At 39.4% G+C, this 126594-nt stretch overlaps 1 protein-coding gene and 2 long non-coding RNA genes across 3 annotated transcripts; all 3 read right to left on the bottom strand.

Moving 5' to 3' along the window:
• Positions 1 to 22303: 22303 nt before the first annotated feature.
• GUCA1C (guanylate cyclase activator 1C) lies at positions 22304 to 68905 on the bottom strand. The gene is made up of 4 exons (XM_053970607.1): positions 68702 to 68905; positions 28077 to 28226; positions 25416 to 25503; positions 22304 to 22434 (listed from the first exon to the last, which is right to left on the bottom strand). Exons 1-4 carry the CDS (start codon positions 68903 to 68905, stop codon positions 22304 to 22306), a joined length of 573 nt encoding a protein of 190 aa, XP_053826582.1.
• Positions 68906 to 71148: 2243 nt separating this feature from the next.
• Positions 71149 to 77534, bottom strand: LOC128804277 (uncharacterized). Its single transcript, XR_008435991.1, has 3 exons — positions 77449 to 77534; positions 73234 to 73359; positions 71149 to 71391 (listed from the first exon to the last, which is right to left on the bottom strand). It is a non-coding gene; the product is annotated as an uncharacterized LOC128804277 (long non-coding RNA).
• Positions 77535 to 87166: 9632 nt separating this feature from the next.
• Positions 87167 to 98960, bottom strand: LOC128804278 (uncharacterized). Its single transcript, XR_008435992.1, has 4 exons — positions 98830 to 98960; positions 95845 to 95974; positions 95622 to 95765; positions 87167 to 87934 (listed from the first exon to the last, which is right to left on the bottom strand). It is a non-coding gene; the product is annotated as an uncharacterized LOC128804278 (long non-coding RNA).
• Between the last annotated feature and the right edge of the window lie 27634 nt (positions 98961 to 126594).

The raw sequence follows: 126594 nt of genomic DNA, 5'->3' as shown, positions 1-126594 counted from the left end.
TGAAGGCTGCAGGCCTCTGGTGAGGAGTGGAACTGGCAAAGCCAAAGCGTTACCTGCCCATTGGCACTGCTGTTTTGGATACCATTCCGTTCCTTCCCAATATTCTTCAAGTAACCATTGGTTTTCTATAAATAAAGATTTTTTAAAAAAGTAAAATACCATCAACACATCAAAGTCTCTGGAACCTCCCATTACAAAAACATTAGCCATTTTGGTAATGTAAAGACAGATGCATTTTTTGTAATCCCTTATTTTAAAAAAACTGATCTTTTGCTTACTTATTATTTGCTTGTATTAAATTTTATTTTTTAAACGGTGGGACTTCAGAAAAATACATCTTTGATCCACATTTAAGCATTCTTACTAGTATGATTTGAAGTTTTCGCAGCTGACAAGATCTGCCCTAAGGTCTTACCCTGTTTCTGGCAGGTCTTACCCTTTTTCTGGTTCTTCATTAAGGCCTTACCATTTTCAGGGTATGATTTTTCTGCCAGCACTTCATGAAATACTGCTCTCATTGGTTAAATCACGTGTGTGTGCTGAGCAAGCCACCTAAAAGAGTACTGAAGTGTTAATTTCAGCTTGCAGGAAAAGATGAATGTGGTAATTCCAAGGTGACACAACAGGTCCCACTCCTACATTTGTCACTGTATTTCCACCAGGGTGACTGCAGGATAAATCATCTTAAAAAAAACCAGAATCTCACTGAGAACCATCTAATTCTATGTTCTTTATTTTCTTGATACACAGCCGGGAGTAGATCTGCAGAAGCTCTCAATACTTTGTCTTTACGTTCACTTTGATAGAAGCCGTGCTTTGAATATATCAAAGCTTATATAAACTTCCTAAGATTAAAAAAAAAAAGGGGGGGTAAGTGTAACTACCCTGAATAAATTAGAATCTCTGTATCGCAGATTGACAAAATTGATGAGCACTCAGTAGTTTGAAGCAAGTGCCAATAATCTTTCCTTTCCCATTGGTAAAATATACTACTAATTTCACTCCTTGGAATAGATGAAATATAATTTCTGTGATACTTCCAGCATGGTCAAATATCAGGATAGTTTTGAATAGTAGTAGGAATTTTATTAGTAGACAAGTAAATCTATACATACTCAGGGCCAGCTTTACATGATGTGCAGAGAATGAGACCTGGAGCCCCACATTTACTTAGAGAAGGATAAAAGGAAATAACAGGTAACTAACTATTCAATACTTCTAACTTTCAAAATGCTAATCACTTGTGGGGAAAAAAAGAAGCATCAGAATGTCTCTGTTTTTTCACTGGCAGGTTTAGAGTTGTCATGGCCTTCATGGTGCTTTGCACCCCTTGCAGTGCTTTGATAACTTAAGGCTGAAATACAGTGCACATACAGGATGAGATTAATTACTTTCCTCTGACATTTCCTAGCTTAGGACTCACTCACTTCGCAGCCTAAATAACAGAAGTAGCCCCTGACTTATTTTGTATGTGAGGTAATCATCAACCTAGGAAAACAAGGGTATGGTCCAGTTATTTCAGTTTTATCCAGAAGTTACTTTTGTCTGTTTTGAATTCATGGTACACTTCTGTAGAGTGACAGGAGCACTCAAGTGCAAAAGATTTCTTCTACCACCCATACAAGAAAATGAGACTGACATTCAGCAGCTGTGCATGGAAACTGTCCTAAACCAGCAGTAACTGGTATATTTGATAAGGTGTATCCAAAAAATTTTAAACTGCATGACCTTAAGAACTACAAAGTCAACAAAGATTGGCTAATGCTTGGGTGAATTTATGTCGAATGCAAAGCAAGATTGTGGATCAAACTGTTGACAAACGAAAGAAAGTGGCACAATGTTCACTGTTTACATAGTAATAAGTAAACAGTGAACATTGTGCCATTTTTTGCTAGAAAAAATAATGTATTAATATGATACAGAAACAGACATTTCAAGAAGAAAACTCCTTTGGTGCTTGTGTAACACCAGAAGCTCATCCTCTGTTCTGTCCAAGCTCTACATCTTCTGCCATTCTGTTAAGTACGTCTCTGCAGAAATGTATGACAGAAGATTTAACTTCAACTATCCTTTGATTAGTTTGACTTGTAGAAGTATAATTTGTAGCTCTGAGTTGAGTGTGTCATTGTTTACCCTATGGTTTGCTGCTATGTGTTATTATTTTATTAATGGTGTTTATTCATATTTGGAGAGGCCTGTGTCCTCCCCAGCTCATCATTTAGCTCAGCCTCAAGCTGTATTTTATCCCTTTATCCATTTATCACTTTAAAAAAAAAAAAAAAATCAAAACATCTGCACTAAGTGATCATTTTTACTATCATGCTCTGAACTCTTTCCAGTCTGTATCCTTGACTGCTTAGGCATCTGGAATAATAAATAATTTTCTGAAAGCAACCTCTGAAGACCATATAAAAGGCAATTTACACATCTATTTTCTGTAAATGTTGATCTTCAGATACAGCCAAAACATCACATTGACTATTGAAATGACAAACTCCTCTCTCTTCAGTATATTCCTTTGGGATTGCATGCTGCTCTCTCTCTTTGTACAAGGAAGTATGAAAGCATAAAATAACTGCTCTTTTCCAGAAAGCCTTGCACAGCTCAGCTTGTGTTAAGGCAGTGAATATAATTAGAAATTCAGAGTCTGTAAAAGAAAAAAACCCTGAGGAGAGTGGAGGGAGGAGTAGTTGTAGGCATGCGGGAGAGCTGTGGAGAAGGGAAGTGTGAGCATCCCAGGAAAACTCCACAGTAAAAAGAGTCAACACGGGCCAGGTTCTTCAGCAGGCACTTTGTATCATTCCCTCTGCAAAGGAGCCTGGCCTTCCCTGCTCTCTGGGAGGTGGGAGGGAAAGTGCTGTTTTACTCCTCCTTACTTACTACTCCAACCAAAGTCATAAATTAGTTTCTTCACATAAGGCAGTCCCTGCATGAGTGTCTGTTACACAGACAAATGTTTCCAAATCTTATCATAATTAAACACACCCAGGCACTCCATAACTCTGCTTATATAAAGCATGAAAGAAAAGAAAACAAAAAACCAACCACACTTAGCCATCAGGAAGGCATCAAAAATCTTGCTTGTCACGTCAACAATGTCACTGATCTTCCAAACACAGTCCTGGGATAAATAACATTATTTCTATAATTTCCCTGTTTCTGAAAATTGTGTGCAGTCTTGCTGGAAGCACATTTGGAGCTGGCTCTAAGGCTGCACTGACTGGATCCCTTGTTTTCTGAAGGCTTTGTACTGCCCCCAGTTGTCAAGAGCACGTGTAATTTTATTTGGGAGCAATTTTATTAGTTCCAGTCTAATCATTCCTCTGCCAGAATGGGACTTCACTATTTTCATTTTTTGGTTCTGATCTACTGGATCTGGCCAGGATGAAGCTAACTCTTCCTAGCAGCCCTTTGGTGCTAAGTTTTGGGTTTGTGGCTAAAGAAGGTGATGCTGATAAGACAGTAATTGTGTGGCTATTGCTGAGCAGTGATTGCAAACACAAGGCTTTTGCTTTTTTCCCCACTGTGCTGCTCCTCCTGCACTCCAGTGAGTATGAGTAGGCTGGACCTGTGCAAGAAATTAGGAGGAGACTAAATAAGACATCTGAACCTGAATTGAGCAAAGGGATGTTCCATGTTGTACTACGTTATGCTCAGCAATAAAACCTGGGGTAGAGAAAGAAGAAGATGAGAGGTTTTTTTCTTTCAGGTTGGCCATGACTTGGAGACTTCTCTTATGGGAAATAGTGAGTCATTGCTTTTGCATCACTTAGTTCTCATAGGATTGGTTTCCCCCTTCTGTCACTTACTTAAGTGTCTTTATCTTGACTCCTCAGTTTTCTTACATTTTCTCTTCCTGTTCTCTCCCCTGTCCTGGGGTGCATGTGGATGCTTGGCTGCTGGCAAGACTCAACCAACAGCAGGTTATTTCTGCTGTATAACCTAGTTATTTCTGAAGCCTTCTGATCACTGACGTATGTCTGACTACCAGCTTATTTATAAAGATAGGTTCCAAGCTCAACCACTCAGTCTGTGGATAGAGGAATAAGCAATTACTAGGACAACAATCACCAAGAAATGGTCAATCCTTTTTCTATCTCACGTGGGAATGCAGAAGTGAGAACAAAAGTAATTTTTAATCATTTAGGACTCTGGGTACAAAGCTCAGAAATCTGATCTAATAGAATTGTATTACCATTGAAGCAAAGGATGATAATTTCCTTGAAAAGGAATGAGCTTGGGTTGGCAAAGAACTGAGTGTCACCAATGTGCTGAACAAATGCCACAACTCCACGGTCATATCATGCCTCTTTTGCATAGGTATCAAACTGCTTCACAAAACATGGCAAGAATTATTAACCTTGCCTTGATAGACAGAAAACCCAAGGCGCTGAGTTAAGTGATTTGCCCAGGGTTGTGCACGTGCTGTTGGCACATCGGTGAACAGACTATAAGTGCACCCTAAATTCTGGATTAGCATCCCCCTGCTTGACAGTATTAACATCTAACTAATCATAGCGAATTCACCTGGGTGCTCCCACACACTTCAATATGGAAGGCTCAGCATCTCCCCCCTGGATGCTGACCCTCCTGAGGCATGCACAGCTGCTTGTCATGTCCCTTTCAATCTGCCTTTGAAGGAAAGGAAGCAACAACTGCATGTGAATCCATTCGTTCCTGCCAGCTTGCACAAATGGATGATTGCAGTCAGGTGCACTGGAGGTGATATAAAAGCACATTCATCTGTAACAGAGATCACTAAAATATGTGCTGTAATCATCACTGCTACCTAACCTCTGTCCTGCATGAGCTGATTAAATTGTTTTAAAATGTTTGAACACATTACTCATTGTGATCAATGTCATTCTGTTGATCAGATCAGTGGGAATGAAGAATAAAACCCCATTTACTGAACAACAAATATTGGCTGTGTTTCTGGAACAGGCCAAGGGCTTATTGAAAAGAATATTGATTCAGCCAACAAAACATTGAGCAGTTATAAAAATTTAATCATATTCTCATTCAAGCCTGCCTTCAGTGCCAGGAATTAAAATACTCCCATCTCCTGAGGATGGAAGATACATTTCCATAATGTTCTGTAAGCTTCCACTGCTTAGCATCTGTACTGAATGGTGGAATTATTCGTTGCAAGTGATTTAGCTGAGATTTATACACAGTGCATTCTGCACCAAGTGTACAAGTTGCACACAAACAAGCTGTGATTTCATGAATGTTTCTCATTTGCAATTGTTTAACAAAGGGCTGGGCAAGCCAGTGTTAGCCCACAAGGTTGGCTAACACTTGAAGTGTTGTTGAAGTGAATATTTGGTCTTCATGATTGAACAACATATGCCTGGTCCCTCAAATCAGATGAAACTCAAATGATTCCTCAGCTAGAAAAGATTTGTTTCATTACAAGGATGTGTCTATGACTTAATTAGAAAACTGCTTATAAGCATTTACAATTGGCTGAGAGAACTACTGTGTGCAGGGAGTAAAAGGCTGTGTTCAGAATGGCAAAGGTGCTTTGGCAGTGTCTGGGTATAGAGGGTCCATGGGGTTAAAGAGCAGAACAAGTGTTTGCCAGGATAAAACAGGAAATTGTTTTTCTGGGCTCTAGTTGTGAAGACTAACACTTTTCTAAGCTAAGCTCACTGCTGTGGAGAACAAAACCAGAATAGAGCTATGTCTGAGCTACTATTTCCCTTCCCCTTTCAATCCTCTGCTTCTCTTACATCTGTGGCAATCTTTATGGAAGTCAAGTGTTGCTGGGTCTGTCCTACAAAGGGAGATGTGAATGTAGCCAGGGCAGCAGTATTTCAGTGACTTCTAAATAACTGAGACCGCAGCATTAGCAGGGATGGTAAAGTAACACAGGGCATGGGCACCTTCTCTACACACCAGGAAGTCCTCAAACGTGCTGCTGTGTTCTCAGGTATTTTTGTATAGCAGGTACCTGGCTAAGGCAGAGTTATGTGGTATGTATACCTATGTGTTGTAAAATTGACTTATTTCCTACCCAAAAAAGGGTGTGCTGTGAATCCTTCCCCCATTGCAAAGCTTGTAGGAATTTATGGCTACAGGGTCGGTGGGCAGCATAGTTTTACAGATATGTCCTGATGGTCTCTGTCTCCTGATGACTGTGAACTGCAAATGAGGAGCTAAACCTGTCTGGGCTCATAGGCTTCAAGTTTCTTTGTCTGGCCTGTCAATTCTGAGATGCAAAGGACAGTTGCATTGGTACCTGGAGTTCTGAATTTCTGTCCTTCCTCTTTCTGCCCCCACCCTTCAGTTGCCTTCTGTGAGATCTCCTCAAGGCAGTGAAACAAAATTTCATACACGAAGAATACTTGAAAATTATGACAGTGTCTGTGTGAAGGTTGCTGAAAAATTAGAGTGCAAAAAAAAAAAAAATCAAAAGGGATAAAAGACCTAGCAGCAAGTGCTAGGTAGAAAATAAAAACATGTGATGCATTAGTGGAGGTGGCTTGGGTGCAGGTAGATACAATTAGGAGCAAGGTCAAGAGGAACAGGGAAAACCTTGAAAATCTTGAACCATTAACAGATGCACACAGTATGGATGTATGTAGGCTCTTTTCTCAAGGCAAGAAGAAGGAACAGCATCTTCCTATTTGAGAAAATACCAATAAGCAACACAAAACCAACAAAAAGTTATAAACTAATTATTCTTGTGATTTATCTGGGAAGGAAACAGCCAAAGTAGCCAGTCCAGAGCACAGGGCTCTGCAGAGCTGTGGTGTCCTGAGGCACCTTGCCTACATTCACTTATCCAATCCTGCATCTCAAGCTCATGGATTCATAGTACAGTACCCCTAGCTCCAGCTGTACACCCTCTACACAAGCCAGTACAGTGCTTTGTAATGGAACCTGTGCTTGGAAATGCCCCATTTGAGGACATGTTCCCAGTCTAAACTGTTACACCGTGGTCCTTCCCATCATCCAGCACCCCTAGTGCCTTTTGTGTAACTCTGAGCTGTATGTCTGTTTATTGTGCTGCTTTGACAAGATGAGTGTCGTGCTCCCTGTAACTTAACCCAATATGCTCAGTTAAAGATTCAGTTTGCTTTTTGACACAATTAAATCAAATAATTCAGAAAGAAAACAAAAGCATTGCATTTTCTGCCGTACTCTTATGATACATGAGGTTAACATTTATTTGCTTAGACATTCCTTCTGTTCATTAGAGGATGTCTGGTAAGGTCAAAAAGACCAATACTGTGAAGTGGGGGGTAAGACCATCTCAGCAAGAAGATGGGTGCTGGGAGGGAGCAAAGGAGGTGCTTGTGAAGGGGTTGTACCTTTTTTTTCTGTGTTTTAAAGGATTACGTGGATTAGCAGTGTGTGGAGAAACAACAGCCGATCAGGAATCATTTACAGATATATAGTAGATATATAGTATTTATAGAGAGGAAGTTAGAACTGGATTTATGCAGCTCACTATATCTGGTTCCCAGATTACTATGGAGGTTGTTGTGATACTGAGTATCAACAAAATCTCCTTTAAGAAAAGTTTTGCTTATTTGGGCTGCTCCATCTCTGCGCTCTTTTCAGTATCACAGAAACATGTGAAGACAGACTTGTAGCCAAATATTAATCTCACAAACTCCACAGATGTTAACTAACACCATCTGTGGCAGTTTTTACTGCAAATTACCACAACATGTGAAATGTTTTTCCGTGATTAGTAGAGCCTTGTCATGAGAGTAGTGTCACAAGGCCTCCTTGCACCATGGCTCTCATTTCCAGATGTCTGTGTTTTAGATATATAGGAAAGGATGCTCGATAATATCTCTTCAGTAAAAAGGAAGATCTTCTCAGTGTGCCTTGAATGTTAATGCAAAGCAGAAATGAAAGAAATTAAACCGAGTAGCACATATGTAAGTAAAAAGTTTTCTCTATCACAAAGCTACTCCCCAGATGTTGAAAAGCCATTTTCATCTGTCCCCTCCTGCTTGTTCTCAGGGTCTGTTTCCCTCTTGCTTGATGTTGCAGTAGTACTTTGGACAAACAGAAGAAAGCAGGAAGGATTTGGAGAGGGAAAAACCCCACCTCAGCAACAAGCAGACCAAAACACTGAGAACAGGAAAGAAGACATGAACAATCAGTGAGTCCAGAGGAGATTCACCAAGATAATTAAAGGGATGGATCCCATCTTCCAGGGGAAGGGCTGAGAGAATTGGGATTGTTCAGCCTAGAGAAGAGAAGGTTTTTAGGTGACTTAATTGCAGCCTTCCACTACCCGAAAGGTGCCTACAAGAAAGATGGAGAGAGACTTTTTACAAGGGCAGGTAGTGACAGGACAAGGGGGAGCGGTTTCACACTGAAAGAGGGCAGGTTTAGATTGGATGTTAGGAAGAAATTTTTTCTGTGAGGTGGTGAGACTCTGGAACGTGTCCAGAGAAACTGTGAATGCCCCATCCCTGGAAGTGTTCAAGGCTGGGTTGGGTGGGGCTATGTACAACCTAGTCTGGTGGGAGGTGTCCCTGCCCATGGCAGAGGGGCTGTAAGCAGATGATCTTTGAGGTCCCTTCCAATCCAAGCTATTCTGTGATTGTGTGATTTGTTTGACTGTTACCCCCTAACTTTTATACCTGCAGGAAGGTAATTTCTTGCTGCTCCATCCTCCTTTTGTCTGTTTTAAGACCATTGATTACTACTTCCCTTTAGTCCTGGCAACTGGTTCTTGCCTATTGTGCACATTTGGCTTCTCTCCAAGGATGTGACAGCATCTGGCACTTTTCTAGACAGGAGGCTGTGAAGGAGACAGCAGAACACATCCTGAATCTGAGTAGGCACAAATGTACTTTCTACAACAATCAAAACCACCAGAAAATAGCAAATTAAGATTTATAATTGTGTCCTCCAGAGGTATTTACTAACCCTGGCAGACAGAACACATTTCTGAGAGCTTCCCTTTTTGGGGAGCAAGACTATGCATTTATTTTGCTTCATTTTTTTATAATTAAGCTTCTTAAGATGGCGGGTCTCATGTGCTGACCTACCACTACAAGAACTTCCTCTTTCCACTGATGATCTAAGAACAAGGGTTTGAAATCTTCCAGGAGAGAAGCAATTTGTCAAATATTTGTAATTTAAATAAAAAAGAGAAGAAAAAGTGAAAACTCTTCAATATTGTCCAGAACCATGAAAGCTAAGTGCTGGAGGTATGCTGCAAGTTAAAAAAAAAAAAAAGCAAAAAAACCCGAAACCACACATAATTTTTATTGCTTTGGGAACAAAGATGGAAGGGACACGTGACTGGATGGCAAGAATGAAAAGCTGTCCCTGAAGCCTGATGGGATTTTAGTCTCTTTTGATACTCTCAAAACTCTGTCAACCCTTTCCATTAATATTTCATTAGTTCTTAAAAGGAAAATTATCATGATTCTAATACATCACCTGTTTTAAAAAAATGTTTTCAAAATACTTCTTTCATTCCTTCCCTACATCCTTCCAGTAACCCACTGAAATACATAAAAGGTTAATAAAAGATTAATGAATGCTACACAAAAAGTTAATAAGAGTCTGAATAAATCAAGAATTTGATATATTCTTTAGAAGTTTGTGAAAAAATTGTGTTCTGGTTTGCAATCAGTGGGATCATTGACTTACATGGGACCACAAATGGACTACAATTTCATATTAATTTGTCATTCTGAGTGTACTTTGAGTTTTCCAGGAAAGGAGAAGTTTAAAACATCTGTAATAGCTATATATATGCAAGTGACTAGATGGCTCATGGGTTGGAAGATCTGAAATACTACCGTTTTCTTTTTTTGTCAGTTGCTTACACTCAGCTGCCAATTGCCATTCAGAGGGCACTTGTGAGGAAGAATTTACTGTGGTTCTTAAATAAATAGCAGTTTTCCACAGCATGGAAAACTCTCCATGCTAACACATCAGTTGCTACCTTACTAACTTGCACAGCTAGTGAAAATAATCTAGAGAAGAACAATGAAAAGTATCTTTGTTTTATTGAGCTGTTGAATATTCTCAGTGAATAAACAGAAGACATCTTGAGTGGTTAGTTTCTTTGGTATTGGAGAAATCAGGTGCAGTACCAGTGCAGAAGAAACTGTGGGGCAGATTATCACTGTTCCAGATTCTTTATTTGTAACATTGCTAATCTGATCTTTTCTGAATGCTAGAAAATTTCAGAAGACTATTTATGTTTGTACCTTTGCACAGGAGATGATAAAAAGATGACAGGCTAATGTGTCTGACCTCTTTTGAAGTTTACCTTCAGTGCATTGTTGGAAAAGATTTTGGTTCTATTAGGGCAGCAAGGAAAGCCAAATTTCAGACAGACCCTCAGATTAAGTACCATATATTTCTGGTTTTGCTGTGTACTTGTTAGCAGGTATTGTCTGAGGTACAGAACATGAATGTGCCCCTCTATAGCCTCAGTCTCTTCTTCCTTTTCCTCTTTTCCCTACTTTGACATTTAGACTCATCTTTAAAATATGTCCTTAGGGAAAGAGATTGTCACATCATGATATTCCTTTGATGAGGCTTGATCTTTGCTACCTCCTTTCCCTTTTAAGGTTTCTTCCCCTGCTTATTTTCCTTTATGTTTTTTGGGTGTTCTGTGACTCCATCCAGTCCTCCCTCCCAGCGTCTCCAGTATTCTGCACAGGACATGAGTTTCTGTAAACAGTGCAGCTTGAAATGTGACAAAAAAATCAGGCCTTAATTTAAAACTGGAGCCAGATGGTTTAGGAACTCAAAAGTTATTGTTTCAATACAGTGTTGTTTTCAAGCACAGTAAAAACTTTCTAGCAAGGTGTCTTGAATTTTCTTACAGGTTGTGGACTCCCTGTCCTTGGAGGTGTTCAAGATCAGGCTGGATGAGGCTCTGAGTAAACTGGTCTAGTGGAAAGTTCCCTGCCCGTGGCAGGGGATTTGGAACTAGGTGATTTTTAATGTCCCTTTCAACCCAAACACTTCTGTGATTCTAATACAGAGGCGGTGGAAATAAAAATTAAGCAGTGATACAGCAACACCTTCAGAATAACTAAGTTACCTTTAATGGCTGACTATTCTGTCACATGGCTGCTGTAAGGCAAAAATCAGTGCAGGCCTAAGCAGGAGATGTCACTTTTCAGGTCGATATATGTAGTCCAACTCCTGGCCCTGCACAGCACTGTGATAAACTGTGGTAACTTGTTTGTTCATCAAAAGAATTAGAATATTAAAGGGGGAAATATAAAATTAAAGTATAAGGGACCAGCTTGCTTGTTAAGAGATAGGGGAAGCATCTGTGAAGTTGGGAAACAGGAAGCAACTGCTACAAACCGCAAGGCTATAGACATATTGCAAGGCGCAAGACCACAAGTATGATTAATCATCATATAGGGAGCTTTTCTTAGCTTTTTTTTGCAGACACAGGCTAAGGATGTTGGGGGATGGCCGGAGCTGATTATGAAATCAGCGACCACCGGGCGGCGGCCACCGGAGTGGACGGCGTGGGAGTGCTCCGGGTACGCCCATCACTGTGCGGAGCCGATTGTGAAACCAACGATCACCTGCCTCGACACAACGCAGAGACGATGCAGAGGGATGCTCAGGCTACGCCCACCGCTATCGCAAGAGACGCGAATGAAGAAACCTCCAAGAAACTATAAAAGAGACTGAACAAGGGGAGTGGGGTGTGGGGCACTGCAGTGTGGGACACTGCAGGAGGGGCGGTTAGGAGACCCCTACCCACCCAGCGCTGTTTTGCTTGCTACTGCTTGCTGTAATTAATAAAATGCTAATTGACCTTAAAAAGGCTGAATCAAATTATTCGCCTCAATTTATCACAATTTGGTGCCGTGACTCGGATAAAGGAAACCAGGGACGGAGGCCCCACTAGGGTGAGGCGCCCCACCGCCTTTTTGCGGTGGACCTAAGGGGGGGCTTCCTCCTTGGGCCTTTACCGACGAACCTAAAACTCAGTAGCAAGCAAAGGTACCCCCATTAATCTTTGTGCACGAAGAACCGCGGAAGAGTGAACACGCAGGAAGCGTAAGTAGCCCCCGGTGGGCGGTGGGCCTCTTTTCCCGGTGGGTGGTGGGCCTCCTTTTTCCAGGGTTGATTAAAACCTGCTGGATTGAGGGACTAATGTTCCAAGAGCATCCAGGGTTGGGGGACGTAGGAGGAGGGGAGCTGCACCCCCCTCGGCGTCGAGTTACCCTCGGTGGGGAGGCTCCTGGGTTAGGAGAGCAAGCGGGCCTAACCCAGACGCGGAGGTGGACTGCGTCAAAGTTCCTGGGGCGGGGGATCCCCGGAGAAACTTCCCCAAGTTTCGGCTTACTAATTTAGTATAAGTGTATGTGCTCGGTGGGCCCCGTAAAAGCGGGCTCCGGAATGCGTGTGCGTGCGAAAAAGACGGTGGGCCCCGTACAAGCGGGCTCCGGAGTGCATGTGAAAGGGACAAAGCCTCGACCCCGGAAACGGGGTCTTTAAGAGTCGTTTAGGGGTGTGTAGTCCCGGGGTGATTGAGGTGAATAAGAAGACACACAGGGCGAAGCCCCGGTCGAGAAACGGAGGCGCCGGAAAGACGTGAGTAGTCCGGTCCGGTCCGCCCGGTCGCTCGGTCAGGGGTGGGAGTCCTGGAGTGCAGCGAATGCGAACGTGTGTGTGAGAGGGGAACTGGCAGCTCAGATTCCCCAAGTGAGTGTGGACCCCATAGTAGTGCGTTTCCCATATCCGGCGGCGGAGTGGGCCACAAATTGGGGGAAGCGACTGTCGTATTGTTTGTGTTGAGTGTGAGAAGGCACTCTAGAAGATGGGTCAGAGAAAAAGTAAATCTGCTGAACCCATGGGTGGGAGAATTTTGGTAAAACTTCCACTAGGCTTAACGGTAAAGTATTGGGATGCCTTTCCTTCTAGAAAAGGAAAGGATAGGGTTAAAATGATCCATTATTGTATGAAAATTTGGGGGGAGTAAACGGATAGGGGGAGACCAGCTGTATTGGTCCGTGTTTGGGTCGTTTGAGGATTGGATCTGTCAAGCTCTAAATATATATATATATTAACTCCAAAGAGCCCTTTAACCAAGAGGAGAGCGAATATGCAGCTCTTTGGATAGTGGGAGAGATTGAAGAAAGCTTTCCAGTTGTATTCAGGGGTGGACCCCAATATCCCAGAGGGTGAGACACTTTTGAAGGTGCATTTTGTGGTCGATTCTTGGGTAGACATTCGGAAGAAGCTGGAGAGGTTGGAGGGATGGCAGGCGAGAGGATTGGATGAGTTGTTGTGAGAGGCTCAAAAGGTGTGTGTTGGGAGAGAGGATGAGAGTTTTAAAAAGCAGTCTGGAATCGTGTTAGCAGCAGTGGGGGGGGCAGCGGAGTCCCCGGTGGGGAGAACTGGAGGTCAGTCTAGAGGTCAGACTGATGTCCAGAGAAGTCGAGAGTTGGTTTGAAGGGAAGTCGAGAGGTGGAGAAAGCATTGTCTGTTTCTATTGTGGGAAGAAGAGACACATGAGGAGAGAGTGTTGGCAGAAGATTGCTGATGAGGAACAGTTCAAAGAAGATTAAGGGGGTCGGGGGCTCTATCTGCTGGGGACAAGAGAAAGAACAGAGCCCCTGGTAAAATTAAAAATAGGTCCCCAGCAACAAGAATATGAGTTCCTTGTGGACTCAGGGGTGGAGAGATCAACCGCCCAGACCCTTCCCCAAGGGTGTAAGATTTCACCTGAAATAATACAGGTGATTGGGGCCAAAGGGGAACCCTTTGGAGTACCTGTAATTAAGGATGTACTTTTAGAAAGTGATTTTAAATTAGGAATTGGGTCATTTTTACTAGTTCCAGAAGCAGATTATAATCTATTAGGGAGAGATTTGATGGTCGAGTTGGGGATAGGGATAGAGGCAAAAAAGGGAGAACTAACAGTAAAACTATATCCTCTCCGGGCTGAAGACGAAAAAAAAAAAAGAAAAAAAAAAAAAAAAAAAAAAATTAACCCAGAAGTTTGGTATACCCCCGACAGTGTGGGGAAAATGAATATTGAACCCTTTGAGGTAACTATCAGGAACCCAGAAATCCCTGTCAGGATTCGGCAATATCCCATACCCAAAGAGGGGAGGGAAGGACTAAAAACAGAAATAAAGAGACTTTTGGAAAAGGGACTTTTAGAACCCTGCATGTCCCCTTTCAATACCCCCATTCTGCCGGTAAAGAAATCGAATGGCAGTTACAGATTGGTGCATGACTTGCGGGAAATCAATAAAAGAACAGTTGAAAGATTCCCGGTTGTAGCCAATCCACATACTATTTTAAGCCAACTTGGCCCAGAAAACCAGTGGTATAGTGTAATAGATCTTAAAGGTGCTTTTTGGCCCTGTCCCCTTAAGGAAACTTCTAGAGATTATTTTACTTTTGAATGGGAAGACCCGGATACACATAGAAAACAACAATAGAGGTGGACAGTCCTTCCCCAGGGGTTTACTGAATCCCCAAATTTGTTTGGGCAAGCTCTGGAACAAATATTGGCAGAATATTCACAGGGGGAGGGGATTGTGCTTCTACAATACGTAGATGATTTATTAATTGCCGGGAAAGAAGAAGAAAAAGTAAGGGAAGAAACTATAAAACTCCTAAATTATTTAAGCCTTAAGGGACTCAAAGTTTCAAAGTCGAAATTACAATTCGTGGAAGAGGAAGTTAAGTACCTCGGACACTGGCTGACTCAGGGGACTAAGAAATTGGATACTGATAGAGTCCAGGGAATACTTTCCCTGGAAGCTCCAAAAACTAAAAGGCAGGTTCGACAGTTACTGGGACTTTTTGGGTATTGCAGACAATGGATTGAAAATTTTAGTGGGAAAGTTAAATTTCTGTATGAAAAATTAACAACAGACGGGCTATTAAAATGGAGCTCCGAGGATGAGACCCGGTTAAAATCATTAAAAACTGAACTGGTCAATGCCCCGGTTCTCAGCCTCCCAGATCTAAAAAGACCATTCTTTTTATTCATTAATGTCAAGGAAGGGGTGGCATACGGGGTGTTAGCCCAGGAATGGGCTGGAGGAAAAAAACCAGTGGCATATCTTTCAAAGCTTCTCGATCCTGTTAGTCGAGGGTGGCCTGCCTGTCTGCAATCGATAGTGGCTGCTGCCCTTTTGGTAGAAGAAGCAGGAAAGATAACTTTTGGGAGTGAACTGAAGGTTTTATCTCCTCATAACATCCGTGGAGTACTACAACAAAAAGCGGATAAATGGATAACAGATGCCAAACTCCTAAAGTATGAAGGCATCCTAATTTCCTCTCCTAGGTTAAGTATTGAAACCACAAGCTTACAAAATCCAGCCCAGTTTCTATACGGGGAACCAGTTGTGGGACTAACTCATGATTGTCTTTTGCAAATAGAGGAACAAACAAAAATAAGACCAGATCTCAAAGAGGAGGAATTAGAGGAAGGATATCGATATTATGTAGATGGATCCTCTCGGGTCCTTGAAGGGAAAAGGAAATCTGGGTATGCTATTGTGGATGGGAAAATTTTTAAGAAAATAGAATCTGGTCCTCTTAACCCCAGCTGGTCAGCACAAGCATGTGAATTGTATGCAGTGCTCAGAGCTTTAGAACTGCTAAGAGGAAAGGTTGGGACCATTTATACTGATTCAAAATATGCTTATGGGGTGGTTCATACATTTGGTAAAATCTGGGAAGAAAGGGGACTTATCAATTCACAGGGAAAGGGGTTGATACATGGGGAATTAATTCGGAAAGTGCTCCAGGCCTTGAGGGGTCCGGAAAGAATAGCTGTTGTTCATGTAAAAGGACATCAAGTGGGGGTGGGAAACTCAGTGCGGGGAAATAACTTAGCCGACCAGGAGGCGAAAAAGGCAGCTCTAATGAGTTTAAAACCATATAAGGGGGGGGTCACACAAAGGGAAAATTGCTCCACTTGTGGAGCTGACTTAGAGGAAGAACCATGTTGGGCTTGTTGGGATGCATACGGAATTGATTCAATACAGTGTGCCTGTGATAACCCCCAAAAGGAACATTGCTGGTTCCACGGACTCATTAATCATGAGTGCACCTGTGAAGACCCCCAAGAGAAACACTGCCGGTTCCATGGACCCATTAACCATGTGTTAGCCTTCACGGTACAGGAAAAATAAAAACTAAATCAAATGGGGGTGAAAGAAAAAGAGGGAGGCAAGTGGATACTACCGGACGGGCGGGAGGTACTCCCAAAAGGAATGGCAATGAGGGTCCTGCAAGCAATTCATGAGAAAACCCACTGGGGAACTCAAGCCCTGGTTGACCAATTTGCAATTAAATATATGTGCATAGGGGTCTATAATCTTGCAAAACAGGTAATCCAACAATGTTTAACCTGTCAAAGAATAAATAAACAACAATTAAGAGAAAGACCAATGGGCGGAAGGGAACTGGCACAACGACCCTTTTCACATATACAAATAGATTTTACAGAATTACCAAAAGTGGGGAGGTATAAATATTTATTGGTACTGGTAGACCACTTAACCCATTACATGGAAGCTTATCCTACGGCCCGATCTACTTCGAACACTGTGGTAAAAGTATTATTAGAGCAAATTATCCCCCGGTATGGATTAATTGAGTGTTTAGACTCAGACCGGGGACCCCATTTCACCTCTAAAATTGCAAAAGATGTCCTGACAGCTTTGGAAACTCAATGGAAATATCACACCCCATGGCATCCACAGAGCTCGGGAGGGTGGAAAGGATGAATGGAGAAATAAAAAAACAACTCACAAAGTAATGCTGGAAACAAAAATGTCATGGGTTAAGCGCCTACCTCTTGCCTTATTGAACATTCGAACTCAACCCCGAACTGATGTGGGAATCTCCCCATTTGAAATGCTATTTGGAATGCCTTATGATATGGAAGCCCCCACAGATCACCCCTGCCTTAAAGATTCTCATATTAAATTTTACATCACCCAAATTATGAGCAGAAGGCAGGAATTGAGAAAGAAAGGAGTGTTGGCACAGAGACCACCTCTGGATATCACAATCCATAAGATAAAACCAGGGGATCAAGTACTTATTAAATCTTGGAAGGAAGATTCCTTAACTCCATGTGGGGAAGGTCCTTTTCTTGTTTTGCTTACCACAGAAACGGCAGTCAGGACGGCCGAAAAGGGGTGGACTCACGCCAGCCGAGTGAAAGGCCCGGTTGCCACAAATAACCAGTGGAGAGTGACTAGCCAGCCTGGGAACTTGAAAGTGACTCTTAAGAAAAACTAATGAACTCTGTGGACATTATCCAAATCAACCATAAGGGGAAGCAAAGGGATACAATTACAAACTAGCTAAAGACTATATAGTGATTTGTAATAAGGAAGGTTGTGGAGATTGTTATCCTTTTGTGTGCTTTATATGTAAAATTTGCCAAGAATGGTGGTGGGTCCATTGCCAGAGGGGAAGACCACCAATTGGGGTTTGTACTGAGTGCTATAAAACTCAGTGAAAACTAACTGAAACTGTGCTAAGGATAGGAGAATTGGAAAATTGGTGGGTCAGTTTTGGATCTGAGTGGTGGGAAATATTCTTGTTTTCATACTAACGAGCCCACTCCATTTGCTGCTCAGATAATAAAAGGGTGTTGTCGAAAGGAACTGAAGGGGATTCCTTGCAACCCACCTCTGGTCAAAGATAAGAACTGGGAACAGTACAAGGCTAGGCAGGAGCGGAAAAGGGGACGCTCAGGCGAGTACTGCTGCTGCCGAGAAGATGGTTTACCTCGCGGCTCGAAGCACCCGAGTCGGCGAGCGAGGCAGAGAGGAAAAGGCCAAGCCCCCTCTAAGTGGAACAATGCTGAAATGCTCCAACCACTGCCAGCCGAGTACTAGGATCCCTCAAAGGACCAGTCTAAGTGCCTCCGAAACACCAAGGGAGCAGCAAGCCAAAAAGGGGAAAACAGGATATTACGTAACAAAAACAAGGTTAGGACTCCACCCTTATTGGCAAATTATTAGCTTTCTATTGCTCTGTCCTAGTGGTGTTTCTAGTCAGGACAATGCTGAACACTTTACTTCTAGCCTATGAAGCAGCAAAGCGATTTGATGAACAAAATGGTAAAAGAGAAAATGGGGGATTGTGATAAACTGTGGTAACTTGTTTGTTCATCAAAAGAATTAGAATATTAAAGGGGGAAATATAAAATTAAAGTATAAGGGACCAGCTTGCTTGTTAAGAGATAGGGGAAGCATCTGTGAAGTTGGGAAACAGGAAGCAACTGCTACAAACCGCAAGGCTATAGACATATTGCAAGGCGCAAGACCACAAGTATGATTAATCATCATATAGGGAGCTTTTCTTAGCTTTTTTTTGCAGACACAGGCTAAGGATGTTGGGGGATGGCCGGAGCTGATTATGAAATCAGCGACCACCGGGCGGCGGCCACCGGAGTGGACGGCGTGGGAGTGCTCCGGGTACGCCCATCACTGTGCGGAGCCGATTGTGAAACCAACGATCACCTGCCTCGACACAACGCAGAGACGATGCAGAGGGATGCTCAGGCTACGCCCACCGCTATCGCAAGAGACGCGAATGAAGAAACCTCCAAGAAACTATAAAAGAGACTGAACAAGGGGAGTGGGGTGTGGGGCACTGCAGTGTGGGACACTGCAGGAGGGGCGGTTAGGAGACCCCTACCCACCCAGCGCTGTTTTGCTTGCTACTGCTTGCTGTAATTAATAAAATGCTAATTGACCTTAAAAAGGCTGAATCAAATTATTCGCCTCAATTTATCACAGCACCATCCCCAAGAGTCACACCCTGTGCCTGAGGGCATTGCCCAAACACTTCTTGAGCTCTCTTAGTCTTTGTGTTGTGACTGCTTTTCTGGGGAGCCTGTTCCAGGGCCCAGCCACCCTCTGGATGAAGAACCTTTTCTCCTGCAGGGCTTCTAAGCAAAAGCACCCTGTGGGCTCAAGCACCCTCAGGATCATCAGGTCAGCAATGGCCTGAACCACGGAAGTGTTTGCTAAGGTGTGCACATAACATGCACTAACACTGGGCTTTCTTTTTCCTTTTCTGCTGTCCATTCAACCAGCAAAAGGCATTCTGATGGTCAGGTCAGCTTACAGTGTACCTTTGTGACTATAAATTGCTTCCAGAATGAGTTGCAGCTTCATGTTTCTGAATGAGATTTTGAGAGGAGGGGTCACACTTGACAGGTTTCCCATGTGTCACCTGATTTTACTGATACATTTGATGGGCAGCTGACAAGTTTAGATAGAAGTTATGGCCATAATGCATTTATCTCAAGCAGCTGCTTTCAAATTATGTTTAACTAGTCAAAGGAAATGTATGTTAATCAACTTACAAAAAAAAAAAAAAAAAGGGTAGAATCTTATGTATCATCACCAACATGTGGAGTTACTGTAGATAAATAATTTTTGAAATTATGTGCCACAGTGTTTACATTAAAATACACAGATACTTGCATCTTAATTACACTGGTTTCTGCTAAATGGTTGTAAGTTAGTGTAGGAAATGAGCTTTTCAGCTACACCTTCCTAATTTAGTCTAACAAAATATGGCCAAGAATTTCCTTACATACATTGTTTTATAATGCAACACAGAAATCTCCCAGAATTGGTAATTCACTTCATACAATAACAGTTATACAAAAAAATTAGGCAAATTTAACTGGAAATACTATTTTAAAAATTCACTTATTAAAAAAAAAGAGTCAGTGTATATAGATAGTAGTTATTTTTGCAAGTCTATCACTTCTAAACTTTTAAACTATTAAACTTTTAAACTAAACACTTTTAAACTATTAGTTTAAAAACAAAAATCTCAAATACAACTGTTTCCCTATGCCCAAGTTGCTTAGATTGGACCATTTTGTTTTAAATATTGTAAAGCCAGTTCTGAAAGACACCACCCTCATAGGCTTTAAATACAAAAGCATCAGACTAAGAACAGTGACTTTCTGAAGTCTGGTTGTGAGAAAGCTGACAGTGACATATTTATGTGTCAAAGATTAATAAATACAAGAACTTAAAATTCAAAGCACCAGCAATCTCCTACATAATTTTATTTATTTATTTATTTATTTTTATTAAGGATGTAAAAGACTCAAATGTCAGAACTATAATGCCAGAATTGTTTATAATGTCAAGCGATGCATGTTGCATAGTCTTTCTATGTTCCATTGATCAACCAGAACCTGGAATAATAATTGTAGATGATGGAGTACATTTCATGTGCAAATGGACATGGATTTTGAGTGAATTTGGAAGAAAACTCTTTCATATTGAAGTCTTAATAACTGTTTTGTTCAACCTGCACCAATCCTTGCACTAATTATTTTGCTTAATTCTGATGTTTCTAACAGTAATTAGTATTAGTGTGATTCCTGCAGGGCATTGTGAGGCAAGAAGAACTTAGTCTTATGATATAATATAGTAATTTGATAAAACTTGTTACAGACTTGAGAGAATCAATCCCAATAGAAGCAGAAAGAACTACAGTTTTCCCTTTGCACACATTTCATACTATTCCATTTCAGTTTGTAGAATTAGTCTTGTTATTTACAAAGTAAGGTTGTGCTTTGAGCCTGCTTTCCTAAAAAATGAGGGACATGTGATCATGCATCTGTAAATGCCTTCCCTGGAGTCCTGGTTACCACCTTCAGAGACAATTGCAAGCCTGTTTGACAGGAGGTAGAAATCTCAGAAACACTCCATTGCTAAAAGCTTTCACCCAGGTATTTGGGCAGGGCAAAGATACCTAAATTAGTCAGGGAAAGGCTGTCTGTTTTGCAGAAGTACAAGTGACCCTATTTCCCTTACATTTGTTTCATACAGCCATGGCAAAGAGCCCAGTAAAAACATTTTTTTGCAAAGGAGGACATACAAGTCAAAGGACACAAATCTCTGGGAGTGCTTACAAAATTATTTAGGTTTTGCTATTCTTTGAACTTCTAATTTTGCTTTACAAAGACAACAAAATTTAATTTCAAGACTTTTATAAAAGGTTGGTTTAAAAGAACAGTATCTGAGCACTGGAAAAAACATCAAAACATCACATTATTTTAATTAACAAATGAAATAAAATCAAGAGTAGTAGAGAGCTTGTTAAGGAGGATATACATCTTGGGAATATTAAGCTAGCTGAAGTGTTTCCCAGAGAACTTAATACTGTTTTGAGTACTGATTAGAGCAAATGTTAGGTTAATACAAAGCAGGCTTTGTTCTTAATTCATCTGGATAGAACACAGTCCTACCTAAAAGTTTGTGTCCACACTTCAGATAGTAGGTTAAAGAACACATTATTAAAAGAAAAAAATTATTAACTTTGTGTCTTCTAGAAAAGTTTCAGTTTACATTACTTTCATTATTTTATTGATTAGTCTGAACAGAAGAGAACGTGCTGTTTTCAGTTTGGATAGTGGTAATTTTCTTCATAGTACCTGGTGTGAGACTGGTTTTGGATTTGTGACCAAGACAATATTGATAACACAAAGGTGTTTTCATTACTGCTGAGAAGCACTTGCACAGTGACAAGTCCTTTTCTGCCTCTCACCCCACCCCACCACCGAGTGGGCTGGGGGTGCACGAGGAGTTGTGAGGGGACAGAGCCTGGATAGCTGGCCCTAAACGAGCACAGGGATGTCCCACGCTATGTGGAGTCATGTTCTGCATATAAAGCTGGGTGAGAAGAAGGAAGGGGGAGGATGTTCGAAGTGATGGCATTTGTCTTCTCAAGTCCACCCTTATGTTTGATGGACCCATGCTTTCCATGAAGATAGCTGAACATCTTCCTGCCTGTGGGAAATGATGAATGAATTCCTTGCATTGCTTTGCTTGCACATATTTTCTTTCCATATTAAGCTGTCTTTATCTCACTTTCACTCTTCCAATTCTATTTTCCATCCCACTAGAGTGGAGTGAGTGAGCAGCTAGCCAGGGTTTGACCACAACGTATTCATATAGATCAAATAAGTTACTTTTACTGCATCAAATATATTTTCTATAATATGCAGGCAAAAGTTGTTGTTTTTGGTGTGGGTTTTTTTTTTTGGTGGTTTTTTTTTTTTTTTTTTTTTTTTTTTTTTGGTTGGTTGTTTTTTTTTTTTTGGTTATTTTTTCCCCTGTGGCTGCCACAGTCATTAGCAAGGGAAAGAATAAAGAACATAAAAGGAGATATAGAAAGACTGAAAATTGTTACTCCTGGAGAAGGCTGCTCAGTATTGCCTGGGCAGGCTTTGACATCAGGTTCTCTGAATATATCAAATATTATCTTCCTTGAAATGATGAGAGAGAGACCATCTCCATGACTGGATCCTTCAGACGCTGTTTCTCCTGCCATTCTGTATGACTTTGAGTACGTTGGAAAGGTCAAAACTTTTTGTAATTAATTCCATTAGGTCCTCGTCTTTTTCCACACCATTGATAAACTCTTCTAAAGTCAGTTCCCCTAAAAGAAAGCCAGATAGTCTTTAGAAGCTGAGAAACGCAGTAATCTCTCTAGTGAACAAAAGACCATTCATGCCAGATTGAATCCCTTATGAAAGTTGCTGATAGGCAAATACAGGTAGAGTATTTGCTAAGGTTTTCTCACTTTGCATCAGTCAGATCCTCACTCCTTTTTCTGTTAAAACAGGTCAAACACAGCTTTCACTGAAGTATGAGACAAGTGCTCATTAATGTGTGTAAAGGGGCTCTAATGAAGCCTGTATCAGGGCTGAATTTGGATGTACTGGCCACTTCTCACTAAACTAACTGGAATTTATCTTAGAGCTGGTTTTAAAAGAGATTAGGGTATGATTTGCTAAGGATTAGTGGCCATAGTCCCTGTGTTGACTACTAGGATTATTTAGAGCCATTATCAGATGTAGGGGAAAAAATCAGCTAGTGGTTTGATAGATAAATTCTTTCAAGGAACTGAAATGGTCATTTGGAGTGTGATTTTTTTTTTGGGGCTCATGTCAAAATCAGCTAATAACTTCGAAGTTTGAAGACAACAATAAAATCTCTTTTATTGAAGAGTAGGAGTGCTGTTTAATGTTATTCCTCTTTTCCTGCTCTTTTCCCTGTCAACAAAGGCTGGTTCTAGGCATGTGTCTATTTGCATAGTACACAGAAATGTCCACAGTTCTCTGTCTAGGAGTTATTCCAGTGATACTGTTTTACCTTAAGAGAAGAAATAAATCTTGGTTTAATAAGAAGAGCCAGATTGTTTCCTCTGAGAATGGTTAAAGTTTCTTGTTAAATTCACAACAATGAATGATTTCTCAGTAAAATCAGAAATTACAAGGGCCAGGCAAAGAGGAAAATAGCTGGATGAGTTAAGGCCCCGTGGTGCAGGGGAGCAGCAATTCCAGTCACGTATATGTCTGGCAAATGCTTAGCATGCTGACTTTTGACTGTTTTCAGGTTTAAGTAGTCCCTGTAGGGTTTTTTTTTGTGTGTCATGTTTTTTTTTTTTGTCCATGGCAGCCTTGGAAACTTCATCTGACATGACAAAGGAAAACAATCAACATTTGAAAAATGTGAAAATCACTTTCTAGCCATAGTCAGTAAGTTTGCTTTCTGTTTAGTCACAAATGTACTTGCTACACTGGTGACAAGCTCATATAAAGAGGAAAGTCATCATTTGACAGAAGTCCTAGTTCTTAGGCTTCAATGAAAGTACTAAGACCCTCCCCAGGAGCTGGCATGCAGAGCCCTGAGGAAGTTTGTACTTCTTTTTTCAACAACAGCCTATATAATCATTCCACAAGCAGACTCAGAACAAGCCATCTCTGTACACTTGCATGCATCATCCCGCTTCGTCACTCATCCCCTCACTTCCTCTGACCTCTCCTCTTATACCAGACATTCCTCTTAGTTCCCCTCTCCTTCCCTCTGTATTGCCTTTGCCTCAGGTATTTGGGTGGATAGGGTTCCTGGACTGATCACATGGACATGCTGCACCATTTTCCTGCTTATTCAGGTCAGCTGGTCTTGGATTCCCTCCTCTTGATCCAAACTCTGCATTTGGAGGTACCAATAGCAGGCATACAAACCACATTGCAGTTGGCAGGTGAGGTTACACTGGCAGGCCCAGACTCACTGCTGCTGTGATGGGCCTCAGATTTCTGTGAGATAATGAAAATAAATTGCAAAACCATCAGGAGATTTGCTTTAAGAATTGTTCTTTACAACCCATGGGATTATTTATTGTATATTAATGTGAGGAAAGACTTTGCAATTTATTTGTCTATTTGCACTTTTCTTTAATAAGCTACAGGGAGGTAGCACAGTTGAAGCTAAACTTGGTGAAACTTGACCCATTCCTCAGGTCGAGCTAGTCCTGTTGCTTTCCAGCAATTTTAAAACTAAGAAACTATGGAAAACAGTTTAAAACAGAACCACTATGAAGATAATCCTGAATATGTCATGTTGATTGTTTTCCTTGCTAAAATGTATGACACGATGGTCTAGCTCAGATACAATTAATATTTGCCAGTAAACGTATGGTCAAAGCAGTGAATAGTCGTAGAATTTGGTTTAGATTTTGGCTGTTTTATTTGGACTCCTTTCATAATTTGTCTTCACCAAAGAGTAGGCCAAGGAGGATGGTCAAAAAAATCGTCCACTAAGGCATCCTCCCTATGCATCGCAAGACCACTGTTTATACTCTTGATTATATATTGCAAAAAACTTTTTAAAAGAGCAACTTCAATACACTAAATAAGACCATAAAAATGCCCCTCCCTTTGCCAAACTGCCCAAAATTCCTGTCTGTGACCTGACTTTGCTCTTTTTAGCTTTCCTAATGTTCCTAATTTATCAATTATTGCAGCAATTGCTGTAAAATATAGTTGCCAGTGGAAGGAGTATCTTCATGATTAGAAGTATGAGGGGGGAAATTCATCCATAACAAATTTTCAATTAGAAACAACTCTGAAGCAGTGAAGTGAAATTATAGTTTCCAAGTGCAAGACCAATTGGCTTAATTTAGTATGTTGAGGAAAAACCAGGAGCATGTGTCTTAGCATGTGTTGAGAGTCACATTCAAGAAATATCCAATATGCTCACTAGTCTTTAGAACATGCTAGAGCATGTGCAACCATGCATCCTATTTGTTTTTGTTTTTGTTTTTTTTTTTTTTTTAAAGGATTTAAAATAGATTTTACCAACACAAATATATTACTCGCCCACTGCCAATCACACTTTCATTTTGCTGTGGAACCTGAGAACTGGCATTTTGGATGAACGGTGAAGGAGCTGTTTTTCTGCATGTAATTCTTTTGTCAGTTGACTTACACTCCACTGCAAAGCTGAAGTAAAAGAAGGGTAAAGAACAGCAGAATCGGGCTTTCAGTTATCTAAACCAGTCATCCTTCAGCTGCATGTTCAAATCCCTTCTTGCAGAGGAGTCCCTGCCAATGCCAACAAAACCTAGATCCTTACCGTCATTGTTCACATCTATCTTCTGAAATATCATGTTTGTGAACTCTTCAGCACTCATGTTGGTGTAGCCGTTAATAGCCTGGATTGCCTGTAGGCAGAAACACAGAAAGTTCTTTCACAGTTTTTCCCATCAAGCTGTGAAAACAATACACTGGCAGAAGCAGTACTTGAAGTGCAACTCTTTAGTTCACAAACCCTTTCAAATTCACTGAATAAATAGCTACTTCAAGTAAGTCATCAGTAATAAGGACTGGAAATTTAATTAACATAACACAGCCGAGAAATTACAGACGAATTTGCATATCTCTGAAGGTCTGAAGAACCCTGTGGCACCTCTGCTCTTTAATTCACTTTCGATTCCACATCAGCATTTTATCTGGCCCTAGAGAGTTCCATGCCTTCAGAGAGTGCCCTTTGGTTTGTGTGATTTAAATACAGTATTGTTTTTCCCATCTGAAAGCACATGCAGAGAAAGCCTAAGTTATTTGTCTTTTAAGACATGTTTAATTTAAAGCCAGACCAGCAGTCCTGGAAGTTGGCAGTTTACTTGTCCTCCAGAGAAGTTAAGAATCCCCTCTTTTTTTTTTTTTTTTTTTTTTTTTTTTTTTTTTTTTTTGTTCGTTTGTTTGTTTGTTTTGGGTTTTTTTTGTTTTAGTGGGTCCTTTTTGGTGGCAAAAGGACTCAATATTTGGAGTAAAGGTATAAATGTATGTTTTTGCAAAATTATGTGCAATTGACTGACTGTGTAAGATAAGTCAGTGTATGTGTGACTTGTTTCTTCTGGTGTCTCTTTCCAAATATTGTATCATATTTTAAAATAATGTAAGTTAAACCTATTCAACACTGATCTAGAAATCTTGACCAAATAAAATCATAAAAATGTCCCCTCCAAATGCCTCAAATTCCTGTCTATTTCAAAAAGCAGCAAAAATTTTACAAAAATAGTTACATAAACTTGTTTCTATTACTAATTCGCACTTTAGGTTCTTTTGGTGTTTTATATGTCTGACCCTCCTGCAGTATTCTGTAGAAAGTTGTATCACTTCCACAGTTAAATTTATTGCAGTGCCATGAGTAAAGCAGTGGTTCCTGAAGTATTTGTGTCATTGACTACCACAGAAGCCCCTTAAATAGTAAAATACTGGGTGTTGAAAGGGTGCATGGTTATCTGGAAGGAGTTTTGATGGTTGGTAGTGATATGCTGGTCCATAGTTTGCATAGCTGTAGAGACAGATTTCATTTTGATAGCACTTCTGTGTTTGAGAATTAATGTCTCAGATATGACACATCTTTTTGGACAAACCCTTGTTTACTGATACTTATTATAAGCTGGGCACCCCTTAATGGCTGCGAGCCTGTTTATTCTTTTTTTCTTTTTGGGCCCACCATTTTTAATCTAGTCTAGGTCAATGACTTAGGCAGGTTTAAGTTAAAGTTCTTATGCTCTAAAAGAGATGGAAACACATAGAGATATAAACTGGTTTTAAAACCAGGTAAGTTAAAAAAGAAATATTGTTTACATTGAAAGGATTTTAATTTTAATTCTCATTTTGGATAAAGCTCCAGACAAAACACTGTTGACTCATTGGCTCTGGGTGAAAATTAATGGTGAATATTTGTGAAAGAAGGATTTCATTAGTCTCAAAGGAGAAATCTGGAAGATTCAGCCTCTCCTTCTATCTTTAGAAAGCTGTTCTTTAGGTGATCAGCTTTATTTGTTTGACCAGGTAGCTCCATCTGGCTCCAGTTCCTTTCAGTTTTGGCAACAGCTATTTAAAGTCTCTAGCAGCAACTGGCTTGGCACCAGCAGTAATGCAGAATCCAGGAAAAGTATGTTCCTTGTTTGTTATGGCATTAAAACTCTATTTAGGTTTGATGCCCCCTGCAGCAAAATTTTGATCTATAGTGAGTCCTGTGCATTTAGGGAGCAATACTGAGTCATATGTATTTGTTAGGAGCCTTAACATACCTTTTGGATGACAGCAGCTAATGAAGAGCACAAGGTTATTTCATTAGAGCAAGTTGAAAATTATGAAGATAATTTTAAAGAAAGAATTGCACTTCTTTGGCTTTATGGGTTTGAAGTGGACCCATTTTCTGCAAAATTTTGGAAGTATTTTTATCCAAATATCACTGCGTGATTTAATAGTAAAATTATATTTGTGTGATTTAGTTTTAAAATGGGGGTAATGGGGTTTGTCGTAAACAAATCTAAAAGCCTTTCAAAAAATTAAAATATTGTAATATTTTGATGACATCTATATTTTTCTTGTTGCAAGATCAGTTTGAGAGGGCAGTTTTCTACAATAGACTGGCACATATACTTGTGACCATCTATTTTGTTCATTATGCTGCTACTGTCTTACCCTGCCTTATAGTACAGTTTATCACATGTAATGTCTCTCCTGTTTCTACAGCACTTCACTTTCAGTAAAGTACTTTATCTGTAGAACTATGGTTTAAAGTAAAATACTACTTACCTGTTCAATAAGGAAGAAACTAATGTCAGGACTGTCACTACTAGCCACTGCTAATTCTGGTTTTACAACCATAAAACATTAGATAAAGTACTGACAGTCCATTTACAGCACGTGATCTACCACTGTTTCAGGGGCAATGCACTGTATCAAGTGCTCTTGCTATTGGCCGTAACTTACTTACCCTGAATATGCTTAATAGTTCTTTTTTGTCAATGCATCCGTTTCCATCAGCATCGTATAGCTTGAAATACCATTTCAATTTTTGTTCAATTTTCCCTCGTATAACCAAATTTATTGCAGCTATGAACTCCAAGAAGTCTATAAATCCATCCTAAAAGAGAGAGAAAAAACCACACCTATTTAACAACATTGGTTTTCTGTTCTTTCTGGCAACTGCACAGAAACAGGTCGTCAAAGTCCCTACAATACACATTGATTTATGAAGCACCTTAACATAGAAATCTTCTGTGGTATTAAAAAAGGATAAAAGGATGTGCTCAACTGGAAGAGCTATAGGAAGAGGTATTAGGAAGGACAGTTTTGTTCTCCCTTGAAATCTGGGCGTTGTGGAGGTGAGAGACAAATCTGTTCTGAGCAATTGTTATTGACAGCTTTTAAAAGGAAAAAAAAAAAACAGTTTTGTGGTACACTGCCATGTGAAAAAGAGGAGTTTGGGATATCTGGTTTGGTACTAATGAGATATCTACAGTGGAATTGTTTACATCTATACTGCAGAACTATGTATGATTTCCAGAGCTGTTCCAGGTGTTATTTATCTGAGAGATCATGTAATAAGTGTTTTAAAATTGTAACCAATACTCTGGCATGAACCCTAACTACTGTGGTTTATCCAAATAAAAACCAAGTCTCCCTGACAAACATTTTGCATGAGATACAAAGCCTTCAAGGCATAAACCAGTCTCTAAATATTGAGGATTTAGGGTATTCATGGGGAGGCAGCATTTCAGATTGATTTCAGATTCATTATTTTCTTACTGCTTTGCTCAAAGACAGGCCTCCATAGTCAGGTTCTTCTGCTTCTGTAGAAATGTGGTTAGGATGGAAGAAACAGTTGCTGAATTTGGATTGTACTTGCTCCAACTGTTTCTCATGTGCATACAAAAAGAATTAACAGCTGATAAATTTAGTCTTGTGATCAGAATCCAATTGGTCAGAATCCAATTGCTCAGAAAACCTTGGAAAGACTTGTCAGTTTCAGATGGCCTTTGACTGAAAAGAGAAGGTTGGATGAATATCCAGTAGGTTTAGCATGTTACTTAGTTCTGTTGTCATATATCAACAGACATCTTGCCAGATGAGGTTTACAATCAGCAGGCATTAATCAGTCCTCAATATTGTATTACAGAAAAAGAAGACCTGTAAGAATGCGGTGCAACTCATTGCCAAAATCAGAATCCTAAAATCATTTAGGTTGGAAAAGACCCTCAAGGTCACCAGGTCCAACAGTTAACCCACAACTGCCAAATCCATCACTAAACTGTGTCACCTAAGTGCCACAACTTACATGCCTTTTGAAGACCTCCAGGCACTATCAGTATATTTTTGTGACAAGGAACCAAACGTGAGCATGCAAAGAATGACGACAAACAGGAATTTATAAGGGCTAGAATATACTGAAGTTGAGAGCTCTTCTGACCAACCTTCCATTGAAAACAAACCAAAATGCCTAAAACCATCCCCACATATCTACCTGCCTAGGTTCAATCATAATAGATTGTGGAAGTGAATATAGGTTCTCAAAGACTGCATATTTTTTTTTAAATAGTAGTCCATCCTCTTTTTTTTTTTTCCTTTTCCTCATTCTTCTTTTAGATTCCTCACAATTGTGCCCTTATGGTACTGATCTGGGTCAGAGCTCCTGGGAGCCTCTTGTAGTGTTTGTTTTGATTTCTGTGCAAGGCTGATCAGCAAAGTGGCACCTAAGAGATAATTCCACTGTATTCAAACATACTGGATTCAGCCTTCATGCAGAAATGGTGTGTGCATAAGTTTTGTAGACTGACCATTGCTTCACGGACCCTCTGCAGGTTCTCTGGTGGTTGCTTGTTTTACTCTAATTGCCATCACAAGCAAATGCAGCAAAGACAGCATTCAACCACTGTTTAAGATTAAATGAAATTTGACAGTAACTACACATAATTTTCAAACAAACCCTCTGCAGGTTCTCTGGTGGTTGCTTGTTTTACTCTAATTGCCATCACAAGCAAATGCAGCAAAGACAGCATTCAACCACTGTTTAAGATTAAATGAAATTTGACAGTAACTACACATAATTTTCAAACAAACCCTCTGCAGGTTCTCTGGTGGTTGCTTGTTTTACTCTAATTGCCATCACAAGCAAATGCAGCAAAGACACCATTCAACCACTGTTTAAGATTAAATGAAATTTGACAGTAACTACACATAATTTTCAAACAAAATTAGGCCCACTATTAAAAGCAGATGCTTAACCAAAAATGACATATCACTCACTACTAACTTAATCTTCTTTCTGGCACACTGTTTTTAATTTCCATTTTGCAAGTATTATTTCAAGAAAGATCTCATAAAGTATTTTACTGGATGTTAAAATGTATTTTGCTGAATGCATTTCTATCATCTGACTTGATATATTTATTAAGAATGTGGTTAAATGCATTTCACATTGCTGCTTTTTTACTGCATTTCATACTGCTTATTGCAACTACAGATTAATTTAAAGATTGCTGGATGTCCATGACCAGATTTATTTTCTTCTTACATTTCACTTGGGATTTTGGAAAATATTTTTTTTTTATTGCTTTCTTTTTGCATCTTGGTGTCACTGTTGTTGCTCTGACAAAACATCAGGAGTCTGGACAATGTAATAACCAGTCTAATGTGTTTGGGTATGTAATTCTGATCTGGTGGATTCTATGGCCTGTCCCAAACAGGAAGAGACTCAAGGCCAGGGTCAAAAAACTCCCACCTCTGAAAAATGCCTGGGAGAAATTATAGTTGTCAGGAAAGCCCTTGCCACTTTCTGCAGTCGTGTGAAAACTACTGGTGACATGGTAGCTAGCAGCTGGTTTCTATTTCTCAGGAATAGAAATACTGAGAAGACTTAGACATATTTGTCTACTTGATGTGGAGCCAGAAGCATTTCATAAAAGCATTGATGAGAAATGTAATGTTTTCCTTTCTACACCAAAAAACATACATTGTAGGTAAAAAAGAAAACATTTATGGGATGCAGAAGGCTACAGTGATCTTGTTGCACATATACAGAACTTTCTACAATAAAGAGAAATACTGCACTTTTTACAGTAGCATCTCAAAACACTACATTAAACATTGAAAAGCATCATAACAGTAACCTATGAAGATCATCCTGTGGTTCTGTGAGTACAATAAATAATGCAATAAATGTGTTATGATGTTAAAAGAATACATCTGTGCTGATTTATCCATCTGCTGTTCTATAATCATTCTCAATACAAGTATCTAGGTAGGTCCTATGTGTCTCTGGGCTCTGTAAAACGCCTCTCTGCAGCATGCACAGCAATTTATCTGTTGCCTGTTAGGAAGTCATTAATTCACAAGCAAAGGGCTACTGTAAGAGTAATAAAATAAATTTTTAAATGATGCCCAACAACATAATAAGCAGAGCTGATTACCAGTGGTGGAAGATAAAAAAAATTTACTTTTGGTGTTTAATTCTGTCAAATATTTGTAATATTTTTATTAAATGGAATTAATGCTAGTGAAACCTGCTTATTCATCAGGTTAGGATACAAGACAAATTCGGGTGTGTGAAGGTTTCTTTTCCATGTCTGTATGGTGCTGGCTCTGCCTTCCTTGCCTGCAGCACATTGCCATGGGCATCTGTAGGGATGGTGAAGTCCTGCACCCTCCTCTGCCCAAACGAACAGAGGCATGTGGAGTTAGTTCCCAGGGTACCCTTCTGGGTGTGGTGTAAAATAGAGGGACAGAACTCTCCTAATGTGCTTCTGAGGAGTGGCCTGAAGACATACCAAAAGAATGGGTTTAGATCTTCTTTTACATGCCCCAAAGTCTCCTGTATTTCTATACATAGTAGGCTTAATAAAAATGTAGACCTATTTTTATTCTTTTACCAGCTTGACTGGATGAACTAGAAGTTTAAGGACACTTTAGGGTCATGCATGTGTTTGTGCCCTTTGATACTGTGCTTTTGTAACTTGGTTTGCTTTTGCTGGTGAGTGATTTTTTAAGCCACTTGCAACAGATTGATTCACACAATAAAGACAAAAAGAGGCTCCAAAAATGGAAGTAGAGATTGCTGATGGTATGAAATTTGTCCTCAGGGCACTATAATTTGTGAGTGCCTAAGGCCTAGAGCCCATTTCAGTTTTTCATTAGCTACTGGATCTCCTGAGGAAAAAGGAAATTAATTTTGTCCTTTTATGAGAGGTTTTTGCTTCAGGCTGTCAGTCTTCGTACCTTTGCTGGAGGCTGCTCACCATTATTTGGTGAGGACAGAGATGTGTGTCTTCTGGGGCAGAGCAAGACTGCCACGTTATACGAGGGCCATTAACACCCCAGCCCTGGAGCTCTAAGAGAGCATTATTGGCTCCCAGAACAGCACTGCTAATCTTTACAGATCCTTAAAAAACTCTTAGGACTTCGAACTGTAGTAGAGATTTAAAATAATTGACTTGTCAGCTATGAATACACAGCTGATCTGAAACAACGCGGTTATCCAAGGCTGTGCCAGAGTAATCTGAACGTGGTGTTTTGGCTGCCTAGCTCTTCCCTGAGAGTGATTTTCTGGCAGTGGCAGGGATCCCCTACAGGGATAGTCAGCCACCTCACACCACATGCTGAGACCACGTTTGTGGGAAGGGACAATTTCTGTCCCTGAAAACCCTAGGGTGAGTGAGCTTATCATTTTACTTGAACCACTGTGGGCTCTACCAAGAGTCTATACACAATAAGCAGTGCCTTGTTTCCAAAATTTGTTCCTGGAAAATCTCTAAACTCAATCTGACAGCAGGAGAATAGCTCAAATTGTTTATCAGGATTAATAAGTGTTCAAACTGAAACAGATTTTTGGAGTTTACTTAACAAAATGAATTAAGCATTTATATTTTAGCTTGTAGAGTTATGTATTGAATTTTAACCTTTTACTTAAGAAACCTCTGCCTGGTACAAAGAGCATAAGAAAATGCAAAATCCTGAAGCTTCTTGCATAAAGAACAATACCAGAGGAGGCAAAGAACCCAGATAAAGAAGCTCCTCTGTCTCCAAGCCTATCAAGACTGACAGAGGCACTCAGGTAAGCACCAAAGGACCGAAAGCACACGCAGCGAGGAAAAGTTCAGAAGTTCAGTCATGAGGAAGACCACAATCTTCAGCCTCAGGACCACTGAGAGAACCCCGTATGACCACCACAGCAAACCACGCGTGCCCAGCAGGACGTGGACTTATTTAGCATGAGAGGCGAGGACAGGTGGGGCCAGGGGTTGAATATGTATAGAAAAGTTGTGCAATGTATTGCATATGGAACATCTTTGGGAATAAAAGTGTGGGTCAGACTGAAGCTCGGAGCACAAGTTTTAGAGAGCTATCTCACTTGTGCTGGGCGCTGATATACATACCCACTTCATAACTACCCCAGGTTACAGAGTCTATTTATTTATTCCACGTATCACTTCAAAACATAGATGGTCCAGGTATTTCAAACCTAGGGCGTAGGTCATTAAGCCACCTTCTTTCCCAACTGCCTGTCTTTCTGAATAGTCCTTAAACCTCTTAAGGGAGAGGGAGGAGGCAGGGGTCAAACAGCTCAGAATAACTGTGAAATTTATAGTTAATCCTATGGGCTTCTTTCTTTTTCTCTGGGTCCAATTTCAAATATGGCACTGCTTTCTCTGCCCTCAGCAACCTAAAGCAGGATTCATTTCACTCCATTTCTTCTTTCCCCATTTCATGGAATCAAAGAATTACAGAATCATGTTGGTTGGAAAAGGCCTCAAAGATCATTGAGTCATTGAGTCCAACCATCCTCGATTATGCTGTCATCCTCGATTTGTTTTGCTTATGAGTATTTTCATCTGTTCCTCAGAGGTTGAATATGCAATTATTGAAGAAATAAAGAGCTACTTGTAACTCTCTTACTTTGATACTTCCCTAGGATCTTATATTGGAGTGTGAGCTTGGCCAGACTCACAAGTTTCATAAGTAAATAGAGCTGGCATTTGTCATGGGGTGGGGGAGACCTCAGCAAGCAAAGATTATTTAATAAGGATGAAGAACAAAGCAGGGAATTAGGAGCTGCAGATTGTTAAGAGGTTTTGTAATCATTGCATTCTCACTGTTATGTAAAGGAATAAGGCTGTAGTGACCAGGCTGTTACACAAGGTTCTGCTTTGCCCAGATGAAGAGGACCTGCAAGGCTTGGGGACTTGAAAATTAACAGGACATTTGCATTAGAGGAGTTGGAAATACAGAGCCAGCTATGTGTCCTGGCTCTCAGACTTGTAAGCTACCCTGGTAAAACCTGGTGAAATCCAAAATATTAAGATGACAAACATTTATTTTTCTTTAAAATTAACAACTACCCCCCTAACTCCTTGCCATCATAGACAATTTTTTTTCAAGATTACTGGAGAAGACAGGGAAGTCACCAGGCTGGGACCTCTGCCCAGGAAGGCTGTACTGAAAAGACAAGCCCCCTGCCATCCTTTCCTGGATGCTGGGGTTTAGCTTTCTGCATTCCTAATTTTGAGCCTTTGCCTGTCCTTTTAGGAACATCTTTCCCAAATTAAAGCAGTAGACAAGAGAAGAAAAACACTGAAAAATGGAGCCATGACAACACATTTTCCAGCAAATTCCCTGTTGATAATCTTAGCAATTTTTTCTTGTTTGACAAATTCAAAAATGTAGCAGGACAAACCTCCAGGAAGAGTTGTCTTGGTTTGAAAGAAAGATGTCTCCCTAGGAAAGTGGGAAGAAATATGACCCCCTTCCCTCTGAATTATTATAACTTTGAAATTCAGGGGTTGTCAGGCAGAGATATGGGAAAAGGAATAACAATTCTTTACTACTATGCATAGAAAGGCAAACAAGCAAACACCAACAGCACAACCAGAATCCCAATCACAGCCTTCTCTCAGCTGTCAGGCACCTCCCCTTCGGTGTAGTTACGGCCACAGCCGGCAGGGGTGCTCCCGGCCAGGTAGGCAGGTACGATGCTTCTCCCACAGCTGCAGGGGTAGCTGTGGCACAAGCACAGTCACATCTTCCTCCCGTGTTCTAAAACATTTCGATCATAACTCAAAACTCATGATTTTAAATCCTACAGTCAAGAATTCAACCGTACTTGCATTAAGCAAGTGATGATTTTAACGATAATGTAGGCTTTTAGTTGGTAATGACAAATTATTACAGCAGAAGTTCGTATTATCACAGCAGTGCTGGCTTCGGACCCTCTGTACCTTCGGCTCCAGAATCCCAGTGACCTGAGTCTCCTCAGGCACCTTCTGCCAAAGGCTCCAGGACAAGCCATTGTTCCCGGCAGCAGAGTAAAGCACATTCTTCACCTCTGATCCTGTCCTGACTCAGCCAAAGGATACCACATGAGTGATCTCCTGTTTGATCTAGGCAAAGGCTTGTTGCTGCTCAGGGCCCCAGTGGAAATCGTTCTTTTTGCAGGTGACCAGGTAGAGAGGGCTCACAATCTGGCTGTACTCGGGAATGTGCCTTCTCAAAAAACCTATGGCACCTAGGAAAGCTTGTGTTTCCTTCTTGCTGGTTGGTGGAGATATTGGGGGTGATCTTATTGATGACCTTGGTATGAATCTGATGCCATCCATTTTGCCACTTTACTCCCAGGAACTGGATCTCTCAAGCAGCTCCCTTAACTTTGCTTTTCTTGATGGTAAAGCCAGCTTCCAGGAGAATTTGAATTATTTGCTCTCTTTTCTCAAATACTTCTATTGCTGTGTTCCCCCACACAATGATGCCACAGATGTACTGTAGATGTTCCAGAGCCTCATCTTTTTCCAGTGTAGCCTGGATCAGTCCATGACAGATGGTGGGACTGTGCTTCTACTCCTGAGGTAGTTGATTCTAGGTGTACTGCACGCCCCTCCAGGTGAAAGCAAACTGAGGCCTGCATTCTGTTGTCAGAGGAATGGAGAAAAATGTGTTAGCAATGTCAATAGTGGCATACCACTTTGCTGCCTTGGACTCAGCTTGTACTAGAGCTCTAACATGTCTGGTACATCAGCACTCAGTGGTGGAGTCACTTCATTCAAGGCACAATAGTCCATAGTCAGTCTCCATTCTTGTGCACGGGCCAGATGGGGCTGTTGAAGGGTGAGTGGGTTTTGCTGACCACCCATTGGCTCTCCAGTTCATGGATCATTTTGTGGATGGGGAATCATGGCATCTCAATTCATCTGGTACTGCCAGCAGTGCACTGTCAAGGTGGCAATTGGTACTTGTTTTTCGCTCCACTTTCAGAAGTCCAACTGCAGAAGGATTCTCTGATAGTCCAGGCAAGGTGTTCAATTGCTTAATGCCCTCTGCCTCTACAGCAGCTGTGTCAAAAGCCCATCTGAGTCCCTTCGGGTCTTTGTAATAGCTGTTCAGCTATTAATGACATTAATAATAGCAATGAAGGTGGTGTATTGAGATGTCCCTAGCTCTTCGAGGGCCCACAACAACTGCCCTGTGCACCTGACCTTGTCAGTATCACTACTGTGCTGTTCATCTCTTCCATGAATTCCTCCATCTTGGCCATTTCTCTTGTCTGTCTGTTACAGCAGACCTTTCTTTAGGGGTAGAAATGAGCCAAGACACAGACTCTCATTTAACAATGTGAAAAGGGTCCCAGTTTATTCTTCTTTACAGCTTAGCCATCCTGACTCTGACAACAAGTTCCTACAGTTGGCTTCTCTGTCAGACTCTGACTGCTGGCTATATCCTGCTAGAATATGACTGCAAGTAGTTCCTTGCTGCCTCTAACCACAGGCTATGACTGCAGATTCCAAGTCTATCAGACCCAGACTGACCTCGCAGCAGATCTTTTGCAGCAGCAACTCTCTTCCTTGTTTCGTTCTTCTTTGTGTGTTTCTGGAGCGTTGCTTCTTCCTCAGGGCTCCTCTACCTCCTCAAGGTCTTCTTCCTCTAGGCACCCCCTGACCCAGGGACCCACCCCTTTTATTACACTTATCTTTATTAGTCACAGCTGTGACCTTGTGTAAGGTCAAGGGTGTTCTTTTGTAATTAGTACAACTGATTTACAAGGTCACCTGTACTCCCTTCTTCTACACCTATGAGGTACAGTCATTCTGTCTCTTGCCAACAGATGGGACAAAATTCCATGAGAGAAAGAAACAAAAGGAAAAATCCTAACCCCCAACAAAGGTACATTGAAGACATACATATTTTCTAGTGGCAAAGATGTTCTATTGGGCAGATTTGGGTGCTTCTATATAATGCTCTGTGAATCTCAAGGGATGTATGAAAGCTCCTAAAAGTTACATGCATATACTATCATTGCTTAAACTACTTATATTATTATAATAGACAGTTACTATTATAACTTTATTCTTAATTAATGTATAAATAAATAGAAAAAAAAAGACAGCTATGCCTTAACAGAAATCTTAAAATTTCTTTGAATAATAGAAGCACCTTCCTGAACTGTTTTCCATTAAAATTAATTTCCCATTTATCTTCACAATAATTTAACAAGTAATACTTAAAAATAATTAAGATTAATTGTCCAAAGTTAATCTCCATTGCCTATTCACATAATGTGACAAAATTACAGTGTTACCTAATAATTGTAATGAACAGTTTCCACATGTTCCCCAAAGATGCGGGCAGGACCTTCCTAGTTCCCATGGCAACACTAAAAAAACTACTAACTCTACCTAAGTACCGATATTGAAATGCTAATTAGCGAATTGCTCTGTTTGTTTTCTCTAAACTACCTGGAGATAACTGGCCTCCTACCCCTCCATGCTGCCATTCAGGGACTAACATGCAAATAAAAACCCCTTAGGATCATGGGAGTATTTTTAGGAGATAAAAAGGACTATGAATCAAAAACTGAACACAGTAGAGGAGTCTAGACAAATGCCCTAGCTGAGGAAGAGGGAAACACATCCCCTGATTGACTTTTACCCGTCGCCATCACCTAAGAAAGAATAGACTAGGTTAGGTTGTGAGAAGCAGGGAGACAGAAGGGCAGAGAGAGCGAGCCCTGGTGCTGCCACCACAGAAGGAGTGGGGACAGCTGTTGTTCTGGACTTCAGCAACAGACTCTGCACACCACGCCTCCTCACCCTCTGACCACCGGTGTGCCACAAGGAAAGAAGAGGGACAGCTGCTGCTCTGGACTTCAGTGACAGACTCTGCACGCCTCCTTCCTTTTGGCCGCCTGGGAAAGCTATAACCACGGGGGTGAGCTCTGCGTCGAGCCCCCTGCCCAGCTGATCTTTTTAATAAAGAGCTGAACATTAATAAAGGCATTAGCCCTGTTCATTTCAATTGGGGGCTTGTCCGGGATAGCCATGCCCGAAGAGGACCCCCGGACAGCTGGACAGTTTGACCACCTGGTTCGAGGGACCCTCGGGAGTCGCTGTCTACCTTTGGACCCTAGGAACAGCGTGAGACAAGCAATGCAGAGGAGCGTCAGATTCGTAAGAAAAATCGGGAGCGAATGAGTGAGTGAGTGAGACGGGGGCCGGCAGCTCGGACCCCCGAAGTGAGAGGGACCCTCTAGTACCGCGTTTCTGGACTCCTGCGAAGGTGCCGGCTGGGAACGGGGGGAAGCGAGTGGAATAGAGGAGCGACTGAAGCGTCTCCTTAGAAGTAAAGCAGGCCCTCCTCTGAGCCTGTGGAGGTCCCCTAGGGGCAAAGTAAGTCCCTGGCAATCAGGGCAAGGGGAATGTCCCCAGCAGGGCTGGTGGGATGTGGAGGTCCTAGAGGGGCATGTCCCCTGCAGGCAGGATGAGATAGGATGGCAGGTGGGATGTCCCTGGCAGAAAGGGCGGGATGTCCTAGCAGGCAGGACTGGCATGTCCCCGACAGGCAGAGGGCATGTCCCTGCCAGGCAGAGGGCATGTCCCCACCAGGCAGGACAGGATAACAGGGCAGGTGGGATGTCCGAGCAGGCAGGAGTGGCATGTCCCCGCCAGGCAGAAGGCATGTCCCCGCCGAGCAGAGGGCATGTCCCCGCAAGGCATAGATAACAGGGCAGGTAGGGAGGGATGTCCTAGCAGGCAGGAACAGCAAGTCCCACCAGGCAGACGGCATGTCCCCAGCAGGCAGGACAGAATAACAGGGCATGTGGGATGTCCATGGCAGGCATGGACGGAGGTCCCTGGCAGAACAGGTAGGGGAATGTCCCTGGAAGGCAGGGCAGGATGTCCCTGTCAGAACAGGCATGAACCCGAGTAAGCAGAAAGGCAGGAAAGCAAGCAAACTAAGCCTAGCAGGAGAGTCAGGCAAGGGGGCTTGGCCGGAGTTCGAGTGTAAGGCTCGGCAAGATGTTTGACCTTACCTCGGCAGGGAGACCAAGCTTCCCAAGCCTAGTAGTAGGGTCAGGCAAGGGGGCTTGGCCGGAGTTTGAGTGTAAGGCTTGGCAGGACGTTCGACCTTACCTCGGCAGGGAGACCAAGCTTCCCAAGCCTAGTAGTAGGGTCAGGCAAGGGGGCTTGGCCGGAGTTCACGTATAAGGCTCGGCAGGACGTTCGACCTTACCTCGTCAGGGAGACCAAGCTTCCCAAGCCTAGTAGTAGGGTCAGGCAAGGGGGCTTGGCCGGAGTTCGCGTATAAGGCTCGGCAGGACGTTCGACCTTACCTCGGCAGGGAGACCAAGCTTCCCAAGCCTAGTAGTAGGGTCAGGCAAGGGGGCTTGGCCAGAGTTCGAGTGTAAGGCTTGGCAGGACGTTTGACCTTACCTTGGCAGGGAGACCAAGTTTCCCAAGCCTAGTAGGAGAATCAGGCAAGGGGGCTTGGCCGGAGTTCGAGTGTAAGGCTCGGCAGGACGTTCGACCTTACCTCGGCAGGGAGACCAAGCTTCCCAAGCCAAGTAGTAGGGTCAGGCAAGGGGGTTTTGCCGGAGTTCGAGTGTAAGGCTCGGCAGGATGTTTGACCTTACCTTGGCAGGGAGACCAAGTTTCCCAAGCCTAGTAGGAGAATCAGGCAAGGGGGCTTGGCCGGAATTCGAGTGTAAGGCTCGGCAGGACGTTCGACCTTACCTCGGCAGGGAGACCAAGCTTCCTAAGCCTAGTAAGAAGATTAGGCAAAAGGCCAAGTAAGAGTTTGGGTGGGACTTAGCAGGGGTACAAGCCTAGACAGTCCAAGAAGTTCAAAACTTAGGCCAAAGAGCAAAAGAACAGAAGACAATAGATGAGAGTGTGACTAGTGATTGTCCTGGCCAAGAGATAAGGTAAAGTGCCAAGAGGGCAGGACCAAGAGTAGGAATTTAGTTAAAAGAGATTAAGTTTAGTCAAGTGATTCAAAATACTAAGTTGGGAGGGGCCAGATGAGCTTTAGCTGCCTATCAGTATATTCCATTTTAGATAGAAGCACCATTTAAGGTATATATTTTCTTCTCTTTTTGAGGCCTGAAAATGGGAAGAGGTTATAATAAAGGAGCAAATCCTTCCAAAGCAAAGAGAATTCCCCCTAACAGCCCCTTGGGGCAACTGTTAGACTAATGGGATTCTCGGGAGACCACGCAGGGTCTAGACAAGAGTAAGATGATACATTACAGTATAGAAGTACAGCTGAAGTTGAAATTACAGGGAAAGTGGCCATGGTATGGAACCCGAGATCAGTGGATGTGTAATCAGTTAAACCAACACAAAAACCCCAAACAAACAAACAAACAAACAAACAAAAAACAAACAAACAAACAAAAACAAACAACCCCCCCCCCCCCCCCAAAAAACAACAACAAAAAAAACAAACCAAAAAAGCGAGAGGACCTTGATATAGAACAACTATCTTATGCAGCTTGCTGGCTGGAGAATTCTATAAATAATGAGACTGAGAATATGCAAGTTACAAAGAAATAGAGAGGAAGACAAAGAGAATAGAGAGGGGGAGACTAGAAAAATAAAGGAATGGGACCCCCTCGATTGCCTGCCCCCTTCTGCTCCTGTTACTTCTCCAACAGTTTCCGCAGTTGGTCCTTCAGCCCCTCCTACTGAGTCCCTGATTCCTTTCCCCCGTTTTCCCACCTCTGTTCCATCGTCCCTTCCCCTAGTTTCCTCAACCATCTCCCCAACTCCCTCTTCTCCTTCTCCAGCTGGAGTTTCCTCGCCTCCTCCCACTTGGGAGCTGAGGCCACCCTTGCTCAGAGTTGGTTCACCACCTGGCATGTCCCCTGGCCTCCAGTGTCTGTCTCCACTACTATTTCCCTGCCGGGTGTCTTAGAAAAAGGGCCGTATTGTAGCACCCAATCCAAAGCACCAAGGGTGGAGGGGCTCTTTCCCCTTAGAAGGGTTCCTATGGGTAGAGCAGCTGGGGGAGTTAGGTTTGTAGATGCACCTTTTGCAGCTTCCGAAGTCCGGGGATTTGGGAAAGAGCTAAGAAATTTAGTGGAAAACCCCGTTGGAATATCTAGCCAGTTGGACCAATTTCTAGGGCTGAGTATTTGTACCTGGGGAGAGCTGAGCTATTCTAAGCATTCTGTTTTCTCCGAGAGAGGTCCAGATGATCTGAGTAGCAGGGGTGAAGATATGGGAAAGAGAGGGTGGATTGGGGCCCCCAGGGAACCAGGGGATGCCCTTGGTGGACCCCAACTGGAGTCCCAGCCAGCAAGAAGGTAGGCAAAACATGAGAGACTATAGGGCCCTCATGATAAGAGGGATCAAAGAGTATCCCTAGGGGAAGCAACACGAAATTGGTCTTTGATGGTACTCAGGAGAAGGATGAGACCCCGGCAATTTGACTTAACTGACTAAAATGAAATTTCCAGTTATATTTAAATATAGACCCAGATAGCCCAGAGGGTCAAGTCCTCTTAAAGGTCTAGTTTGTCACCAAATCCTGGCCTGATATTAGACAAAAACTAGAAAAGATAGAGGACTGGCAAGAAAAGAACATGAATGAGTTGCTCAAAGAAGCCCTAAGAATGTATTTAACTGGGAAAGATTAAAAAAGCCAATAGCCTACCTCTCAAAACTACTAGACTCAGTAGCCAGAGGATGGCCAACTTGCCTGCAAGTAATCACAGCAGCAGCAGCTACCCTGATAAAAGAAGCCCAAAAGTTGGTCCTGCAAGGGAAAATTAAAGTACAAACATTTATTAGTCATCGTGGATCACCTCACTCACTGGGTGGAGGCTTTCCCAACCAAAAAGGAAAATGCGCAGGAAGTTGCAAGAATAATCTTAGAAAACATCATACCATGATATGGGCTAGTCAATAACATTGACTTGGACCGAGGTCCACATTTTGTTGCTCAAACTTTACATCAAGTAACAAAAGCCCTGGGGATAAGGTGGAGATTGCACACCCCATGGCATCCTCAAAGCTCTAGAAGAGTGGAAAGGATGAATAGAACTCTTAAAAATGTGATAACTAAATTAATTGAAGAGACAAAGATGAATTGGCTCAGGTATTTACCTCTCGCTCTCTTGCGCATCAGAACCAGACCTCAGTTCGACATAGGGGTCTCTCCCTATGAAATGATGTTTGGACTCCCTTTTTTTAATCACCCCTTTCAGTACAGCAGATTATCTGGAAGGGGAGGCAGCAACTCAGAAATATTTAGAGGTCATAGGAAAATCCCTAGAAGGCCTCCGAAAGAAGGGGTATCTCTCCCAAACTTCCCCTCTGGACACCAATGCCCACAACATCAGTCCTGGGGATTGGGTGTTGATAAAGTCCTGGAACACTACCACTCCATTAACCCCCAAATTCGAAGGTCCTTTCCAGGTGCTACTCACCACACACACTGTGGTGCAGACCCAAGAAAAAGGCTGGACTCACGTCACCAGAGTCAAAGGACCAGTGCCACCCCCAGACACCAGACCAGACCCAACAGTGTCACCTGCCTCCTCTTGTGCATGGACAGTAATTAAGAAACCAGAGGACTTAAAATTAACTTTAAAGAAGACTTGCTAGACACTAATATACACTGAGGTGTTAATAACTGTTTCTGAGTTAAAGTACCATAGTAAAGGTTTAAGTACTTGGTTAAGTACTTAAAGTTAAGTACCAACTGTTTAATAAGACTAAGTGTCCTTTAGCCAAAGGAGTTAACTGAAAAAAAATTTTAATTAGAAAATTATTAAGTCTTACTTGATTTCTAAAGAACATGAGAATTACCATCAGACATGAGTAGAAGCATACAAATGCCAAAAGAAGTTAGCCCTCAAAAGCAAAAGACTGTAAATTGATGTGGGCTTAAGCCCGATCAAAGAAATAGAGGAGGGATTTGTAATGAACAGTTTCCACATGTTCCCCAGAGACGAGGGCAGGACCTTCCTAGTTCCCATGGCAACACTAAAAAAACTACTAACTCTAACTAGGTACTGATATTGAAATGCTAATTAGCTAATTGCTCTGTTTGTTTTCTCTAAACTACCTGGAGATAACTGGCCTCCCACCCCTCCATGCTGCCATTCAGGGACTAACATGCAAATAAAAACCCCTTAGGATCATGGGAGAATTTTTAGGAGATAAAAAGGACTATAAATCAAAAACTGAACACAGTAGAGGAGTCTAGACAAATGCCTTAGCTGAGGAAGAGGGAAACACATCCCCTGATTGACTTTTACCTGCCATTGACTTTTTACTTACCATCACCTAAGAAAGAATAGACTAGGTTAGGCTGTGAGAAGCAGGGAGAAGGGCAGAGAGAGCGAGCCCTGGTGCTGCCACCACAGAAGGAGTGGGGACAGCTGTTGTTCTGGACTTCAGCAACAGACTCTGCATGCCACGCCTCCTCACCCTCTGACCACTGGTGTGCCACAAGGAAAGAAGAAGGGACAGCTGCTGCTCTGGACTTCAGTGACAGACTCTGCACACCTCCTTCCTTTTGGCCACCTGGGAAAGCTATAACCACGGGGGCGAGCTCTGCGTCAAGCCCCCTGCCCAGCTGATCTTTTTAGATCAGAGCTGAACATTAATAAAGGCATTAGCCCTGTTCATTTCAATAATGGCATGCTCCAAATGCTTCTTAAGCTCAGTGATAGCTGCAGAATACATGTTAATTTGTTTGCACTTGTTGTAAATAGAGACAAGCCAATCTGAATTAATAATTAGGAACTAAATTTATTTGCGATCGCCTAACAATTTAAAGTCCGAATTCGCCCACAGTCTGCAGAGCAGCTCTGGGTGCAAACCGACAGTCAGTGCCTCTGTCCGGTTTGCGCACCATTGTATTTCTGCAGAGGGTTTTTATACTTTTTATTCTGCCTTTGCCCATAAGTCATTGTGGCAAGCTGCATATTCATGCAGTCTTTTCTCACAGAGAAGGCATTTTGGCCGCTGATGTCTTCTGAACAGCTAGTGATGAATCTAGACGTCCTCTTTCTTGTCTTTCCTCCTGGATGCCATCTGCTTGTGATTTGCTTGGGCGTGACCTAATAGCAAGCTTTTCGGTTATTGTTTTCTGCTGGCTAGGGCTTTTAAAATGATAATTAGGTGTCTGGCAACTTGCTCGGCAACTTAATCTGCGAATTTCCTTGGCCTTAGTTTTTTTACAGTAACTCTAAAACATTTTATGGCTACAGTGTATAACATTTATAACTACAGTTTATTACATGCACTCCTGACTGCACGAATTACATATATAACACACTTAAATGAACATTTCAAAGAAACCCTAACCTAATCCAGACCAGCTACGTATCAAGACTGTATGATGCAAGGAAAATTCAATTGAGTATTAATCTGTAACACTTACCTACTTGAATATTTTAAAATTTAGATTTTAAAGAGAAACATTTATTGGAAATTCAGATTGCCCTTCTTGAAATGCAAAAAAAAAAAAAAAAAAAGAAAAAAGAAAAAAAACAAAACAAAAACAAAAACAAAAAACCAAGAACGGAACAAAGAAGGCCACTGAATTCTGCAGTGCTGTAGCAGAGATCTGAGACAGGTATTTCTTTAATGTCCCATGTAAAGAATTGGCCTCCCATGCTTGATGGTGCTGTGTCACTACTGGGGAATTACCTCTGGTCTGAATTTTTTAGTTCATAAAATACTTTTTTTGTTTTTTTTGGAACCAATATATAAAATTGAATGTAAAAATTTTGGGAGGCAGTTTAGAAGGAGAATAAAGCCATTCTTTAGTATAGTCTGTAAATAAATAGAGTACTATTTGCAAACAGATGAAATATTCACAGAACATGGAATTTTTTATCAGGACACTGCACCTTTCAAAGGCATTTAAGCATACGGAGAAAAAATAGGTAACTATACTGCCTTCAACACAGCAAAGCATAATTTAACCTCCTCATTTACAGTAATCAGGCTAGTTACTTTACATTTGAGATAATTTTATGCAACATTACTCCAAATTAAGGAGAAGGAAATTATTTGGCTCTGTTGTTTTTGTTACTTTTGTTGGACTGTGTTTGAAACTAATGGGAACAAGATTTTTACATGTCACCTTCAAAATGTATCAAATATATCAGGAAGTAAGAACTGTAGATTTTTGTTACTTCTGATAGAAGAATTCTTTCTGTCTAAGACATATCTAGAGCCTTATTTTTTTCTAGCCCTTGGTTTAGAAGCTGATTAATTTTTTTGACATACAGGCTTTTAGTGCTGACTACAATGTGATAGCAATGACTGACGTAAAACAAAAATAAGCTTTCTGGGCTTTTATTGTTGTGGAGACATTATGAGAGTGACAAAGTCTTCAAAAATCAGAAAAAGTAAGAGTTAGACTTCTCTGGGGAAAATGGAAGTGCTGGGCCATACAAGATCCATGGAAAAGGAATAACGTAAAACATCCTGCCCCAATGCAGTATCAGTTTATATGGTTGTTGGCCCATAGTGTAATGCAGATGTTGCTGCTGCAACCTTGCTGATTTGGCTAAGCTGGTTGGTTAGAGTAGGCTAAGAAAAGTGTCCAAGGAGTCATTTCAGGCTGAAGGCATCCCTGAAGTTTATGTGTGCTGCTGAACTTACATTTGCTCAATTATTCAGAGACTCATGACACAAAAGAGGAATGTAGTTCAGGAAAGTTGGGGAAAATATTTCTCTGGTTATCACCCTTACTTTCTATTAACTATTGCACCCAATTTTATTGTGTCACTTTTGGTAATGCCTGCAAACATGCAAGGATGTAGCAAAGGGGCTAAGTGGCTCCTTAGGCAGCCTGACAATTCATATCACCGCTGCTATTCCCAGTTCTGAGGACACAGCAGAGCAAGACAGTCTGGGAAAGGAAGCCCAACTGAAAATGATATTTTCCAGGAAAGGACAGTTAGCAAAGTTATCCAGAGCCATTATAGATAATCCCACAAGAAGTGGAAATGCTTAAGATTTAGGTTCCAGGTAGTTTTTGAGGCATTACTCTCTAGCACCCATATTTTTTAATCCTTTAAGAGCTCTTCATACCTTCTGTGATCATATGGAAGGCAGCTAACACATCGTGCTAAGTAACAATTGCTCAGTTCAGCCCTGCAATCTTTAACAAAATAATATCTTCATTAGAATCTCTAGACTAGATGCTTCATAAGGATGAAAATAACATTCCTCTCTCTCACACACAATTCTTAAGGTGGAAAAAGTGGAAGAAAATAAACAACTGAAAGTCAAATGAATAAATTACAATAAGCACAAAAGACCTCTGAAAATTATGGCATCTTTCTATGGACATTGGTATGCTTTTCATAGAATATGAGGTGCAACCACTGCTTTAATAGAGAATTTCATTGCCAAAAAAGACTCTCATTTCCTTCTACTACAATATTGAAGATGTTGTACTTGGCTAACCACATTCATGTCCATATAACCAAAAGAAGATAGCATCTATTTATATCCAGAACACAAAATCAGATGCTGAAAAGTCTACATGATAATTTGAATTATAAAGACAGCAGGACACTGGGGAAGGAGTGAGGATGAGGAAAAAAAGGAAAGGTGGTCTACCTCCCAACACTTAGCTTTGTCCAAAGTATAAGGAGTGAAGTGAAACAGTTATTCTTCAGTAAAAAAAAAAAGGAGAAAAGGAAAAAAAAAATTTAACTTGAAATTTAGTTTACATTGCTATGTAGTCATCCCTACACACAACAAAGTTCTATTGAAGTAACATACTTTTGCATTTCTTATTATCTGTTCTACGTCAAGCATCCTTTTAAAACTTTCTTCTTTATGTTTTAAATGGATTCATTTAAAAATCTTTTTTTTAATCATTCTAATCTACATAATGATGTCAGATGAACTCTATCAGAGAACTACTTTACATTTTTAATGAAAAGCACAAAGTAGAAAAATGATTAAGGATTGACATCAGCTGGTGGCTCCTTATCTAAATATTTCTAAAACTGCTGTGGAGTGTCCATTTTTGTGCATCTACCAACTTTATCTCTGCATAAAAAGTAGCAGAAAATAGTACATGGTCTGTCCAATGCTTTATAAATTTTAACAGAAAATCCTTGAACTTGCATAATTTTCCCTCAGTGCCACATACCTATTAATCTTCTTTACTCTTCACAGTAATGCTACCTTTTAAAATCCAATTTTCTTACAAAGCAACATACACTTATTCCTGTAGCTAGTTTAAATTAATGCCAAAAGAAGCAGTAAACATCCCATTTTCAGGCCATTGCTTCACTTGTTAAATGGCTATGCAAATTTTGTCCTTCAGATGTCATAAGGACTCAATCAATCAATCACAGTGTTCAATTTTTATTTTTAGTGGTGGCAAAACCTATCTGCAAGCTAATGGGAAATGAATGTCAGTGATCTGGGCTTCTGATTTAAAGAAAGAAGATAATTCAGAATAAGTGTTGAATAGTAGCAGTGCTGACTGTAGAATTTGTCCTTATTTCTGCCTAAGAGCAAATAACACTTCCAATGTATTATGGATACACCAGACATTATTTTTCTAGATATGTTTTCTCCATCAACATCAGTGAAACCTCATTTTGATGGATATAATAGCACTGAAATATGATACATATTCTCACTGAAAACCAAATATACATAAGTATACTTGGCAACTACTGAGATATTTTAGATATAAGTGTTTCCTCTCTAAAATTCATCATTAGCATGCATGAACTAGGACTGCCAGTTATGAGTGGACTGAGACACAGGGGAAGGAAAAAAATTAGGAAGAATTAAATGTGTTTGTATGTGCTTGCAGGTTTATCCCTTTTGTATTACAAATAGCTTAAGGGCAAAGAAGACAGAGATTAATTTTTCCCTAAGAAGGGACTCTTCAAATCTAAGAAAGGAAATCCTTAAAAAAATTAATTTGGTTGGACTTGTATTTTAACAAACACATTATTTTTGAAAGGTTTCATTGGAAAGCTGTGGCAAAAGATAAACCTATCACTTATTATTCTGTCAATGTCATTATATAAATAATGCTTTCAAGTATTAATGTATGAGTGATCAACAAAATGTTTGCTGTAATGCTACCTTCTGCACTCCTTATGATAATCTCAAGGAAAGTGAATTTTGCAATTACAGTTCTGAATGTTCAGCACCTTTATTTTTCAATGCTGTTAAGAATTATGAAGAACAGCTTTCAAATGTCACTAGCATATTTATTTGTTTGCTTGTTGGTATGTTTAATTATTAGCAAAGCATCCCACAAAGGGTGAGGAAGGGCTGAACTAAAAAAAAAATTGAGACATCTGTGTCCCTGGTGTATAGGGTCATTTAGTTCTGAAACCACTGGTGGTCTGCACAAGAGACACACTAGAAAGGGTTAGTGCTTATTTAGTATGTTCCTGAGAAGAAAAGTTTTCAGACACAGCCTTTGTCGCTAACCTCACACAGAAACAGGCCCTGCCTGGAAATGGTCTTTGTGCATTGAACTCTGGTGAGCCAGAGTCACAAATACCTGTTCAGTGCTGATAGGTGTGCCTGCACCTCACGGGTGTGCCTGTATCTCACAGGTGTACCTGTACCTCACAGGTGTGCCCTCACACACATTAGCATGTGAGATAACTGAGCCCAAGAAGCCAAACAGCCACAGCATCATTGCCTCTTTGGCATGAAATGATTTGCCTGCTGTGAGACCAGAGGAGACCACAATTGCCACATGGCAATAAATGACACTGTGAAGATGTCCCCTTCCCTGTCATTTGTCCACTGGCCATTAATTTCCATGAGTGGGGGCTGAACTACTTTTTTATCTACAACCTAAAGAAAGGCAGGGAATGATAAGGTTTGACTTACAGTTGCAACTGTATTCCTGTTGGTATTTGTATGGATAACTTGAATGTAATGAGTTTTGAATGGGCTTTCAATCTATCAAAAATTGTAAAAAAAAAAAAAAAAATTATAAAAAAAAATCTTAGCATGCTGCTATTATTCCTTTTAAACTATTTTGGGTTTACTGGAAATTTAGGGTTTTTGCTGGAAATCCTAAGAGGGAGAAGAGTGTCTGTAACAGGCTTCAGCTGGAAGCAGCAAAGCTGATGAGAAGGTGAAATTCATGACAGTAATTACATCCCACAGTTGCACTGGCAGCCTTACATGCTAGAGGTTTTAAACTGGGTACACATGAAACACAGAGGAGAAAATCTACGCACCTTTCAAGAGTGTTTTACCATCTTGTTCTATGTTAAATACCTCCAAATATGGATGTCCTCACATCAACTGGAGGCATTAAGCTGCTATAATTGGAATTGTAGATTAATCACAGGACTAATTCTTTAGCAGAGCTTTCTGAGCAGATTCCTATTTTGAGGAAACAAAAGCCTACATGTGAAAAATACATTTTATACTGAGAAGACCGTATTAAATGACTCAAGTTTTCCATAATGGGTTTCTCTAGATTTAGATCAACTGTAAACTAGTCCCTAAACTATATGATTTTTATAAGCTTCAGCAATAGAAGTCATAACAATTTTAAACTGTAAAAGTCCACTTGAGACATTAATTTTGAAGAATAAAGAATTTTAGGAAAGTTAAGATGATAGTTAAACTAGATGTTGCTGAGTTAGCAGAAATAGATAAATAGGCTTTGCTCATAGTTAACAGTAGCTGGATCTTAGATAAGATATCCAGCATCTAGTAACTCATTGCTTGTCAACTTTATGTTTGGGTAGCTGTGCTTATCATGAAAAACAGAATGTGATAAACAGATTTCAGGGACACAAAAGCAGTTGCAGACTTCCCATACTTGAGGAATCCATTGAACACAGGAAAACTACAAGGATTCATTTGTCACGTATGCATTGAAAAGGTAGAGAGGTCAGAACGAGGAAGACTTATTTTACTTCTTCATTTTGGAGACCCCTCCCCAAAGTGGACCCCCAACTCATTTCAGGGAACAAAACCATGTGTGCTTAATAGCCTTTCTGCCAATTAGCAGACTAAGCGGAGCAGAGGAAGTGACAGGGATATGAATATGCATTCATATTTTGAGGTATTCAAGACTTCTGTAAATAAAAGGGCTTTGTAATACCTGTGACTTTTGCAGTGCACATTAGGGAATTATCCCACGTACTGCCGGCTGTTGTAATAAACATACACTTTCTAACTTTAAACTGATAGAGAGTTTTGTGTCCGTCTCAGTTGGATATCGATATTAGATCGATAGTCATATTTTAGTAAATCACACTATTAAACCATGGATAGAGCAGGAAAAAATCAGGTTATATCTCTATAAAAGGTCAGCTGGGGGAGGCATGGGAGGAGGTTCAAGTTTGCCAACCATCTATAGCAGCACTTTTATATGAAGGGTACTTTTAAGACAAAGGAAATAATATATATCAAAAAGTTTTGTATACTCCACTGAAGTGATGCGTGGAATAAATAAATAGACTCTGTAGCTTGGTGTAGTTATGAAGTGGGTATGTATGTCAGCGCCTGGCACAAGTGAGATAGCTCTCCAAAACTTGTGCCCTGAGCCTCAGTCTGACCCACACTTTTATTCCCAAAGATGTTCCATATGTAATACATTGCACAACTTTTTCATGCATATTCAACCCCTGGCCCCGCCTGTCCTCACCTCTCATGCTAAATAAGTCCACGCCCTTCCAGGCGCACGTGGTTTGCTGTGGTGGTCATGCGGGGGTTCTTTCGGTGGTCCTGAGGCTGAAGATTGTGGTCTTCCTCATGACTGAACTTTTGAACTTTTCCTCTCTGTGCGTGTGCTTTTGGTCCTTTGGTGCTTATCTGAGTACGTCTGTCAGTCTTGATAGGCTTGGAGACAGAGGAGCTTCTTTATCTGGGTTCTTTGCCTCTTCTGGTATTGTTCTTTATGCAAGAAGCTTCAGAAATTTGCATTTTCCTATGCCCTTTGTACCAGGCAGAGTAAGTACTTACTTTACTTTCTTAAGTAAAAGGTTAAAATTCAATACATAACTCTACAAGCTAAATTATAAATGCTTAATTCATTTTGTTAACTGAACTCCAAAAATCTGTTTCACCACCAGTCACTGGGATAGTGACCCCCTGATGAGGAAGCAAAAACCAGAAAAGAATTGTTATAAATAGAGGCGAATAATTTGTTCAGCCTTTCAAGAGTCAATCAGAAATTTATTGATTATAGCAAGCGATGGCAAGCAAACAGCGCTGGGTGCAGCCGGGGAGTCCCCGCTCCGTCTACGGCTCACCCCGTTTCCCCCTTCCCACAGTCTTTTTATACCCTCTTTCTTCCATGTCTGCTGTATCTCTGGGTGTACTCTGCGCTTGTGCCCTCTGTTGCTAGGGGGTCGTCTTCTACTCTCTGGTGGTCGTTTGACGAAGGCTCCTCTCTTCTTCCTTGGTGAAAGTCCACGGCCCTGTAATGGTCTTTTCCATATAAGGTTATATGTTATATGCACCTAAGTTCTAATTACACAACTAGCTTAAGTAATTAACATACTAGCTAGTTTCTGTCTGGCAGTTTTCTGTTATCTACACAAGGCTTCTCCTTTGGCTCTCTGTTATCTTACACAAGGCTTCTCCTTTGATTTTCTGTTATCTACACAAGGCTTCTCCTTTCTGTCTTGATGAACAAAGAGTCTTCTCTAACTTATCACAGAATGTTATTGGGATGTTAGGGGATGCAAGACAGACTATGTACTTTGAACCTGGTTAACATAAGAGATTTGATAACAGGATGCCTTGGCAAAAGCAAATGAAACTTTGAAAATTAGACCTAGATTGCAAGAAGATTCAATCAGACAGGTTTACTGGAAAAAGAAAATCACATTAAACTCAGCACACAAGAGATGTTGTGATATGCGTAAGTTTGTGTATGTGATTTTAACCTAATCATTGTAAGAAACATTACTAGTCTTCCTAAAACAGTATATAAGCATTGGTAGTGCACAATAAATGCGGATTCTGATCACCTAATCAGTCTTCCCCGTCTCTCTCCATTGCCGACAACTGGTACCTCCGTGTGAGGAAATGAACCAGCCTGACTGGCGGCAGTCGGCGAGCCCCTGGAACTGATCATGAGGGTGAGAGAACCGCATCAGGGCCCGCAATCGCCTGTCTGCTGCGACTGACAGGTGAGTCAGGGGAACTAAAAAAAGAACTAGATATGGGAAAGGAAATGTCCAAAGAGAGAGAAGTCTATGAAACCATGCTCGCCCTTCTGAAGAAGCATGACTCCCTCATCCTAAAGAAGGACCTTAAGTCACTTTCACAATCGGTGTCACATATGCACCTGTCCTGGAGAATACTTTTTAAGACATTGAAAAAGCAAGAGCAGTCTTGGGCTGTATCCTCTGTGGGTGCCGCCGGCCCTCTGCCTTGCTCTGACTCTCCCTGCCCGCTTGAAACTGGCACCTCTTGTACTGAAGAGCAGCCACAGTCATCAACCTCGCCCCTGCCCAGACAAAGGAGGGGAAAGCATCCTTTCTCACGGTCGTTAGCAGTTTATATCGCTGACCAAGGCTCTAGCAGTGGGGAGGAGGGGAAGCCTTTCGATCCAGGACCGATAGATTCAGACTGTGAAACCGATCCATTCCCTCCTGACTCTCATGATAACTGGATGTAACTAAAGAAAAAGGCTATTAAGGAGGGGGACCCCCAAACTTCCTTCGGGTATGGGAAAACTGGGCATTTGAAAGAGGACTGTTTTGAAGCTGGGGAGGCCAGATCCAAAACTCCCGGTATTTTCCCTCGTGCAGTAATCAATGTCGGTCCAAGTATGATTTTGAAGGGCGTCCGATATCGGGAAACCGGAGCCGAAGCGCGGAGCGGCACCACGCGAAGACAGAGATGCCCCAGCCAAAGCCTCAGAGTAGACTGCGACCGCCGCAAGTCTCAGCCCAGTCTCCCCAAGCAGCCTTCGCCGGACCACAGACAACCCTGGCCAGACCAGGGAGCACAGGACTGGACATATCAACCAATACCACAGTAACGTTACTTCATTTATCTGTTCATTTGATTCCCACAGGAGTTTTCGGACCACCTGGACATACTTTCTTTGTTTGCATACATACTTTCTTTGTTTTCCTTGGAGCTATTGACTCTGACTGATGGCATGGACCCCACAGCCGCCCTGTGTAGTCCTGTCCGGGAGCAATACAGCCCAACATATACTTTTCCAGCAGCATCCCTGTCTGCACCCCCGATAGCTGAAAAGAGGGAGGGGGGGTTCGGTTTCTCAGGGGTCCCGCAGATTTTATGGACACACCTGTATTACATCTGAGCGTCCAACATGCCAATGCAAAGTGTCACTGAAAGGTAAAGACATAGTCCTGACAGGACTTATTGATACAGGAGCCGATGTGACTGCTATCTCAAAAAGCTGATGGCTCAGTTAGTGGCCACTAATGACTGTGCCTCAGGGACTCTCCAGCGTGGGTGGAAAGAGCAAAAGCCTGCAAAGCCAACACCCGGTGCAAATAGCAGGGCCTGAGGGGGCGGATCGCCACAGTTAAACTTTTTGTGCTGTCTCCCTGGTTTTGTGTTGACTGTTGACACTGTTGACATGGTGGGGAATTTTTATGCATTCAAATTTTGTACAGGAGTATTTGGGGACAATGGTCCCTGGCTAAACTGCCTCAGGCACTTGCAAGCATTGGAAGGATCAGCAACTACCAAAGGGACACTTGATACAGATCTAAAGCCCAGAGGGACACCTAGCCCTGGTCAAACTGATTATATTACCAGTTGCTTGTTGTTATTAACAATGTATTTTGTTGTGAATTTTTTGGTACAGCTATTTAGTACTGTATAACTAAATCTCTTTTTTGTTTTAGCCTTCAGTGTTTATATCCTATTACCCTTATTGCCAAACTTAAATCTATCCTACAAACAATCTTTAAAGCTGATGCGGGAGGTGCGCACCCCCCCCCCCCCCCCCCGCCTGGCAGCAGCCAGTGTTAAAATTTACCTTCTAACTTGTGAATTGTGATTTTTAACAGGATTGTTACTCAAAGGTGTTGTTACAGAGGTGTTGTCTTTTTACATATTAATAACATAGCAAAACTACATAGTTCACTGAGAATAATTAGATAACCCATAAATTCAAGATTCTGTAGCTCACATTCAAGACAAACCTTGAACTTTATCTGCAGTAGTTATTTGAGACTTAACTATAATTAATACATGAACTCCACTGTCAGCTTTAAGTGCTTGCTTTTTACTCCATAGTTCTAACAAGGTAATTTTATTGTGAAGATTTCAGTACAGTTGTTTACTTGCATGTTGTTTATTTTGATGTTTGACTGTTATATGACAAATTTTCAGTAAACCTTTTGGAATAATAGAGTTTAAATAAGTTAATTCTTGTTAAAATTGATTTTTGTTTAGTCTCAGTGATGTTAAGTTCTTTTAGATATATTTATTAAGGTTAAGTTTTAGTGAAGTTGACTTTAAGTTTTGTTGAAGTATACCTGTTTGCAGAAAAGGAAACAAAATTTTGATCTTTATATCACAGAAGCTGTAAAAGTACTGAAGGAACTGAATGCACGCAAAAATGACCAAATTATTTCTGATTTTGTGCATTATGCACTTACATCCAATAACTTCTCTGGCTTGGAGATGCAAGATTCTCATTTGTTTAGTACAGCACAGTCCTTAAATGTTCTACATAATGTCACAGAACCCTTATTTGTACAATAATATCTGCCATTTCAGAGCCTACAGTGTGATACCCCCAGTCAGCCATCCACGCTGACTCTTCATGTATCTGTACTTACTAAAAACTTTTCAGGGTGAAATCCTACATTTTTGCCAACAATCCTGGGGGAGAGAAAAATCTGTAGAAAGCTTATAGGACAAAAAGCGAGTATATGGAATAAAGAGATCCTCTTATTTTTACCTCATCAACTACATACAACATTCCTTTCTTCCTGCCCTAAGAAGCTGGCTGTTGCCACTTTATTCTTAGCTTAATCATAAAAAACATCACAGCCGTGTATTTGAAAAGCACTTGATCGATGCTTCTTATTTCTAAAAGTATTCCTTAAACATAGTGGCCATTCATCATGATAATAAATTTTAAAAAAATTAAATTTATGAAAACAGAGTGCTTTTAACAATGCTAGAAAAAGAAAAGTAATATAATCATTATACTGAATAGAAGTTAAAATACAGCAAATCTGTAAAGCTCTGTAAAAAGTTGCCATGGGCACAGGATATACATCTTGCAACTTGCATGTTAAATTGCTCCTTTCCATTTTTTTTCTGAATAAAAATATCTGTTGGTCTCAAATATGCCAGTTTTAGTTTCATTTGCCTGACATCTTTCCCTAGCAAGGTTGATCCTCTCAATATTTAACATACCTTTACAAATGCTCACAGGCTATTGATCAGCATAGATTTCTGAGCTTTGCTGCACTTTAGCTTGATTCCCAGCTGCCCTACCATTTAATACCTATTTCTCTACTCTGTTTTCTGGGGATTTATTTCCTCATTTTTCTTTTTGCTTGGAAACTGATTCACAGTTTGGGATGTTCTTGCTGTAATTACAGTTCAACTACACATTATGTGGAAACATGAATATTTTAGAAAAACTAGTTATGAGACACTTGAAAAGAAAGCATATCTGTAGGGACTGGTAGAGTGCTACACTAAGACACCATATGGACACACATGACCTTCTCTGGTGAAGGGACTGCATTCCAACCTACCCAATTTGTGTAGTCAAACAGGACACGCCTCACTGGTCTGGTGTATGTGACCCCAAGAATTACAAAATACAGACAAGGGAGAAGACAGTAGGGGGAAATGCTTTCTCCTGTGCTGACTATACAGCCATCCTCCACAGTCCTCCAGGGATGTGCTCCTGGAAGTTGTGATGGTCAGCAATGGGATGGGCGATGAACTAGTTTTCCCACGAGACTGAATTCCTGGTCATTACCTGGTCATTACCCCATTCTTTAGCCTGTATTGATCTTAGCACATCTGAGGAAGACAAAAGGATGAAGACAAAAGGATGAAGACAAAAGGATGAAGACAAAAGGATGAAGACAAAAGGATGAAGACAAAAGGATGAAGACAAAAGGATGAAGACAAAAGGATGAAGACAAAAGGATGAAGACAAAAGTTCAGAAAGATGCAGCCAGAAAGTTTGCAGTAAAAGAGAGTTCAGTCACACAGATGAGGCAGCTGAGATCTTTCAGGACAGCGATCCTGAAAGCCGCGCTGAAAAGGCAGTGTGTTCTCCATCTGACAGTCCTGGTGCAGCTCTTCATGCCTCTGTTTCTGATGCCACACATACCTCCCATCTACATTTAAAATGCGTATTAAGTCCCCCCAAGCATCTGTCCTCTATTTCTCATAAAAGCAGCTGTTTTAATGTCTGTCAGCTTAACCACTTTGTGTACAAGTGATGACAGCCTGCAGAGGAGTGACACAACTCTGTAACACCAAATAGAGTAGCAGCAATTAGCGGATTATTCCTATTTTGTTTTAAGTGTCTTTGGCCACTACCACAGCTCTTTCTCTAACCTGCTTTGATTCCACTCTCCTCACTTTTACATTAATCCAGAATCTGAAGGTCTCAACAAATATGAAGGTTTCACAGTACTGCAGAGCATGTGCCCCAGGCCACTCAGCATCACAATGAGTAGAGGGCTCAAGGTGGCCAGCTCCAGGACCTTACAAACATGAGGCAGTGCTCAAGACAGACCTAGAAAAGGGTGCTACACAAAAGTACCAGATGACTGTGTCTTCAGTCTTGTCTGTACTACTAAGGAAAATATATCTTGTCTGTCTGGGAGCCAGCTACATTACAGAGAGCTGATTGCAATCATATGCAGTTATTGCAGTAGAAAAGAAGGTAAATTAGAAGTATAGGCTGGAGAAACTTCTTGACCTCTTCATTCAGTAGTATTTGGTCTTGTGACTTGTACACTGAGTGTGAACTCCTTATCTGAGTTGTTTCCCCCTCTGCCACACATTCAATATAGTACTCTGAGAAAATCCACTTAAAACCATTTATATACACTGCACTTCATCTTCAGTTATGTGCAGACTATATTTCCCCTTTGTCTAACGTTGTAAGAACTTATTAACTTTGAGTACACCAATGTTTTCATATGCTTATATACAAGCACAGGATAAGCAATGAATACAAAAATAACCAGTGAACTGGAAATTACCTCTCTTTTTAGGAATTGTTTCCTGACATTTTTTTAAGTGTCCCCAGAAAGTACTAACAGAAGTCCTAATCCAAACCGTCAAAGCACAGTCTCACTTTTTCACTTGTGCACCTTAATGGCAAACCTGTCCATAAGAGCAGTTTTGGGAGGGTAGCACAAAAAAGAGCCTGCAGACTACAACTCACAAACAAAGCAATAGTATGAGATTAAAAAAAAAAAAAAAAAAAAAAAAAGGTTTACCTGGTTCAGATCAAAGATATCAAACACTCGTTTAATGTATAGGTCTCCTTGAGGATCCAGCCCTTGAAGATCCAAAAGTTTCTTGAATTCATGCAGACTAAGCAGCCCAGATGGACATTCTCTCATAAATTTGCTGTAATAATGGTGCATCTGTGCAGGGGGATCTGGTAAGGATTCTTGGGAGCCCATGTTGTTACACAGTAAGCGTCCCTTTTTGTCTGTTCACATTTCTATCTCTCAGGTTCAAAGTCTTGCTCATGACCACAGCTCAGGTTAATATGGCTTTTAAATGGCTACGTTAAACATCTTACAGCATAAGTTTCTATTTTTATGTAGTGCCTATCTCTACTCATGAGATTACCTTTAATGCCCAAGTCTAAAATAGATGGGATTTCAAATTGTGGCTAAAGTAGAAGCAAAGAGCACCATGGTTAAATTCAAGTTCATCATGCCTCCAGTGACAACAAACATGCCTGTTATTAAAAAAATAAAGAGAATATTATAAAAGTGATTGATTTTGAATTATGTACAAACCATTAGCAAAACACAAGAGTCTAATTCTCGAATAGTTGTAAGGAATATCTATAATTTTTGCTGCAAATAAGGATGGAAAAGTTGAAAGTGCAAACAGCAATGCCTGTAATTACATCCTCTTTGCTGTAAGTGGATTAAGCCTTTCTAAAAATTGAGCCCTTTGGATTCCTCATTGATGTACTGTTTATCATAAATATGCTGTGCAGGATCTTGTATTTGTGTGCAAATTGCATCCTATTTCTTCCCTCTCAGCATGGGTTTCCAGATATAACACACGATTTTGGTCACCAGCCTTGTCACAGCATTTGAGTGGAAGAGGAATCTTTTACAGGAATCCTTAATAGGAATCAACTTAGTCTGGTATGTAAATTAAAAACAGGTTTGCTCTTGGTCCTGCTGTAGTCCTGCTTTTTATTTTACAGCTTTCAGGAGCTGAATTTCTTCTTCCTCCATAAGCTCAGGTAAGGGGTTAGATATCAGTAATACTTCTGTACTGATTAGCTTTTATACAAGGAGATGAGCAGCTCAGGAGTGTTACTATAGGACAAAGAAAAGAGGAGCTATAAATACCGGTGTAAACATATAGGATGTTAGTGACACAGAAACAAGACACTGCCACTTATCCTTTTCATTTATAATCAGGGGAGTTTAAGAGCACAGTCCTGTGAGGTGGTGAGTGCCCATGAAAAATAACAACCATCCTCCAGACTGAATCCAGCCAGAGAACAATTAATATTATAGGATCAGGTCAGTTTTTGAGAAGGACTCCCATACTCCTAATGGTCTGTGCTTTAGCTCTCTCCACAACATCAACAAGATTATTATCATATACTTCAAAATATGGCATATGAGTAAGAAAGCTTGAACACTTCTCAGATGCCCATGAACCTGTGAAGACCAAACAGAAAGATACAGACACTGCCATCAGTTTAGCCAAAACTGGTTCAATAGGCAAAGAACATAGAGCAAAGTGGATGGTCAGTGTGTTGCCTTTCCTGCAGAGACCATGTCCCAGCCGTAGACCTGCTGTGTTATCCCAGTGACTGAGAGAGAATGGGAACACACCCTGTGCAGGGATTTCATCTGCAGGAATTTGCTGGCTAGAACACTGAGGGTGAATGAAGGGCATGCAAGGACAAGGGAGGTGAAAGGAAAGCAGACAAACCTCTTGGGGATGCACAGTCTGATGACAGTTCTGAACTTTCTTTTTCCACCATCATGCCCTGCTCTTAAAGAAATGACCAGCGATTGTGTCAAACAGCAAAGTGGTTTAACCCCAAGTGGCAACTGAGGGGTTAAACCACAGGTTAAACTGAGGCAACTCTCACTCTCACCCCACCCTGCCCCTGGTGGGATGGAGAGGAGACTAGGAGAAAAACCTGGTAGAACTAGTGAGTTTAGACAGGAGTAGTTTAATAATTAAATTAAAATAAATATAGTAACTAATAATAATAATGCAGGAGAGGAATAAAACCCAAGAAAAACCAGTGGTGTACAATACAATTTCTCACCACCCTCTGAGAGATGCCCAGTCTGTCCCTGAGCAACAATTGGCCCCTCCCATTTCCCCTTAGTATATATATTGGGAATGACATTCTATGGTATGGAGTATCCCTTTGGCCAGTTTGGGTCAGCTATCCTTGCTGTGATCCCTCCCAGCTTCTTGTGCACCTCCTCAGTGGCAGAGCATGAGACACTGAAAAGTCCTTGACTTAGAATAAATACTACACAGCAACAACCAAAGCATCAGTGTGTTATCTATATTACTCCTAGTAAATAAAAAACACAGTATTGTATTGGATACTAGGAAGAAAATGAACTCTATCCCAGTTGAAACCAAGACAACAGAGTGTCAGGAACAAGACTTAAGCAGGCTGAAAATGTGACATGATATAGTTAGGTTAAGAGCTGTCCATCTGTAAGTCACCCAGTGCTAATCATCCTTCCTATTTTCTCTTTTTCTCTTGGGCAATAACAGCTCCCTTCCATCTCTTCACATGACCTTTTACAGACACTGGTCACTGGATTTCATTCTAGGAGCAGGGAACTTGGGAGCTGCTCACATATACTGATCCCTCTCTCCTCCCTCCTCTTTCCCCCCCCCCCCGATAAAAACATACATTACTTCTGCTTGTTGCTTCCAAATAGCAAGTCTTCTTGGGGAGGTGTGCCCACAGTGACTGCGGCATGTGAGAGACTGGTGCACTGCCTTAAAGAAGGGCCTTAGAAGTCCAACTTTTTGTAAGATTTTGTACATTCTGGCAAAAAAACTTAGAATGCTAAGTTAAAGTTGGAATGCTTTTAAAGTAATACCTGTTTTCAGAATCACTTTAGCTTAATAAGAATAACTAAAACACCTGTAAAGACACCAAAAAGGCCTGAGTAAAAACAATCTGATTTATAGTTCAGTGTTCTGGTTTGAAAGCAAAACCAGTGAGAGACTCCAAGTCAGAAATACAATTTACTGGGAAAAAAGACAAAAATACATGCAATGATACAAAAGGAAGACCACTGACAAAGTCAGAATACAACCTGACACCCCTTTGGCCAGCGTGCTGGTAGCAGTCCAAATTGGAGTGGCTGCAGTCCTCCTGGAGTGGCAGATGTGGTTGCTGTGTCTTCTCAGAAACCTGTGGAAAGGCTGCCTTTCTGTCTAGAAATCCCTGGATTTATCCAGGTGGGAATGCCTAGCTTCTCCCCCTGGGCGGAGCATCTCACAATGGGCTGATGTTATTCTGAGTCACGAGGTGTGTCTTTAATCACCTGTTAAACAGAACTGGCTCCTGGAGAGTGTTATCTCTGAGTCATGTGGCAAGACATTGATGGGCCTATTAACAGGAGATAAAGAAAATTGTCCAGATGCAACTGCTACTTGGATGGTAATAGGAAACATCTTGGTGCTCAGTCTTGGACATTCAGTCTCACAGCATCCCCCACCCGTAGCAGGCGATTAGAACAGTATAACTTGGTTGATATAACATCTGACATAAAAAGAAATGTGAGTTTTATGGGGCACAAAAAGATTAAAATTTTTAACCCTCTGCATAGTCTGACGGCACTTAATGAGCTGCAGGCAAAGCATGTACTGAGACAGTAGAAAGTCTATAGAAATCACTTGTTCCAGAAGCCAAAGGCATTGGAGCATTTCTATTTATAAATAAAAATAGAAAATTGATAACAATGTGGAGGCAAACTGAATAAATTAATATAGCAAAGACATTTCAAAGAATGCTGAAACAATGGGTGTCAAGACTAGTTTGTGTATAGAAAACCTAGTGAAACAATTCCTAATGAGCTATCTGTTCCAAACAAAGCTGATTCTAAAAGGTGAAGATAAAATTACAGTATCTATTGAGATGCCAAGAAGCTTTCTGGAACCTGTACAATATTCTAGGAATCAAAAAAATCATACAAACAGGCAACAGTGGGACTATGCACTTACACAGAAAATGATAGTCCCATAATAAAGATTGCTAGTTCAAGGACAATCAATGCAACAGCATGGGCACACAGAAAACGCACATTGCAGGTAAAGCAAAACTGTCTCTGTAGGGAACCATGAGAAAAAAAAGATCAGATTACTTAGTTCTGCTCTGAAAATGGTATAAAAACTCTTAGTTCTAGAAGGGATAATGTAATTTAGATTTCTTTACAAGTGAAAAAAGGTCCTTTTTTTTGACAGAAGTTGAAAATAGAGGTTGAGCCTTTTAAAAAAAGAAACCCACATCACAGCAAAACAAAACTTCCCAGAAGTGTGATCAGGAGCTAACTTGAAATATAAAAAAGCAGAAAACTAAAATAATAAAGATGACTTTTTCTTGGGTATTGTGAAAACAGTGGCACCTTGGCACTAAGCAGCCCATACTACATCCCTGTGTTGTGGAGCAAGGACACACATCTTTCCCCGCTGATGGATGCAGCTGAACGCTACCTCTTTGAAGTGTAATGCAACAAAGAGAACTGCTATCCTGTGAAGTGGCAAATGCCAAGTTTTACATCTATTTGAATAAAAACCTTATCTACAGATTTTTGCTTAAATTCATGTCATCTTTGCCAATTAACTTCTTGCATCTGCTCCAGCTCAATCTGGCCTCACTTTCTGTTTCCTTCCTTAGCAATTTCTATGTGGCGTTTTCTCTGAAAAAAGCCACATCTCTCTCTTGTGACTCAGCTCGTGCTTCTATACTTTGCTCCATTTCTCTTTCTCAATCCCTCTCTTTCCAGCACTCCATTGCTATCAGGTGCTGGATCCTACCAGTACTGCATGCATATGGAGATCTGTCACTGCTCATTTTGGTGGCAGAGGGGCTCTGTGTGGGCAGGACCAGAGGAAGCACCATTGCAGGCATTCCTATGTCCCTGACTTCAGAGCACAGTTTCCTTCCCCCTATCCTGCCATCTCCCTCTAGTACCTTCCAGCTCCCCATAGGCATATGGCCACTCATCATCTATAGCCAACTTCAGAGTCCATTTATGTCTGTTAAGGTAGATGCAACCTACCTCCCAGCTCAAGCAGATCTGGCTGAGGTGTTTTCAGAGGGACTACCCAGACAAATTAAACACAATCATCTGGACAAGACACAAACTTTTGGAAAGAGAAGGCTATCCTCCCAGAAGAGCTGGAATCGCCTATCCTAGCCAGAAAATTTACCTATGAAGGCTTTCAGTGTTAAGGGCTTTTAGATAGATCCAAATTCACTCTCACCCCCAACAATGTTTTGATGCCACAGGCAGTTTTCATGAAGGATTTCAGCTTAGACAAATTGGATTTTTCTAGTTAATAATGCTACATATAGATCCTTAAACAACTCTAAATCCTGGCTTCCTGTTTTTATCTGCCTACACAGCACAGCTATTTGGAAGAAATTTGAAATTTTTTTTCTTTTTCTTTCTCTTTTTTTTTTTTTCTTTCTTACTAGCAATAGAATCCCCAGAGTTAAGCACTTTGGAAAAAGGAAAGCCAAGCCAATAGCATCATCGGCAAACATTTAATTAAAAGACGAGGCTGTCTTCCCTAATTAAGTGCCGTTGTTTTCCTTCCTAGTGCCTGGAGTCTTTCCCCAGGTGAGCAGACGCTGAGCCACTGGCGTCTCCTAGTGGCCTGGGCTCGCAAGACAAGGGCTCGTGTTCTTGCTAAAGAGCACGCTGGTATTTCTGTCCCGTAATCCCTGTTCCAGTGCTTTTCTGGGACACTGGGGAGGCTTTGTGGAGAGACACCTCCAGGGGTTGGATCCTGTGGCTGCCACTGCCTGACCTCTCCCCCTCTCACTGCAGAGAGCAACCAACCACATTTATTCCCTCATGTTGTTTCTGTCTGACTGTCAGCTCTCTTTCTGATGGAGAATGAATCTCTGGTTAAGATTTTAACTATCTTTTCAACACTTTTTCTCCATAGGTGGCATTTCAGTTCCACAAGGGTTTCAATTAATATACAAAGAAGGGGTGAGGCACTATTAACCTCCTGCTCAGCCTTGAACATTTATTCCCATCTCTTTATACTTGTGCCTCGATTTTGTAAATTTTGCTTTTTTTACATTTCACTTGTTTTTTTTTTCCCTCTCCTCAAAAGCTGTTATCTACTTATTCCTGTCTATTCCTGGGTTTTTTGACTGCATTTCCTCCACTCCATTTAGCAATTCTTTCCATTTATCTTCTTGAAGTAAAAAAAAAAAAAAAAAAATCTTCTTTCTGATCTATGCAAAAATTGAAGTCTGCCTTCCTTCCACTACCTAGCTTTAAAAGTTGCTTTTTAAAACAGGTGAACAGGGAAATAAAACAGCTGTACAACTCTTTTAAAAGCTTTCCAAATAAGAATAAAAATGGCAATGATAAAATAAAGAAGAAAACCAGAAAAGATTTATTGTAACTGTCTGAAAATGCAGCTCTGAACAGAATTTACTTTAGAAATGGTGGATAAAGTAATTTTGAAAAAGGAGCATGAAGACAAAAATATTCGCACAACCTACCAGTAGTGAAAGGGGAAAACCTGAGGGTTTTAAGGCTCTCATCCACCCCCACCTACAAGGAAACAAACTTGTTTAGGAGATTTTTTAAGAACTTGTCAATAGGTGGGTCCTTCTCTTTGGAGTGACCTTAACTTGTTCTCAGGTGCTTCTGCAGGGACTCTCTTGAAGACAAAACATGACATTTATGTTCATGTTGTATAAGAGCTTGTGTCAGGTTTGCAGCCTTGGTACTCTTGCTAGACTTGAAATAGACCATACAGCATCATTAGCATTGGGAAAAAAAGTTCAGATCTCACAGAAATGTCTCACAGAAATTATCAGGTTATTTAAATATTGTCATGGATGAAATTCACATGAAAGCACCTGAATAAAGGGTATAAATCAGGGCTAGTGAAATTTGGGAACTAACCTTCTTACTGAAAACAGACTCTTCATGACTCTCCAATTAAAAGTTCATACTTTGATTTAACATCCCATCTAAACTAAGCATGGCATAAGTACTTTTCCTAATATAATCCTAAGGTTAAAAAGATCTAGCAATATGTCTTTATGTATATAAATCTGAAGCAGCAAGAACATGGGGAGACACTATAAAGTAATCATATTGCTTTATTTGCATAATCCACTTAACACACGTGTTCTGTTCACAGGCTCAGTGATGGGTTTTCAGATGATAAAGTGATACAAATTTGAATATTTAAAGCCTAGCACTTTTGTTATCATAGAAACTGGAAGCTGACAGAGTCATCTTCAGCAATTTCAGGTTCAGGGAGAAGCTTGCATTCATATAAGTTTGTTGTTTTCTTGGAATCTCACTTCCTAAAATCTAAATGCATGCATGCTGCAAGAAATTTCATCTCAAATTAATTTCCTCATCCACTAATATAATAGATTTGACAGTGATTTTTACCACCATGGCAGCAGAGAAAATTTGATCCTTGATGAGAGAAAATTAACATGCAGAATTCAAAGTGGAGTGTGTTTGGAGGGGACAGGGTGAAGAAAACAAAAGAAAACTAATGGTGCAATTTTCAATGTCAAAATAAAATGGCATCATGGCTTTTTACACCTGTGTGTATTATGCCACTTCAGAACCTTGATTTTATGTGTAGGATTTTTTCATAAACTGATTAAAAAAAAAATCTTCTGTTAAGCAAGAGTTAGTTTCCACTGACTTAGGTAAGTTGTTTTTCTCTTGATGTATGAGGTAGGGCAGAGAGACTTGGTTCATCTAACTTGGAAAGAGCTGAGTCATCTTGAAGTAAGATCCTTTGTCTCTGCTAAGCATGGAAAGGAGTCTTGAACTGGATTTCTGCATTAAGACCAGAATCCAGAAGACAAATGCTTTTCTATTGTACTCTGTCTGAGCCATGCTCTCGTTAGAAGTGTTGATGCAGTTGGAATGACCAAAAATACTATGAGGATACTTTTACTGAGAAAGCCACACCAAGCCATAGAACTCACAAATGCATTTCTCTTGGCAAGCTGGTATGGGCACAGCTCATTTTGCTTGTTATGTAAGTCAATCCCCTAAGCCAGCCTGAAGCCCCACAGAATGACTTCACAGAAAACATAAATTACAACAGATAAATATACACATCATGTCTAAATAAACAGATGCAGTGTAAATGCCAAAGAGGAAACTTATGAAATCCTGGCATGTTGTTTGAGAAGTCCTGGTTCTTGTTTGCCACAGGGTTTTCAATGAGACTTTCACAAGACTTTATTCAAGGCAAGAGAAGAATAAAACTGAGCTACAGCTTATCTAGATGTTGCGTGTTGTATCTGAATAATGTAACTAAATTTTTGCCATTTAATAAAAATAGATTTTTTAAAATTAGTATTTAAAAGAAAAACATAAAACATTCTAATAAAACATTCTGGTTCACTTGATTAATTTTCCTAAGTGTTTAAGCCTTTCCAACTACTAAATTATACAAATAGATTGGGCAGGGATTAAAACTTGCGAGCCGTTTTTCTGGGAATGGAAGCCCCATTCTTCATCTCATTTCCATCTCCAAATGGATATAGACTATACAATCTAATGTAACTGACAATTCTAAATGTGCCATTCCTGTTCTGCCTTCTGAATAACTTTACCTGGTCCTATTGCTGCAGCTGAGCAACAGCTCAATTAAGAAAGCACACACTAAAATCTATGCCTCAGATTAGTAGTAGCTAGTGGAGGATTGTTACAGCATCTTGCAGAACAGGAAATGAATATCAGATATTTAGTGGGAGCACATTATTAAATAATGAGGTTTTAAGCCTAGGGAAAGCAGGTGTACAGTGGATTTTATGAAGCCCTGAAGGCCAAATGATTGTTAAATTTCATTAAAATGGGGGGAAGACTTCCAAACTGATAAAAAACGGAAGCATCTTTTTTCTGTATAACATGGAACATTAATTTAAAAAGCCCTTCTGAGAATAGCAAAACAAAAGCCTAGACCAATACAAACAATGTCTTTTGTCCCCTAAAACCCCAAATGCTGGTACCCCAGCTCCATCCTGTATTTTCTCTAGGCCAAAGAAAACAAGTGCCTGATCATTTTGTCAGCCAACTGTTGCCTTAAACAATGAATAAAATCTTAATTCTACATGAATGGGGCATTCATTCTGGGTATGTCCCTGCTACCCAGCTGCCAAATTTTATGAAAACACTAGGAAATTATTAACTGAAATATTTACTCTTTGAAATTTGGTGGAAATATACCAATTGATTAAAAAGTTCTGGGGATACCAGAGAAGGGGATGAGAGCTTGATTGGTAGCAAGAGTCTAACTGATGCATACATAACCTGAGAAGTTTAAGGCATACATCTTAATATTCCTCAGATGAATTGAGCAAACTGCTCCATGGGTGATAAGCTAGTTGTAGTGGGAGAAAGGCAATTAGGAATTTCTAAAATACCAACAATACAAAAAAGATGTTCCCCCATAAAATAAAGAGCCAAAATCCCCAACACCCAAAGCTCCCCACGCTTTTCAAGAGCACTGAAGTTTCAAGGGCTTTTTGCAGTGGACATTAATGCTTAAACAACTTAAACTGGAAATGCTTAAACAACTTAAACTGGAAAAGCTCTTCAGTGAGCTCAGACACTGTCCGTGTGCGCTGTCCAGGAAGGTTAGCATTCATAAAGCTTTTCTGGGGAACTTAATGCATCAAATTTTTAGTTCAAAAGAGGACAGCAAATTAACAATTTCTGCCAGTCAGGCAGACTGGAAGTTTGCTCATCATCTGTAACTAGCATATTTATTGAGTTAGGTGATACTACTTAATCAAATTTCAGTATGTTTAACCATCTGGTGGGAAGAAAAGAGCGTGCAAGGAGCCTTGTTTTATAGGAAGAGTCCTTGAAGATTATGGAAGAAAGAATTACAAAATTCCAAAAAAGCAAGCTGAATTGGGAGTGGAGATGTGTATGGAAACACAAGAAAACAGTGTAATAGTAAAAACACACAATGTACCTTATACTCTCAACATTTTCTGAAACAAGTATAATTAATTACATAATTGCATATCTCTGAACTCATTGAGATAAACAATGTGGGTAGAGAACATTAATGCTTTATTGTTTTTTTTGAGTATTTTTTATACCAAGATGGGCCCATCTGCTCTATTAGCCGAAAGCTGAGTTTTTATTATTGACAATTCAGCCTAAGCCTAATTTCTGTGACTATTTTAGGAATTACAGATGACTCTTCACTCCTTTTGTCACATTTGGTAGAAAGTGTTACCGTGGCTTAAGGGGAAAATAACTCCGATGAGTCTCGTAGCTAGGAGGAAGCTGTATGAAGGCTGAGTTGGAATAACATAATACAGCAACACATCTAACAGCTGCTGGACGGATCTTTAGCAGGACCTAGGATGTTAAGCAGTAAAATCGGGATGATGGATCAAAACCAAACAGATGTACCTTTGGAAAAGGGGGATTGACTGATACCGAATTAGGCCACAGAAGGTGTTCTGAATGAATCCTGCAACAGAAGGAATCTTATTGTGTCTATGTTGCATAATCTGCATTAATACCTATGGATCCAGCTGAACACTCACTGCCTTAGAAAGATTTTACAAGCAGCTATATAAAAAAAATTTCAATTATTAATGCACACTGAAAATAATAATAAAAATCTGGTTTTCAAAAATGAGAAACCATCAGGGTGTATTAGAATGACTGTATGAAAATTTCAAATTGGCAAAATGTACTGGGAACAGAGCATTCAACATTGTTTGCCAGCCATTCTTGGTTATCTGCTTGGAGTTTTCTATTGAATTGCTTCCATTACCTCTGAGCAGGGAGCTTACAGCTCTCTGAGGCGTGTCTCTGAGTGCATCAAATGATACAGCCATAAGAAAACCGGGAAGTCAAGAATGAATTCTTACCTTATTCATGTCAAATGTGTGAAATACTTGTTCAACATAGTTGTTAGCTTCAGGAGTAAGTCCGTGTAGATCCAGGACATGTTTAAATTCATGCAGGCAAAGCTGACCGGATGGGCACTCCTTCATAAACTTTGTGTACCAGTGGTGAATTTCCATAGCATTAATGTCATCTGCTGATCCAGCAGCACCCATTGCATCAAACATACCAGGTAATCTTTTTCAGCATTTATTCATCCAAATGTTGATTCTTGCTTCCCAACAATGATCATTCAAACACCAACTCTGCCTTTGAGAGCTACTTTAAACCTATTACAGATCACTACCAAGATAGACTAAGTAAATATAGCACCCTAGAAAGATTACTGGCACCCAGTTTTAGTACCCTGTGGTTTTAGCAGCTAATTAGAGTCTTTGTGCACAGTCAGTCTGCAGAGCCTCAGATGAACTGATTATACCAGTTCTCATCTTGTACTTGCATCTGTGGTGCTAAAGGTGTTTAAACTGGATGAATATTAAAAAAACAACATGCAGGAACTTTGAGGGTAGTTTCTAAACCCTCATTTTTACAATTTATAAAGTTTTAACAAAAACTTAGAACCATTTTAATACTTGTATGCATTTTGTGCAGCTGCCTTGGAGCTTGTATACATTTTGTGCAGCTGACTTTTCATTTTTATTATTTCTGTATATATGGTGATCCAAATCTTACCTTACAGGTCAAAACTGAAACACAATTTGACTTGGATAACCTGAAAAAACTGAAAGTGGCCATACACTAAGCACAAAAAACTTGTTGTCTTTAGACAGGAATTCTACAAGCAACTGAGTCTCCTGTAAGCCAGTGTTGTCTGGAAAATTGCTTCCCCACTGCCACCGCTCTTTCAGTTCCATCCTTTCCCTTCCTTTAGACCAGCAGAAGTGTTTGCGGTTGCACTTGGGGACAAGTGGCAAAGCTTGCAATAAGATTGCAAAATAAATATAGTTAGCTTTAGAAAACATTGCTTACATTTTTGCATTGCCTGGTGTCACAATAGTGGGTTTTACAAAAGAACAGATAAAGTGAGGGTGGAAAAGGGTGGCCAGCAGTATGGGGGGTGCAGGACTGCTGCTTCTGATGCTTCAAAATTGTTTGTGGAAACTTGTAGTGTCATAATGTCTGTGCTGTATTGCAGTAGATAGCAGTGTACAGGTTTACAGCATTTAAGCCCTACAGCAGATACTATGGCATGCAGTGGTTAGAGACTACCCTGGTAGAATGTAAAGATACAGCTGTTACACCTAAGGCTGCTGCCAAGATGGTGTCTCACCATTGGCACTGCAGTGATGTCTCACCAGAGCAAAGTGAGCACCATTCAAGCAACTTTACTCTGGAGAGCAGGGCACAGTCCCATTGCCCTTGAGTGCTGTGCAGCTGCACGAGATCAATTTTTCTCTTGGCCAAGGCTCCTGCTTGCTCAGTTGCAAAAGCAGTGTCAACAGTCAGGAGAGTTCCTTCAAGATGGCAAAAGAACTGAACGCTACTGTTGGACATGTCATGAGTCCTGGTTTTCAGGTGCCAGGAGTGATGAGCATTGTGGTGGTGAATTCATGGGGTGTGCACTGGTGGTGGAACCAGCTGGGCAAGCTGCCTCTGATACATAACGTTTAGGACCACTGTATGCAGGTTCATGTGGTTCTCCAGTATTTTTAGGCAAATAAAGAGCTGTGACTTGCTCTTTATTTGTAAAAGATCATGTAAGATCAGAATGTAAGATAGTTTCAGAAATGGGTACAAGCCTTCAGTGTAAAAGGGCAATGAGCTGGGCTGTTGCTGGAACAGACTTTCAGCACATATTCGCACCTATGTTGCATAAACCAGAGTCTGCAGCTAGTCAGGGCAATGCTGCTGAGGAGGGAGAGAGGGGGGGAAAAGTGTACGTGAATGCCTGGAGGACTTCAACAGAGACATATAATGTAGTTATCATTAAAATGTGATTTTTCCTAATCTCTACTCATTCCTTGCATCACTTCTAACAGTCTGCCCAGAGCAAAAATAGCTGCCCGCTAACATCCTGTCAGTTATAAGATCAAGACCTTCAATACTGAGAAGCAGCAGGGATTTTCTTTATGAAGTACTGAATAAAACCAGAATCTGAAACATGTGAAGTGGTATTTGGAAATATGTCACTTCAAAATATCCCTAGCAGGCAAAGAATGCCATATTTTAAATAACAAAGAACAGCAGGCAAAAGAAAGGCAGCTTAAAATGGCAATCTTCAGTCTTTTATTGTTTTTCATCACATTTATATTTTCAATAGTTAGGAACTGGAAATGCCAACACAGAATTTCCCAAGTGTATATCTACCAAATTTCTTGTTCAATGAAAAGAGAAAGTTTTAAAAACCTCAAATGTTACTGAGAATTCGTTCCCCCTCACCCCCCCCCACCCTCCCAAAATAACAGCAATGTTCAAAAGAAAAAAAAAATCAAAGCTTTGAACCACAGGTTTCAGAAGCCATAGACAGGGTTTTTTTAGTAAATAAAGTGGCCTGCAATTGGTTTTGTACATTTTCATTTTCAAACTTTCTTCTGAAAAAAGCGACATCAAAAAAATGGGAATATTAAGAAATAAGCCATCTCAGTCCTTGAAAATGTGCATATTTCTTTCATATGGCATGGAAGACTCTCTGAACTCTGTTGTTATTTTCCTTCTGGAAGACAAGGTTAAAATGTCAGAAAAATCTACATTTCATTTAAATAACTCTTCATGATAATCACCAAGCTATACTAAATTATCTATTTGATGAATCTGAAAAAAAAAATCAAATTTTAAGGTGGAACATTTGAAAAAAATAAGCATATGAACAAGCATGACATGCTTATCAGCAAAGGTCATTATTTAAAAAGAGTTAAAAGAAAACATGAGAAGACTTCAAGAAGCAGTGCAATAAACCAGACTAAAATGGAAACATTGGAAGCTAGAATTAGGTGCAAGTAGGAGAAGAAGCTGCTTTTCAAGGAGTTCTTGGCCATGTTCCTGCTAGAATAGCTTTACTGAGGGATTATAGTGATGAAGTGCACACAGATGAGAAGGGCTATGCTGGCAACACTGTTCTTTTTAGCCATTTAATATCCTCACTTTCACTCTGAGGAAAAGTTACTTCACTATTTAAAGCACAATTTTCTCAGACCTATTGCATGCCCACATCCACATTAGCTGGGAAGTACATTTTTTTTCATATGTATTACCCTCCAACAAAGTCCAGAAGTAGAATGAAGGAGAATGTAGAAGCAGGGAACTCTCATTGTAGGTCTGCACGCAATGTAATACAAAAGGGAGAAAAGGCAGATGGAAAAGATAAGCAACACCTATCAGAGGGACTGAATGAAAGGCTCTCCAAGAAAGGATGAAAAAATTATATGTTAAATTATGCCATAAATGTGAGGCCTGAAAAGAAAAAAACTCAACTTACGCTTACAGTAAAAAACAAAATTTAGTTCAAATTACTTAATTCCAGTATCAATGGTTACACACACAGAAACCTATTGCCTATTGAGCAGTGTCTCTTTCAAATAAGCATGTGCTTATTTGCCTCTGAATATGATTGTAAAGAACCACCCATGTCACCTGGAACCTCCTAGCCCTGTTCCAGATGGCACTTAGACCTTCATATGTGATGGTGAGGACTCAAGGCTACTAACATAGGTTACAAAACAAAAAGCCTTAAGGGCTTAGACTGTATCTAGGAAATTTCAAGTTTTCTATAGATGGTGCTATATAAGATAGGGGAAAGTCCAATGAAGCATTTGAAATTTAAGAATTGCAGACAATGAGGACAACACTATCAGGACACAGAAATCCACATCTATTATAGGGAGAAGCTTCAAGAGACTGAACTCTGACCCCAACTTTTCCCCAAAGTAAAATTCACACTAAGTCTCTCTCAGTGTTATATATTAGCACCATCAGTCTCTGCAAGCCACAAGAATAAAACATTTGGACTTAAAGATGTAAGAAGACAGCACCATTTAAATGTTTTATCTGGTCTCCCTACTACAGTGACAGGCAATGATCTTATGTGTAGACGTAAAAACCACAGGTCCCTGAAATGAAAAGTCTTATTTGCCTTTAACCTCAAGACAGACTTTCTGGAATTCTTTGAAACATTGCTGCAAAACAATTTGAGAAAGAATTAGATTTCTTAAAAAAAAAAATAAAAAAAAGAATGTTTGTGCAATTATAATGTGGAACTGATTAGCACGAGGTGGTATGGAGGCTAAAAGTAAATATGTGTTTAAAAAATTAGATAATTTCAGGCAGAAAAAGCCCATTTAACTCATTTGTTGAATCTCTTCTTTGAATGAGTGGCCACAGGCTGCTGGAAGCAGAGAGGGTGATTGAGGGGTGCCTGTTCCCTAGGCATATGCTCCTGGCTTTTGCCAGAGACAGGAGAGCAGAGACAGGAGAGTTGACCTGGGTATCTTAGACCTGTCTAGTGAAGTGTGGCTATTTTTATACCAGACATGACCCAGAGAGTGTTTAACTGGCTTACCTTATCCAGCTGGTGGTCAGACTGACTGACTGAAGATCAATCATTTTGGAAAAATTATGGTGTTCTGAAGGTTCTCTCTTAGATGGATGTCTGGGTACAATGCAGGTTTGCCTCATTGCAGGTTTACTTGTAAATAAAAGGTTTATTTGTAAATTGCATATTTACCATAAAAGCATTCATGTAAATTATATTTTCTCTACAGTTTCTATTTGCATCTTCCTATAATTTTTTTCACACAGGTTTAATGCTTCTTTTTTAGGATATTTTCTGATTTAATTTGCTTGTAAGCTTCACAGTGTGCTTGTATGTGAAAATACACAACTCTGAATACATAATAATAAACCTGTAAATTAGTGCCTTGTTATTGTTTTAGGTCCTGTATCTGTTTTCTTACATGACAAAAATACTTATGCAGGAATCTGTCTGCTATCAAAGTCATGAAGCATAAAGGGACAACGAGGTTCTTCTGATACCAACTAATAAGAGAACAAATTGTTGTGATAGCCTACACTGAGGAAATGACTAGATGGCAATTAAACTTTAATTCTTCCTCGTCTGTTTTTACAATAAATAATAATTTCTTGTGGTTCTCAAACTTCATTAGATGCCTTTTAAAATTAGTTTTGTAAGTGGGTTCTGAATTGTTGTTAAGGTTACTTAATACTCTAATGCTACTAAAGCCCTTTATAAAGCATTAAGGTGACACCATAATCTTTCTGGGACTCTTACACAACACACACTACTCTGTATTAAAAAAAAAAGAAAAGAAGAAAGGCAACCACCCCCTTTCTTCTACCTAAGCAGAAAAAAGAGATAGGATAAAAAAAGCTTATTTTTTCTTCAGAAGGATAGTAAATATCATAAAATTCACTAAAAGGAATTAGTGAAACAATTGGACAAATAATATTTGGTGATTATATAAACTCAATTTGAAGAACATATATGACATGCTTACACCACCTTTTAAAGAATTCTGACATTTAATAAGTCACAATTTGATTTGAGAGAAGTATTGCATGTAATCTGTCAGTCCCTCCCTGAGACAGAGTCTGGGATTATCTAAGTGGCAAGATTAGAGCAATGTGAAGAGGCAGGGGAATTCATGGCGCACAAAGCACCAGATTCTCTCACAAACCAGAGGGACTCAGTGGGAAAAACAAGTCCAGTCCACATGTTCAAGTCCAGTGCAGCAGGGGATGCCTCCCCATGAAAAATCCAAATATGGATATCTGTGCTATCTGTGTGCATCTGTGCTTATAGCTGAACATGCTACTAACTCTGGAAGCCCAGAATCGGCCACATTTTGCTTCTTTTGTTAAATAACAAAATGTTCTTTAGGGAACATTTTTAGGGAAATTTGGGAGAAAACATATGGGAGAAAATATTTGAAAATTAAATGTAATTTAATGTAATTTACCCTGTGAAAGGACTTCAGTAATTCTGCCATGCTTCCCCTCAGACTACTAAGTTTTCCTTGAAAAGCTATGTTGGCAGTTTACAGCTTTGCTGCAGTTTGCAAGCATAGTCTACTTTGTGGATATGGTGATAGATAGAATTTTTCTCTTTAATTTTTAAACAGTATGAGATCTTTTAAATCTAAACAGAACATTTCATTTTATATTCTGAATATAGGCAACCCGAAAGTCCCTTTAAAATGTATTTCTAGTGAGAACTACTGAGAACTCCTACAAATATTCATAAGCATGTAGAGAATTACAAGCTAGTAACTCAGCATGGTTAATAATCCATAACAGAGGACATGTAAGGAGTGGCCTGTAAGGTCCATCCATGGTCCATGCCTGGTCAGCAGCAGCTGATGTAGGATGGACTTGTGTGATTCCAGTAACTTACTTTGTACCATATCCGAAACCTCTGGACAGCCAGGATGCCAATTTTTTACGTGAGTTCAGACTGAAAGAACCTGGTAACTTTTTTTACTCCTGTATTTTTCTGTCAGAAGGACTCTGAAGGGTTGAGAGCAAAGTATAATAATAATGGGATAGGACAAAGAAAACAAAGAGGAAAAGAATATATTTTAATCTTACTATCAGCATTTGATATTACACCCTGAGAGGTAATGAACAAAAATAAAACCAGCATGGAATTTAATTAAAAAAAAAAGATGCATGAAGGTCTTTCAAACTTTTATAGCTTATATTCCTCAAGAGGAATTTCATAACCACTGTGCTATGCAGCTCTGAATGTGCTCTAAAGTTGTTTCATGCTGCCACAGCAATCTCAAGGTAGTTCCTGGCTGCTGGAATTCTTGACCAACTTTAAGATATGAAAAAATACTGGCATGAAAAACATTTATTTGAGTGTTCTTTTAACTGAGTATTGACAAGGACTATTGCTTTTGTTTTTGTCTAACGTGTATTTTTACAAAAAACACTCAAATAAATATATTTTGTAAAAATACACGTTAGAGGACTTACACTGAGAAGCTGCGCTCTATGAGTAAAAAGGCACAACTCCAGTGTATTTAGAGGAGGAATTTAATCAGCACATGCAATTTAAAATAAAGGCAAGGAAATCTGTTAGTGTTTAGAATGCAAAGATCATTGTTTCCAGACATTTTTGCTGATCTATTGCAGACTTCTTCTTTGCATTTTTAAAGTGTTTTCATCATTGTGGAACAGGTCATAATATCAGCATTCACTATTAAGAGTAAATCACTTGAACTCTAAGCTGTGAAAAATTTCATTCAGACTTGCAATCACAATTTGAAAAGAAGCTAAGGGGGAAAAAAACAGATTGGGGTTCCAAAGCTGTCTGAAGGTTTAATTTCATGAAAAGAAATGTGCTCTGTAGCTTAAGAAGTGGGAGTTTCCTATTCTCTTTGTGAAACCAGGTAGGTTCCCCATAGCTGTTAGACTAAGACCCTTTAATAGACTAGTTTTTCTTTCTCTCACAGTTCTTAAAAATCACCATGTTGATATGATTTGTCTAAAACATAAGATACACCTTTTAGAGCAGTTCTATCAGTCTGAAGAGTTACTCAAAATTAATTCTTGCTTTTGCATTAATGAGTTGGAGATCTATTTTCCAGGCTGTTAGCAAAGAAATTAATGTATTCACTCTGCTCCTCTTCCTCAAAAAAAAAAAAACAAAAAACAAAAAACCTCAAAAAACAACACCAACAAAAAAACCCCCACCAAAAAAACAACAAAAAAACCCCCCAGAAAACCCAAGAAAGAAAACAAACAAACAAAACCAACAAAGCAAACAAACAAACAAACAAAAAACAAACAAAAAAACCACAAAGAAAACCCCCACAAAAATAAATTAAGTGAAATAAATTCTGTCTTCATTACTCTTTTGCTAGTTTTGACTGCCAAAATATTTTGCAACAATAACTGAAGGCTAAAGCCGTGCTCAGGTTTTCTGAATTAGGCTTGACCTGTGTGTCTACTTCACATAATTTAAGAAAACTCCTTGAAGTATTAAACATATTTTTGTTAATAAATTCAAGAATACAAATAAAATCATGCTTTTTTTTCTTGGAAAGAGCATCCACAAAGCATTGTAACACCTGTTCAGTAGCATGTCTTTAAAGAAAATTTTTTACTTGGACATAGGATTATTTTAATTTTTTTAGGAGGAATGTTATTTAGAAAGAAAAATAATTGCATTTACATTCACAAGGAATTGTGTGTGTATAAAAGGAGTCAAAAAAATTGTAAAGAAGAAACAACTGAACAAAAGCTAATAGAGAAAGGAGAGAACAGAAATTAAATTCAGGAGGGTATGGAAGCCCTAGCTGAGCAAATTAACTCTTTATCATCAGTAGGTGAATAATGACAGTTGATTTGTCCTCTTATGCCTTAAAGGTGACATTGGAGTATTTAAAATACAGTACTGCCAGTACTCCAGTCTGCAGTACTGGAGTAAAGGTTTCTGAAAAAAAAAATCCCGGGTCCTTGATGGGGAAGCAATTCAAACTTTGCATGCAAATATCTGCTCTTTACTTTTCGCCTTAAAGGTATCTGAAAGCTTTTAATTCTAAATTGAATTAGCAGTTTGTAGAAGCTGCAGAAAAGCAACTTATTAATGGGAACAGGGTGAGCTGCAGCTTCTCTGAATGGTGTTGCAGTGCTACAGTTCTACAACTGTAGAAACAATTGGGGGCAAATTTGTCCACAGAGGAAAAACATGGCAACTAAGCACATGTAACTTGGAGTGGTAAAAATAATCAAGCTGAGTAGCTGTACTTACCCAGAGCAACTCCTCAAGTGTAACAATTTCTGTTGTGGTTGTGTTGGGTTGTCTGTGGCCAGATGCCCACCCAACGGCTCTCATTCCACCTCCTCAGCAGGACAGGGGAAAAGAGAAGATGAAAAAGCTCAAGGGTCAAGTTAAAGAGAGGGAGTTTGCTTACCAATTACTCTCATGAGGAAAACAGTCTTGACTTGGAGAAAATTAATGTAGTTTATTCTCCATTAAAATAGAGTACCAACCAGAGAAAGAAAGACAAAACAAAACCTTCCCCAAAGTCCCTCTTTTTGACCTGCTCAAATTCTCTCTCTCATTCCTGACTTCTCTACTCCCTCCTTCCAAGCAGTACAGGGAATGGGGGCTGTGGTAAGTCCATAACAGCTCCTCTTTGCCTCTCCTTCCTCTGCATTCTTTTCCTCTCCTGTAGGATGGCTCTTTCCCATGGGCTACAGCATTTCAGGATCAACCTGCTCCAACATGGGTTCTTCATGGACCATGGCTCCTTCAGGGCACGTGCACCTTCCACAGTGTGGTCCTTTCCATGGGCTGCAGTGTGGGTGCCTGCTCCAGTGTGATCTCCATCAGGGAGAATCTCTGCTTGAACACCTGGAACATCTCGTCCTCTGACTTAGGTGTCTGCAGGGCTGCTTTTCACACCCTCCCCTCACTCCTGACTGACTGTGCCCTTTTGCCCTTTCTCACATGGACTTTTCCCGAGGCACTGCCATTGTGGCTGCAGGGTACAGCTGTGCCTTGTGGTCAACCTTGTGGAATGAGCTGGAACTGGCTGTGCTCAGTATGGGGCAGTCCTCACCACTCCTCACCAAGGCCACTCTGCAGCCCCCCACCAGCACCCTGTACATTGCTTCAACCACAATTTCAGTGTAGCTGAGGATGGGGACAAAAGCAGACCCCATCTGCATCAAAAGACAGGAGAAACCAATCACTTCCCATAAAAAACTCCCTGGAAAAATTGTGACAATGCCGCAGTCAGGGTCATCATAAAACAGGCATTCCGCATTCTGAGTGAATACAATCAGACAGCTGTTGGTTTTCAGACTGTAAACATAGATGTAAGATCTCCAGGTGTGCAGGCAAACTGTTCTCTTAATAGCCTATGTTTGGAAAAAACCAACAGTAGATCTCTAAAAAGTTCAATGACAATAAAAGCAAATACACGTCAGTGATGAAGATTTCCAAAGCACCAAGGCCAGGAAAGCCATGTCTGGGTCACTCAATCAGGGCATCTTACTAAGAATTTTGTAATGCAGCTATATCCTCACACAGTGGAGGGAAACAAACTATGTGCAACAAATGAAACCAATGTTTTTAAATTCTGCAAGGCTTTAACTTCTTGTAACTTGGTCAGGGCTTTTACGGAGAAAGATTAAAATAATATATACAAAGTGCTTAGAAGACTTCAGTGCACACCATTCCACCAGAAGAAGTAGCAGAAAATGTCCTTAATGGGCAGTTTCTAATTTAGTACACTTTTAAGTAGCTGAAAACTTCTCATTTTTATGATAATTAATTCTGTTTTTTTTCAACCAGCTGTATAAAGTAAAACCAAACCATCCGGCCAACATAGTGTATAATTTGCTGTGATTAAAATTAAAGAACTGGACTGCAGGCCAACTCTTTTTGCTATCCCATGTGTCTTCACACTGGATCTGTACTATCTGACACCATCAATGTGTCTTCCACACATTGCCAGTAGTAGTACAGAAAGCTGTTTTATTTTAATTTTACTTCAGTGATGGAAAGAGTCCGTGTTTTAAAAATCAATTCCTTTATTTCAGATAAGAAAATACAGGACAGAAAGAGATTTGTCTTAGAGCTGCAGTAAAACCATGCTGGTGCCAGAGTGTGTGCAGATCTGACACTTGACTTAGTCACTTGGCATCTTGGGGATGAAGTCCCCTCCCACAGCTCTGTCTCCATCCATGGAAGGGGTGATGAAGAGCTGCCTTCTGCTGCGGGGCTGCAGCAGCTCCCACCAGACATTTTAGGGTGCATTTACTCAAGGGTCTGCTTGCACAGTGGCTGTGACTTCAGCAAGGAGAGTAGCAGTAACAGCAGAGAAAAGGGGTGAAGGAGTAACTTCTTTCAGACAGAATATTCATGTTGCCTAATCTGCATTGCCTAATAACTCTGCTTGAATTACTGAATGTCTTAAGATAGATGCAAAGCAGTCAATGATGTCATTTCAATAAATGAAGTGCAACCAACGTGACAAATAGAGGCTAAACACACCTAGAAACTGTAATGCAACCTTGTGTCAGACTTTGCCTCACACCCTGAATTATGATGCCACTGCACTCAGAGAGCAAGGGAAGTCAGCTTTGTGCAAGCTTAGTGTTACCTGCAACAAGTCTGACACTGGTAGCACTTCAGATGCCTGTGCTTCTGGTCTTAAGGTTGTTGTCTTTTCCCACAGAACTGTGTTGAAAGGCTGGGTTTAGTGCATTTCTCCCTATTGGCAGAAAAGTCACCTTAGGGAACCGCTAGTATTTCTGGCAATTTTATTGGGCATCTGCTCAGTTTCAGGCACATAATAATGATAAGGCTGCTATATCATGCTTATAACACACATTTAAAGAGACTGCTTAATGCATGAACTAAAATCTGACAGTTCAATTGCAGCGTCCTCTTGCTTTTCTACAAACTGCATTTACTGAATTAAAGATTAACAAACAAAACACAGCAGTTTTTCCTCTGTCAAAATTACTAAAATGTTTTTGAATGACTTCAACATTTTTGCTAATTAAGAAACTGTTTTTCTCCCTCAGAAAATAACTTAGAGTCATTATATTAACAATCTAAATGAAATAGCAGGCCACAGCAGCTATATTTACTGGAACAGAAATGTCATCATTTTGCTCATAACTACCTTTAAAACTTCTTCATATCTCCACTTTTTTATTTCACAAGTTGATAATCTTTAAATAAGAAGTTAGTATACCACTCCTTTTTTTTTCAGGGAGTAAATGGGCTGAATATATCTAGAACTCTTGCTGCTTCTGTCTTCAGAACCTGACTTAACACTTTTCTTTTTACTACAGACCAGTCTTATGAGACAAATCCGCCAAGTGAGTAAATTTGGTATTTTATCCCTATGTAAAACATGTAGTGCATCACAAGGCAAATTAAAAATGCAGTAAAAAGTGAAAGAGAGTGACAAAGACATTTTAGATAGCACTGCTGCCACAATGCATCCATTTTAAATTCTAAGTGCAATGTTTCAAAGCTATACTCTCAAATCCTCATTCATTCTCCAAATCTGGTAGAAATGCAACATCTGCCAAAAACTTACATATTCAACTTACACAATTTCTCGAGTGCTGAGTTCAGCACTAAATCAAAGATTTCCTCCCTCATCCAAGGACAAACTACTTGCAGCTTATTCAACTCACTGTCCAGAAAAAGGAAAAGTCTTTTGGCCCCTAGACACCAATCCTGAACACCCACAGGAGGTATGACTATTACTGGCTTCAGAGACATGCATAAGAGGTAGTAAGAGATGAAAATCCTCACTTCACCCTGCTAAATCCACCATTACACTATAGTGATGGTGACAGGAAAAGTGCCAAATACCTGCCACTTTCATCCTGCTGAAGTGCTGAAACAGGGATTAGAATTATATAATGTTGTAAAATAGGAATTCAGCGTGCGGAGGGAGGAATCTCTCAGTTCCCTTCCTTATTACAGTCACTGCTCACACGGATGAACAGCACTGCCCCTATAGAAACAAAAACCAGCTGAGCCCTCAAAACTAACTCTCAGCCAATCATAGTGTTACAAAATCACATTCCAGAGTACTGAGTGCCTGAGAATTTCTGATTAGAATAAAACTGTAGGGCACATGTCCTAGACTGGTGGAAACTTGGTCAGAGGTTTATTATTATGTTCTGGGTATTTTTCACAGTGCTCAAATTTTGTTTATATTTGCCCATAAGTATCTGAAACAGACTGAAAAATGATTGAAAACAATCTGTAGACAAGGTGAGCACAGCAGGATTTCTAAAACATTTGCACAGTAAAGCTTGTCTTGGATGAGGCGTTGGCATTTCCAGTGTTCCCCTGCACACGCACAAGGAGGACCCCAAGTTCCCGTGAATGCTGTCACTGCACCAGCTTCCGTGTGATGGTACAGACTTCTTCAGTACATTAAATAAGCAAAGAGCAGAAGAAGAAGAACTTAAAGAAAGTTAAAGCGCCTCTTCCTCAGCAGTTCTTATGGCTTCTTAGCTGTTAACATGCTAAAGCTACCACAGTTGGTGTCAAATTAAAAGTTAAAATCAGGGAGACCACGCCATCCTTATTTTTGAGTCAGGGCTCTGGAATCAGGTGAAACCTCCACTGGGCTGAGAACACTGTTCCCAGGGTTCTGGACTCCAACCCTACAGCGCAATCCTAAAGCTTGGTCCAGCAAGCAGGGAGTAAGGGATGACTATCCCAGCCACTTCAGCCAGGCAGATCAAAATTAGGCAATTAGGCATAACAGCCTAAGTTCAAGTAGGTTTGAGCCCTTCCAAATGATGGCGGTACTAATACTTCTCTAGAATAGAAAGGGTTGGAAGAGTTTGGAAGAAGTGGAGTGAAACAGCTCAGGTATTCAATGTCTGCTTGTGCTTTGGGAACAAGAGTATATGTTTCTTGGAAAAGCATGGAATTCTTGACAACCTAGCTGTACAGGGTAGAGTGTAAAGCACACAATGTAAACTGGATAAATATTGATTAAATAGTTTATTTTGCCCATTGGAGTTCAATAGTATTGGTCAGGGATGAACAGAAGTCATCCTTCAATGTATTCTTTCATCCAGCAGGAGACAGGTGCTTTTGTAGCAGGGAGCCAAGTGAATTAGAGTTGTAAATTTTATTAAAGAACAAATAAGAAGTGTAGTGAAATCTTAGAAATGAATTAACTTAAGCATGCAAAATCAAACAATTAACAGATGAATAGGCACTTTAGCACAAAAATAAAGTTAAACTTTTAAGAAACACCTAGTGTTCTGTATTTTGGATTTTAAAAAAGTGTGGGATATTTTACATTAAAATATCTAGTATTTCAGTACTGCGCCAATATTCTGACTGTTGCAATCTTCAGAAATATTACATTATTTGAGAAATAAGCTAAAACGAAAACTTTGGCAGGCTTCCTTTCACTAAAGAAGCACATGAAAAAATTCAAAGCAACAATTCCCAGTTTTGATATGTACTATAAAGTGTAGAAATTGATGCTTCACACAACAGCAGTTCAAGATACCATATAAAGATTGAGGTACTGCAGGAAAATTATTGTCCAGATACTACCTCATTGTGATATAATACTATTTTAGCACCTGCATTAGTGTTACTGAAGTGCCTTTTCCATTTATTTTACCTCTGCACAGCCACAGTCTATATGTCTTTACACTCACCCATCCAAAACAGAACAAGATAGTTGGCTGAATGCTACATTGCATTTAACCACCCTGAGAAGAGTAGGGTCAGGCATCCAACAGTCTGGCCTAGGGAGTCTTATTATAGCAAATTTATGAGAGCAGATGTTGCTCCAAGCCTTGCAAGACTATGTGTTGTGTTTGGCACACTGGAGTTAAGCAGCTACATTTTCTTGTAGCTGCAAAAAGTAGCAATTATATTGTTCTAACTATGTGTTAAAAATGTACCACTGAAACTAAGCTAGCATGATTAAGGGATCTAAAGCCTTGGACAAGTCCTAGACTTTAATACACTGGGTGAATAGCAGGGTCTTAGAAAAAACTTTTTTTTTTTTTTTGGCAGTTTAGAAAATAGGTGTTTAATCACTGCTTTTAAACTCTTCTTTCTGAAAATAGTTGAGGCTGTTTTCCATCAACAATGTCAGATTGTCTTAACCCTATATTTATAAAAAATTACCAGTAAATTAAGAAGAATAAGAATAAACAAAAATTCTATAGAGATAATTTACATCAAGAGGCATTTATTTACAGAAAAATGTGGCTTGTAAAATTATTATCAGTCTTTCAAAATTGACTGCACTTGTGATTTAAATCTTTAAAAGAATAAAATAATTATTTCAGTGGGTATGGAAGGCAAAATCCCATGCATAAGACTCAGTTAAGATGACACTCAAATATAGGAAAAGCCTCATTCCAAAATAAGTCTTCAGACTCCTCTTGAAGCAAAGTTAATAAAACGCCATGTACAATAAATTCAGGTTTTCTATGTGTTAACCTACCTTGCTTTTGATTAAAAACAAGGCTGTAGCTAACAAGAGTCAGATGCTACTGGTTCATTACCTGCAACTGCATCCTACTTTACCTTTGCTTCCATTTTCATCAGAAGCAGGTCCCTGATGTTAGTGGGTTTAAAATGGTGGAGATGAGCTATAAATATTTCTGTATTAGTTATTTCCCATTTCAATCAATACCTTTCAAACACCAGTTCATCATTATTATAAAACAGATTATGACACTGTCTTTATCTTGAAACACAAATTTTTCTCACTTTTTCTCTTCCTATTCTCTCCTCCAGCTCCTGGGGGATGGAGGTGGTGAGGGTGTGAGAGAGTGGCTGGTGGATACCCAGCTGCTGGCCACACTATAGAACAAAGATATATATATATATATATATATATATATATATGTAAGTATACACAAAGCATTTTACTAGATCTGGTGAAAAAGATTAAACTTCTTTCAAGTGCTTTGACTGACTTAATTATCTTAAATATGCCTGTCTGCTGACAGTTACTAAATAACATCATAAGCAGATATAGAGACCTCTAAGAGAAGTGGTTGAACTAATGAAGGTGTTCACAGCTGCTGTGAAAATCTGACAGAAGCAGCTTGAACCTCCCAGAGCACTACCAGGTCAGTCTCTTTGCTCATTCTGCCCTTGGACATGTGAAGTCCAAAAGGAAGAAGCAGAAACAAGGTTGGTTTTGCAGGGAAAACACTGAAAACCCTTTTTGATCCAAGGTACAGATTCCTACTGGCCTACAAATTCCCATCATTTATGTATAGCATAGATCTGCTTCAACTGCCCTGCTTAATTGCCTACTGAATAGTGAGTGGGTAATTTCACACTTGCTCTTAGACATTAGGTTTATTATACAAAACTTTATCTTAGAAAACTGTTATATATTTCAGAAGAAAAGGGATTTATAACAGAGCTAGTAGCGTGCCTTTATTATGGAGGTGATAGGAGTTACCATCTGAGAATAGCAGATTCTTTTTCACAGTGTAATTGGTATTGATTGTCTTCTGTCCATGTGCACTGTTGCTTAGCAGTAGAGATGCCCCAGAAAGATGGTTTTATGTAGTGTCTTTGTACAGTACTGAAACTTTCTTTGCCATAAGAGAAAGTTGATTATCAGCCACAATGAAATCAATCTGGTTACAAAAGTTAATAATGGAGCTGGATGTCTGGTGTAGAAGTCAAGGAAAGTCAAGAATTATTAGTTCACAAAACAAGACAGGCATACTTCTAGCTTAAAGCAAAAAAAACCCCAACCCAAAAACCCAGAAAACCACAATTCCCCTCACCAAAAAACCCCAAACACAGCAACAGAAAACCAAACCCAATGCCAAAACTCACCTCAAACCTCCCAGAATTAAAGAAAAGAAAACAAAGAGCTCCTGAAGAGCAGGGTGCTGTCAGGGGATGAAAAGGGCCCAGCATGAGGAAGAGCAATTAGTGCTCTTGTTTCTCTCTTGTGGCCACAGTGAGTTTTCAATCCAGTTTTGACAAGGCTTAGCTGTTCCATTTCCCCAGATGTGTTGTTGCAGCTACTACCAACCAGTCCCAACAGATGATTAAAGGGGTGAGGAAAGGAAGTGATGTCATGCTTTCCAAGGAAGGAAAGGATCAGGACAGATGTAACTTACCCTAGTTCTTAACAACACGTTCCTACAAATAGAAAGCAATGCTGAAGCTATTACTGTCACCACTCAGGCATGATGAGAAGTGTTAAAAGTAATGAGCTACCTATCTGAACACATAAAAATGAGGTAAAGCATGGTATAATGATTATCAGACATTTCAGCTAGTTTTGAAACAGGGATAATACGTGTTCTGCAAACTATCCATCAAAGGTATCTTGCATTATTCCATGTGACAGATTAAGTGGCTGATCTCAGTGCATGTGAAATTGCCAGATATCCAAGAACTTAAGAAAACCCAGGCCAGTTTTCACAAAGAGTCTGGGCTTAGGAATAGTAAAAATTACTACCAGCTTTTTTTCTGCCAAAATGCCAGAATTCATGTGGCTTAAAACATAAAAATGAGAGAAAGACTCTGCGCAGAGAACCAGGCAAGGAAAGGCAAATCACAGTGTAAGAAGTGTAACAAACTGAGACCGTGACAAAAGGCTAAAAGAAACTCCCATGGAATCACAAAATATAAACATTGTGGGGTGGCATACCTGGAGAGAATTATGCAGTAATTTTGAAAAGTTAATGTTTAAAGCATAGCCATTTTGGGTGAGTTTATAGCTATTCACCACTTATAGGACAACCAGAATACTATTTTAGCAGGAATTAAAGACAAATTGGGATTGAATGATGCAGGGTGGGTAAAACTTGTGTTATGGTGAATGCTTGCTCAATAAAAAACAAACAAACAAACTTCAAAAAACCAGTGTAACACAAAAAAGTGTCCTCAGGATGTCTTTGTGCTGTCCATAGCACAAAGTACTATGTATAGACTCAACTTTTGTTTCCATATCAGGAGAACAGGCCATCTATTACAGAAAGGATACAGCTGGTGGGAAATTTAATTTGTAAGATTTGGTATGATCTGCAAGAATCGGGCCAGATGATACTAATTTATTCTGCAATTCTATCATGCATGCTGCCTCTTAAAAATGAATTTATTTGCACACACTCAAGTATTCAATTGAAGGAAACACATGGAACAAAATGTAAAGAAAAATAACACAACAGTGTTTCATCTTGACCAAAAGGATTGCAACCTAAACAGCTTCCCGTGATATCACCCCAAAATGGATGAATTCCAAGGTCTGATAATAGATGTAACACACCCTTGGAAGCTTGCTCAGTGCCAAACTTTGTATCCCTTATGAGAAACAGTTGTGTGCTATAAGCACTCAAAACTTTACTGATATTAAGCTTTATGGAATTATTTTGCTTTCAATCAACTCAGGAATGTTCTGCTCTTAAATTAACTGCTAATTCCTAATGCAAACCTGCTATCCATACATACTGCTATTACTCCTTGATTTGAAAGTCATTCTCTTTCTCCACCAAAGTTGCCAGAAATTGTTGCAGTTTTCTTTTGTTCAATTAAAAAATGACATTAGGCTTTTTAAAATACTCTTTGTGTTCTAAAAATCCCATTCTATACTGTGGTGAAATGCTACAACAAATCAATGAACATAACTTGCTAATACTGTCTAAGCTTTGCCTGATTTAACTTTTTATGTTTTGCCCTCTTAATTCTGGAGCATTCAATTCCAAGTATTTTCAAAATATTACTTTTGCAGTATTTTTTCATAATTTTGGAAATTGGCCTCTGCCTATCAAATTTCCTTTTCTGAAAGTTAATACGTATTAGATGTCTTTACCCCTCATATACTGTATCAATAGCTTTTCTCTTTTCTTTTTTTTTTATTTTTTATTTTATTTTATTTTATTTTTTCTTTTCTTTTTTTTTTTTTTTTTTTTTTTTTTGGAAAGGAGGGTAAAGAGAGAGAGGAAAAGATAAACCTGCTATTTAGAGGGTTTTATATTTTTGCTAAGTTGTTTATATTTGTGTAACTACTTGTAAGAAAATATTAATTGAAGTTATATATCAGATTTGTCAGTTGACTTTCACTGCATCACCAACCTTATGTTTTCAAGAACAAGTCAGCACTTCAAGACAGATGATCCACAAGTAATTAAGGCAAATGATATCCCAAGCCAGAGATTTAGAGTTCTTGGTCACCATATTAAGAGTATTACTGGCTTTAAGACACTGAAAGTCCATCCATGTTACTTTTCCTGCCACAGCACAGCCTTTTGTCATGGTTTACAAGATGGTAAATTTATATTTTTGCACAAATGTTTTCAACCTGCAGTGGTAGTACAGCACGGTAAGACACCAGCTTAAGGTGTTTCTTTAAGCAGCAGGAGGTTTAGCATCACCCCTGTGTTCAATTTTGATACAATTTGTTACCATAAAACAGCTCTGGCATTTTAAAGAAATTCCTCACACAGATAATATCTGGACCACTGTTTTTCACATCAATTTTAGCAGCATCCGTGGTTCACAAAACAGGTGACTTCCTTGAGATTGGGAAGAGGTACCTGCAAAATTACATAGGAGCCAAGCTAGGCTGGAGGTATTTTTACCTTAAAAATGTCCATGTTGAATGCCTTCACAATCTGAAATCAATCTCTGGGATGCCTCCTTCTCTGTGTCACATTGCAGAATATGTTTCCTTTTGAAAAAGTCTTGAGATTGTTAGAGGAGATTCCAGATGTGACTTGCACTTCTGTGCCTGGGGTGCATAGAGGAGATCTTAAATCACATTTCTGGGAAATGAATGAACATACCTCCATGCTAAAAAAATCCCAGTTCACAATTCTGGTTTAAGTGGCCACCTTTCAGGAGAGAGGCGTCTCTTTAAAGCATCATTTTCAGGTGCAGCATCCTGCTTGCAGTTTTTGTAGAAAAATGTGTGTGAAACTGGATGCTTTTACATTTCACTGATTAACTGCTATAGAAAAAAAAATAGTTTTCTATTAACAGCTTATTGGCTGGTAAGCTGTTATCTTTTTTCTAGCACTTAGGTTAATGACAGGTTAATCTTGCTAAGACAAATCTGACACACATCTTTTTCAGGAAATCAGAAAACCAATAAAAGCCTAATCAGTTCACATGTGGCCACATAATGCCTCTCTACTACTTGCTGTTAATATGACCAGGCATTATTTTATCAGGTTAAACCAATGTTTTATGTAATCTTCAGCTGGAGTCAACAACAGGGAAAAGCAAACAAACCAGAATGAAAACAATCAGGCTCAATAAAGTTGCAGTGAAAGGAGGAAGAATGGGCCTGGAGGGGTTAAATTTTTCCCCAACCTTTTTGAGTGATCAATGTGCATCCCAAAGTCTGAAGACTGACAGCACCAATACATTTTTATCCCAGCCAGTTTAACTAAAAGCATTACTCATGCTGTGCCTTATAATTTAGACTTGAATTAACATACAACTTTATTTACTACTCTCTAGACATTCTATTTGTTCTAGCACAACACAGAAATGTGGGGCAAGGTGAGTTATAGGAGCTATAACACCACATTATTTTGCAATTGTGTATACATTACCATTCTTATCCCTTTCTTTCAGGAATGAAATCTGTAGTGAGAGAGCCCTGGTCTCTATCCAAGGCAAAGACATTTGCTTAGTTCACACATACACCCTTCCCCTGTCTTTAATCTTTCAAGATGTGTGTGTGGGTGGAGTTTCAGCCATCTGAAATAAGTGGTTCTATCTTTTTGATACTTGAGGGAATGTGAGAAAAATCTAACTGAGGAAAAGTTAATTTTTTGTTCTGAATAAAAAAAGGTAGCAAAGTACAATGAGCTAACTGTCTCTAAAATGGTTTGGGAGCTACTCTAATGGAAAAACAAATAGAATCAAACCTTCACAGAAGTAACGCAATTAGTACCCTTGTCAAAAGCATGATCTGCAGTAGTGTAAGAGGTTATTGCCAAATCTAAGAAGTTTTAATCCTGAGTTGATCCAATCACTGTAATAAAATTACCATTGCAGAAGATGAGCTTCATCATTTGTGAGCTAAAAGATAAGTGGAAATATTTGTGGTTTAGCAAATGAATGCCCTTTTCCAAAGCGCTTGCTAACTGTACAGTATATATCAAATGTGCTTCTGAATTTGGTATTTCACACAGCCTCTGTCAACGGGAGAAAAAAAAAAATCCATGTCTTTTTCTGAACTACTAACTGGTTTCAAAATGAAGATGTTAAAATATATAGGCAGTATCTACAATTACAAGAAAATTTTTCACTGAGAAATGAGATATGGTAAAATTTAATCACCATGTTTACAATTTTAAGATCAGTGTGTGAGGTAAAGGTCCTAGGAGAGAAAATTTTTAATAGACACCAAATTCTGTATGCTTGAGGCTTATTACCATATTAATGGTTCCCTGAACGACCACTATGATAAAAGCAGCTAGAGCTAACCTTATATTTGTGTTTAGATGTGCAGCAAATGTGAGTGAAACAATAGAGAGTTACATGAAAATATGTGCAACAATAGCAAAAACAGCACACGCCTATTTCTGGGAGACTTGGAGATTGTTCCAGGGAAGTTAGTATCCATTGAAGTGCTAAGGAATGTCATAATTTATACATTAAAACCTAACCAAACCAGCTCAACATTAAATCTGTTAATTTTTCATAAAAAGTCAAATACCATTTACAGAGTACAGAAGTTCCTGCAACTGCGCCATAGGCTGCCCTTTGTTTGATCTTCCCTATGTGGTATTTAACAGAACAGATTTTTAATTTTTTTTTTTTTAAATTTTACTGTGTTTCCTCTTCTATGTGCCTCTGTCTGTCAAATGACAAAACAAAAAACTTGTGTTTCATTGACACTCTGGCCTATGGACACACATGATCCCCTGGGAAAAATCAGTGGTTATTTAATTATTAAAACTACCTCAGAATTTGAAATGAGGTTTCTAATGTTCTTGGAAAAGAAAGCACAAAAGCATTTACTATACACACTCCAAAAACATTTTCAGCCCAGGGTTTGTTTTATTTGTGCAAGAACCCTTTTAAAAATACTGAAAACAATTCCTCCTTCAAGAAATTCTCTCTTCAATGAGTCTAAAACAAGCAAGATTCAGTATGTGGGGCTGTCTTACATCAGTTCCTGCTTTGTGACAAATGCCTTTTGGAAGTTTGTCTTGCTTTAATCACTTGGTGTTTAGTGCACAGAGCTTTAGTGAAGCAAGTAACTGCTACCATGGCGGCCCAGCAGCTCGAGAGCCGTACAAACCCAGCTCAGGGGCAGCCCAGGAGACAGCCGCTGGGGGGAGACCTGGGTGGCTCTCACCTGCACATCTCTCCCACAAACTGTGTGTCAGCCATCAAGCAGGGCTCACAAAGAAAGAACAAATATTTTACTTCTAATTAGGTCTGGCAAATCACTTTTGACATCATTTGCATAATCTTCAGTGTTTCTGAAAGCACATTTGAACCTGCTTGGTTACAAAAGAAACACTTTGCAGAGCTAAAGGTAAGGTGGAGAATGGGAGACTGCAATACTCTATATCAGGAGCATGGGATGATCCTCATGGATCCACAGGGAAAGAATATGCTCATCATCCAGGTGATCTAGTTTTCTTTGGAGATGGGAAGTCTTTATCCTGAGTACAGCAGCTTTTAGAACCCACTTTTTGCAAGTGCCCCTTTTCCCCCTACATTTCTCTGGGCAGAGAAATGACAGAACTGATCACTCAAGTAAAATTAGTTTTGGTGCTTGTTTTTCTGAACAGTCATGTACTCCTCAGAGATGGGAAGAGGCCAGGCTATGCTGAGACCTCCACCACTTCTGCATGGTTAGACTACTTAAGAATTATCCATGCTTGATTTTACAGAATAACTCATGAGTAAGTGTAAAGTTTGACCTTTTCTAGTTCCCTGCTAACACTGAATGGGTTTCTAATGAGGTAGACTATCCCTGTGAGACACAACATGACTTTTCTGGGGACAAGTTTTTATTTTGCACTATGTTAAGCCAAAAGCTGACTGTGTGCATGGAGTATTTTCATTTTTATTCTAGCACCATTTCATAAGTATTTGGTAGAAAGCATGAAACCAAACAAAGAAATAAATTCGTTCCTGGAGCTCTGCTGCCTCCAGAATGAAGAGCTAGCTGTTTGTGGTCCTAATGAAAAGCCCTCTAGGAAAAAGGTGAGTGAAATTTTGGCACTTCATTATATATGCCTGTCATTAAATGGTAAAGACTCATTGAATGACTGTTCAAAAGGTTAGCTACTGACATTTTAAGTTAATGCTCAGACTCAGCATGCCCCCTGATGTAGCAGCACAAAGAAACAACTACAGAAATAAGCTGCAAACCCCCCTTTCCAAATGCATAACTACCCTTACAAGCAGGTAGGAAAAAAAAAGGTCACTTCAGCTGTGGACACCTCCTTTCTCAGAGATTGTTCAGCCTGTTCTGGTAATATCAAACCACCTCTCCCTACTCCCATGCAGGGCAAAGACACAAACTGCAGGCATACAATTTCCTGAGCGTTACCACCGGAACTCTGTATGTTCTTAGAAAACTTAGAAAATGGAAATATGAAATGTCCCTTCATTTTTTCTTCTTCACCTTTTCTTGAGGTCAGGTGTTAACTAGACTCTCCAGAAGACTGGAGGATGAGCAGAATGCAATTTTATCAAATAAAACTACTTACCAAAAATGGGAATAGGAATATGTTTTAATATGAGCAGTTTGCATGGTAAATTTTCATAGATCAAACTAGTTCAACACTAAATTATATCTCACTTTGGGATTCCTTAAGAGCTATTTTGCAAACATTTTCAACACATAAAAACCACATTATGTTCAGATTTTTTCTCCATAATATTCTTTGGCTTTGTAAATGTGGTCACTCAACATAAAATTATATTTGGAATTTCTTGATGGAATAAATGCATGTATCAATTTCATAAGTGTGAGGCCAAAATCCTACAGGTAAATCTGTGATCTGGTTCAGCCCAAGGGCCCTTCTCACCACCTAGTCTGTTGCCAGAAATGCTATAAAAAATTCTAAAGGGAGAAGTGGAACAGGGCAAGCCATATGTAGGGGAAAGCTGCAACAGCTTTCAGCTAATTTCAGATGAATTTTTTTTGGTGAGATTTCCATTCATTTTTTAGAAAAAAGCTAAAGTATGTTTATACATAAAAACAAGCACAAATTCTCAAATTATGAATGCATTTATACTTCCTTTCTGGGAAAAAAACTAGTACCACTTAAGCCATGTGTAACAATGCCTATTTTCTCTTCTTTTTTTCATTTTTCTTTCCTAAAAATAAAGGTTTGCATTGCATTTTTAAAAGTATATATTATGCATTACTTTTCTGTATTGTGCTATCACTACATTTTTGGAATTCATTTACTATTCTTTGGTAAGTGACTTAATTTCAAGAGATTTTGTAGTTTGAGAGAGAATTTTGGAAAAAGGGACTCCAGTGAAAGCAATGGTGTTCTACTTGAAAAGACTGGTGTATGAAGAGGTAGTATAAAGCCACCATGATAAAATGCAAACATTTGTCAAAATTCCTTTGGATCCATGCACAACTGAAGTGTTACTCCGTATTCATTTGTACAGAGGAAAAAACATTTATCTAACTGCAAGGGTCCTTTGAAGGTATTACCACTAAGATAAAAGCAAATTCAGAGGATGGAGTTATATTTAGATTTTTCAAGAGCAATTGGCAAGGGATTTAAATCAAAGAAGGTACAATAGAATATGGAATAATAAAGCTGTCCAAAAGAAAAAAAAAAAAAGCTAGAGACTGCTCTCAGACTGAAAAGCCAATAGTTTATATAGTTTAGATAAATGTGAGATGTTCTAAGGAAAAATAAAAGTCAGTATGGCAGTAACACAAGTGTATCAAATTAAATTTTAAAGTAAAGTTTCAGCATTTCTGTGATAGCTGGTGCATGATGGCTCCTGAAACCTTTATTTGCCTAATTTATGGACCATCAGTGTATTCCTATATTCTACATCCTCTAAACTCTTAACTTTACTAAATTCTTGTCTCATAATTCTTCTGGGAGAGCAAACAACTTGGCATAAATGAACCAGGATTAAGTAAGAACTGAAAACATTGGGCTAAATAGAACATAGGGATTATGCTACCAAGCAATTAAATACCAAGATATAGAAGATATGCACAACAAAACCAAAGATAATCAATGCTGGAATAGACAAGCTTCAGAAAAAAAAAAGAAAACTAGATGAAGACCAGAGTAATCCAAGTGGTTAACTTGGTGAGAAGCAACATTCCCAAAAGAAATTTTAAGGAAATAATACTAAGAAGATGTGTGCATTTGGCAAACTAGAGGAGAAATTCTGAAATAAAAATAATTTTACTTGTAACTTAATTTATTGGTAATTTCTGATCAATGTATCAACTATATAGGAAGATGTAATTTGTTCTAGAGAATAAAGAAATATAAATAGGAACTGTGATGTTTGATAATGAGGAACTTCTTTGCAAATCCCTTAAGAAGAGCAGAAAAAATATCAAATATACAGATGAGCTGAAGGGATAAGAGTATTACAAGCTTTGCAAAGAACATCATGAGAGGTGGAGTCAAAGTGCTTTCCTGTAGCTGGAGTGATTTCAGTTTTTCTATTAAAAACAGATTCAAAGATAATCCACACAACTACTGACCATCCTTATGCGAGCATGTTTCTGGCTGTCAACTTTTGCAAGACTTAAGATGTGTCCAAGCATCTGATTCTTATATAAACTATGGTCAGAAACCAGAGTGGAGAAGTCCCACTTCTGGAAGGAAGATCCAATAGCTGTCTCTCTGTCACAGAACAGGCTGTGGTGCTGAGACCCAGTCTCTGGAGGTGTTCCCTGTGCAGCTGAAGAGCAGCTGGTGCCATGGCACAACTACTGCAGCTCCAGCTGCTGCAGGGGGCAGAAGGGTTTGTGTGACACTGCCCAGCCTGTGAGCACACAGCACAATGGACACAGGAGAACTGATTTCATATCAATTAACAAAATCAGCTTAATATACACTTGTGGGGCTACAATGACAAATAAAACATGAAGCAATTTTTTATCCTTTTATTGCTATCTAGCAAAGGGCAGAAATTACCTGAGGTGCTGTGCCTTCATCTCTGATTATTAGTAAGAACTCTGTCAGTCCTCTTCTTGGAAAATAGTGGAATAGTTTGAAAAAGAGCATAATGTGACAGAAAGATGGAATGAGGTAGTCTAAAAATGAACATGCCAAGTAATTTTTAGAATTACGCAACCACTGCATATCTATTCCATAAGGAAAATTTGAACTGTTAAGACAGCAATTAGACATCAAATATATTTAAGGAGAGTCTTATGATCTCTTTTTCTCTCAAGAAAAGACAGATTCAGAAATGAGGATTAAAAGAAGGGTATTTTGCATCACAAAATGGTAATTTGACCAAGCAGTAATTTTCTGTTCCCTAAATATGGCAGAAACAAGCAGATGTCCTAGGTCACACTATTAGAAGTTTGTTTCTGAGAACAAGAACTTTGTCATCTGAAGAAGCACGAAACTATACGGTTTTGTGGTGCAAATTTCTGTGAACAGCAAATGTTTGCCCCTTGATCTAATGCAACAGTACTTAATGCAAGATTTCTCCTTGGAAACCATATGCTGGGCTTAGGCTCAAGAACCTGAAAGACATACTTGCATTTGAACCACTTTTGACCACTCCTTCCAGGGACTAAGGACAACAATTCATTAACAACATTTAGGAAACAACTTGGCTGTAAACTACTAATATACCCTCTTCCTTACAACCTAAATTCCTTAAATGTATTACTGCTTTAAAGCAAACACTGATTTCTTTATTTCAGGTTTAGGAAGAAGAAAGTCTACGTCCTTCAAACTTGTCAACATCTGTTTAATTCCCAGCAAACTTGGTGTTTGGCAATAATGTATAATTATTTCAGATGTTATTTGCATCTGTACTGCCTTTGGATAAGAGGTTACAGCAGCTGATTGTAGATTCTTAATGCCCATATGAAAACCTCTGAGTTAAGGCAAACTTAAAAAAAAAAATTATATATTAAATGTAGTATCATTGTTTTAGTGTTTGTGCAGTCAGAATATTTTTTGTGGAAAATAGATGGATTTAGAGATTTTTTGTATTTTTTTTTACAAAAAGTGTGTTCAAACAAATAATATTTAACTAGGCGATGTATAGCTGCCGTGGGACGAGTACCTGTGGCCCACAGTCCCTTTAACCACTCTGCTTTTTTATCTTTTCTTCCCAGGAGATAGGGAGGGAAGGAAAGCCAGAAAACAAACAAAAATATCCACTGTTCAGTTCTCAAATCCAGACTGAGTTCAGCAGAACTTTTTAAAGACAAACCACAAATGAGTCAAAAGCTGGATAATCTTCAAGTAACAGCTCACCTGTGACTGCAGATTTTCTGTTTGCTTTTGATGTCTCTCAATTGACTCTTTTAAGATGATTTTTTTTTTTTGTCATTTGAAAAATGTAGTAGTTTCTTCAAAGTGCTCAGAGGAATAGAGGGTAAGCACCCTGGTCTATCACACCTACAATATAGAGCCAATCAATACATGAGAAAGAAGCAGCAAGAGAAGAATATTATGTGCTATCATTATCTTGCATTACCTGGCAAGAGGTTATCTTTAATGATTTAAAACACAGCACTGTTCTCACACAGTGTTGTTCTCCAGAGTGACTGGAAGAAAGGCTTTGTCTTATACAATAGATCCTTCTCTGAATGCACTCCGCATCATTCCTGTTAAGATCAAATGATAAAACAGGCATTTTTAATTTTAGCTGTCAGCTCTAGGAAGCATACACTTCTCAGATGCATGCACAGTACCACTGCTTACTGTATCTGCAAGAAAGGCTAGTTAATTGCAACGGAGGCAGGTAAAAGCCACTTTTTTTGGTAAAGATTGTGCTAAAATTATACAACCAGAATAGAGCACTGATGTGAGGAGACTGGCTGAGCATCACAAGGACAACAGCCTTTCCTTGTCACTTAGTTTCTTTTAGTAGAACTACCAGAAGCAAGGTTTCATTTGAAATTTTGTTTGCAAAGTTAATTTTCAGACTAGAACTACGCCATGCATACAGGTCTCCGACATGACTTTGTACCCTCTGCCCAAAGAAAAGGGTCTCCAACTCTCTCCATGGGATGCGTGTCTCCTCCACTTCTCACACAGAACAGTTTTTTGATAAGATCCCACAAGGCTGCCTGGTTTTCAGTCACGCATCCATTTACCCTCACTAGGATGAGGCCCTGGGAACTGAAACTATGAACAGGAGAGAAAAAGTTGGGTGACTCAAATGTTTAAGTTCACTATTAGGCTGGGTCCAACAGGAGCCATAAATATTTGATGTATGTTTGCAGAGATGGAACAGAACCACACCCTATTATTAGGTCATGAGAGTGAACTTATCTGAGGGAATTTGCTGTCAGCTGTGCCTGGTCAAAAGATGCTATGTATTTTATTCCCTATAACTACATTTAGACAAGTATATGCAATAACAGAGCAAATTATAAACACAAAAGGTCATTCAACATTTAGTTTCTACACATTCTTTACTAGGTGTAATTTATTACTGTAGCAACACAGAAGTAGCTAGTGGAGGAACAACAACATCAAAAGGACTCAAGGGATGAATTGAAAGATTAGTTTCCTCCAAAGCCATGGGGATTTTTTGGACAAGTCCTTAGAACCCCTGCCTTCTACACTAGAGGAGTATGTTTGAACTCTCCATGTAAGACACAAATTGAGGGACAACCAGAGAGAGCAAACCAAAGCAGTTACCAAATTATTGTAAATGTGGGACCTAATGTCTAACCCTATGCCCCATCTTTTCCTTACTTCTGAATAATATGCTTAACTGCATCCTTCATGACCAAGGATTTCTTGGACCTTGTATTAATTTAATGTATCAAGATGAATGCAAGCAAACAACTGTTGTTAAAAACAAAAGCGAATCTTCAGAGTAGCCCATCACAGAGGAGCCTGCTTTTCATATTCCCTGACCTATTGCCACATCCCAGAATGGGTAACTCCCAGGGTAGATGAAGTACCATGACTTGAAGTGTGAGAGATGATGGCCCATCCAGGAGTAGGAATGACTGAAACCTGCTGTCAGCCTTCTCATCAAAAAGTCAGGAACTGGAAGCATAAATCCTTCAAGGAGAGAAAATGTGATGCCATAGATATGACATGACACATAAAAACTAACTGAAGTAATTCCAAAAGGTTTCCAAGAGTGATGTCCCGAACAGAAATCACAATACTAATGAAGAAAACATATATCATTTTGTAGCTGGTGCAGTGTAGCCCTGGTGCCCAGTACATAGTGTATTGCCATGCTAGCAGCAGTATTGAGTTTCCAAGGCCTCAGGCAGCAGCTCTCCAAGTTTACTTTGTCTAAGCGTCTCTTGAGCTGCTTGCAATTCCCCAGCTTAACTGTAATAGAAATTTTTTTGAATGACCATGCGGTTATGCTTAATTTGCTTTATTTTTGCTTATCTTTGTATGGTACAATAGCTTTATCCAGATATTCTCTGTAAAAGACATGGTATGACAGCACCTTGGAAAGTGGGTACACAGGAGATGGTCTAGAGAACTACAGGCATGGGATGGTAAAAGATGGGTCAGTCTCACACAGGAGCCTTTGCACTATTTACAACTCACCAATGGTCAGCTGGAGAAATGCAGACTGACAGCTGAGCAACACCTCCTGCAGAGGTACAAAGAAAATGGAGAACAAACATGCAGTTTATGTGAAATAGCCCATTAATTCTAGGAATTCTAGGAAATTCAGCTGTACCATGAACTACTCAGTAAAGAGCAAGCAAGGTGCATGACACATTAGCAAACACAGAAACATTACTCAAGGAGCTCCTAAGATGAGACAGGAGAAACCAAAAAGATCATATTCTTCATGGCTAAAGATTTGAGCTGCACGATCCCCTGTTATTTCTGAAAGCTTCAATGCCCAAGGGAAGTCTGAACATAATATCAGGAGAAGTAGCAGATACTAGGAAGCATGAATGTGACAGCTCTATAGTATTACACTTTTCCTCTTAAATTACTTATCTTTTTTCAATGATGACTTCAATGGGATAATAAACACTATTTAATTATACAGTAAATTTTCCATTTGGATTTAAATTAAATTCTTGGCATTACACATAATGTGCTTCTTTTTTTGCCCTGAATACAAATGTGAGGTTAATGATATGTAGGTATGATTTTACTTACAGAGGCCATTCTATGCCAGGATTTTGCATAATTAGTATGTGCTATTCAAAATAATAATAATTTCCTTCCTTCACTCATCCAAATTTAAAATCAAAACTGCTGAACCATGTGATTTGTTTTTCCTGGTATAATTTTTAAAAGTTCATTGCTATCTAGTAGTAATTTAAATGCTTACACTCTTTTGGTTCCTACTTGGTCAAAACTGAGTGTACAACTGACTGTTGTATACAGTCTTTTTGTGTGACTTAAGCAGTAATAAAGGGAGGAGAATATTTTCTAAATGTTGCTTCCTATGTGAGAGAAATCATTATTTTTCTAATTATCAGTCCAACATCTTAAAGATATCTGAGAAATGACTAACCAGTAAATCTGCTGTCATATTGCAATTCACATTGCTGGCTTTCTTTCCCACTCCACTGAATTCCAACACTCTTAGTGTCACAGAAGTCACAGAAATGCACAAAGTATTGTGCTGCTGTTGTGGAAGCAGCAGCTCGACACTTCAACTCTGGCTTAACTTCCTGTTCTACTGGTTTTGCTCCAGAAGGTGATCAATTGCATTTGAATTCAAGTGCCCTGGGAAAATCAGACAGATATTAAATTTTAGGACTTGCAATTTATTATTCAAGTCATTGTGTCTTTCTGAATCTGAAAATGAGTACCTTGCATGCTACTTTGACAGTGTAAGGTTCTGATCTAAGGTAAATTTTGGTGAGTCCTATTAATTTAAAATTTATCAATAGTTTTTCTGTGCTGCAGTGGAGACTTTTCTGCCAGTGATATAGGCTGAGCATTAAGTGCAAGTAGAAGTCAAATATTTGGTTCTTCTGCAACAATTTTTCAATCTTTGATGTATGAAAATGTATCTCATGCACAAAGGAAATAATTTTATATTTTTGACTCTACACTGAACAGAAGAACATATATAATATAGAGGCATTTAAAATTTCATACACCATCTCTTTTTCCTTTTTAACTGTAAACACAATTTAAATGTCACATTCTTCACTCTTAGTGTTATTACAGTAGTCTCCTTCATGAAAACAGACAACCCAAACAATAAAATACTGTATTTCAGAGACATTGAGGGGAAAGAATACCCACCCTGTTACAGGAGGTTCTCCTTGAAGACACCTCTTATTAAACTTTTGACTTGGAACATCTGTCTCCTCAGTTCTTTGGAATGACTTGTGCTGCACTTGTTTAACTGTGTTATGATAAACTGAGACATAGGAATAGCTTCCTATTATAAAGTCAGTAGATCAAGCTGACCATCTGTAAAATAAACATTTCCATGGGATGGCTGGAAGATGTGAGGAAAAAAGGTTGAAAATTAAACCTGAACTAAACTGTCAAGGCCTCTGCTCACAGTGTGTTGCTGATATGAAGAGTCCTGCCTTGCATGCCTCTGGTATGCAAGGAAGAGTGAGACAACTTTAAAGGGCGCACACTTCTGTAAGATAATACTCATAAGAAGAGTTTAGAATGATGATTAATGTTAGATTTAGATGGTTAGACTTAGATTAAAAATTTTGCCTCCATTCTTCTTTTCTTGAAGTAATGAGTCCTAGTATACTGTGATGCTCTGAACTGCTGCAGTCTCTTGTGTGTCTTCAGAAGTGACCAAACAAAAACTGACAGAAATGAAATCAGCAAATCAGCCTTTACAAAATATTAACACAATTTTTAGGCAGAGATGAAAAATGAAGGAAGAGGGCATTAAGAAATAAAACATACGTGGAAAGAATCAAATGAGAGAACAGTAATGTATTCTTGAGGTGCTGGTAAGAGCAGAAGCAAGGTGTTTTATTTTTATGACTTTTTAGGGTTACTACCTTGCGAAATTCTAACTCTATTTCACTTTATATAGTTCCAAATACATTGGCTTACCACACTGAGTAACAATGGGGACTTCTGCTGCCTGGCCTCATTAATATTGAGTTGCCCCTGAGGCTTTCCCAGACCATTTGTCACTTACAAACTAAACACATTCCAGAATGAAGCTACCCTCTTTGCATTTAAAAAAAAAAACCTAAACCAAACTTGAAAACCAGCCAGTTATCCTGTGCATGAGCAACATGTTGGAGTAGCTTTCAGAGTATATGGCTGAAGAATGTACATATGGGAAGCAAATTTTATCCATATCAAGAAGCACACCTGGACAAGAGGCTAACTGAAACAAGTAGCTGCCAGGACACAGGCCTGTGTGACATCATGCTGCCCTTCAAGGGTTTTCTTCCAGAGGCCACAGAAACATCAGAGTTGTCTTTTTTTTAATTAACTACCTACCTGACATAAGGGTTGCAGCAAGACTGATTATCTCATTTCTGCTAAGTCCTCTGAAAATCCTTAAATGCACAGGAAGCATATCTTAATCATTAAACTCCACTCGGCAAGTTGCGAACTCCTGCATACCTATAATTTGAAGACATGCTTAAAGTGCCTAGTGCAAAATAGAAGTGGAGATATACAGATAGTAGAACACTCTCCAGAGATGTGTTATTTCTTGTCAGAGTGAAAGCCATTCCCACCTGCCCAAACCCCAAGACACAAATGTAAGCAAAAGAAGATAATTTAGCATCAATTTGTAAAATACATTCCCTAAAAAAATCTCCAGTGCCATGGGAGCTTTCAAACTACATTTTAACTAAATAATTTTTCTTGAAGCTAAATACATTCCAGTCTCCTGTGATGAAAAACAGAGGCAGACCAGGCAAGGCTTCTGAATGCAGATGCATTTAAATTCTGGGAAAACTTTACTGAGGATCTAAAAAAAAAAAAATGAGGAGATCTCATCAATTTAATGGGCATGTCTGTATCAAAGCAATTAATAATAATGGAGTCCTAAATTATGTAAATGCTCTGTATATTTAATTTTGGGGCTTAAAACCTACATATTTTAACTCCAAAACATTTATAAACCTACCCATGGGCATTTAGGTTTGGAAAATAAATTGTTGAGAATCTCAAGATCACAGGAAAAAATGGAAGATTTACTGTCAAAAAATACAGAGCTGAGTAAACTTCCAGAAAATATTTCTCATCCTTTCATTGTCTCCAACAGAATGTGTCTCAGAAGAATGAGAATTTTGTTTTGGTGAAGCATTTGGAGCATACAGTACAGGAAGCGTTGATAAGTGTACCGGGCATACACAGGTATAATGGTATAACATACCATATATGGTATATTATATAATGATACATGGTATAATTTGTTTTCTTACTCTAGGTTTGAGAACTGATGAAAATTCTGCCCTGGTCCCAGGGGAATAGACTTGACTGCCCAGTTATCTGGGTGTCCAGACAGTTCTGTCAGTTTGTGTTCTGCACAAAAAGTCCACAGCTTTGCTGCGCAGCATGATGGCGCAAAGTCAGGCAGGAAAAGTTAATGACAGCACAGCCTGTGTGACTGTTTCCCCTGCAATTACCACCCTTGCTCCGTGTGACAGCAGAACTGGTAGTTCATTGCCCCAGTCCAGCCCCTCTCCTCTTAAAACATCCTTGGGTGCTGCACATCTAACCAGGTTAGCTATGGGCCTCTGTGCATTTTTTGAAGGAGGGACTTTGCTTAAATTTATGCTTTACCAAATCCAAATTGCTTTTGAGGTGATCCATACGACTCAGCAACTATCACTAGTTTTCTAAATCTCATAAGCAGCAAGCAAATAAACCATAACGCTGCACCCAGAGGTATTGGCAGCCTCAAAAGATGAGTAGCACCTTCTCCTCCACTCCACATTACTGTCCCTGAGATCCCAGCGTGTGCTTGGCACAGGTGTCTGGGCTCTCAGACACAGGTCAGAGCTGTGGGGAAGTCACCAGAAGTGGCTTCGGATGCACTGGGATGAACTAAGCAGGTATCCCACTTCAACTTTTGGTAATTTATACACTGGAGCACTGGAAATATTTCATTCCTTCACCCTGTTTTTTCCCAGCTACTGTTGAGGCCATGGCAATGAAATTTTTTTTTTCCTTCAGAGTCAAACAAACAGATGAAAGTGGACAAGAGGAAAAAGGTAGTCAGCCTGAGAAACAGACTGGGGCTGTGTTTAGTGGGTGGAATCAGAAATAGGGAGATTTAAGCCTATCAATATATTTTTAGAGACTTGTGTAATAATAGCAATGGAGAGCTTTTATAGCTACACAAATCTGTGAAACAATCACTTCAGTGATATTTCAGGAGGGAACTGGGCAAAAAGCTTTTTACAGAGGTTTTGGGGAGTTCTGTCACACCTGATCTATTAGCTACTGCTTTTAAGTATTAAAACCTCTGTGCCCAAGGTGGAAGAGGGAGGTCTATAAAAGAAACCTAAACTGAAACAGAAAAGGCAGCAACTGTTCTGAGGCAGCCAAAAGCTCCTCTTCAAAAGAACACTCTTGATGGTAGTGAAGGATGAGGAAAATACACTTGGCAAGAAACAGAGCTGGGTGATGAAAGAGGCCCAAACTATGAGAAAAATATTATCTGAAACATAACGAAGTTCCTTTTTAGGAGTGACAAACTTATGCTTATAGTGGAAAAAAAACAATCACAACCTTATGTCCTAGGGTGATGGTATGGTGTTTGTATCCCAAATCATGTGTTCTGTTTATGCCTGATATTATGTTCTGTGCCTTCAGGACTGACTCTGAAAGTGAAGGATTGTTTTGTCTTGTTATCAGCCGGCTCACCTCCCCCCATGCTCTGTGTATAGGAGAGGCTTGGCTGGCTTGCCTGCTTGCTTGCTTGCTGGCTTGCTCGCTTTTGCTTTTGCTTTTGCTTTTGCTTATTAGTTAGTTTAGCTAGGCAGTCCAATTTTTACCCTGGACTGTTTCTTTTTCCCTTCCCTTTCCCTTTCCTGAATATCATCTGAACCTGCTCTGGACCTGGACCTGGGAAACATCAAGAAACACCGAGAGTCTGCATTTTGTGACCTGCAGCAGCCATCCCCAGCACCGGAAACGGATAGCTGGGCGACCACTCCCAGGAGAGACTTTCTGAATTTGTCATCTCTTCAGAATGGTGAAAGGGTTTTGTCATCTGGTGTTGACTTTTTTTTTTTTTTTTTTTTTTTTTTTTTTTTTTTTTTTTTGTATTGGGGAGTGTTTTTGCTTGTTAAATAAACATTTTTTTCCCATTTCTCTCTGAGGAAATCCTTCCCGAACCAGGTGGGGGAGGGGCCGTGGGGGGGGTTTGCTTTCTGGGGGCTCCTTCCGGAGGTCTTCTCCCAAATTTTGCCCTGAACTAGGACACCTTAAAACCAGAACATGATTATTCCAGCCACCAGCATAGAGCTGAGGATTAAGACCCTAAACAAAACAGAGTAGCATGTTATATTTATAAGAAAGCTCTACTAAGATTGTTCATTACTTTCACTCCTGAGTTGTTATGAGAAAGCTCAGGATTTATTCATACTGCATAAATTTGTAATACACACTGGAATTAAGAAATACTACAAAAGCCAGTTTACTACCTTTAAAACATGGCTTTTACTTGGACAAACCAAGGGTTTCAGCTAATTTGCAAGCATACATAGGCAGATTTTATTTAAAATTTACATCTTTCTCTATTTGCTTTTCTTTAGTTTTTTGCTATTGTAACAGAAATGGCTTGATTTCACTGATACCAAAGCATCATATGGGCAGGGAGGGTGTACTTTCTCTCATTCTTGTCTCTACCTTTCTCCTCTCTTGATTGAAGGTACAAGTGGGCTGCCCTTTAGTGTGACTCAGCTTCAACATCGCCTGACAGCCAGCTGCCTATTTAGGTTTGTACTTACTTATCCCAGTCCTTCTGCTTCTTAAATTAAAGACTGCTTAGGTCAAAAATAAACTGGCTGACCAGAAAATGACCTTTCTTAGATCCCAGTTTAGCTTTGAATTGCTAATATCCTTCTTCACCAAATATGCCTCTTAAGAGGTGTCAGGGCATTTACTGGTCTTTGCTCCTACATATATTCCCAGACAAGGTGACAGCTGCACAGCAAGTACATCAGTTATCTGTTTACTATTTATGCTCAGCATGCAAAAATTATCCAGAAATTGCCATGGGTACAATTTTTGACTTATGCCCTCTCTCTGTGCTTCCCTTCTACTTTACCAAGTATATTTAATGGTTTAGCAGTGACATCCAGAGAGAAAAACCAAACAACATAAAAAACAAGAACCTAAGAAACCCTGTTTATCTGGGCCAAGTGTCCAGACTTGTTTGTGGCTATGCCCTCCCAGCGTTCCACCTGAATACATTGTGAGGATGACTCCAAGGGGCTTCATTCCCAGTAAAAGTCTGTGTATCATGAGTTGCTCACAGAACATCTAAAGGCTCACCCACCATAACTACTACAGGAGCTCCAAACCCAAAGAAAACCAGCTAGAACCCAAAGAACTTGGAACAGTGAATAAAACAAAAACATGAAAATGTATAGCAGATGAGAGAAAGGAAGAGTTTTTGGAGCTGGAGAAAGTAACAAAGACATTTCCTCTGTTTTTATCTTGCCCCAGGAAAAACCCCAACTTGAAACAGCATAATCAGGAGTAACAACTTTGTAGGCAGGATTACTTAGAAGAAAGAAAGAACCAGTTAGTTCTTTTTAAACTTTCCTACAAATTATTTTATCCTGGCATAATTTTAGATATCCCAAATTTCAGATATTACAAATGTTGGTAAATGTCTTGTCACAAACTAAAAATTGCTGTTTCCTGGGAAAGCACATGTAAGTTTTTAAGCAAGGTCTTATGATTAAAAAACTCCCAAATATAAACCTTGCTCAGATTGTGGTTTATTTTTGGGTTGTAATTTTTCATGCATACTGATCCCACAGATGTTGTTACAATTTAAATATCCACCCTAAATTCTGTTTTCTACATTTATTCCAAATAAAATATATTCTGTAATTCTTTGACTTACATAATTTTCTAGATTGTGAAAAATGAACAGGCTGTTACTTCTAAATTTTTTAAAAAATGCTTTACATATTTCCTGTTTAATGGCAATTTCCAAGCTGTGTTTGGAAAGAATTTGTTCATTGACATTGAATAGCTGTCAATGTGTGAGAGAAAAATAATAGCAAAAGCAAGAAAAAAAATTACTAATCTGCCCTTTCTGATAGCAAGAAAAGTCAGAGGCTTCTGAATACTGGTAACTGATACAGACAATATGAACCACCAAAGAATTCCTACTGCAATCTTGATGAAAAATCAAAGCACTTGGCTGAAAGGGAAGATAAGTAGAGTTTTTAAGAGAAAACGGAGATAGCTTTAGATTTCAGTTGTTCTTCCAGAGAACACAAAGTCACAGTGTACAAAAGGCTCAAAAAAGTGAACAAAAAGGCTCAGCGTACCTACAGAATACTGGTGTCTTCATGTGGTATTCCCAAGGATATCCAAGATCTACTCTGAAGATGACCTGGCCAAGAAAGAAAATCCAGGCTCTCTATTTCCTTCATGCTTTCCAAAAGAATACACTAAATAAATAAAAATATTCCTAACATTAGGAATTACGAGCCAAGCTCATGAACATAAAAATCATTTGTTAACAGGCTATTGCAGAGAAGCAAGTACAGGCTCCACCCAGAAACCAGTACAGGAATATACCAGCTGGAATCTAACAGCAGAATATTCCCCTCAAAACCCCCAGCTTTATAAACTACCAGCAGCCTTGCCTGTTGCATACTTGCTGTCCTGAGTGGCTTAGCTGCACTTGGGGGCTCCAGAACCCACTTTGACATAGTTTTAAATTAATCTCCCAGGCACAGAAGAAAATTTTCCCCCACACTTCTAACAAAGGGAACTAGAATGTTACACACTGCTATCCTTATGCATTACAATTATCCCAGAGCATTTTTTCTCTGTCCCTTAGATGGAAGAACCAATCTTTTCATATTTTGCATTCTGTCCTTGTTTCTCTTCAAGTTCTTGACACATTCTTTCTATGTTTTCCTGTACAGATACTAGTACAGCTGAGCAGGCTATTTTTTCAGGGGAAGAAGGAGGAAAAGAAATCTAATTTTGCATAAAGTAAAACAGAGCAAGTTACATTCTCCTGTAAAAGAGAATACAATCTGCATCTCACGTTGGTTGCAAGGCTGCCCCTTATTCAGAAAGCTGACTTGGTGCTTCTTCTGAATATTTGTAAACTGGAAACTGAATCAAAATAAGTTTAAAAAGCTGCCAAGCCTTTCCTCACACCTTTCAGTAGAGGAGATGGAGCTGAAAGCAACAGCAGGATACATTGATGTTGGCCTCTTGAAGGAATTTTCTCTCCACAAAAAAAAAAAAAAAAAAAAAAAAAAAAAAAAAAAAAAAAAAAAAAAAAAGGCAAAAACAGTCCTGTGAGATGAGAAGATGAGAAAAAGATTGAAAAAATAAAACCAATGGCTTTGGCAAGTAAATATAAAATGAATTGTAAAACACAGGCAGACTCCTTCCAAATACTGAAAAGTGTGAATACTGTGAAAAAATAATTTAGAAAGTAATTTAGTTCCATTGTTAGCAATTTTTTTACCTACCTGCATCTACTGCTGGTCCTCCTTTTCCAAATTTTTATTAATTCACCAAAGTTGTATTTGCAGAGGAAAAAAGCCTTGCTATTATCACCCCTAGAGCAACTACAGTGAGAATTCTAGTCTGTGTACATATAGAGACAGGAGACTGTGGAAAGAAGTAAATGGGAAAAAAACCATTTATTTGTTGTCTCCCACAAACAAGACAATTGATTTAAAAAAGGAAGTATAAAAAATTCAGTACTTAAGATCTTGCCTTGGAGGATTGACAGAATTTGATCCCAAAGCTACCAAATACTTCTAGCTTGGTAACAGTAAATATGTAATTAAAAGCGAACTGCTCTGTTGATCTTCTCTATCATTTAAGTCTACCAGAGGGATAATGCCAAGAACCTTTCCTTCAGCTTGTTCTTGATATGGTTTGGAACAATTAGATTAAAAATAAACAGAGTGTTTTTCCAAAAGCCTGCCATTGTTGACTTTCCATTGGAATGTCCTGGGTCCTATAAGCCAGGTATTGCTGCAGTGTATTAGAAATGAAAGGCAGCAATTCAGGATGTGTATAAATGATATTATGTACACTACAGTGCCTCTCTGGGTTCGTGCAAAAGAGCTACTTCCCAAAGCTTTAATTGGCACTTAGCTTCTTTTCCAGACTGTTCACCCAGACAGCCTGCATCACGTAGTCACAGTTAAAGTGTAGCTGTGAGTATTATAAAGCACATCTTTACAGGAAATAGGAACATTCATTTGATAATTGGCATGAAAACTTGGCCATGTTAGATTTAAAAGTCATTAGTTTCACATCTGTGAGATGCTGAGTGCTTGTTCACCTCCAGGCATGCACAGCCACCAGTAGCACGGCTGAACAGCCTGGAGGCACCTGTTCCTTGAGAGCTGCCTGGTGCTGTGTGGCTACAGCCACTGCGGATGGCAGAGGGGCATTGCCACCCCACCCCAGCCCCAGTCATATGTACAACCCCAACAGCAATTAGCCATAGGTTTCTGAGCTGTGTGTTCCCCCACTCATGTTTCAGGATATCTCACAATAACCCCAGTGTGAGTGAGAAAGTGCAGTTCATTTGCAGACCTAGAGATGCAGGAGGAGTAGCAAATAATGCAACCTACAACAATCAGAAAACACTTGTTCAGTAAACCCAAAGTATTCCTTAGCAGCATGCTGACTGCTGAATGTTTTTTACAAAGGCAAGAGGGGAAGTGCAGGGGAATGGGATGGCAGACTTGGGTATGTACAGATGAAAAGATGGCTGCCTCCCAGAGATGGGATTTCATGACTTCCAGACAGAGGGAGATTAACTACAATGGGTTAATTAGTTCCTTGAGAATTATTGCTTTCCAATTCTTTATTCTAAGAAACCTAGAATTCAATTTTTTACTATAATTATGAAGTAATAATGTTTTTTATTTGTAATTTCTACACATGTACATATGTATATATAGATATAATATGTATTTCAAAGAAAGGTACTTTTGGGTTTTGTTATGGTTTTGCTTTGTTGGGTTTTTCTTTTTTTTTTTATTTTTAAGGATGAGAAAAGTGATGGGGAAAAATAAAAGAAAAAAAATGTGCTTCCACAGAAAAAGCAGTTGTTCATTGCTGCTATTAAAATTCAGGTCCATCACCATGGAGAAATCAGTCGATCAAAGTGAAAAGTTTGCTTTTATTTTTTTAACTGAAAATATACAGAACTCTATGCATTAACAAACTGATATATTTTGTAAATTTTCATTTTCCTGTTTATACTTTACACTGGACCTTTCTCCCCTCCTTATGCACTTACCAGTTCCAAGAGCAATCACTACAATCTCACTTGATAAGCAAGATTCTTCTCTAAAAGAAGGTATCCCTAAATAATGATCACTTATCACTGTTGATGCTGTGTTTAAACAGTCTAGAAGTATAGAGATCTATGAACAAAGTGTGAAGAATCACAAGAAAATGTTACTGAGTTTTAATGTTAAGTTAATTAGCTCACCTTTGTAAACCACAAGGATGTACTAAACAGTAATGTGAGAGTGCACACAATGCAACAAAACAGTGCTAGCAGGTTGGTACTGCATATCAATCTTCAGCTACATTTCTGCCTCTTAACTTCATTTACTGCAGCCATTTTATTGATGATTGAGGTGAAGGGATACATGTTATGAAGGAGTACAGCAAATCTTTATAATCTTTTCTTCAAAGAGTGGATTTTACAGACCTCAAGACAGTTGCAAGCACATACAATGTTTCTTAATACATTAAGGCCTGTGCAATAGATTACCACAGTTTTGACCAATTTACCTTCTGACAAAGCAATAACACATGGCTGTACAATGCACAGCACCTGCTAGCTATAATGTTAAGCAAGTTCCTCAAAATGTGGTCTGCCACCCAACTCCAATGTAAAATCCACAAGTTTTTTTTCATCTCTGCAGTACTATTTTCACAGGGATTTTCAGAAGTATTTGCATATGGTGAATTGCATAGGACTGTGGCAAAAGAATTGTAATTTCTGCATCCAGACTATCCAGCACACGTACCTAATAAATATCATAAACAGATACACCAGGGCTGCAAACTTCTCCGTGATTCATACAAATGGATTTGCTAACTCAACCTGACAACTCAGCTGATTAGACAAATGAAGTGTCTTGGATAACACCAGTGTCGATAATTACATTTTCCAAATGGGACAGCTATGTTTCAAGCTGAAAATGAATGTACAATTGCTGTTAGAGATCACAAAAAAAATTGTACAGGAGCTAACAAGAAAAAGCAGGTATTTTATGAAAGATTGGTTCTTTTTTAGTCCTTGTTTATACTAGAGGTTTCTAGGGGATGCATAACTTAATCAAGAGATATGTCAATGTACAAGCTGCTGAGCTCTGCTGGGCATATAAACCCTGGAGCTGGCAACACAGGCTAGCCAAGAGAGACACTAAATCTGCAAATTAATCATCCTTTCTCCATCCCTCTGACCCCATTAAATTCCTCCTGCCCCTGGGAAGCACAGTGTGCCCAAGAGACAGAACAAGGATGAAGGCCAAGGCTGGAGACACTACAGCAGCCCCGCTGTGCATTGAGGGATGGGGGCATGCCTGGGCAGGGCAGCGAAGCGGCAGAAAAACTCATGGCCCTTAGAAACTCCTAGAAAAAGAAAATGTAGAGAAAAATGGTAGTAACTGCTGGGCTATATGGTGCACTGAGAAAAGATGTGAACAGCCAGCCCCCATCAGAGACAGTCTTGGAACTCAAAGGAGAGAAGCCAAAATTGGTAATGTTTCTGATGCCTGCTTGAAATATTTAGCTGCAACCAAAGAGAACTAGAAAGCACTCAAACTGCTCAAGGGAGAATACTAAGATGAGAGAAGATACCATTAAGATAATTTCGCATAGAGGAGATCTGTAGAAGACAGCTCTTCCTCTAAAAGGAAACAGCAATTTTGTGATCTTTAAAATTAATTTGGATACTCTCATTGCTTTTGCAGAAAGCTTTCCAGAGAAAATTGAAATGGAAAAGGGTTTTTAGACTTAAGAATTATTTGAGATGATGTGACAATGTTCAAATGATGCTGTAACATTTGAAGAGTGAATTAGTCTCATTACCAGGTTTTTCTTTTTTTCACTAGCACTGAATTTTAAGAGCAATTTTGCAAAAATTATCAGAAATGTCCATTTATACAATGGTATCCTATTATTTAAAGAGCTTTCATTGGCAATATAAAGAGTAAACTGCTTGAGAACACGAAAACTAACAATTGTCAGTGGATTTGATATGATTCTAACATTGAAAAAAATTAATGAGACAATTTCATGATTTCTCAACTGCTCCAATGAGTCTGTTTCAAACCAGCAACTGGCAAAATAAGAAAAATGTACTGTGCTAGAGATTATTTTTCCCCAAAACCCAAAATATCAAAATTGAGCCTAGACATGTTTTGTGTTCTTTTGAACGGTAGACAACAGCCATCAAAGAGCTGATGACTGCATATTAGAAACAGAGACTGATTGCTTTTCCCAGCTAACAGAATGAGCGCAGAACTTGTATTTCCTTTTTATGTGCAATTTCAATATGATGCAAATGCCAACTTGTATAAAAGGGATAAATATGTGCAGTGCTGGGAGGTGGATGCTGTGCTTCTCAGTGCACCAGCAATGACACATATTGGCCAAGGGAAAATCTGAACGTGTTACAGCTCCACCTACTGAAGCAATAAGAAATTACTGGAAGGGGTGGAATTACTCAGTGTAATGAACTGGAGCAACTGAGGGTCTGTGTAGACCCTGGAAGAGATTTGCCACAGGTGTCTGATCAGTGCTTGTACTCCTGCTTAAGATCAGGTTGTATCAGATACATACTAAAGTCATGTAAGTCAATCAACTTGATCTGTTTGAAGCAGCAGCTTGTTTTTGAAACTCCCAGGAATTTTAAAGAGTTAATTTCTGCCTTTTCTTATAGTGATTGACTAGCACAAAAGTCAAGGTTTGTCACTTCAGAACGATGCTATTACTCTGGTGTTTTTGATGAAGCAACAGATACTCTGTTTATTCAAGGACAAGTGAACAAACATTTACTCACCCTTTTGGTGTACTTTTCTTGTGGATGACAAAAACTAAAGAAAACATTGGCCAATGTGAAGTTCAATTTGAGCTGGAGGAATAGCAGGGAGGTTAAAAAAAAAACACTTTGAAAAAATATGTGTAGCTATACTTTTAGCAAAAGATTAATCTCTTTAAGCTAAGGACAGTAAGCATGAATCAAATATGCAATTTCAATGAATGCTGGTTTTAGATATCTATTATCTATCTATCTATGTATCTATCTATGTATCTATCTATCTATGCATTATGGGACCACAGAGTGGCTCAGAGCCAGAAATTCTGGTTATTGCAGAAACCTTTAAGACAACAGGAGATCAGAGAAGTATTTCCTACACCTTGAGACCACTTTGACAGGGGAGAAATAAGTGAAAGATATTGCAGCAAAAGTTCTTAATCAAAAACTAATGTTTAGCACAAGAAGAAAGGCACAAAGGAATGCAGCAACACAGCACAACAAGAGTATGAATAGCATAAATGTTTTATGCTACCTGAAAGATGCTTATAATTAGTCAGAATGACTCTCTCTGAGTCTGAAAGTAGGCAGAACAAAATATTGGACCTGAAGCAATGAAGTGCTCAGGAACATGCCATATATAAAATGTGAATGACAAGGCATTTATTTAGTCCAGAGGGTTCCCAGAGACCAAACATCCACAGAGCACTGGCAACAGCACAGCTCAAAATATGCAGAACCTGGAACGTCAAAACAAAATGATATTTAAAAAAAAAGAACCTTTGTGGCACATAAACCAAACAAGAAATGACACTGATAATAACTGGAAATTGAACATATGCCTAATGTTTTCATGCTGTAATTAAACAAGTTGAGTTATGCTAAAAAGAAAACATTTACATCAGTGGGTAGGGAATGTGGAGTCAGACTCCTTGAAAGGTAGACACAATTATGAGCATCTTGGTCCTGCATATAGAGTGTTTTGCTTGCCACTTGTCTGTGTGAAGGAATTTTCTTAACAAACACAGTCTGAAATGCAGACTTGGATCCCAAGCCAGCAGGAACATCAGGCATGGGGGAAATGTAGCTCAAAGAATGCCAGTCCTGAAAGAGCCAAGAATGGATGAAGATGGCAATTTCTATGGACGCGAAGAAACATGAGTTAAAAATTGGATATTTATAGCATGACCCATCCCTTTTTCATCTTCGATTCTTATGGAATCAGTGAATGAAGAAAAAGAGATATAAAAGCCAGGAACTCAAACCTCAGGGTTTGGGTTGTTGAACAGTAATGAGAGCATTCAGCACAGACTCTTTTGAATTGAAATGTTTTGTGGAGGAGCGGAAGAATGTGGGGAACAGGCTGGATTTAGCTGACATGAGCAACAAATGTGACTCTTTGTGACATTTCCACTACTGAGCAAGTTACAAAAACAATTTACAAATTAAAGGCAATAAAGAATCAGTTGGATTGAAATTTTTGCATTACAGCTGCCTCTCCCCACTAAATAAAATGATTTTGAAATAGCACACATTGCTGGAGGAAAAAAAGGAGCAGGTAAAGACCCATTGAACAAAGCTCTAAACTCTTGGGTAAGGGAGGTAATATATGGAGTTGATTAGACCTAATTTCATTCTAATATCTCTTTCTCAATCTGTAACAAATGTAAGAATGTAGCAGCATATTATAAGATTTGAAGAGATTCTGATTTCATAGTAAAATTAAATAAAAAAGGGGAAATCAAATATGATACATAAAAAAAAGAACTGGCAATAGATACTTAAAATAGAACAAATCACAGAAAAGTTCATTAAATATGACTGAGAACCAAGATAATGGGCTTAATATTTAAAAAGTGATTGAACAAAGAAGGAACATGCAAATGAGATGAATACTATGCTAAAAACTGATACAACTCCAAAAATGATGGGAAAAGTGAATATTGTCACTATTCCACATATTTAGAACAGAATAATTGTAGTTTATTTTCAGCAGGAATGACTTTTTGGTTCCTCAAAAAATATTTTAATATTTACCTAGCATCTGCAGTGAGGGTGGCTCTGGATGATTATTGTTCCAGGAGACTCAGATCCCAGTGTGGCACAAGCTGCAGTGGCATTGCAGCAGCGGCTCCAGCCTGCTGAAGAATTAAAGTGACTTTCAGAGGTCATCTAGAAGACATCAACTAGCTTGCTTTATGCTGAAGAAACTGAAAGGCTTAGGTTCCTGCAATCCTTTCTGATCCAGAGTGCTTTCCAATTCAAAGCAGGAAACCTGCAGCGACTCATTTTTTGACACTAAACAGGCAGCCACCTTGAGACTTCAAGCAATGAAAAGCAACTCCTCAGGGCAGGAGCTAAAGATTTCACTATGTTAATACCACAACTCTTGAACATTCACTTTCTTCAAGCCAGCAGTCTTTAATGTACCTCGTTGTCCCAATAAGTTTGTGCTCAGCATTTTCCAAAATGTCACCCACACTTTGATATTGCTCCTCTGACCAAGTGTACCTTTAAGTTTTATGTGTGCTGCTTTCGCAGTTGACTTTAGATATCTATTTTCAGCTTAAATGTTTACAAAATTCACACAAATACTTGGATAAGTTCTGAATTTATCCAAAAAGTGGTAGCAACTGTACAAGATTTTTACAACTCTGATTGGAAAACTGCCTAGCAGGAACAATTACTTTATTATGCTTAAGCAGTTATTATAAATAAGCACTTATCACAATTAGAAAAAGAAGTAGGAGAAATGCTAACACTGCTAGATAGAACCCAAATATTTGAATTTATATACTTCAAGCAAAAAGAGCTCTTAGTCAAGCTCAGTGAGATAAAAAATAAAGGCACAGAGCAAGAATTACTTGTGACAGTAAATCCACTGGGAAAACATGAGACAAGAAAGAGGAAAGCCACGAGTTTGTGATCCAGTTTCAGATGTTTGAGCTGAAAAGGCAGGTTTTGTGATTGAAATCTAGGTTTAAGGACAGGCAAGGTCGTAATAAAAAAAAAACCTCAGAGCCTTGGTCTTTTCTGATTTATATTGTTGGACTCATTGGGCTTACTGAGTTTATAAAACACCTACTACAAGGAATTTTATGAAAAGTGCACTTGTTTGAAAATAGGTGTGAATGATTTATGAAATCCAGCTGTGTATATGACAGGTACAATCTGCACCTCACCCTGCAGCAAGCAGGCAGATTACAAGCAGTGGACAGGGAAAGAGCACTGGCCAAACACCATTAACTTGAAAAGACAGAAATAAAGTCAAGGTTAAACACTGAAAAATTTATTCCTGGACTCCACAGCTACAAAGGATGCAAGAAAATGTGCATCTAAAGAGCAGTAAACTTAATCCTGATAAAAATCTGACAACCAGATCAAGATAAAAATCAAGTCTGTTCATACATCACCCAGGGAACAGCATGCCAACACTTGTAATTTATCACAACAAAGAGGACTGGAAGCAAGCCTTCCTAAAGACTTACTCAAAGCTCTTACAGAGCTGTGTTAGACCTGAACATATCTGACATAGGCTGAACACCCAGAAAACCCAGCACCACACTGTGCCATTTGTCTGGGTTTTGAAATTCCAGTATCTTCTTTTGGCTGAGCTCCATTTCACACAAAGTTTTAGCAGAGCCCTTTTACTCAGACCTCCACGACAAGACTCAGCAACATTTTACATATGTACCTGTGGTACAGACTGATAGGGCCAATGATTGGTCTTTCCATTAAGGACCTGTATTAACAACTTAGCTGCTAAATAATGGATTGCTTCAGCTTGTACACTTAGTCAGAGTCTCTATGCTGATATCTGAGAGAGCTAGATCAGGTCCCAGCAGGAATGGGAATTTGTCCACTAATTAGGTATAGAAAGATTTACTTCAGGAGCAATTATGTGTAAATGATGTGTTAAAAGATTAAGGGTCCCTTTTAAAAGACCTGCATAAGTGACTTATATTCTTATATGGCAAATTTTATACACTTTGGAGGCAAGGCAAAAAAAAAAAAAAAAAAAGGCCATATTAAGGTGATATTTTGTACCATGTTTGCTGCCTTAGGTGGCAGTGACTGCCAAGCTTTTTTTTTTGTCACAGATGGTTATGCTTAAACAGACTTGCCTGCCAGTGTGATTTGAACTTTACTTAAATTATAAGTCACCCCCACAATCTAAGTCAATTCCCACTATGACAAAAAGGGTTATTTAAACTTTCAAGTACATTGGTTTGAAAATTAAAATATCCAAGAGTGCAACAATAATGCAAATCTGCTCACCTGAGTCTAGAGAAAAACATAGAAGGCAAGTGATTTGCAACTGCCTTCTCAGCTTGAAGAAATGTTCTCATCTGTGGGTCAAAACACAATAATAGCTACCTAGTCTTCCAGTGATTGCCATCCTGGAAGGCTGAAATGTTTAACATGCAAATAAGTTTATTTGCAGATCTCAAAGTGAAAACTCTATTATATAGTGAATATGAAGTTCTTAATAAGTAAAGAAGACACAATCATCACAGAGTTATTAGACTGAAGTGTTCTAGTTGACCTAAATTTACACAAGCTTTGTGTAAATTTAGAGGATTTTGTAAATTTTCCTCACAGTTAAGTTCTTCAGATCCTTGCAAGGAACCTTCAGTTGAGCATTTTCACTAGAGTTGAATCTAACAGAAATAAACACTCACTATGCTTGGCTAGAAACAAGACCTATAATGGAATACTGGGGCTATGCTGTATGAAAATTTACCAGTTGGAGGGATTTAATGATAGATAGGCAGGTCCAAGGCATGGCTGTCCTGCAGAGTTACTAAATCAGCAGGAACTGCTGTCAGTGTGAAAAGAGATGTAGTGAAAAACAAGTTGGAAACAAGCATGTGTTTCTGTGAGAGACAGAGTCAGACTTGTTCCTCTGCCCTGCTTAGGTTGCTTTGTTAGCCCTTTCCTGGTTGCAGTTCTTGGCCAAATGCTTTGGGAGACTCACCACAAAGCACAAGGTTGTGTTTCCTGCCTACGGAGTGTGGCTTCAGGGAGCTCTTCAACTCATCTTCAGGGCGCTCTGCTCCAGGACCAAAGAAGGATTCAGCCCCACTTTTCTCCCTGTCTTCGTGCTCACTGTTGCTCCCTGATGAAACCTGCAACAAAGCATGGGGGATTAGCATGGAGACTGTGCATAGGGAACACCAGCAGCTGCCACAGCTTTTCCAAAGATTTGTCTTTCACAGCCTCAATACTTTCTATTTTTTCACAGCTTCTTTTGGTCACCAGGTACAGCCTTTCTGTTTAATCTATTTCTTCTCTCTCTAAGCTCAAGATTTCTAAGAAAGTCCTTCTAAGAATTGAGAGTCAGGATTTATTGTCATATCTGACATGCTCTCTAAAGAAAAAAAAACCCAGCAATTAGGAACTTTCCTCTAAAAGTACCACCAGAAGATGGCACTTAAAAAAACTATCAGAGAGTACCCTTATGGGTCGGAAGACACAAAAGTACCACCAAAATAAATGCAAAGATTGATCACTAATTAAAGCTTTCCCTATTTCCAGTGTGGCTTCCTCCTCTCTAAGAGCTAAACTTGCCTTTTTTTTATCCTTTAGGTAGCTTCTGTAAAAAAATCCTGGCTAAGATGGGCAGTAGATTTATTTATTTATTTTTAATGTTTTCTCTAGTGTTCATCCAACCTCGCTGAAAAATGCCTGAGTATTGCCATAATGATGTCCCATTTATTTTCCACAACAAAGCCTTGTTACTGCCTCCATACTTAATTTCATTTTCACAACCAGGCCGCCATATTCCTTTTTATTTAAAAAGTAGCACCATTTCCATGTTATTTTTCACCTCCAGAGGTGTTATTGACTTGCTGTAATAACAGACCATGCTCCTGCTGTATCTGCTGAAGAAATGATCCCAGTAGCCCAATGAAGCCAAGCCACCTGCCCAGCAGCTCAGCATTCAAATTATTTCTCTATATAGCTGGGCTTGCCATTGCCCCAAAATTTAAGACATTGAAAAAAATGAAAGGTCCTAGACAAAAATATTCATTTTTCAAACACACACAAAGAAGGCTATTATTTTCTAAGATCTACTTCAGTTCAGACAAAACATGGAAGTAAAGTTCAGAGTTTCAGGTCCCAGTCCTACAAGGAAAGCCACTAGTGATGTAAATACATGTTTGCTGCTGCAGAAGTAGTGTTGGGGAGGAGGAAGCACACTGATCTCTCTTCCCAAATCTTGCCTCTTTTAGACGCCTGGAACACCATAACTAGGATAACAAGCTGTGCTGATTCAGGCAAAGGCAATAAGAGAAAAAATTGAGAGATGCGGGGACTGCTGGGCTCCAGGATGGTTTGGATGGGTGGTGATGAAGGATCTCTGAAGTCAGGTCTTTAGAAAATGTGGTTTATTATAAAGGGTGAAGGGCCCTGCTTGGACTTACTAGCCGCAACTCATGGCAGGCCCAGGGAGAGCGGGGGGAGAGAGAGAGAGGGTTCCAGGTGAGCGTCCCAAGAGGAAGGTCCAAGAGGGTGTCCGGTCCCTTGGCCACACCTTATCAGGGGGCTTCAAGGTGGGCTGGGACAGGACTTGGGCCAATGGGGTTACAGATACCTGATACTTCAGGGGAGGGTTACAGGTGTGGGATGAACCATACATTGGGGAGTGAGAGAGAACATTCCATTTGACCTTTGGATCTATCTGTAGGTAAAGGGCATTGTTTAATCAGAAGGGGGAATTGCTTTCAACTTGGCTGTATTATTGTTTTCGAGTTGCTCAGTAATTAAGGTTTGGTATTTCAAATCTTGTTCTCATCTCAATATCTGTATTTTCTGACTCTTTTGCCAAGCCATCATATTTATAGGGCTTTCTTATTTCATCTTCCCCAACAAGAGAAATCATGGAGAAATTCAAAGTGTTTGTAAAATCAGAACTGTAAAGGTGAGGGAAAAAAATCAATTAATTTCTGTCACTTGTGTAAGGCACAAGCTAAAACAAATATTATTGCACCCTATGTAAAGACATTAAAAAACCGCACAGCCTGAAAGGCAACTATAGGGCAAAAAAACCCTAAATGTCTACATAGCATCTACATGAATTCTTGTCAAAATGTAGTAGGTCTGGCAGACTTATGTTGTAGTAGCCTGAGTCACTTAGCACAGCTTTTTCTGGAAGTATTTTAACAATGGCAAACCTGGCCAAAGAGAAAATTAAGGAACTGAACACTATAAAAAGTGGTGACTACATGGCATCATAAATGATACTTCATTGTTACTGCACATTAAAATGTCTGCACATAAATGATATTCTAAGATCATCATAAAGCTATCACCATTAAAATGGGAGCTGAGTGTACTTACTCTTTACACCACAGAAGGCACCAAACCATTGCATCAATTCAGCCTCAGTATTTAAAAGGTTAGTTAAAAGTGAGTGGCATCTCCACAACATGAAGAAACATAATCTGTGATTGGTTCTTTGGTACTTGGTCACTCTAAAAGCATTAGGACAACTATCTAAAATAATTAAAAGTATACTCCATGCACTAGTTTTTCATGAATAGAAAAGAAACACTCTTACTCTTGAACATTTAATTTCTTTGAGAAATTACAAAAGAAAGAATTATTCTTTCAAGATATTTACCCTCACAAAAGAAAGGATGAGAAGAGTGGCATTTGTAAAGAGTTTTAGCTCAGGAAAATAAAAACATAGAGAAATCTGCTAATAGTTTTCATTTAATTTTCAAGACATAAGATTAATAGTTCTGAAATATATGCTACCAACTACTGTTTCTGTGGAGATCTTTTCAAAAACTACCCCTGAAAAAGGTAGCAAAATTGGCTGATCACCCAGACACCAACAATGGATATCAGTGACAAACCTACAGAGGAATGCCTGAACTACTTTGTTGTTGTAACTTTGCAGCCTAAAGAACTGGGTTCAGATCCGTTCTATCCAAACATTCATTGAATGACTGCAAATAAGAAATCAAGTGCATGACTAGAGATCAGCTCAAAGCACTGTCCTTCTCACAGGGGTGCTGTCTTGGAAGGTTCTTCTAAAATTTTTGATACTAACTGCTATTTGGCCTTCACTGCCAAATTCTCAAAATCTGTAAAATATTAACTAAGATAAGGATATCTGGAATGCTCGAAGCAGCTGCACTACTTCATTACCTCAAGGAGAAATGACTAAACAACTGAGAGAGACAATTTATTTTTCCAAGAAAAGAAATCTTTTTCTCATACAAAAAAAAATCCCAAACCAAACCAAAATTGAAACAACAAAACCAAAACCAAGGAAGACAACTATGGCATGCTTCCAGGAAAAGATTAACCCCAAATGGAACTCGTACAACATTCCTTATCTTTCTTGGCTCTTAGTGCTGTCGTCATGAACTGTTATGATAAATATTAATGAAACAAAATTTTATGGAACACCCCAGATCACACTTTCTGCTATTCACAGTCCTTTCTCATAAGGGTTTATCAACACCCTTTTTACTGAGTTATATATTTGGAGTGTGAAAGTAACCAAAGGCAACACAAAACACATATAAAGCACATCTGAAACTTAGATCCATGCTTTGTGTATTGCAACATGTGACATGAAGCAGGGCAAAAAAAGAACGTCTAATACGAAATTGTTCTTTTGCAGTCACAGTTTCCTACCCTTGGTAACTGTTTTACAGAAGTATGATGTTTATTTTGGGGTTTCTGGCTTATAATTTTTTCCCCTAACACGTCTAAAATGCTTTTGAGGTTTTTTTTTTTTAATAGTGAAGTGATACACAGAATAAATATATAGACTCCACAACCTGGAGTAGTTATGAAGTGGGTATGTATGTCAGCACCTGGCACAAGTGAGATAGCTCTCCAAAACTTGTGCCCTGAGCCTCGGTCAGACCCACACCTTTATTCCCAAAGGTGTTCGATATGCAATATATTACACAACCCTACCATGCATATTCAACCCCTGGCCCCGCCTGTCTTCGCCTCTCATGCTAAATAGGTCCACGCCCTTCTGGGCACGCGTGGTTTGCTGTGGTGGTCATATGGGGGTCTCTCAGTGATCCTGAGGCTGAAGATTGTGGTCTTCCTCATGACTGAACTTTTGAAATTTTCCCCTCTGGGCATGCACTTTTGGTCCTTTGGTGCTTATCTGAGTACCTCTGTCAGTCTTGATAGGCTTGGAGACAGAGGAGCTTCTTTATCTGGGTTCTTTGCCTCCTCTGGTATTGTTCTTTATGCAAGAAGCTTCAGAAATTTGCATTTTCTTATGCTCTTTGAACCATGGCAGAGGTTTCTTAAGTAAAAGGTTAAAATTCAACACATAACCCTACAAGCTAAAATATAAATGCTTAATTAATTTTGTTAAGTGAATTCCAAAAATATCTATTTCAATAGTATGAAGATATTTCCCCTTCTTTTTTATTGTTGTGCTGGCATCACATCTCTCCTCAGCAGATGCAAATCTGTATTTACAGATGGAAAGCACTTGCTGAAAATTTCTTGGGTTTCTTACTTGAGGCCTCAACTGTATGAGAAAATATCCAACAGCTGTTGTTGGTGGCCAGTACTTATTCACAGGCATTTAAACACACCAGCATATGAACTGCCAGGATGTTGAGTCTCATCTATGGAGAGATTGAATTATGTTTCAGGCTTCTGCTCCCCAGGAATTTTCACAGGGACACAGACCCACTCTCTTGCCTTAGCCAGAAACATTGTCTAGGTTTGGAAAGACAGGTGTCTGCTAAGGAAGGCAGGAGCCTCCCCTGAAATGGAAAAATGTAGACCCCTTCCCTCTGAATTGTTATAAATTTGAAATTAAGGGGGGCTCTCAGGCAAAAATATGGGAGCAGGAATAACAGTTCTTTATCAGGGAAGAAAAAGATAAAATAAACAATGCAGTGAACCAAAACAATACTGACAGAATCAGAATACAACCTGACACCCTGTTGGACAGGGTGTTGGTAGCAGTCCAATTGGAATTGTGGCTGTAGTCCTCCTGGAGTGTCAGGTGTGGTTCTGTTGGAGCAGCGATCCTGTAGAAAAAAGGGTGTAGTCTTCCTTTGAAGAGGCTGTGGAAGAGGCCAGAATCTCAAGACTATATGCAGGTAGGAATGCTTGGCTCCTCCCTCTGGGCAGAGCATCTCACAAGGGGATGTTATAGTTCTTATCAGTCATGCAGTGACATTCCATGGCCCATTATCAGCAGATGTCTCCCTGGAGGGAAGATTGCTTGTGGAAGAGGTAAGGAAAAACTGTCCACTTAACACAAGACAATTGTCATACAGATGGCAAATAGAATACATCTTGCTTTTCAATCTGGGACAAACATAAATAAATTCTTGTGAAAGTGTAAGACTTTATATTACTCTATCTCTACTACCTTCCTCTCTCTTTTCTGTTGCACAGAGGTCAGACACAGCCCGTTATATCCATTTGATTTTCCCTCCTCAAACAGCAGACAGTGAGCAAGCCTGTGAGCAAGAAGGGTTATTAGTGAGAACACTTTTCAAAACTATATAAACTGTTGATTCAGAAACATAACTTAATTAAATACCCTTGAGTTTGATCAGACTGAAGAGACAGTTAACTGAAAGCTTCACCCAAACTGCTTATGGGCAAATAAGGAAAAGCAATTTGCCTTACTAAGATCTGCCTTCTGAGAAAACAGTTAAGGGTAGTATTTATGTCATTGTCTCTTCTTTTTCAGAGAATAATATTCACATGCAATAAAATTAATAAAGAGCTGATTACTCTCAAAAGCTTGTTATCAAGATGCTACTCTATTTTAAAATAGTTTTACATCTGATGCTCTTACTCTGATATGTCAAGGTTAAATTTGCAGTACTAGTGTTGTTCTGTTCCTTATAACTCAAGCATAACCAACATTTCTGGAGAAGGGAACAACCATTTCAATCCCAGGCTGCCCTGCAGAATTTGTGTACCAAGATCAGTTAGAAATTCCATCCATACAAAGTGAGAATATGAATAACAGTTGACATCATTCTTCTCAACACTTGTAAGAAAATGGGAAGCAGGATGATTAGAAAAAATACATTTCTGAAAGATTCCTTAGAGATAACCAGAAAATGAGTACTCCAGAGCTTCATCTGCATTATTAGCCACAACTGTAATCTAAGCACTGGGTTAGATAACACATTAGTTTTTGACTACTCGCAGTCATATACTTCATTCTGCCTGATTTTCGGAATTTGTCACTAAATGAAGAGCTTTTTAAGATTGGAGACAATTGTAGCTAATAATCTTGGAGCCTCAAGTCCATTTAGAAAGCTTTCCAGCATAAGTGAAATAATTTGCTTTGTCTGAAATGCAAACAGGCTTTTCATTTACTGAGTTGTGCCTATGAGGCATTCATCAGATAATAGCTCAAATTTTATTTGCAATACAGAATTTCAAAAACATAGAGTAATTTTCTTAGTGCTATTATCACTCACAATGTTTCAAAACAAAGCAGTTATCAGAACTCAAGTGTATATTATCTGTTGAGTTTGGTGGGAATCTAACATATCTTCCTTCTGCTCAGCACAGTACAGCCAACATGTGCACCCTTCCACCTGTCCCAAGTCACCAACAGAAACCAGAGAAGAATTTCAGAGACAAGAGGCCAAATTCCAATGGCTGGATCCACTCTCTACTAATATAAAACCATAAATATATTAACATTATATTATATTATATTATATTATATTATATTATATTATATTATATTATATTAATAATATAATATAATATAACATAATATATATAATATTTAAATACAAGTTAGCCAATATTTGCATTATATTTGATACAATGCTCTGGATACTTCAGGAGCATGAGTATATTGATCTTCCATCTTCAGCGGAGGCAAGTATTCTCATTTCTAGCATAAGAAGAACACTGTTAACAGCAAGTGTCTTATACTTGAGATCAGAGATATGAGTGGCCTCACAGAGACCAGCCTGATTTGCTGTACCATGGCAAGGGAACACAAACATGCAGATTCAGGAGCTCTGGGAGGTACTGGTACCTGCTGAAGCTAACAAAGAGCTCTGTTTCTTAGGAAAATCCACATACTTGATGTCTTTTACAGGCTTAAGTACAAGGAGCTGGCCTGCAAGAATACCTGGCAACACCATGTTAGGAACAGCTTATTTGTGGCCTGTGTCAAATTTAAATACCAGAAGACAGATTTTGCATTGTTTACTTGACAGTGGTAGAGATACCAAATAACAAAGCCACTTTTTTGATTACAACACTATTTGGCTACTAGAAAAAGGGCAAATGTTGTCTAAGAAAGAGACATTTAAATAAAGAGAGAGCAAGAGAAATACAGAAAATACTTTTAAGACAGCTAAGGACTCCCTACTACAACAGCGCGTAGCTTTTACCCCAGGGAGAAGCGACCTGCGAATGAGAGCACTGTCCTACCAGAACACTTTAATGTGAGCTTGCAAAGCACAATGGCAAAATTGTGCACAAAATTTTACCACAGAGCCTCCAAATCAATGAAAGTTACCACCATTACAGCCACTTGTTATAAAGAACTTCAAGAAACTGTGTGGGACCATGTAGAAAACTATAATATGCAGTGATGCAAGTTTGTCTTGACTCTTTCCTTGCACAGAGATGGTGTTGATGGCAGTTTCCTTTAACATATTGGATTTAGATCATATATAACCTTGTCCAGATAACTGAACTTCAATGGTTACACTTTACCTGGTTTAAGCAAAATACAAGGACTGGAATTCAGGTGCCAGCTACACCTCAGTAACAAGTAAGCACATTTATTTATGCTCAGAAAGTAAATGAGAATCCCTTGCAAGCTTCTTCCCTCACTAACTTCAAAGCAAAAAGTCATATACATTCATTTATGCCACAATTTTTTTTTGATGCTCCAACTACACTGCTGCAGGTCAGCTTTCCATGGCAATAGCTGTACAGCACGAGAGTTGAAGAATTCAGAGCAAAGAGTGCTCTCAAGTGCTCTTTTGATTTCTCACTGTGGCTACATCTCTAAGAGAGCATGAGATTCCCAAACTTAATTCTTACACACCTGGGGCTTTTGGCTAGATTTTCACTTTACCTCTTCTGCCAGAGGACCCCAACATGCAGAGATAAACTGAAAGGACAGGAATGGAATAAAGCCACTCCAAGGAATAAATGTAATTTAAACTTTAAAGTCATTACTACCCATGTGTGGGAAGCTCAGGGATGCTGATCACTTCTAAGTAAGTGGGACTGACCAAGAGCTGTGAGTACTCTGTGTGTCCTTCACACAATTTGTAGAAGTAAGCTGTTGTTCAGGCAGTAGTTTGCTAGGATTTTTTTTTTTTTTTAGACTCTGAGTAGCAAGGTCTTAATGCAATATCTATTTACTACAATTCTCCAAGCGGCAAGATATTCCTTGGCTTTTATCCAAACCATTTAGTTCACATATATATTAGAAAAGCTGTCACATCAGCAGCTAAGGTTGATATCAAGAGAGACAATGAGAGGATTAAGAGGTGGAAAGCTTTAGAAGGCAAAGCTTGTGAATATTTCACAAGAAATGAAGGAGAGAATGCCACTGATGCAAGGGGAAGGTCAGAAAGCTTAAACAACTCAGGGACACATAAGAAATAATAAAATAGCCCTTAGGCCTTCCAGATGTTGCTATGCAGCTTTTAGGACCCTGATATTTCAATCTGATTTTCATACCAAGGCAAGTGCTTCACTAAATGTGCATCAGCAACATCCAGCACTTGCCAAGGGAATTTGCAGGGATTTGTCTACAGCATCACAGGAATGATGTGACATTTGAGGGTGCCTTTGAGCGCTGATACTTTGTCATTTTGTTGATCATATTTCATTAACACCTGAATGCTGCTGATGTGGGTAGAGTTTCACATTTCCAACTGCGAGAGTCTGGTCAGATCCAAATGGGAAGAGATTTCACAAAGATGGATTCATCACAGTTACCTTTTCCTATCTCATCCACTAATGACATATTTTAACAGATCTCCCTTATGTCTCACCACCATCAAGAGCATGTAGTCTAGGGGAAAAAGTGGACAGTAGAAGAATTTTACAAGGTATTACATTTATTTCTTAGGAAAGGGACAAGGCAGAGATAAGCCCAGTGTTTTCTATAATTTGTCAGTGACAAGAGGCAAGGCACAGCAGGGCATGCTCTCCAATTGCTTCATTCAATAATCTAACTTATGAACTTCAAGACACAGCCTGACAATAGACAACTTGAAGAACACTAGCTTTTTATAAAGCAGAGAGGTATTTAAGTATAACATTATTTATATTGTCCTTTATTTCACAAGTACATCTCAAATGAACTTTGTTTCCCTCCCCTGACTCCAGAATACCAGGAAGGCATTAAGAAGCTTGGACAATTTTTTTCAGTCTTTGAGCTCATGGAGCACACTGATGAATTAACACCTTGTCAAAACACTGTTTCTGTTTACCATGTTTTCATGGCATGTTTACTTAATTACTTTCTCAAACTACTCAGTTATAAGAAATTTCTCTCCCACCTCCTGTTTAAATACAGATCCTCTACTGTGAAAGTTAAATAATACTCACTACTTTATCTTGACATGATATTTCAGTCTTGCATCCAGGCACTTTCAAAATATAAAATATAAATATATGAAATATAAAGAGTAAATTTCTAGATCTTATGACTTAAAAAATATTGTTTTACTTCTCAAAGAAGATTACTTGTTTTTTATTAAAAATAAAATGGATATAATCTGGAAACTATTTATGTTGTTTTTTAACTTATATTAAAAATAATTTTAAAGTTACTATTTCCCCATGTACTGCTACCAAGCTATTGTGCTCTCATGGTATGAAGTAACTTCAGCTAGTAACTTGCACTTTGTGCAATTTCTCATGTATTCTTGGTAGATATGTTAAAGAATTAATCTCTCATAATAACAAAATGGAAAACAATAAATGGGCACACACAATAAAGGAGTTTTAGAGATGAATGCTGTTTGGTTATTGGAGTCAGGAAACACGTTAGACAGAACTGCTCCTTTGAGGAACTGTGCTAAAAGGGCAAGTCAACATGAACCAGCAACTAACAATGGTGTC

The sequence above is a fragment of the Vidua macroura genome, chromosome 2, assembly GCF_024509145.1.
Source record: "Vidua macroura isolate BioBank_ID:100142 chromosome 2, ASM2450914v1, whole genome shotgun sequence".
Taxonomy (NCBI): domain Eukaryota; kingdom Metazoa; phylum Chordata; class Aves; order Passeriformes; family Viduidae; genus Vidua; species Vidua macroura.
The sequence above is the reverse complement of the archived record's forward strand: the minus strand, read 5'-3'. Positions and strand labels throughout refer to the sequence as shown.

Coding starts and splice junctions, on each gene's coding strand:
- GUCA1C (XM_053970607.1), bottom strand. CDS start 68,905: ATGTTTGATGCAATGGGTGCTGCTGGATCAGCAGATGACATTAATGCT. Junction 25,504..28,076: donor AACTATTAAGCATATTCAGG/GTAAGTAAGTTA, acceptor TTCTGCCTACAG/GCAATCCAGGCTATTAACGG. Junction 22,435..25,415: donor GATAGATGTGAACAATGACG/GTAAGGATCTAG, acceptor GCTTTCTTTTAG/GGGAACTGACTTTAGAAGAG.